Source organism: Micromesistius poutassou, assembly GCF_964030765.1.
Source record: "Micromesistius poutassou genome assembly, chromosome: 17".
NCBI lineage: Eukaryota > Metazoa > Chordata > Actinopteri > Gadiformes > Gadidae > Micromesistius > Micromesistius poutassou.
The window spans coordinates 10,725,463-10,866,226 of NC_140287.1; the positions used below are offsets into that span (position 1 = coordinate 10,725,463).

At 48.0% G+C, this 140,764-nt stretch overlaps 7 protein-coding genes and 1 long non-coding RNA gene across 11 annotated transcripts in view; 3 read left to right on the forward strand and 5 right to left on the reverse strand.

Annotated features, from left to right (window-relative positions):
• Positions 1 to 1,468: 1,468 nt before the first annotated feature.
• On the reverse strand, positions 1,469 to 4,629 carry LOC311362647. The gene is made up of 3 exons (XR_014638820.1): positions 4,560 to 4,629; positions 3,359 to 3,435; positions 1,469 to 2,292 (listed from the first exon to the last, which is right to left on the reverse strand). It is a non-coding gene; the product is annotated as an uncharacterized lncRNA (long non-coding RNA).
• A 4,732-nt stretch (positions 4,630 to 9,361) lies between these two features.
• Positions 9,362 to 18,630, forward strand: tpp1 (tripeptidyl peptidase I). Its single transcript, XM_084482524.1, has 13 exons — positions 9,362 to 9,744; positions 10,040 to 10,114; positions 10,497 to 10,636; positions 11,731 to 11,881; positions 13,779 to 13,900; positions 14,041 to 14,216; positions 14,321 to 14,519; positions 15,035 to 15,223; positions 15,773 to 15,845; positions 16,081 to 16,201; positions 16,659 to 16,820; positions 17,263 to 17,388; positions 17,527 to 18,630. The coding sequence occupies exons 1-13, from the start codon at positions 9,623 to 9,625 to the stop codon at positions 17,665 to 17,667; spliced, it is 1,797 nt and encodes a 598-aa protein (XP_084338650.1). The 5' UTR covers positions 9,362 to 9,622; the 3' UTR covers positions 17,668 to 18,630.
• Positions 18,631 to 28,146: 9,516 nt separating this feature from the next.
• On the reverse strand, positions 28,147 to 34,393 carry yy1a (YY1 transcription factor a). The gene is made up of 5 exons (XM_084482531.1): positions 33,809 to 34,393; positions 32,835 to 32,985; positions 32,569 to 32,629; positions 31,543 to 31,701; positions 28,147 to 29,175 (listed from the first exon to the last, which is right to left on the reverse strand). The coding sequence occupies exons 1-5, from the start codon at positions 34,314 to 34,316 to the stop codon at positions 28,993 to 28,995; spliced, it is 1,062 nt and encodes a 353-aa protein (XP_084338657.1). The 5' UTR covers positions 34,317 to 34,393; the 3' UTR covers positions 28,147 to 28,992.
• A 774-nt stretch (positions 34,394 to 35,167) lies between these two features.
• Positions 35,168 to 41,022, forward strand: degs2 (delta(4)-desaturase, sphingolipid 2; the record flags this gene model as incomplete). Its single annotated transcript, XM_084482532.1, has 3 exons — positions 35,168 to 35,249; positions 39,876 to 40,618; positions 40,879 to 41,022. 3 exons carry the CDS (start codon positions 35,168 to 35,170, stop codon positions 41,020 to 41,022), a joined length of 969 nt encoding a protein of 322 aa, XP_084338658.1.
• A 1,414-nt stretch (positions 41,023 to 42,436) lies between these two features.
• Positions 42,437 to 74,112, reverse strand: evla (Enah/Vasp-like a). 3 transcript variants are annotated; one of them, XM_084482521.1, is made up of 14 exons: positions 73,779 to 74,112; positions 56,429 to 56,597; positions 54,772 to 54,955; positions 49,786 to 49,846; positions 48,865 to 48,926; positions 46,320 to 47,357; positions 45,111 to 45,367; positions 44,615 to 44,733; positions 44,357 to 44,384; positions 44,163 to 44,196; positions 44,010 to 44,070; positions 43,862 to 43,919; positions 43,715 to 43,772; positions 42,437 to 43,375 (listed from the first exon to the last, which is right to left on the reverse strand). In XM_084482521.1, exons 1-14 carry the CDS (start codon positions 73,781 to 73,783, stop codon positions 43,338 to 43,340), a joined length of 2,172 nt encoding a protein of 723 aa, XP_084338647.1. In that variant the 5' UTR covers positions 73,784 to 74,112; the 3' UTR covers positions 42,437 to 43,337. The 3 variants fall into 3 exon arrangements, with proteins under 3 accessions (XP_084338647.1, XP_084338646.1, XP_084338648.1); XM_084482520.1 differs by lacking the exon at positions 73,779 to 74,112 and adding an exon at positions 69,730 to 69,896; XM_084482522.1 differs by lacking the exons at positions 54,772 to 54,955; positions 56,429 to 56,597; positions 73,779 to 74,112 and adding an exon at positions 52,799 to 53,004.
• A 646-nt stretch (positions 74,113 to 74,758) lies between these two features.
• On the reverse strand, positions 74,759 to 119,240 carry eml1 (EMAP like 1). Of its 2 annotated transcripts, none has more exons than XM_084482518.1 (23): positions 119,051 to 119,240; positions 93,285 to 93,467; positions 91,575 to 91,713; positions 88,790 to 88,918; positions 88,189 to 88,220; positions 86,914 to 86,940; positions 83,463 to 83,592; positions 82,553 to 82,702; positions 82,170 to 82,239; positions 81,676 to 81,783; positions 81,471 to 81,566; positions 81,010 to 81,144; positions 80,677 to 80,776; positions 80,153 to 80,304; positions 79,608 to 79,733; positions 78,972 to 79,103; positions 78,746 to 78,813; positions 78,471 to 78,559; positions 77,728 to 77,825; positions 77,281 to 77,368; positions 77,029 to 77,124; positions 76,775 to 76,905; positions 74,759 to 76,447 (listed from the first exon to the last, which is right to left on the reverse strand). In XM_084482518.1, exons 1-23 carry the CDS (start codon positions 119,076 to 119,078, stop codon positions 76,322 to 76,324), a joined length of 2,433 nt encoding a protein of 810 aa, XP_084338644.1. In that variant the 5' UTR covers positions 119,079 to 119,240; the 3' UTR covers positions 74,759 to 76,321. The 2 variants fall into 2 exon arrangements, with proteins under 2 accessions (XP_084338644.1, XP_084338643.1); XM_084482517.1 differs by lacking the exon at positions 119,051 to 119,240 and adding an exon at positions 108,803 to 108,951.
• A 7,920-nt stretch (positions 119,241 to 127,160) lies between these two features.
• pkdccb (protein kinase domain containing, cytoplasmic b) lies at positions 127,161 to 135,128 on the reverse strand. Its single transcript, XM_084482526.1, has 7 exons — positions 134,471 to 135,128; positions 133,686 to 133,826; positions 132,158 to 132,429; positions 131,736 to 131,815; positions 131,163 to 131,270; positions 128,548 to 128,724; positions 127,161 to 128,104 (listed from the first exon to the last, which is right to left on the reverse strand). The coding sequence occupies exons 1-7, from the start codon at positions 135,071 to 135,073 to the stop codon at positions 127,998 to 128,000; spliced, it is 1,488 nt and encodes a 495-aa protein (XP_084338652.1). The 5' UTR covers positions 135,074 to 135,128; the 3' UTR covers positions 127,161 to 127,997.
• Positions 135,129 to 137,362: 2,234 nt separating this feature from the next.
• disp2 (dispatched RND transporter family member 2) overlaps positions 137,363 to 140,764 on the forward strand; it is a gene marked incomplete at both ends in the record, with an annotated part of 12,081 nt that continues 8,679 nt past the window's right edge. The window contains one exon of the mRNA XM_084481736.1: positions 137,363 to 137,457. Within this exon, the coding sequence (XP_084337862.1) occupies positions 137,363 to 137,457 (95 nt within the window). The remainder of the gene's footprint in view (positions 137,458 to 140,764) is intronic.

A 140,764-nucleotide genomic window follows, 5' to 3' on the forward strand; every position in this document is an offset into this window, starting at 1 on the left:
AACCATTCAAGACAGTCATGCTGAAATGCACAGACGTTAACTAGAGTTCATTGAACATTGCTTGAAATATATTGAACTAAACATAGCTTGAGCTATGTTATAAGTACACCTGTAAAATTGGCTGTAAAAATACATAAGTATTGCGATATTCACACAGAACTGTTTCCTAAGACCTATAAAATCATCTCTGAGCAATAATGCATGCAACAGGGCAAGCATTCTGCAAACATCAGAAAACTAAACAATGTCCATTACCCAGATGTTGCTGTCTAAGACTTTATTGAATTCTGACCTAAACTCTGGGAAGTTGTCAAAACTATCTGACAGTTCCAACACACATCCACATGTGTGACCAATGGGTCTTCTGGAGAAGTCTAACATTTTTGTAAAGACAACCTGGATTTTGCTACAAATTATTACATCGCTGCCTGTAGTAAAACGCAGAAATTTTCCAAGACGTTCGTCATCTGATTCTCTTAGGTACCGTCTCAGGTGGTTTACCACCTCCTGCTGCTTTGCGGTGGTGACCTGTTCAAATTCCAGGAGGCCTTGGACTCTCCTGGGAGTGGGTTTGATTGCCTCATAGTGTGCCCGCAGCTCATCAATGCCGATCATTCCCTTTGTCACCTCTTTCCAGCAGTCCATAACGTATCTTGGTTTTTGAATGAGATCTTTATGGGCGATTTCCTCCAAGATCTGTGGCAGTGTGTGGGCGTTGACAGCCTTTCTGCACTCGTATGCCTCCAGCACATCCATGAGGTCATTGTAATCCACCTTTGAGAAATCCTCAAGTGCTGCTTTGAGGATGACCTTGTCCTGAGAACTGACATAGTTCAGGAAACTATCCAGGATGTCACAGCACACACATCCATGAAAGAAGTCCTCCATCAGAGGAAGAGCTAATTTTATAGGCAAGTACTGACAGGTGTAAAAACCTGACAGCAAAATTCTGCCAATGGCCTGCCAGGTCTCGCGGTTAAAGTCGTGCCTAATAAACAGAACTTTTACTGTTGTTCCAACAGTACAGCGATCATAGAATTCTTCCCAAAAGGCGCAGTAAACATCTCTGACAACCCCTTCACCAATCCCCTTTTCCACACTGTTGTCTGGAAGAATTCTCCTAAAAACGAATTGTTGCGTGAGCACAGCAGGATCCATGAACTCCTTAATCAACTCGTTCAGGCAATTACCATGGTGTATTTCTATTATTCTGGTAGCACTGGCTTGTGATGTGGTGGCAGGTGGTTGTGCATCGTGGGATACAGGCGATGGTTGTGCTGAAGAGGCATCGTGGGATACAGGCGACGGTTGTGCTGAAGAGGCATCGTGGGATACAGGCGACGGTTGTGCTGAAGAGGCATCGTGGGATACAGGCGATGGTTGTGCTGAAGAGGCATCGTGGGATACAGGCGACGGTTGTGCTGAAGAGGCATCGTGGGATACAGGCGATGGTTGTGCTGAAGAGGCATCGTGGGATACAGGCGATGGTTGTGCTGAAGAGGCATCGTGGGATACAGGCGACGGTTGTGCTGAAGAGGCATCGTGGGATACTGTGGAGAGCAGTTCGTCAGGTGGAGCGTCCATCACTAGAAATGAGGAGGAAGAACCCGGTGATGGCTGCAGCTCAAACACAAACTCAAAGGGCTCTGTGTCATCATCATCACCATCAATGTCACCACCCGGACTTCCTGGACCAAAGGTCACTTCCTCATCCTCATCCTCATCCTCAATTGCAATTACCTTAGCGGTAGTTGCAATGTAAAATCGCAAACGAGCCATGCACAAAGTGTCGTAGATAAACCCAACAGTACGATCCTTTTGCACAGGGTTTTGTTTGTAGTCCCTGAGTTCAAAGTTAAACCCCGATTCATGTCCTTTTGATGACATTCCATCTGGAAAGAAGAGCTTCTTTCCTCTTTGTAGAACCTCATTCATGCCACATTCCACTCCAATAGGTACCATTCTGGTCCCGCCTCCCTGCCTTGCTCTGATTTGCTTCATTTTTCCTCCCTCACAGTGCAACCATCCAATTTCAATTTTTCGGTGGCTTGCCTTACGCCTCTTATTTGAAGTAGGTGCTGATGTACCACCTGGTTCTGCATTTTGTTTTCTGTTTTCCTCAGCTTTTCTTTCATTTTGCTTGTTCCTGAGTTTTTCAAAAAGACCAATTTTGTGCTTCTGAAGAGCAGTCCCAGTTCTGCAAAAATTCCTCAGAGCTAGACGATCCCCGAATGATGAAAGGTACTTTGCCAGGTCATCGTCTTCCATCAACGGGATTATGTCTTTGTCAATCTGTAAAATCACAAACAAAATCGAATGTATCTTGTTTTTCTCTCTCCTACAATAAAATATGGTGTGTGTGTGTGTGTGTGTGTGTGTGTGTGTGTGTGTGTGTGTGTGTGTGTGTGTGTGTGTGTGTAATTGAATTGATAGGTTCCAATTTCTATAACTCCTGGAAGCTGAAAATTTGACAACACCAGAAAAATGAGACTGTTTCAATTTCAAGTAGTTAGTGTGTAGCATGTGTAATGTAATACCAGTATAGATGTATTTTCCTGTCGACAACTCATTAAAGCCATTAATGTATAAAAAGTTGGCAACAAAAGTGAGGACACCTCAGAGTGAAAAGGTTCTTATCAAACTGTGCATAAAATATGTACACTACACCCATGGACTTGACATTCAAAGGTGATGATTGCCCAAACACATCCCTACTTTTTGTTTTGACATGATAGATCTCTGACATTGGTAACTTAGTGGTTATCAACTTGTTCATAACGCAGCCCATAAAATGAATACTATTTACCCATACCCATTTTCTAATGGAATCCCCCACCAACTCCCTGATGTTGACATCACTGGGCTGTTGAAAAGTTACACATCTGCTCTCCTCCTCCTTCCACATACAATGGATGCACCACACATGCTCAAATTAGTATCAAATACCTATACACACTTGCTCAGTCCAACAAGGCAGTGGTGGTCAACATAATGGTGTTAACTTTAGTCTTCATCAAGATGTATAACTGGGCAAATGATATTTTAGTAGTAGCACATGTCAGGGATGTGCAACCACAGCTAATGCCACTATTGTATAGATTAAATGTTGTTTTTAGTGGATTGTCTATGAACCATATTAATTGCTTTACATTAATTGCCAATTACTAATTAATTTATGAGCATTAGCTGTGGTTGTACCACCTGACGTCTGAGCCAAAAAAAACATCATTGACCAAACTACACGTGTAATAAAAAGTGTTCTAAGGCATCAACCCCCATTTAGTGTTTACATTACCGTACATGTACACATTCATATCCAGAAAAGCACAACCTGACATTTGTCATCTGAACACTTTACCTTGTCCTCTTCCAAGTGTTGTATTTCATGTTCTGGGGCTCTTCTCTGACGTAAGAAATCTGACACACTGAGACAGCCTAGAAAAGAGATGGCATATGCTGTAATTAACAAGGACAGAATGAAATTTCATGGTCAAAAAGTGCAGTGATATTCTGTTGAACTCAAACCCTTCACCTGGAGTACACTCGTCCTATGTGTAGTGTCCCCCCCCCCTTCTACGGTTTTGTGCAACATAACTTTAGGAATTGCATTAAGGCAACACATTTATGTTTACTACAGGGGATCTAGTAGGCGCATTTCCTTGCACTGCTGCTATAACTCTTATATTATTACAATGTTAGGTCTATTTTAATTGTCCATATATTTATACTAGTACTGTTATTATTATCACTATGCTTACTTTTTGTACTGTAGCCTACATATTTATTGCTGGTGACTAGAAAGTAATCTTGCACTGTTGCACTGTGGAGTTTTTTTTATTTACTATGCTTACATTTTACATTTTGTACTGTACATATTTATTTCACTAGAATTTAATCTTGCACTGTTGCACTGTTGGACTTATTTGCACTACCAACTTGACACACACCTCATACTGGATCACAGTACCAATCCTCAGTAGCCTACATTCATGCACATCTTATCCATAGTAGGCTATTTTACTGCTCCCTTAGTCATGTTGATTTGTTGATTTGCTTTGTATTTCCTGTTTACATTGTATTGTATGTCCATTCATGCTCAACGTGTGGCAATTTACGTCCGTATTTTGTACGTACGTTCTATCCGGTGGTGTCTTCAGCTGCTGGGACCTTGAATTTCCCCTTGGGGATCAATAAAGTATCTATCTATCTATCTATCTATCTATCTAGTGAGAAGTGTTAGGCGCTAGCCAGGCTAGTGCTGTGTAGCACTATGTAAATGTCTGGCGTGCGGTAGGCTACCTTGCATTATATTATTAAACGCATTTCCAAAGCCAAGTAGTTTTACATGTCCAAACGACGTAGGCTACTGCGGCCAAGTTGTCTGGTTGAACTCCACGAAGCAGTCACAGGCTAAGTTAGCCACACGGCACAAACTAGCCGAATAGTTGTGGCTAGCCAAACAACACCCGCGGCATCATCTAACCGCACTCCCACTCGCCTCATATAGGGTACTGCTTGAGTATCACAGAATGCAGCATAAACATGTATTATCTACCCACCTGCCGCAGCCATGGCTCCCCGGTTCCTCCAGTCGAACCACCAAGCGGAATGCGTGTGTCTCTCTGCCACTCCGTCTCAGCCATTGACATCTACTGGCCGCCAGTGAATGTCACTGCCGTGGAGGGTTGCATTCTACAGATTTCTGACTTTTTTTCTCGAAAGTTTTGACTTTTTTCTCGAAAATTTCGACTTTTTTTCTCGAAAATTTTGACTTTTTTCCTCAAAACTTTTGACTTTTTTTCTCGAAAATTTCGACTTTTTAAAATGTCGACTTTTTTTCTCGAAAATTTTGACTTTTTTCTCGAAAATTTTGACTTTTTTTCTCAGAGATTTAGAATTAATATATTACTCCGTGGCCCTAATGCTCTTCCGTACTTTTCTTTGGTCCTGCGCGCATCTTTTTTTTTGGTCCTGCGCGCATCCTTTTTTTTTGGTCCTGCGCGCGCACCCTTTTTTTTGGGTCCTGCGTGCGCATCCTTTTTTTTTGGTCCTGCGCGCGCATCTTTTTTTTTGGTCCTGCGCGCGCATCTTAAAAAAAAAAAACGTCTCGTTGCGTCGCGAATCTTTGGTCTGAACTGGGCTTAAAGCCCAGCCCAGTACACCCACGGACCCTGCACCTTTGACATCTTGACAAAGGATGCGCCGTGGCTACTCGCGCTACTGTTAATGCAAGCCGACAACCTTCCTTGCCATCTTTTTTTACGAAGCCAGTACCAGCTCAAGTGAAAAGCGAAGTCACTGTTACGTGTGTGGAATTCTGCTGCGAGGACATCTGAGCTTTTGAAACGGTGGCGGGATACGGTTTTCGCAAGATGGCTCAGAAGCTGATCAACATAGGCGCAGCATACGGTCGTTTGCCTTTTGTCGTTTCCTACTAAATTATTTTATGGTAGCCTAATTCAATACACATCAAAGTGAGTTGATTTCTGGTTTATATTGTGGCGACCACTGCCGTGGACGCCTGTTCGGGTTCCGTGCAGGGGATCATGGGATCATTGCTGTTGCAGTTGGATCGACGTTCCCATTGTATTTGTTGCCGTGGTTTGGGAGTGTTGAGTTAAGTGGGATTAACGGGTTAGGGTTGTTGGAGTGTAGTGCTGTTATCATGTTGTGTTCTTCGTGTCGCACCGTTATTGAGAATGTCATGTATGTATGTGTGGTTGGTTGTGCTGTGTTCTGTGTGTTGGTGTTGAAAATAAAGACAACTTCCGTAGTCGTGCGGTGTATGGGGCACGGAAGTTGTAAACCAATTAAACCTGGGTTCCTGTCTCAATCTTGGCGGGGTACTACCGCCGGTTCGTCCGGGACTTCGCCACGGTCGCCAGCCCTCTCCACCGCCTGACCGAGGCGGGCCGGCCGTACGTCTGGAACGACGCCTGCGCCACGGCTTTCGCCCGACTCCAGGCGGTCCTCACTGAGGCCCCGGTCCTGGCCTACCCCGATGCGCGTCGCCCCTTCACCGTCGACACCGATGCCAGCGACGTGGGGGTGGGTGCGGTCCTCTCCCAGGAGGGGGAGGATGGGGAGCATGCGGTGGCCTACTTCAGCCGCACGCTTAGTCGGGCGGAGCGCAATTACTGCGTGACCCGACGGGAGCTGCTGGCTGTGGTTCTGGCTGTGCGGCATTTCAAACCATACCTGCATGGCAAGCGCTTCCTGGTCCGCACCGACCACGCGTCCCTCACCTGGCTCCTCAGTTTTAAGAACCCTGAGGGCCAGGTGGCTCGATGGCTGGAGGCGCTGCAGGAGTACGACTTCGAGATCCAGCATCGGGCGGGACGCCTCCACAGCAACGCCGATGCGCTCTCCCGACGGCCCTGTGCAGCCCTGGAGTGTCGCTACTGCCTGCGGCAAGAGGAGCGGGCCAACGAGCTTCCGGTGGTGGCGGCTGTCCAGACCACCGGGGCTGTCCAGGCCGCCGATGATGCAGAGGGGTGGCTCCCGCTGTCGGCGCGCCAGTTGGAGCAGCAGCAGCGGGCCGATGAGACCCTGGCGGCGGTGAGGGACTGGTTGGAGTCGGGGCGGCGCCCCAGCTGGCTGGAGGTGTCGGCGCGGGGGTCTGATGTGAAGGCCTACCACTCCCAGTGGGGATGCTTCCAGCTCCATGAAGGGGTGGTCTACCGCCGGTGGCAGGATCCTAGGGGTAAGGGCGACATTCTACAGCTGTTGGTTCCCCGTGTGCTTCGTCTACAGGTACTGCAGCTGGTCCATGGCTCGGTGGGAGCGGGGCACTACGGGAACGCCAAGACCCTGCACCGCCTGCGCGGGCGGTTCTACTGGCCGGGCTGTCGGCGGGACGTTGAGCTACACGTCCACTGCTGCGACACCTGCACAGCACAGAAAGGGCCTGCCCAGCGTTCCCACGCCCCGCTCCAGCAGTACCTGGTGGGAGCGCCGATGGAGCGGGTGGGGGTCGACGTCCTGGGGCCATTCCCAGTCACCGACTCCGGCAACCGCTACGTCCTCGTGGCCATGGACTACTTCACCAAATGGCCCGAGGCGTATGCGGTGCCAGACCAGAGTGCCGCCACCACTGCGGAGAAGTTGGTGGAGGAGATGTTTGCCCGCTTCGGGGTCCCCGAGGAGCTCCACAGCGACCAGGGGCGGAACTTTGAGTCCCAGGTCTTTGGGGAGGTCTGCCGGCGGCTGGGGGTGCACAAGACGAGGACGACGCCGCTCCATCCCCAGAGCGACGGGTTGGTGGAGCGGTTTAACCGCACCCTGGCCACCCAGCTCGCCATCCTCACCAGCCAGCACCAGCGGGACTGGGACCGCCACCTTCCCCTGGTCCTGTGGTCCTATCGGACGGCAGTGCAGGAGACCAGTCACTGCACGCCGGCGGCCCTCATGTTCGGGCGGGAGCTCCGGACACCGGTGGACTTGGTGTTCGGGTCCCCGCCCGAGCCTGAGATTGCCGGGGGTGCGGCGATGGATTACTTCCGCAGGCTGAGGGATCGCCTGCTGGTGGTCCATGACTACACCCGCCAGGCTCAGGCTGCCTCTGGGGTGAGGCAGAAGAGGGGCTATGACACTCGCTGTCGGGGACGAGCGTTCACACCCGGGGACAGGGTGTGGGTGTACTGCCCCGTGCGAAAGAGGGGGGTCTGCCCTAAGCTGCGGAGCCACTGGCAGGGGCCTGGGGAGATCCTTGGCGTCGTGTCCGAGGTGGTCTACCGCCTGCGGATGCCGGGACGGGGGCGTGTGGTGGTGCTGCACCGGGACAGGCTCTCGCCGTACCGCCCCCTCGATCCCGCTAGTTGCATTGCATTCTTTCGTAGTGGCAACTTCTCGACTGCAAGGGAAGCTCGGCTTCACCTAAAATTTCGAAAATTAAATGGTCAGATAGGCCTATCTATACTGTTGTGTTAACATTTCATTGATTAAAAATGACGAGTTTGTTCAGAATCAGCTGCTTATCGCAGGTCGACTGACTCGATTTCCTTCTCATACACTTACGTGTTTAATTTGCGTGTGTTTAGACAGATGGGCGCGCACACCAAGCATCACCCGCATTCATTCATTCTATTAAATACTCACTCGCGGTAAAACTATGTTTTCTCACGATCAAATACTCATCAATCCTAAAAGTAATGGGCTTGTACACGATGTCTGGGTCAAGAACATATGTGTTTGCTGTACGGTGTTTGCAGATGATGATTGCTGTATCAGCTGTTCTTTCCCAAATCATTTAACCAATCATTTACCCTAAAACTAGATTTTGTTTTGGAAGCCTGGAATATACTTTGCTCGAATGTATTATTGTAATTATTATTATTATTTTAACGCATGGCATAGCCTACTATACTTCATTCATGTTCATTCATGCAGCCCTATGGAAAAAAAATGTTTCCACAATCCACACGCTATTTCTATGCAGTTTCACACGTATGAATAATCTTTGACATCATAATATTTAACATGCATATACAAGTGTAGTGGTGCATGGTTCTTGCGGGGGAAAATCAGCTTTGCGCCGGGTGCAAACTAGCAACGACACATGCGTCGGTGTAGAAAGTCAATTGCGCCGGGCGCAAGTTTGGCTTCTGTTTGGCGCACATGGCTAATTTGCATACGCGCACAGGACTGTCGGAATGGGAACGTGTCGGACTGGCAGCATTACGGGGGCGCGATTACGGGCTGGCGGAGTTACATTTAAAAAAAGAGGAATCAATTTGTGGCGCTCGTTGTTCAATCTGTGGCGCAGCGCCACACATTGGCCTATGTGTGGGAAACACTGACACCACCAAAAATATTCATTTTTAAATTTTATTCATGTAGCCTAGTTAAGAGAGAGAACGGTAAATAAACTTGAAGGATTTTTACATCGGATAGCCAGTGGCGTTATTGTCATGACAACAGAGCAATAAAGTCAAGGTAAATCAACTCTTTCTACCAGTCAGATTCATCACAGGTCGCAACACTATATATAACCTTTAACGTTCACCTAACGTTCACCTAACATATTAAGTAGCCTGAATGAATGAATCACAGCGCTCTATAATAATTGGCGCCCATTGGCAATTTATTCACAATCAGTTGTGGGAAAGTGGCAGAAATAGACTGTATAACAGTTTGTTATGTTGAATTATGTTCATTATTTAGGCTATTTGTTTATTTATTTAGTTTGGCTCTCCTTAAATTAAATTCACGCTTCAAAACGCACGACTTTTACTTCTAAAGCGAGCTTTACTTTGAAGGCGAGCTGTCTCTGTTTCCGGCTCTCGACTTTCTTGTTCAAATATCATTGTACAACTTGGTTAATGAAACAAGCTGACGCTTTGGCGCGCTGAATTGCGTTGCACGTCTCGGACAATGAAATTAGGCAATACCCCCTAAACTGGCCTGTTTCATTATACAACGTGAACAACTGTAAATGAATTATACTTCGTACACGGACCCACCCAGCGGTGATATATCTATTTCTACATTTCTATCTATATATTTATCTTACTTGTTTCCTGACTGCCATTCATTAATATAATTGGTGTTAAAAGGAAGTACAATCCCGTTGTCTCTGAAAATAAGTATCTTTTAGCTCAGGCTGAAAATAGCCGTCGCTCTGATGTCACGTGATAGCCCTGTCATGCGACCCCGGTCACATGACTATATGAATCTGCTGTTTATGTCCTCCGGCGAGTCGCTCCTGACCACAACAAGTCACCCCTTGAGGACAATGAGGACCGTGTAAGTTATTACTGTTTAACTTGGTTTTAAGTCAACTAGAGTAGGTTATGTGTTTTGTATTAGTGTTAAGCCTTTTAGATTAGAGCTGCCAACACTAAGCTTCGGATCATATTTGGTTTTCGCGATCTTCAATGAACAACATTTAACACAGCAGTAGTCAGTTGTGTAGGTTTGTTTGGGTATTTTAAACATTAGTTAACGCGGTTGAGTCTGGTCGCCGTTGACTGCAGATGCTCTCTTTGTACCCCAGACGTCCACCGTAACTCTACTTGTTTCGTTCCTGTGACTTTGTCAGGTTGACCCTCGTCGTGGTGCTGGTCTGCAGCTCATCCGTACGACCTGGGTACCTTGAGGAGGATCAAGATGTCCTGTGAGAAAACCCACCTTTTAAAACTCTCCTGACCAAATAGATAACGTTCTTGTCTCCGTTCAGGCTTTAGTCACGATACTAGTTCTAGCCGCCTTAAATTAGGTTATATTTTGGTGTGCCACTGTTATGAATGTCACCACTGTAACCTAAGGTTTGATAAAAAAATAAGTTTGATCATTGATAAAATAAGTACTGCTATATTTATGATTGTCTGGCCAGTAAACATAGGCCTATATGTGCAGACGTAACTGTATCAGTAAGTGTATCAGCCTCAGACTGCACCCTTTAAATGAACTGTGCATTTGTAGTTGATGTATATGTATATACGTTTGCTTGCCGTCATTCCTACACTCTAATCAATCTGTGTTTCTCTGTCTTCCAGCGTTCCAGATGACTGGTCCCGTGTGGGGCCAGTTGGGCCCTCAGAGCAGCTGGAGCTGACCTTAGCCCTGAAGCAGCAGGGGGTGGACGTGCTGGAGGAGACGCTCCGCAGGGTTTCTGACCCGGACTCCCCACAATACGGTACCACACTGTCCGGTCGCTGTTCATTAAAACTAAAACTAAAACTATCTTCACTACGCTCAATGTTTAGTTCCCTGAGTGGTAGTCAGTGCCAGAAATGATAAATTACTTTCTTTTTTTATATACATCTTTGGTGAGGGTAAGGCCTTGACTCACTCGCAATCTGATGTGTAATATTTTGGTAAATTGCTTTTGTCAACCTCACACGGACGGAGTGCTCATGAACGCATCACAACCAACCATCACTACATCAAATCCAAATGCATCTTTGTTGTATTCTGGGAACGGGTTAACCTAGTGATTGTTAGTGCTTCGAACTTGGTTCTATGAACATCCTTACTGTACCGACAGTACAGTAAGGATTAGGGATGCACCGAAATGAAAATTCTTGGCCGAAACCGAAAACCGAAAATGAGGAAACCAAGGCCGAAAACCGAAAACCGAAACACCGAAATAAATTATTATGCCAATTATTAGTAGCCCTACCATTGCATTTATAGCTATGACTGTGTACTAACCTCACTAAAATCAAGGCATTGCAATTCAAAGAATAATTACAATTATTAATTATTATTAATTAATTATTATTAACAACAACACCGTTTTCCGTTTTTGCACTTTGCAGACGGTCCCTAAGCTCGGATGATAGCCGACAGCTCATAGAAGCTGTCGGCACTTTGCGAACGGTCCCTAAACTCGCGGCTGACAGCCGACAGCTCATAGAAGCTGTCTCATAGCGAGCCGTCGCTAAAGACGGCTCGTTTGGATGAAAACAAGGTTGTAGCTGGTTCTCTAGATTACTACATTTAGTCTTTTTCAGATATATGGCAATATGCCCACACCGCAGACATGTTGGCGCAGAGGCGCTTATCCAGACAAGCGTGTGCTGGCCTCGGTTTTTGTTTGCGTCATCACAATTTCCTGTTTCGGCCGTGTTGTTTCGGTGATAAAAGTGTTTCGGCCGAAAGCCGAAAATGCGCTTTTGGGCCATTTTTGGCCGAAAATTTTCGGTGGCCGAAATTTCGGTGCATCCCTAGTAAGGATGTACTTATTGCAAGTATCCCTTCCTCCACCGTCCTCCTCTGTCTCCCAAGCCAAGTACCTGAGCCTGGAGGAGGTCACCTCTCTGGTGCGGCCCTCTGACCTCACCCAGAAGGTGGTCCGCCGCTGGCTGCAGAGCCACGGGGTCTCCCGGTGTCTGTCTGTCCGCACACGTGACTTCCTGCAGTGCACCATGACGGTCCAGTGAGTACAGACGTTTCAGATCACGCGTCTCTGTTTGAAAGACGGGTGGACTCTTCTTTCCCTGGTCTTGTGACTCTGTTCCCCTTTCGTTGCCCTCGGTGATTAACAATGTCGTGTGTGTGTGTGTGTGTGTGTGCAGGGTTTGAAGTTCAAGGTTTCTTTAGAAGCATTATTCTCTTGTGTCTGTTCATTAGGGTCCCACTCTTGTGTCTGTTGATCTCTAGTGTCTCACTCTTGTGTCTTTAGGGTCTCACTCTAGTGTGTATTTCAGGTATCACTCTTGTGTATCTTTAGTGCTCACTTTTGTGTGTCTTTAGGGTTTCACTCTTTTGTGTTTCTAGGTTCTCACTCATGTCTTTGGGGTCTCACTATTGTGTTTTTTTTTGGTGAATCTCTGTAGTGTATATTTTTGGTATCACTCTAGTGTGTCTTTAGGGTCTCACTCTAGTGTGTCTTTAGGGGTCTCACTCTAGTGCAGTGGTTCTCAAACTTTTTCGGTCACCCCCCACTTTGGACAAGGGGGGATGTTCAAGCCCCACCTGCCCCCATCGCCCCAACACAACGCTAACGAAATACGCCAAGCTTAACATCTCCACATTTATTGAAGTAACATCAAGTTACATCATGTTGTATCTAAATTCTAACTCAATAACGTCAAATAACAGCAAGTTCAACAACAAGAGAAAATAAAAGTGCAGCTGTGTCATGACTTGTACCAAGTTCAGAAAAAGAGAAAATAAAAGTGCCACTTTGCAATCTGTTAAAAAAAAAAAAAAAGACGAGCAATGCATTTGGCAAGACAGGTGAGCAATTGAACTCATGAGACCTATACCTGCATGAGTGGCTGCAAAGCTGCAAGCTTAAAATGTTCAAATGTAGGCCTATTTCAAATTAAAAAAAAATCATTATTAGTGACACGTCTACAAAATATGCGAGCAGCGCCCCCCCGGCCGAGAAGAGAGCTGGAGTGTCAGCGGACACGCTATGGGACGGGGAGGACTCCAGTGACGAGGCTCAGCATCGGGACGAAGCTGCTGCTCGGTTACAACACCTAAAGACGACTCTGTCGGTGTGTGATCGCGGTGGCGAGAAGCACGGTCGTTCGTTTCCCAATATCGCTCAGATTGACAGATTTATCCTCGCCACCCCTGCTCAGTGCATCCCGCGCAGCAAGAGAGCGAGACTTCTCCGGTGCTGGATCTGATATTCAGGTCGGATGTGGTTTTAAGTTGTGCGGGTATAAGGACGGGTGCGGGTTTGCAACATGAGAGCCGTGCAGGACTCTGCTCTGCTCACCTCTCTCTCCGTCCCGCTCTGCCTCTGGCTCACACACGCTCCCCCCCCAGCCTCCGCTCTTCCGCTCGCGTCACTTTTTAAAATCCCCTTCAGAGCGAAACATGTATTTGCCACATCTTGCTCCGACTGTTTTTGACTGACTAATTTTAAAATGTTTAGCCACCCTGGCCTACAGGCAGGTTAACGAGCACAGCGACGCGGCGCCCCCGATGTAGAATGACGAGTTGGAGCGCGGCGACAGCACTTATTTTATAGCATGTATATATCTTATAGCGACATTCTGCTTGGAAATACGAGATATGACTTGTGGTCCATATCGCCCAGCCCTACTGTCAAGCTTTCACTCCTACCATAAGAAATGTGGAGTTTTCAGTGAAATTTCCTCCCGTTTGTCGCGCCCCACCTGTCACGTCTCTGTTCCCCACCAGTGGGGCGCGCCCCACACTTTGAGAACCGCTGCTCTAGTGTGTCTTTAGGGTCTCACTCTAGTGTGTCTTTAGGGTCTCACTCTTGTTTGTCTTTAGGGTCTCACTCTAGTGTGTCTTTAGGGTCTCACTCTAGTGTGTCTTTAGGGTCTCACTCTAGTGTTAATTTGTTCCAGAGTGGCGGAGGCTCTTCTTCCAGGCGCTAGGTTCCACCGCTACGTCAGAGACGGGCGTTTCCAGGTCCGGTCCTCGTCTCCGTACTCTGTCCATGACGAGGTTCACCAGCACCTGGACTTTGGTGAGTCCTGTTCGTTGACACATTCGCTCATTCACACATTCATGTATTCTACTTATTGCCGTTTTCTTCCGGACGTCCTGTTTTGTGAAGTCTATCATCTGAAATGTTTAGATCTGTTTCCTGCCTCTCCTCATGCACAGTGGGGGGTCTTCACCGCTTGCCCCCCCGGCGTCAGGATGTAGCGTCTCATGGGAGGAACAGACACCCGAAGGCTGGCCTCCACCTCGGGGTGACCCCCGCCATCCTGAGGGCTCGCTACAACCTCACCGGCTCCGACGTTGGCTCCTCCCAGAACAACAGCCAGGCTGTAGCCCAGGTGGGGATAAGATACCAGCCACCTAAGTGGGTGGTCTAAACCGTTTCTCGCTTGATTCAGATTCCAACAAGCGTCTTCTCCTTCATGTTTCTTGTCCTCTGTAGTTCCTGGAGCAGTACTACCACCCTGCAGACCTGGCTGAGTTCATGAGCATGTTCGGAGGGAGCTTCCAGCACCTGTCCCTGGTGGACCGGGTGGTGGGCACCCAGGGGGCCGGCCGGGCGGGCCTGGAGGCCAGCCTGGACGTGGAGTACATCATGAGCACTGGGGCCAACATACCCACCTGGGTCTTCACCAACCCGGGTAGGGGACTGCTTGGTTCAGGGTGGAGATGTTCCGATACCATTTTTTTTTTTTCAGATTTCTGGTAGTATTCCATTTTAGGTAGTATCGGAGGAATTTTCAATACTGGAATCGGTATCGGAACAACTCTAGATCAGGGTACTAACTACTAGAACACTTCTCCTTCTAATCGCTAAACAAAGGAGATGTGAGCTTTGCACAGTCCTAAAGTAAATAAACAAATGGAAACCTTTTGCTTGCATTTAAATCCCGTTTGCATAGTTGGATGGGGTCAAAAGTCCCCCACTGATAGTGGAGGGAAAACAAACTTTTGTATTGCAAAGTAAAAATTGATTAAAAATTGCCTATGAGTGATCTTGACAGCGTTCTTCACGTCATAAGATGACCACGTGTTGAGTGTGTGCTTAAGCCTGTGTATGGGCTAGTAATGATTTGAATGGAGGGCATCGTTGACGCTGTGACTGTTCTCCCTCTCCCTCCCCACCCGGCCCCTCGCGGTGCCGCTCCGTCCCCAGGTCGTCACGAGAGCCAGGAGCCCTTCCTCCAGTGGATGGTGCTGATCAGCAACATGTCGGCCCTGCCCTGGGTGCACACGGTCAGCTACGGAGACGACGAGGACAGCCTGTCCAACGCCTACATGACGCGCATCAACACCGAGTTCATGAAGGCGGGCGTCCGCGGCGTCTCCCTGCTCTTCGCTTCCGGTACCGCGGCACGGGAACCAGGGACAGGGGAATCAGGGACACACATCTTACCAGGGGAACCAGGGACACTCACCTCTGCGGCCATTCATTGAAGTAGCTGTAGATTAGAGGCATGCATGAATGGAGATATGAGGTCAACCAAATCTATACACATTGCTTAAATGTTTAGGGTGCAATATTGTTTAAATATATATATATATATACAAAATATGTAAGTTTTTATATATGTAATAACATTTCATAATTCATTGTCTGGATAAAGGCTGATCTAAATGGTAATCTAAATATAATTTAGCCTTGAGCTTTTTGGCTACAGGGCAAAATGTGAATGAGATTATAATTTTGAATTTGAATACTGAATGTGTTAACAGCAGTTGGAGGCCCTCTGGTATAGATCACTTCTAAATGTATATATATATTTTTTTATATATCAGATGCATCTCCTGTCTCAATTCAGCAGGTGTGTGGGGTTTGCACTCCAATATGATTGTATCATCTTAATCATATATTATTTGACGTACTTGTTTACTCTGTTCTCTCCGTTACTAGGGGACAGCGGGGCGGGCTGCAGACATCTGACTAAAGAGAAGAACTGCTTCCGGCCCAGTTTCCCTGCCTCCAGGTAAACTCGACACAACCAAACCCCAGCAGCAGCAGTGGGGGTGACATGTAGTATTGACTCATCTGGGACTCTCAAAGCTAAAGTAATATTCATGGGCTGATATTTACCTGAAGGCTATAGTACCGTTCCATTCAAGGTGACGTCTACAGCGACCTTCTCTGGTCCAGAGACCCTCAGTGGACAGCTGTGATGAACCTCACTGTAAAGCTCTGTCCCCTGCCTCCTTCCCCCTCAGCCCCTACGTCACCACAGTGGGTGGGACGTCCTTTAAGAACCCCTTCAAGATGACTTATGAAGTCACCGATTACATCAGCGGCGGAGGCTTCAGCAACGTGTTCAAGACACCCGACTACCAGGTACCACAACCAGGAGTACCCTGTACTCTACACTGAGGCTGCAGGAACTAAACCTCTGGCCTCCTGGGTGTCCGCTCTCAAGACTAAAGTACTGCATCCGTCCTGACGGGAAGTGACCTCACAGGAAGTACAGGACAGTGTTGGGAGTTAAACAGAGATGCAAATCCTTTTTTGAATACAAATATGCTAAAGCTACATGAAACATATCTATATTCACAATAGGCAAGATAGGATGATTAGTATTATTAGTAGGAGGTTATTGACTACATGGTACAGTTGGGTTTTGTTTGGAAAGTAGTCAAATATGTGCCAGTGAAGCCCCGTGTGTGTGTGTGTGTGTGTGTGTGTGTGTGTGTGTGTGTGTGTGTGTGTGTGTGTGTGTGTGTGTGTGTGTGTGTGTGTGTGTGTGTGTGTGTGTGTGTGTGTGTGTGTGTGTGTGTGTTCCCTCGCCCCCCAGGCCAGTGCGGTGAATGCCTACATGCAGACAGTGGGAGGAGGGCTCCCCCCACTGACCTACTTCAACACCAGTGGCAGAGCCTACCCGGACCTCGCTGCCCTGTCTGATAACTACTGGGTGGTCAGCAACAGAATGCCTGTCCCCTGGGTCTCTGGCACCTCGGTAAATGTTCACACACCTTAATCTCTAATGTATGTGTGATGTGTTCAGAGATCACCTTCACTCTGCATAGCCTCCCCCTACACCCCTCCTAGTGGTATGTTATACGTCCTGGCACTTAAAAATAGTACTTAGCATTGTATAGCATCTTATCCTAGCTATCTTTGTTGTAAGCAGGAAATGGGTCGACCTAGCAATTGTTGGTTCTTGGCACTTGGTTCTATGAACATCCTTACTGTACCGACAGCAATATATTGTTTCTCTTTCTTCTGACAAATGTACTTACTGTAAGTCGTTTTGGATAAAAGCGCGGTGTGTAATGTTACATGCAGGCAGCTCTGTAGGGTCATGCTCTGGTCATGTTGTGGTGGGCAGTGGACTTGATGTAACGGCAGATCACGCAGTCGACTTCATAGGTCTCTCCCCCCCGGCTCTTCTCCTGCAGGCGTCCACCCCTGTGGTCGGAGGCATGCTGGCTCTGATCAACGACCAGCGGCTTCTAAAAGGCCTTCCCCCCCTCGGCTTCCTCAACCCCCGCCTCTACAAGCTCCAGGGAGAGGCCATGTTTGACGTGGGTCCACACACTACTCTGTTTCGCTCGTTCTCCTCATACCTCACCTCAACTGTGCCGCTGTCTGCCCTTAGAACACATGGTCTGACAGGCCTCAGATCAGTTTCCTAAACACTGTACGCTCCGCACTTCCCACAGGTGACGGAGGGCTGCCACCTGAGCTGTCTGGACGAGACGGTCCAGGGACGGGGCTTCTGCGCGGCCCCCTCGTGGGACCCCGTGACGGGTTGGGGGACGCCAAACTACCCGGCGCTGCTTGCCGCCCTTCTGGACAAGTGAGGCACTGCAGGGCTGAACTGCTCCTCCTACATCCGGTGTCCTCACCGACTGGAGGTAGTGTGAACACATCCAGAATCACAACAGGGTAGTCTCCATAGTATATTTCTAGTTCAACTGTAGGCCTGTTCAGGGCCAGCCAGGGATGGTTTAATATTGTTTCAGTCCAACGGTAGGACTCTCATCGTAGCGCCAAACACTGCCTCTCAGATGCCTATGGAACAATGCAGGGTGTGGGATTGGGATTGAGGAGAATACCATGAATTGCTGATTCAGTTATTCTTTGCATTTCACAGAAGCCGAAAGATGGTTTTAAATGTCAATCTTATGAAGGGGAATGGTGGAGATAGAAGATGCAATTAATGAACATTTTATGCATTACATAAAATGGGATTGCTATTTTACGTACAATTAAGGCTCTTCAAATTTCTGAAGCATATTAATTGATTTTTCAGACTTACGCTGGCGACACAAATCACTTTATTTTTAAGTGTAGTATAATGTATATACTACTACTATACTTTTATCGCTAAGATCAAAATCGTTATTATATAGTAGTATTTTCGATTATGTATCAAATTGTGCATGGTTATTCTCAGGTAGTTTGTAAGTAAATGTTTAGGGTGGCACTATCGTAAGTAATAAGTCATTTTTAAACCATATGGACATAAAAGTTTTGTGTATTTATATTTGGTTCAGTTTGTCACCTCTTTTCTGATTTTATTTTTGTGTTTGTGTGTGTGGATGGACGTGTGGAGAGACTAATGGACTGTATATTGAAATTGTTTTGCATGGACGACCAAAAGGCTGCATATCGGTCATTCACTGGTAGCTGACCAGTAGCCTGAACAGATGCCCTAAGCTTTATGCAAACGTTGCTCGGCAGTATTCTACACCAGCAGTGCTGCATGTTAATGTTTTATATTTGACCCCAACCCAACTCACATGAATAAAAGGCTATCAGCAGTGATGTTTCATGTGTCAATGAATTCATTGGTTCATAAATAAACATCAAGATCATCTGTTATTTTTTACATTTGCACATAATTATTTATTTATTGGGATATTATATTTCTAATAATAACTAGAAAAAACATGGAATGAATAAATCGAGGAAAAGGAGGTATAGAAAAATGATGTTGAGAATAAAATCAAGGGATCATCGAGAGAAGCTAAGGGCTGCGGCAAGTACTAACGGCTGTGGCCTGCGGGAAGGCGGAGTTGGACGTCTAACCACGCCCACATCCGGATTGGAAGGTCCAGCCCCGCCCACATCCAATACCTTTATCGTGCTTCATTCAGGACGAAACTTGCTGCATTTACGAGACCTGCGAACTGAAGGATTTCGTTTTCTTTTGGACTGTTTGGACGCCCCCCGTAAATATACGTATTCTTCACATATTCTTTCAGTGAGCGGTGATTATTTGTGAAATTGTGCAAACGGGGGGGGGTCATATTAATTCTGCCATGTCGATTGCAGGGTCATGTCAAAATAAAATGACATCGCCGGGGAGGTTATGCATAAAGCATACTTGCCAACTCTCCCGATTTTTAACCCTATCTCCCGCGATGCTTCCGGTCAGTAATTTCTCCCGTTAATCTCCCGATTTTACAGTGACGGAAACAAGTAAGATTGTGCGGGATTCGCAGTATCTGGCAACCCTGGCCTATTTGATTTATTAATAATTTATTTTAGATTTTTTTTGTTTGCATGTGTTTCTATTTTTGGGAATACAATATTTATTGAATACATTCAGTGCTCATTCAGTATTTCTATTAATGCTGTTTGGCTTAATACTAACTGGAGATGATGTCTTTCAATAGAATAATCTTATTTGTTTCAGTTGATTTGTTTTCAGTCCTGGAACCGTCACCTTATCGTGGTGGAGAGGTTTGCGTGTCCCTGTGAACCTGAGGGCTGTGTTGTCTGGAGCCATGTGCTCCTGGTAGGGTCTCCCATGGCAGAGTGGTCTCAGGTGAGGGGCCAGACTAAGAATGGTTCAGAAGACCCCATGAATACATCAAAAAGAGGAGGAGAGACCCTGCCCGGAGGAAGCCCGGGGCCCCCGTCTGGAGCCAGGCCCAGACGAGGGGCTCGCCGGCGAGCGCCTGGTGGCCGGGTTTGCCACGGAGCCCGGCCGGGCACAGCCCGAACAAGCTACGTGGCACCCCCCCCCTCTTCGCCCTGTGGGCCCACCACCTGCAGGGAGACCCGCTGGGGTCGGGTGCGCTGCCACATGGGTGGCAGTGAAAGGCAGGGGTCCCGACGGACCAGACCCGAGCGGCAGAAGCTGGCTCTGGGGACGTGGAACGTTACCTCACTGTGGGGAAAGGAACCGGAGCTTGTGAGGGAGGTGGAGCGCTACCAGTTAGATCTGGTGGGGCTCACCTCTACGCACAGTCTCAGCTCTGGTACCGTACTCCTGGATAGGGGTTGGACTCTATTCTTCTCTGGAGTTGCCCAGGGCGTGAGGCGCCGGGCGGGTGTGGGGATACTCATAAACCCCCGGCTGAGTGCCGCGGTGTTGGAGTTTACCCCGGTGGATGAGAGGGTCGCCTCCCTACGCCTAAGGGTGGTGGGGGGGAAAACTCTGACTATTGTTTGTGCATATGCACCGAACAGCAGTTCAGAGTACTCGGCCTTCTTGGAGACCCTGAATGGAGTCCTGTATGGGGCTCCGGTAGGGGACCCCGTAGTTCTGCTGGGAGACTTCAACGCCCACGTGGGCAACGATGGAGACACCTGGAGAGGCGTGGTGGGGAGGAACGGCCTCCCTGATCTAAACCCTAGTGGTCGTTTGTTACTGGACTTCTGTGCTAGCCATGGATTGTCCATAACGAACACCATGTTCGAACATAAGGGTGCTCATAAGTGTACCTGGTACCAGAGTACCCTAGGCCGAAGATCGATGATCGATTTCGTGATCGTGTCATCTGATCTGAGGCCGTATGTTTTGGACACTCGGGTGAAGAGAGGGGCGGAACTGTCAACCGACCACCATCTGGTGGTGAGTTGGATCAGGGAATGGGGGAAGAGTCTGGACAGACCTGGTAAGCCCAAACGGGTAGTGCGGGTGAATTGGGAACGTCTGGAGGAGGCTCCCGTCCTAGAGATCTTCAACTCACACCTCCGGCGGAGCTTTTCTAGCATCCCTGTGGAGGTTGGGGGCATTGAGCCAGAGTGGGCAGTGTTCAAAGCCTCCATTGCTGAAGCTGCGGTGGTGAGCTGTGGCCTCAGGGTCTTAGGTTCCTCAAGGGGCGGTAACCCTCGGACACCGTGGTGGACACCGGTGGTCAGGGAAGCCGTCCGACTGAAGAAGGAGGCCTTCCGGGGTATGTTATCCCGGAGGACTCCTGACGCAGTTGCAGGGTACCGGCAGGCTCGAAGGGCTGCAGCCGCTGCCGTGTCGGAGGCTAAGCAGCGGGTGTGGGAGAAGTTCGGAGAGGACATGGAGAAGGACTTTCGGTCGACACCAAAGTGTTTCTGGAAGACCATCCGACACCTCAGAAGGGGGAAACGGGGAAACATCCAAGCTGTGTACAGTAAGGGTGGGACTCTGTTGACCTCGACTGAGGAGGTAGTCGAACGTTGGAAGGAACACTTTGAGGAACTCCTGAATCCGACTAACACGTCCTCTATGTTGGAGGCAGAGCTCGAGGTTGATGGTGGTTCATCGTCAATTTCCCTGGTGGAAGTCACTGAGGTAGTTAAACATCTCCGCAGTGGCAAAGCCCCAGGGATTGATGAGATCCAGCCAGAAATGCTAAAGGCTCTGGGTGTTGAGGGGCTGTCTTGGCTGACACGCCTATTCAACATTGCGTGGGAGTCTGGTACAGTGCCAAAGGAGTGGCAAACCGGGGTGGTGGTTCCCCTGTTCAAAAAGGGGGACCGGAGAGTGTGTGCCAATTACCGGGGTATCACACTTCTCAGCCTCCCTGGGAAAGTCTACTCTAAGGTGCTGGAAAGGAGGGTTCGGCCGATTGTCGAACCTCAGATTGAAGAGGAACAATGCGGTTTCCGCCCTGGACGTGGAACTACGGATCAGCTCTTCACTCTCGCAAGGATCCTGGAGGGGGCCTGGGAGTATGCCCATCCGGTCTACATGTGTTTTGTGGATTTGGAGAAGGCATATGACCGGGTCCCCCGGGAGAAACTGTGGGAGGTGCTGCGGGAGTACGGGGTAAGGGGTTCATTCCTCAGGGCCATCCAATCTCTGTACTCCCAAAGCGAGAGCTGTGTCCGCATTCTCGGCAGCCAATCAGTTCCGTTCCCGGTGGGTGTTGGCCTCCGCCAGGGCTGCGCCTTGTCACCAATCCTGTTTGTGATATTCATGGACAGGATATCGAGGCGTAGTCGTGGTGGGGAGGGGTTGCAGTTCGGTGATCTGAGGATCGCATCACTGCTCTTTGCAGATGATGTGGTCCTAATGGCATCATCGGCCTGTGACCTTCAGCACTCACTGGATCGGCTGGCTGCCGAGTGTGAAGCGGCTGGGATGAAGATCAGCACCACTAAATCTGAGGCCATGACTCTTAGCAGGAAACCGGTGGATTGCCCTCTCCGGGTAGGAAATGAGTCCTTAGCCCAAGTGAAGGAGTTTAAGTACCTCGGGGTCTTGTTCGCGAGTGAGGGTACGATGGAGCGTGAGATTGGCCGGAGAATCGGAGCAGCGGGGGCGGTATTGCGTTCGCTGTACCGCACTGTTGTGACGAAAAGAGAGCTGAGCCGCAAGGCAAAGCTCTCGATCTACCGGTCGATCTTCGTTCCTACCCTCACCTATGGTCATGAGGGGTGGGTGATGACCGAAAGGACGAGATCGCGGATACAAGCGGCCGAGATGAGTTTTCTCAGGAGGGTGGCTGGCTTCTCCCTTAGGGATAGGGTGAGAAGTTCAGTCATCCGGGAGGAACTCGGATTAGAGCCGCTGCTCCTTTGCTTAGAAAGGAGTCAGTTGAGGTGGTTCGGGCATCTGGTAAGGATGCCCACTGGACGCCTCCCTTGGGAGGTGTTCCAGGCACGACCAGTGGGGAGGAGACCCCGGGGAAGACCCAGGACTAGGTGGAGAGATTATATCTCAACACTGGCCTGGGAACGCCTCGGGATCCCCCCGTCAGAGCTGGTCAATGTGGCCCGGGAAAGGGAAGTCTGGGGCCCCCTGCTTGAGCTGCTGCCCCCGCGACCCGACCCCGGATAAGCGGACGACGATGAGGATGAGGATGTTTCAGTTGCCATCTTGCCTGTTGGAGATCATATTTGCTGAGGTGGCCCTTCATGATGGAGACGGAGCTCTAATGACCCTGTCCCTGGTGTGTTCCTGCTTCAAAGCAGTGGTGGAAATGGAATACTTCAGGAGTAAATTGCATTTTCTGTGGCTTGACAGTAAGATTACAAAAATTCCTGTAGCTATACAGTTATGGTTATATAATGCATGTTTTCCATGTTAAATCAATTTGAGAAATCATCTTTTTCTCAAAATTGTCTCCAACAGGTGTTGCAAACTGGACCAAGTTCTCAGCAGACTTTTACCAAATGTACACTCTGGATTCGTTTAGAGAGGGCAGGATGACATTCAAAAACTGCATACCAGGGGCCTCATGTACAAAGCTTGCTTACGCACAACTAAATGCCTGGCTTACTCACATTTCTGCTGCATTTTGTCAGTTGGCGGCACATAGAGGCAATGCAGCGCAACAACATTAAGCCTACGCGATCACGAGTCATGAAGTAATATTGCAATATGAGGCGAGTTCAAAGTGGATTTGAACGTCGGAATGCGTGATCTTAAATGCGCTTCAATCATGCGTTATTGTTGTCGAGACGCATAATGTGACACTGTTGTTTATGGGGTGCCGTTTGTAAAAATTCGGTTACATTTTTTTAGCTGATACATTTTCAACATTTAGCTCACTTTCCTCACATTTAGCGCATTTTCCTCACATTTGAGACAGAAATTCATGTAAAACAACACGTTATAATATGTTCAAATGTAAAAAATCCATGTTAAAAATGATATATAAATGTTATATCTAAATCTAAATGTTATATCTAAATCTAAATGTTAAATCTAAATCTAAATGTTAAATCTAAATCTAAATGTTAAATCTAAATCTAAATGTTACATTTATATCTAAATGTTAAATGTTAAATCTAAATGTTATATCTAAATCTAAATCTTAAATTCATATCTAAATGTTAAATGTTAAATTTAAATCTAAATGTTAAATGTTAAATCTAAATGTTAAATCTAAATCTAAATGTTAAATCTAAATATAAATGTTAAATATAAATATAATAATAATAATAATAATAAATTTTATTTGTAACGCACTTTATATTTACTAAAAAATCTCAAAGTGCTACAAAGTGCTAAATATAAATGTTAAATCTAAATGTTAAATGTTAATTATAAAACGGGGGGCCTAAATCAAGCGATCTGACCAATCAGATCGCTTGATTTAGGCCCCCCGTTTTATAAATATATTTATAAAATGGGGGGCCTAAATCAAGCGATCTGATTGGTTCCCAACCGTTGTATATTGAGCGTATACACACAGCTATGACGCCCGTTCAGTTTACAGAGTTCAGTATCACTCCGCGCCTAACTCTAACTGTTGTTTATGTATATATAAAAGCGATAGCGTAGTTCACTGAAGCCTAAAAAACATGTTGATTGCTGGAGAGGGTGGAAATGTTGTAAAGCAATAGGCACACGGTCGGCAATTTAGCCTACTATCGAGTTCGAGTGAACTCGATAGAAGGCTAAATTGCCGGCGAACCAAGCTACCGTCTTTAGCCTAGCCTTCTCTCTGAAGGACGCTACAGTGTGTTGCATAGCAACCGCCGTACACTTTGCCGGCAGCCAGGAGGGACTACTTTTTTGTATTCGTTAAAAAAAAATGCTTTTCCGACTTTCTAGCTTTTTCAAAATTGAGGGTGTCTATGACTTTCATTTCGCCATATTTACGTAACCGTTTTATAAAAGCAATAGATCACTTCAGTCAGTGATATACGGTCATTATACCACAGTGAAGGGGGTCGCCGCCCCTCCGCTGCGCGTCGGGACGGACAACGCCCCTTAACTGTGGTATAATGAGCGTATACCACAGCCTGTCGTGATCTATTGCTTAAATGTAAATGTTAAATCTAAATGGGTCGCCAAGTGTAAAGCTAAATGTTTAGAAAATATTCAAATCCCCAAGGAAACCACGCCCACTGCAGTGGCTTCAAATCGTGCGGCAACGATCGCACGGCCCCGCCCCCCTCCCCCGGACTTGTGGTGAAAGGCAGGCGGGCATGGCCGGTTCTCTTAGAGTCCTAGACATCGAACGGGCGGTTATTGCAGCTGTACGGGCTGCACTCCAGGGTGTTGCTCCCCCGGTCCGTCCGATGTCTAGGACTCTAGTATGGCAAGCCGAGTGTGCCCGCCTGCCTTTCACCACAAGTCCGGGGGAGGGGGGCGGGGCCGTGCGATCGTTGCCGCGCGATTTGAAGCCACTGCAGTGGGCGTGGTTTCCTTGGGGATTTGAATATTTTCTAAACATTTAGCTTTACACTTGGCGACCCATTTATATTTAACATTTAGATTTAACATTTAACATTTAGATTTATATACAACATTTAGATTTAGATTTAACATTTAGATTTAGATTTAACATTTAGATTTAGATTTAACATTTAGATTTAGATTTAACATTTAGATTTAGATTTAACATTTAGATTTAGATATAACATTTATATATAATTTTTAACATGGATTTTTTTTACATTTGAACATATTGTTGAAAATTACATATAACGTGTTGTTTTACATGAATTTCTGTCTCAAATGTGAGGAAAATGCGCTAAATGTGACGAAAGTGAGCTAAATGTTGAAAATATATCAGCTAAAAAATTTTAACCTAATTTTTACAAACGGCACCCCATAGTTGTTAGGCTAAACTTAAACAGACCCATAAAACTAAATTGTCAATATTGCAATTAAAAGGAAGCCCCAGCAATATTATTTTCAGTGATGGCTTGTTCATTAAACGTTGCATATTTTCCGGACCACGCATGACATATGATCTCTCTTCACACATTTGTTGTGAAATTCTTGACTGCAATATTATTATGTGATGTTGAGTGGAGTAAGCACAAGCCATTGTTACTTAAAATCAATCCATCAATGAACCAGTCGGCCAATTTCGAATTATGTACATATTATTGACACATTGGGTGTATGGATACAACCTATCGTCAGCATGCATCCAAATAAATGAGAATATAAAAGCATGCGCAAAATGTGACAATAATCGATAGGTTGACAATGGCAGTGTTGGCCTTGTTAGAAGATGGTTGCATTCAAAATTAACGGGTGTTCCGCGACTATTATGATTTTTTGGTCAAAAAGGAGCCGATCCCAAATCACAGCTGCCACCCTTTGCTCAAATAGGGCGAGCTTCCAGATTCCGCCCCGCTGCGCTCTGACCCACGCTTCTCCGGTAGGCAGAGACCTTTCTTTTTACGTCCACCTTGACGTCCGACCACTTTTTTTTATGTCAGCCACAGTTCGGCTTTCCGCCCCAACCTCATTGACCGACTTGGCAACGTTTTCCCACGCCAGTCTTTTGCTTTTGGTGCTGATTCCGGAGGAAAGAGAGCCAAACAAGATCTTATTTCTGGCCTCTACCTCCGAAATCAGCACCTCCACCTCGCATTCACTAAAGTTATTTTTTCTTCCTTTCTCCATGTTCTCCTTTCTCCTAACGAGCGCACTACTGCAGGCCTAGTTATACGAATTAGCATATTAAATGAGGGAGGAGACTGGGTGGAGAGACGGGCTCGTGCATGTGCGCTCAATTTCACGTTAATTGGGATGTACAAATAGCCTGGTGCTACCAGACCATCGTACTTCATTTCATTTGTACAGAAGGTCTGGAACTGCTGTAATTGGCAAACGTTCACTCACTTGGAGGCGGGTGTCTGTTGAAGTTTAAAACTATTGGATCTGCCCAGTGCCACTCTGGATCTGCCATAACCAATCGCAATAGCGTTTGGTCGTGACGTATGTCATACGTCTCCGGGTGGCAGAACGAGCGGCTACCACTGACCAGAAGCCATCCAGCCGGCTGTAAACACAAATAATAATAATAAATAATAAATAAATAAATAACAATAAAGACTATGTCACACAGTCAACAAAACATTGTTGTTGATCTGAAGTTGAAACGATGACGAAAACTATATTAATATAATATAATATATTATATATATATATATATATTAATGAGACGTCCCGTAGCACCCCGCAAGAAGAAAATCATTAATTCAAGCCATTTACTCTGTTTTTTCGATCGTGGAAGGGTTTGTTTACTAGTGGTGCCAACGGAGAACGCATCGGCTTTTGCCACCCGGAAGAACATAGTGTGACGTCATGGTGAATTGCCGTATACGTCGCTACTTCGACGTCATCGTTCTCAGCCACTTCCTCTGTTCGCTGATTGGTCATACAGAAATTTGTTCGGGCAAAATCCCACTAACAAGCCCCAGCCCCAGACTGACTACTGAAGGGAAAATGAAATTTGGGCGGAAGTAGGTGGGTGGGCGGAGCCAGGCTAATGTACAAACAGAATCTGCGTGAAATCGTGCTTACGCAAGGATTGATACATCCGGATTTATTTGTGCGCAGCAGCTTTCCAGATTTTGGCGTCCGCAAAGTTTTAGTCAGAAATCCACGCAAGTCTTTGTACATGAGGCCTCTGGTATGAAGAATTGTGCATGGAAATGTAATGAGTACTTCTTAGGCCTATGCCCCTTTTCCACTGACAGTAGCCTACCAGCTCAACTCGGCCCGCCTTTTTTTGCGTTTCCATTGCCAAAATATATATATTTTTTAGTAGCACCTCCGTCGAGGTTCCAAGCGAGCTGAGCAGGTACTTTTGTATGACGTAAACAGGCTGCTGGCAATTGATTGGCCAGCGGCTGCAAACGGGAGTAATCGCTCGAAGTTAAGTTGTGTCCGGCGTGGCTGGAGTCCACGGACCCGGATCAGCGATTCGCCCTGTGCGTCGCTCCTTTCCCGGGGCTAGACTGCGCGTGGTTGTGTGTGTCTTTGACTTGCAGCAGATATTTGGAGACCAGTTTAAAGTCCCTTTAACCCTATACTTAGTCCATAGCCCAGGTTTTAGCATGCAACATTGATGGGCGTTAATGCAAAAGTTTATTACCAGAGCTTCACAAGCAGATAAACATTTGTCCTATTTTCTTGAAATATTTGACACTCATTGGCCAGCCGAAAGCACACGGCCATGTTCGGATTCACGTCTTAAATACGAGTCTTCTACAAAGTGAATCGAACGCAGCTCACTACATTTGTGCTCAGTGTGCTTTTGTGGTTCAGCTTGCGCTCTGTGTGCATTGGGCTTAAGAATATATTCAAACAAGTTGCAGCAAAAAACCCAAACCCTTAAAGTTTGAAGAATGATAAAACACATAAGTTAGAAGGCTCATCTTTACTGTAACAGCTTTGAGATCCACTTAAAAAATGTACTCTGCCGAAGAGACAAAATGATTTAAGTTTAAAATGGCAAGAAAAATAAATTGTTACAATCTATGACAGTTAAGAGTTTCTGAAGGGTTAAAGTATGCAAGGACAGACATGACACTTTTCTATCTGGTAGTGCAAGGGAAACAATGTTTTAATCACGCCTCACTATTGAAATAACATTGCTATCATCTAAATGATTCTGACGCATCAAGACAAACATACAAAAAGAAATCCTATGAAGAACATCTCTGACCTCCTGTCCAGATAGGAGGGCAACAATAAGGTCAAATCTCCCAACAAGAGCTATTTAAAAAATATGTTATCGCAAAGCTTATGCTAAAGAAAAAGTGTACAATATGCACACTTAAGGTGAATACAAATTCCAGGATTTTATTGAATTGATGACCATTATCGGGGCTTTTTGTGTGTAAATAATCCATGAGATGGAGATTGGAACATATATAAATAAAATCTCAAGGGACATATCCATGAATTATCGTCTTCATTTGAAGAAACTTTAGGCTTGAAGAAACTTTTCCTTGCCGTACCCCGAAACACGCCAGGAAGGAAGCGGGGAGCGAGTGTTCCAGAGTTTCTTGTACTCAACTCGTTTACGTATCAAAAATGTTTCTTTTTTTTCTCTGAAAGGTCGCTTTAGTTTTAAAACATTTGCTTTTCTAGAAAGAATACAAAGGGGGCTTCATGTCCTGCGACAAAGTAGTTCACAGACGATTGTCCTCTGCAGAGGAGCGGAGCGGGCGATTGGCCGTGCTCCCGCTGCAGGTCGCTGGGCCACACCCGCTCACTGGTTGTTCTTTGCTTTGGCGTGTGTGAGGATGTGCGACTTGAGGTTCGTCGACTGGGCAAACTTCTTGTTGCAGCCGTCGAAGGGACAGACGTACGGCCGGTCTCCAGTGTGAATGCGCACGTGTGTGCGCAAGTTAAAGTCCAGGGAGAACCGCTTTCCACAGCCCTCAAACGTGCACTGCGGACGAGAGAAGGAGTGTTACAGTGTGTTACAGAGTAGGGAGCATAGTTCCCGCTACCTTTCGGTAGGCAGGGAAACTCTGCCGTTGATGAACCACTGCAAGGTGCTCCACAACCACTGGACTCAGCCAAATTATTGCAGGGCATAAATTCTCGCTGACAAACAAGTTTTTTTTCTCATCAGATGACATCATTCTTTATACATTTGATTTCTTTCTTTCTCATGATTTCTTTCAATGTACAAAGAACGATCTCCATCGCCTTCTGTGGAGCAAACGTTAGGACATTTTTAAGGGACACTGAAGGAAACGTAGCCCTGGGACAACCAGGACAACTTCTAGTAGTAAGTGCAATACATTGACTAGGTTAATTTCATATGAGTATAGTATTTCATTAATAGACAGGATCAGATGTTATAATCCCTTGTGCCACAATCCAAGGAAAACACATTCAGAAGCCCCTGCCCAAACCAACCTTATAAGTACGCTGGCCACTAAGCTACCAATCAATGGTGAAAACACAAGACAAATGGCCCAACTAACAGCAGTATATACAGCATACAACAGTATACATATCATAGCACCACAACACAGCCTGGTTTTAAAACTACCTCAGACCATAGGTGTCAATTACGCTGGGGATGCTGGGGAGGAGTACCCACCAGTTTTCGTCAAGATTCATTTTGTACCCACCACTTAAAAAGACAAAAAACTTGAGTTGAATTATTATGGATTATTACACGGCTCTTCTCAATGCTGTGGAATGCACCGTTCACTTGCAGGGGCGGTGAATTATTTTTAGATAATTGACCATTGCTAAGCATATAATGACTGCTGTCAAGGAAAGTGGCTCTGATGCACGTCTCTCGTATCACTCCGCAAGTAGTTCAGTAACATATCAACCCCAGCGTATTTGGTTGCTAAGCGACGTCAACGTCTTTGGCAGACTATTTCTCTGCTGATCAACACTACGAATGCTGGTAACAAATTAATTGTAAAAAGACACACCGTGTGAAGTTATTTTTTGTTTATCGTTTTGGCAAGTAGCCGTGTAATAAGCGGCATAATGAATAGAACGTCACCGGTCATTATCGAAAACAAGCCCCTTAAGGGCGAAGCAAGACACCTCCACTTTGCGTCTGTGTCCGGTTCGCCCTGTCGGGGCTTATTTCCCCGATAATGACCGGCGTTCTATACATTATCCCTTACTTATTTTTGTATGAGCTGCCAACCTGGCTTGGACAATGAATGAGGTATTAATGCCGATACTCTTTGGCTGGGATGCAATAATGAGGCATCAGACAATCAAGTCATTTTAGCCTGAATACATAGGTAAAAAGCACCAGAGCAGGTTGCTAGTACCATGGACAGTATCAGAGTGATAACCTGTTGAACTAAATGGATGTGGTAGGCTACACCATGGGATGCATCTGCAGACCACTGCCACATAAATAAAGGTAAGACGCAATATTTATTGCTTAAGATTTGCTGGTGCTGTGGGGAGGTCTTTTGTGTTTTTTGCACTCAAGTGGTCGGCTGTCTTAACTCTTGCAATTGATGTTAGCATTAGCCACCAAGTAGCCTATGAGTTTTGGTCAGAAGATGTAGATTGGATGGATGCGTGTTGTGAATTGAGAACAGCCAGCTCATGATGTGATACAGCGTTCAGCTGTGCAACAAATATTTTTTGCTTTTTCAATCTTAACATTTGTAGTGCTGTGTGTCGCCACATGTTTGCCTTCACAACTTAAACATGTGAATTTCCTTTCCTAGCTCCTCTTTGTTTGTGTTGGTAGCTTACTCACATCACGTTGTCTACATTGGGTACATGGTGCACAACATAGTGCACAACAATGCTTTTTGGAAACGCTTTCTTCATAAAACGTGTCAGACATCAGTTTTTTGTATACATTTTAGTAAGCTACATGGGTATGCCGTCTTTCAGAACTTTTCATTGCCTGCACTAAAGAGAAAAAAAGAGTGCATCCTCATTGTACCCAGCACTTCTGAAAATGCACTTTCGAATGCATCTCTGTCCCCAGCACATTTCAAACCAAACTGACGCCCATGCCTCAGACATAAAGTTTTGTGAAGTTCCACTATTGCGGCCTCTATGTACAGCGTGTCCCCCGATGCCATGGCAAAACCAGCACTTTCTCTTGATTAAAATGGTTTTATCCCTTTACAACTTGTGTACTATGCCTTCCTCAACCAACATTTCCTTTGATTGACTCAACTAAACACTGAACAGCTAAATACTAAACCGTAAACATCTAAACACTAAACAGTCAACACCTAAATACTAAACAGTCAACAACTAAACAGTCAACAACTAAACGCTTAAAGCTTGCAGCCAAAGGACCCACCTGAAAGGGCTTCTCCCCTGTGTGAACCAGCTGGTGTCTCTTGAGCTTGGAGCTCTCCACGAAGGCCTTGCCGCACTCCGCGCACACGTGCACCCGCGGCCCGTGGGTGTGCAGGTGCTTCCTCATGGCTGAGTTGTCCCTGAACATCTTACTACATCCCTGGGCATAGAGACACAGGAGACGAGGTGAGAACCAGAGCAGGGAGCATGCCACTGCATGCACTAGGTCTGTACATCACATCTTAATGACTGCCTCCGTTTAGGAAGTATTTGTTTTTTAGTTTGCATTTACAAACTTTAATATACTGTGAAGTACTGGCACTGGGCCACTTTATAATGTATACTGTTTGTCCTTACTTAAGCATCTCTTTTTGTTTTCCTTAGCACTACTTTGTATTTTTAGTGTATCGTATTATATCCTGTGTCTTCCACTGCGGCTGTAACGAAGGAATTTCCCCTCTGGGGAATTAATAAAGTATTATCTATCCATCTTTCTATAAGTATGTAAATGTAAGTAAGTGGTTTGGTCATTGTTTAGTAAATAAATAAATAAACAAATGTATATGTCATTATGGGATGATATTGTAGTATTCGAAACTGCCACAGGGTTTATAAGGCCAGACCAGGCGCGATTCTAGGTTTCTTAAACATCCGGGGCTCAGTGGGACGAAGGTGGCGGACGGAAGGTTGAATTCTCTATTTTTTTTAATTATTATTATTTTTTCAAACAAAAATAGATTCAGGGCTATTTCCATTTGATCCGGGGCTTTAGCCCCGAATAAAACAGCCTAGTGACGCCACTGGGCCAGACGTGGCAAAAGGTTTTTGATTAGCATGGATACGGTTTATTTACGTTTGATTAAGATTTTACATGACACTTACATGATACTAACATAACACATAACAAAAAGGTGTCTTCATGATTTATAACTTTCGAACACTTATTTAAGATGTGGTGAGTAATCAAAAATATAACAACAAAACAGAACACAGAAAGACGGTATACGATTTTGAAAACCTCACTCACTTTGTGCGGACACGCTATCGTTCGGGGAGAATCGTCTTCTTTTACCTTTCTGGGTTTCATTCTAGAGAAGTAAAAAAAATAATAATCAGAAAGTTCATATTGATAGCATAGCAATACGAGAAACCACAACATCAACTTTAATAAATAAAATAAAAGTAGTTATTGATGGATGGGGACGATGACAGTCCAGTGATCTGCAGATACCCCAATATATGACGTTAACAGAAACGTTGCTATTTGAATAGGAAAATCCCTTCACGACCCACCGTGCGAACTCGGCCAGCTGCTTGGGGTCCGACAGGTCGATGCCCGGGATGCCGCCCGGCGGCAGCTTCTTGCCGGTCATGTATTCGGAGTAGTCCGGCGGCGAGTTCTCCCCAATGATTTCCTCCTCATGGTCGATGTCCTTCTTGTCATCTGAGTTTAGTGTAGGGGTATAGTTTAGTGCACTGCGTTTAAAGAAACCTATTTTAAAAGCTCCGTTCGCCGGTTGGAACGCAGCCCCGTCCTTCACAGCCATCGGTGCGCGCGTCAACGGTCCCTCGAATACCACCGAAAGCGCCAATAAAGATCGCGGTAATTTAACGGAGCAAATGGTTTAATTGTCACTTCGGTTTAAATGGGTGTTCGGTTTAAAAACACCCGTCTTACACTGCTATCGTTATACATGTGTGCAAAACCACCATTTAAGCATTATGTTTTAACCTTTAACCTTTAACTAAATAACATCTCCCCGCTGTCACGTGAGTTCCACTGGAGCGCATTCATCGCGGCTACTAGCGGACTAGCGTTAGCGCCGAGCTAGTCCACTAGTAGCCGTACAATCACCGCTGTCTGTACGACTACTAGCGTTAGCTCGGCGCTAATGCTAGTCCGCTAGTAGCCGTACAGACCCTCCCCCCGCCCGAGACGCGGCTGAACTGCGCCACAGCGGCCTGCTCAGCGAGCCCGCTACAGGAGCGCTCGCTCCACCACCCGCCGCCATCTTCCCCGGCCAAGTAAACGCCATTTTTTCGGGCCGCCATACTTCTACACTGGGGAAATATGGCGGCGCCCATCAACAGATAAAACATGGCTTCCCATAAAAACAAAAACATTTCCAGTGGAATATTTGCGAGTCAGAGTTTCAAAATAAACCGATTATTGGCGGAGGGGATCGCTTGCAAGAGGGCCAGACGCATGTTACACACAGCGGAACAATGCGGACGAGTAGCATGAAGAATTCAACCTAGCAACTTACCCGATGCCCACATCGTCACCGAAAACTCTCCTTCTAAAGTCTTTATTTGGACTTGCTTCTGTTCCCACTTGCGGCCCATCTCCGCGCCGCTCAGATAGCTCTTCTTGCCCGCTTTCTTGCCACTTCCCCCCTTTTTGTTGCGACCGACCGACGAGCTTTTCCCGGCCACTGTAACCAGAGTCTGTTCGATGTAGTCCCGCTCCGCCGCGGGCACCGGGACGGGGATCAGGATCTGGTCCTCGTACCCATCATCCGTGTGTAGTTCAGAGTCCTCCTCGCCCACCACCTCCTCCCGGGTCTGCACCAGGATCACCCCCTGATGGTGATGGTGAATCGAGTGGTGGTCGTCCGTGTCAAGAGGCTGCAGAGCGATCATAGGCTGGTGTTCATCGTCGTCTCCGACAACTGTTGTCTCGATAGTCTCCACTTCGATTTCGTGAAGTTCCACTATTTCGGATGGCATTTCGGACCCGTCCGCCTCTATGTACAGAGTGTCCCCCGATGCCATGGCGAAACCGGTACTTTCTCTTGATTAAAATGGTTTTACCCGCTTTCCGACTTGTGTTCTCTGCCTTCCTCCTTCTTCCCCAACACAACTCCGCAACGCTAGTCTCGTCGCCACTATGCGCTTCAGTTGCGCACTCTCGCGCGATTTGGTTCCATAGGATTTGTTGACAAACTTCAGACTGTGGCTGCGGTCTGTGCGTTCACGTTGTTGTGTTGACGGTGACAACTTAAAAGTAAGCAGTAGTTAAAAAAATTAAATTAAAGTAGTTAAAAAGGCAGTTATTTATAAATCTATCTTTTTGTGATCTGGATATTAGGTGGGAATGATTAGAGTTGAACATCTGCATGCATGATGAAATGCATGCAAAGACCGTGTCTTGTTAAAGAAATAATAATACTTATGTATGTAATAAATTACAAATATTAATAGCAATAATGACTACGGAAGCTTAATTACAATTAGTTACGGAGAAGGGGTGGGGTTAAATAAGTGTGAGCTTCTTCCCACTCCTTTTCGAACATGTTATTCCAATCCGCAAGTTTTTGTCATTTATGTTTCTAATTATGCTTTCTATTTTGTGTAACATTATTTTCTGTATGATTTGTTTTTCTTTTAAATGTTCGAAATAAAAATTTAAATCAATCTAAAATAATATAGTAAATATATTTTATATAATTCAAAACAGCAACACAATGGATGTTAAAATACTAAAACTGAATGTTACGCTTTTATTCCCTATGGGAGGAGCTCCTCACACACCTTTATCTGTATGTGGTGGGTGTGACCCGAAAGTCTGAGCGTTTATACACATAAGATCAGTCGCACTTCGCCTCAGCGTCGCAAGGACAAACATGGGTAAGACAGGTGGAAGAGGAGACTTTGAATGGGTCTACAATGATCAGCCACATACTTCAAGAAGAAGAGAAATATTGGGTAAGATGATTCCTATTTCAAAAAACATCAACATAACCATAACTAATTTTCAAGAAAGACAATTCTGACAATTCTGACAATTCTGTTACCCAACCCAATGCTTCATTTATGTAGCCGGTTAAACCAGTTTGCCGTTGCTAGACAGGACACTTGTCCACAATAGATGCTTAAGAACGAGTGGGTAGGAGCCAGTATCTGTCTCTACTTCTACTGATACTACGCTGCTGCAATCAATAATACATTTTGAAAAGATTACGGAAAGTAGTGTCAGGAATGTTGCCGTTGATATTGAGTAAAGTGGGGGCTGTAAGACAAAGATCGAATTATATTTTAAAAGCCTGATTACATTAACAGCGAGAAAATATTTGAGCGTCATAAACCGACCAAGTCCTATTAACATACACCTACACACGGCTGTTGGACTAAGTCCTACAGAATATCATCACTAAGTTATGCATTCTGACCAGATGCTAATGAAAAAATAGTAAATGGATATCCACTGGATAATTCAACGTTTGTTCAATTATCCTGGAGAATCTCTGAGACTGGTTAACTCCCTGATATGTAAACACATCTTCTCTCCAACCCTGCTATCTTTAATATCTCTGTATTATGAAACAACATGTTGATAGCAGGTGCCTGACATGCCTCTACGTTAGCACGGAAACAAGACACGTTCCCCACCAATTACACACACATCGGCCTGCTAATCCACGACAGTGAGGACGGTTTGCCAGGGTGAGAGGGGGGGGGACATTAGGAGGAATATCTGGTTGGATCACCTTCAACAAAAAAAAAAATCCTGGTAACCTAATCCTAAATTCCACCTTGATCTGCGGACCATAAACCTAGGGAAGATACAGAGGGTTTGTTCTCTGACACCCATGTGCTGCATTATTAAAGGCTTTATTATCATGCTTGGCCATGTCCTGTCAATGGAAGAAACGTTCTTAAGACCACATGGTACCAGGGAATCTGGCAACCTACACTGCATCTATTTTTATAATGCTAACCTTTTATAGAAACCGTATTCATCTGGTTGCCTGTGTGTCATAGTTAATGTTGGTTAATCAGTGACTTGTGTATTCATCAGATAAAGCATTTTTTTAAATGTTTCAGCATTATTCCACTGAGCACTGCTGTGGAAACACTTAAACAAGAAAGGAGATCAGGAAACCGCAGAATGAAGTTTAAGATTTTTATTTAGAAATTTAAGAAAGTAATATGATGTGATCTTTTCAAGGATGAGGCTTCAGTTGAGTTTAACGTTTATTCAAGTAAGCTAGAAAGCACAGTCTGGCAAGCGGCTACAGTAGATGTCTTAGTATGTGCAAAGGGAGATTGAACCACTCGAGAGAGTTGTCTGCCATATCTGCTGATAATATGATGATATCTGATATGATGATGATGATATCTCTATCTTCTGTGTATTTTAGCTGGCTGTGAGTATGGTACCGTGGAATCTGGTCCTGTAACTGTTTGACCTTTGATTAAGGCGAAATGTGTGTGTGGGGGGGGGGTCTATTATCAGCCTGTGGAAATGACGTGGAAATGACGTGGCAATGGTACTGTTAGACAAAGATGTTTCACAATCTATTCGGCCTGTTGTCTAGTTTCACGTCACCTCTGTGAGTGCATCTAGAAATGTGTGTGATATCTTCACAGGACACAACACTTAAGGTGACATATTATACCACCAGGTGTGTGTGTGATTAGCCGTTACAAGCCGTTTTGAAAATCTGCGTCTTCTGACATCACGAGTGGGCGTGTCCACCTAGTGTGCTGTATAGATCAGTCTACTAGCCTACCCAATGGACTGTAGCAAACGTTGCTCATCTATCTGTCATATGGTGTGTTCCAGATGCCTCGGAGACCAGCCTTCCGAGATTCACTTGTGACGTCATTTCCTGTCTCATAGCACTTATAGCATTCATTCGTCTTTGTGATCGTGTCATGTCATTGGCTAGTCATTGTTATTGTTAGCTACATTAGCCTCTTTAGCAAACCAGCTCGAAAATGGACAACACAACTTTACATTGTATTGCACGCACAGCAAGACCGTTCAATGCATACATTGGTGACCGGAATAAAGTAGCAATGTAATCAAGTGTGTAAGAGCATTTAAATGAACATTAGAATGACCAACGTAGTACAAATACAAAGAAAATAAATCTCTTCACAGGCGCAGCCATTTTTCTTGAGAGCGTTATCACATCGCTCGGTCTACTCTCAGAATTCCGAGGAGGCACGACAAAAAGAGGGCGTGACTCAGAGAAATGCCGCAAGAAAGCTGGGAGATTTCCCCACTTTGACTTCGGAAGGCTGGTGTCTGAGGCATCTGGAACACACCAATACATCTAGGTGGACACGCCCACTTGTGATGTCAGAAGAGGCAGATTTTCAAAACGGCTTGTAATGGCTAATCACACTCACACCTGGTGGTATAATATGGTATAATATATATAGTCACCTTTTAAAGGAAGGAGATCAGGAAACCGCAGAATGAAGTTTAGGATTTTTATTTAGAACTTAGTAAAAGAAGTAATACAAAGCCGAGATGGTCTTTAGAACACCTGCTTTTGATGGGCAAAAATAACCTAAACGGACATTACATTATGAATATAGTCAACTCTGGGCCCAAATCTAATAAACACAACACACCACACATTCAAGAGGGTCAAGATGACCCTCGAGCCCTCCCTATCAGTCTGCGGAGAACACTCTGCCTCAGCTAGATGGCGAGGACACACATATCACACAGAAAGACAACACAACCCGGAGGCTCAGGGACAAGAGAACCCTCGATAACCCACACAAAGTCTAGCACACACACCTGGCTAGGAAAGACACTATAAGTTTCTCATGCACCAAATCACGGGGGCTCTTCCGAGGCAGAACCTCTTCGGAGGCGAAGCTCCGGACGACCTCAGCGCTGTTAGGGGACGTAGAATATTCGATCTCTCACGCTTTATGAATCAGTATTACCTTTTCCACTTTACTCAATAAATCCGAGGCCCTCGTGCTGATAGACTTTATTACCTCTCCGTCTCATTTTATCTGGTCAAGTAACTAGGCAGACTGTTTTTCCCAACACTTTCAAGCTTCGGCAAACAGTCTTTATTCTCTGGCTCTGCGATTCCTCCCATAGTATCCACGCCAGGGTTCTTATCAATATATAAAATAAAATAGATAAAATAAGTGGGTAATGAGTTAATATATGTATTTCAGTATCATTTTCATGCAGTCTGGCTATTCATTGATTTTTTTTCCCAGGTAGCAGGTAAATAACTACTAAATAAATAACTAGGTAAATAACCACCCATTATGAAAATCAGTAAAAGATCTTACCGTTGGCTCAAAAAACAATGCCATTTTGAACAATCTCAAGTAATCATTGTATCTTAAAACAATGATGCACTATTGATATAGGCCTATTTACATTTACATGTATGGCATTTAGTAGACGCTTCAAGTACATTTGCTAAACAAATGAGGTTTGGATAAGAACTTGCCTTATTTGCATGACACATAACAGGAGCTCCCAACCATGTGGTGGTTTAAATCGATCTAATCTTGTACGATCACTGTGTGCTTGTTCAGACGAAAACAAGACAATGTCTGCATGGTCTGTCTGCATGGTCTGTTTGCATACATTCCGTCCAATTTACATATATTTTTAGCATTTATTTTGCTACAAACAACTGCTATTGCGACCATCTTCCATAATGAAGCACATCTTTTATTTATGTTGTAACCATAGCCCACTGCTGTGAGCCAGTCGGTTTATTCTTTAGTGGGACTTGTATCTACTCGAGAGGTCTGTCCCACAGCACAACAAACACCTCAGCCAATTAAAAGAGTTTTGTCAGCGGGCCCTTTACCCCCAGGGAGACATTAGAGGGTTAGAGATATCAGAGATATCTGAATTGGCGTTGGCTGGTCTAACCCAGATTCACGCATGGTTTAATTCCAAAGTCAACATTGTGTGTCCAAACGGGATAGCTTCCTGTGACGCGCTTCTGACCGGGTGGTCTCCACTCGGGGGGGGGGGGGGGGGGGTCACCAACATCAGCAACGCATCACAGCATCTTAAATCACAACCTTGAAATAACGGCAAACGAGTGAAAGACACAACACGACTATAATCTTGTCGTATTGTGACTTTCACTCGTTCTTCAGTACATTGGAACTTTTTCTTTCTAATTAAAAGTCGAACACCCTCAGATGAACAGGAGCTAGCATATTCTAAAGGTGCAAGTCAATGGAAGCAGCTAACGGAAAGCAAATGCTAACCCAGCAAACCCACGCACAACGATGACTCGTACAACTCTTCTACATCTTGGCTGGCTGACTCTTTTCAGCTATTGTCACATGAGTTGTTATATATGAGTGTTTATATATTTTCTAAATAGCTGTGACTTGATGTGGTTAACCTTCAAGTGTGTTGTACATGTATCTGTATAATAATACCAACTACAACAAATAAAACAAGGCATAATGTGAAGCTATGAAGCTACAAGACCTTTATGTTGCCTTATGAGGTAGATGTGAACCTTTACAGACACAAATCCACTTCCTCATCTTCAACCATGGACTCATGTCCGTCTGTCTGCTTCTGTTCCTCAGCTAAGTACCCAGAGATAAAGACCCTCATGGGCCCGGACCCCCAGCTGAAGTGGGTGGTGTCAGGCATGGTACTCACCCAGCTCCTGGCCTGCTACATGGTCCACACCCTCCCCTGGAAGTGGATCTTCTTCTGGGCCTACGCCTTCGGCGGCTGCATCAACCACTCCCTGACCCTGGCCATCCACGATATCTCCCACAACGTGGCCTTCGGCAACAAACTGGCCAAGTGGAACCGCTGGTTCGCCATGTGGGCCAACCTCCCCATCGGGGTCCCCTACTCGGCCTCCTTCAAGAAGTACCACATCGACCACCACCGCTACCTTGGAGGAGACAAGCTGGACGTGGACATCCCCACGGACATCGAGGGCTGGTTCTTCTCCACGCCGGCTAGGAAGGTCCTCTGGCTCTTCCTCCAGCCCTTGTTCTACGCCATTAGGCCCTTGGTGGTGAACCCCAAGCCCCTGTCGCTGTTGGAGGTGCAGAATGCAGCGGTTCAGGTGGTGGTGGACCTCCTCATCTATCAGCTCTGGGGACTGAAGCCTGTGGTTTACCTCATCACAGGATCCATCCTCTGTATGGGTCTGCATCCCATCTCGGGACATTTCATAGCAGAGCACTACATGTTCCTGAAGGGCCATGAAACGTACTCCTACTACGGATCGCTAAACCTGATCACGTTCAACGTGGGGTATCACATGGAGCACCACGACTTCCCCAGCATACCTGGGAGCAAGCTACCTCAGGTGAGCCTGAACACTGCACTGACACTGCATGTTTCCACCATCAATTCTGGCATGAATGTTAACAGGTCATATTTCACTATGTCACTGGTTATAGATACTGAGATAAGGAATGAAAGTCATGCACCCGTTCAAATGCCAAAGGACCAAAAATAACATGACACGTTTCTCATGTTTTGTTCAGAGTTTATAGGAGAGGTCAGATGGCTTTTGAAACAGTCTTTTCCTGTATGAATGGCTGACATTCCTTTTGTTGTCCACAGGTGAAGCGGATTGCAGCAGAGTATTATGACAACTTGCCTCAGCACACTTCCTGGACCCGAGTACTATGGGACTTTGTGTTTGACGACAGCATCGGCCCCTACGCCCGGATCAAACGGGAATACAAAATAGTCAAGCAGGGTTAAATTGGGCTGATGGCACGTTTCGTTCTGACATGAATGTGAAGCCAAGGACCAAAGACTCTCTCCTCCCCTTCTGTCCATTTCCAAAATGTCCACATTGTTTAGTCTGTTAATGTAATTGTGTACACTGCAATTGTATGTAAAGTATGAAGCGGATGTATGTGCATTTATTTTTGAAAAATTGATGCTCTCTATTTTACTGTGAGCAGGCTCTGGATGCTTAGCAAATTTTTCCTATTCCAGAGAGGGACCAATTTTTTAGAAAGAGTTGGAAGAACCGAATTGGAAAAGTTGCCAAGAAAATAATTTAATATTGTGTTGTATTAACTATAGATACATTATCTTTATCATCTTTATAATACTATATATACCATCAAATGGTATTTGGTCTATTTTTCTTAGGTCAAAAACACAAACATATATATACATTTTATGATTGATTCATAACACTAAGAAAGATACCGTTATCGCTCTAGAGTCCAGTTGGTTGCTATGGGGACAGAACCAAGACTGAGACATCACATGACCCTGAGTGGTGGATCTTCACTACATCGCATCTGTTAGGCAGAGAAGAAAATTAACATTGAGATGTACCTCGGTGTCAAACGAGACGCAACTAGTGTCGCTGCATTCTGCTTTTGATGAAACTATTTCAATGACCTTTAATACTCCCAATGCTAGGGGTTTGAAAATGGATGTGTTATCAGGATTTACATTACTATTTAAATAAAACTCAACATAAAACAGTCATGGATCATTATAAATGACTAATTTAAGACTTTGTCTTTTTTTGTTACCATAAAAAAATACATTGTGTGAAATTGCTTTTAATCTACCACACATTAAAAACAAGGTAAGGTGATCATAGAGAAATAAACCACACAACTGATCATGTTAATTGTTGACAGGTATATTGTTTTTGTTTGAATGAGTTCACTTCCAAGACTTTGAGGGGTATTGGCGAGCAGATAGAATGAAACCACAACCCATCAATTCAATTGACGACTCTCTTCAGACAGACATTTAGCCATTGTCACATACCGCTACCCTTTCTGCACATTTCAAGCCATAACATTTCAATATTGCCAGCACCACCTATTACATTTTAAACAGCTACCGTTGTTCAAGATACTTCATCTGTATAGAGAAAGGGGCATCCTCAGGAAACAAACCACAATGGTAAGTGTACCACCGATGACCGTTCTATCTCCTCAAATCCTTCATTAATAAACCAAATGAAAAACTAATTTATAGTGAGGGGTTTCATGCATATCTGGAAGGTTCACAAAGCATAGGGTGACTAATAGTTACAACTACATTGTTTCATATCTAGGCAAAAAAGAGGTGGCACATTTACAGTTATGGGCCTGTTTTTGAATGATCCCCACCCCCCTCCCCCCAACCGCTCAGAGCTGCTCTGACACCCCACACAGACACCTGATTCCACCTGATTCCACCCGATGCCTGGATCACACTGGAGCTGGACTGGACTGGAAAGGGAGATCCAGTTATTCTGGTTTTATTGTTGACCTTGGATGCCACGTGGAGGAATAGCAGGGGATTATCTAAAGAGCCATTCCTGGATCAAATGAGCAACTGACCTACATGGCACCCAACATTTTTTGAGAAGGATAGAAACACATGTCAATATGAACAAGGCCATCGCAACAGCGTTTGAAAACAGGACAGGTGCGTCTGAAACACCTGGTCTGCCCGTATTGTGCTTTTTGTTCCTTTAAGATTTGACTAGGGGACAACTAAATAGAAACAGTTGAAAATATAAAAGGCTGACAAAGTATGTGCAAGGGTGGTTTCTCCTACAATATCAATCAAATTATCATTGTCATTAATTGCAACATCATCATCATCATCATCACAGCATTTTTAAATAAAACAGTAAAAACTTAGAAAAATGTTTGTGTTTTCTTATGACTGAAAAGAATAGCGTTGCGACCCCGGGCTGACGGAGTCTCTCGGCCTCTCGCGGAGCGAGTGACAAAACCAAACTCAGTGCGAGTGTCAGACCGCCCACCGTATTCACCCTGTCAGCCAAGTCCTTCTGCACACACCTGCACATCCCTCACACGTTTCACTTTCCTCTTCGTCCATGTCCTCTCGTCTCGTCTCGTCGCTCTACCACTGCTTCCTCATACCTCTGTTCTCCGGGCAGATTGAGAAATGTTTGGCGCAGCATTTCTGTAACTTCCATCACGGCTCATTGACTGTTCAACATGGCGTCACAGAAACATGGCGGGAAACATTCCTGAGGTCTGTGTCTGTCTGTCTGTCCATCCTCTGGCTCCTCCCACTGGTGGACACTAGGACGTGCTGATTCTGCCAATCTCTTGTCTAATGGCTGCAGGAGACAGGAGACAAGAGGACGGGGAGATAAACATCCTGCAAGTCTATTGAAGGAGAGACTTGTGATTCTCACACCGCTGTAGTTATCACAAAACATTCAATGCTAGACTTTTCTTACACTTAAACAATATGTGGACAACCAATAAACGTTGAATTCCTTGAAGAGCCGGCAATGCAGTCAAATCCCAAAGGGTAGGTTTTAGTGCACATTCAGATTTAATTTAGAGGCCATTCAGTAGAGCAATTTGTAGTTATTGAAATGAATGATCTTAGCTGCTTTATGAATGGATGAATTTGATTATTTATAGAGCGGGGGACTAAAGTCTTTTCTCACCATTGATGATCTCATCTTTAACTTTATGCAATTCACGTACAACTTCATCCAGGATCTCCTGCAGAGAAAGAGCTCAGCATTAGTTCTCTGGTAGACGCTCATCACGTCCGCTAATGAGATGAGAAGTGAAAGTGTGCATCGCCGGACCTGCTTCATTCTGTCGAACTCTGTGTCTGCTTCACTGGAGCTGCCGACGGGCCTCACTCTGCAAGACAAGACACACCAGACCTATGAGGACCCATCAGCTCACAGCGGGGAGCCTAGTGTACACAACAGGCCGCGGCTCGATACTGACCTTGACACCAGCGAGGAGCGCTCGGCCGAGTTAGACCGCTCCCACGGCTTCTTCAGGGCATCTGATGAGAGGAGAGAGAGAAGGTCAGCGTCAAATGTACGTGTAAAATGTGTGTGTGCAGATGAGGTGTTTCTCTGACGGACAGTTCTGTACCAGTAGAATTCTGTCCACGACCGCCAGAGTCGTCCTGCGGAACAGAAGAAAAATTAGGACAAACCAGTGATCAATGACCCTAATGTGTGATCTTCTAATGCCAGGAATATGGTAACGTAAGCCTGAGCGCTCGATCATTCTCAGTCTCTGTATACCAAGACGGGAAGAGGAGATTTATTCAGACAGATACTCACTTCATCCGGTTTCTCTGATGCTTTCCGCCTGAGAGAAGACAAATCAGACACAAGAAATCAATCATGAAGAACGGATGAAGGATCAGAAAAAGAAAGGAGAATATTTAAACAGTGACCCACACCAACACGGTTCATCGATCACATCACAGCACATCCGGGTTTAGCAGGTGTATTTTTCATGTGGTTCTCTCCCAGCATAGTAAGGGTGTGAGTGACGGATGAGTGTATGAGTGACGCACGGCGGTGGGGTCTCCTCACCTCCGAGCCAGCAGGGCGTTCATCTCCTGCATCAGCCCCTCCCCTCCGCCCCCGCTGCCGCCGCTGGAGCGGTTGGAGTCGCTCCGGGAGCCGCCCGAACCCGGGGGGCTGCTCTCATCCTAGGGGGGAGACGAGATCCACAACGATTGGTCTCCCGGGACCGGCCCTCAATGCTCAGAACAAGGCCTCCACCGGGCCCGTGTTTACTCTGTACCTGCGGTGTTTGCCTTGGGAGACGGACGCTGCATTACACACATGAGCACGCTGGGTGAGTGCGGTTTGGTTTCCTCCCCAGGGATCCATAAATGTTATCTTATCTCAGAGGGTGTTCGCTCTGTGGCTTTTCTCCCCTTAGAACAAAGGAACCTCAAGCCTGACCTCTTTACTTCCAAAACATGTTTAGCGAGGAACAAGGCGAGAGGAGGTGGGGGTAGGGAGGGGGTTGTAGGGGCCCCTTGGCCCCTCGGCGGTGGGGGTCTGCCAGTGTGATACTCACGCGCTGTACTTTACGTAGTTTGGCGCCAGCCAGCGCGGCGGCAAGCCCGGAGGGCTGCATGAGCCCGGGCGGGCCCCCGGGAGGGCCCCCACCGGTGGGCAGCGGAGGGGGCATGGGCGGGGGCACCGCCATGGGAGGGGGCGGGGGCCCCGGAGGAGGCGGCGGGGCGGGCGGTCCGGCCATGGGCGGTAGGACGGGGGCCGGAGGGGGGGCTACGGACAGCATGGACGACGGGTGACCTGCGGAGACAGGGGGACCTGGGAGTGGTAGAGTTAGGAATGTTAATGAGGAAGATGAATGGACCAATAGGCGGGCTGGGCCTCCTTTCTGCGCCCAGGGTAATGATGTTGCGCCATTCATTCACCTGGTGAACACGGGGAGATCTAAGGAGCGAGGCTTCGGTAACACCGCTCCATTGGAGGAATGGCTTTGTTATGTAAACAGGTTGGAGCAGGTTAGTCATTCATGGGCTGCGATAAGGCAGAGGTACTTTATGGCATTATCCTCTTCAGGGTTCGCCTTTAAAGAATGCATTTTATCTGTCTCACGGTAATCAGGAAAAACCTGTTTGACTTTGTTCTTAAAACCAAAGTCTAACCAAATCAACTCAAACAAAAGTCTTCTAATCTGTTCAGTTTGTCAAATGAAGCCCATTCGAAATCTACACTCAGATCACCTACCTCTTCAAAAGGGTATGAGCGCAAATGTGCATTGGGTCACAGTTTGCATTTATTTTAATATGCAAAATATTCAATATGTTTTGTATTTATATTCATAACATGAAACAGGAATCTCCCTGGGCTTTTCAAGAAAATGGGAATTTCTGTTGTAAAGAAGGTGCATTCATGTCATCAAATCTATGACTACGTTATTCTGCGATGTATGACCTTCATAGCGATGGACAACTTTAGGTAAAGTAAGCACATTTCAGATTTGTTATAATGCCAATTCTCTATGGCTGATCTGTCTTCAGTCTTGTGTGTCACCATGGCTGGAGAACTTCACCAGGACACACTGACTGATCTGGGAGCTGTTGCTACTTTTCTGCAGGGCATGATGAAGAGAATGGGGCTGCCTCCAGCCCCAGGTTCAGAATATGCTCAAGGGCACCGCTGCTAGGGAGGGACACACACACACACACACACACACACACACACACAAATACCATCACTCTGCAGAGTCTCCTTCCGCCTCTCTCCTCATACTTACTGCTGCGGACCCCTGGGGCCTGCTGGGGCACCGGGGAGGGGGCCTTCTTGGGCGAGCCCCCATCAGACACGTAAGTGTAAGAGGGGGGTGAGGAGGAGGAGGAGGGGGGCTGAGCCTGCTGCTGGTAAACCTGCTGCTGCTGCTGGTACAGCTGCTGCTGTTGATGGTACATCTGCTGCTGCTGCTGTTGTATATGTTGCTGTTGTTGTTGCTGCTGCTGTTGCTGTTGTTGTTGCTGTTGAGGATGGAAGCTGGAGGGGTACTGGCCAGGGGGCTGGGCCTGAGGAGGCGGGGCCTGAAGGGGCGGGGCCTGGGCCGGAGAGCCAGTCAGAGGCGGCATGGGCACGGCCTCGCAGTAGTGCGGGGTGACGGGCAGGTGGTGGGAGTGGGGGGAGTAGTACTCCTCTGGCAGGCCGTTGGACTGGGGGGTCAGGTGGTGGGCGTACTGCTGGGAGGCCAGGCTGGTGTCGATGGGAGGGGGCTTAGGCCTAGAGCTCAGCGGGGGCAGCGGCAGGGCCACCGGGGGGGCGGGCTGCGGGGGCGGGGCCTGCTTCCCGGGCATGGCCATCATGATCGGGGGAGACTGGGCGGCGGCGGCGGCCTGCATCTGAGCGTACATGTGGGACATGTGGGAGGCGGACCAGGTGCCGTGTTTGGGCGGGAGCACGATCTCCTGTTGCTGTTGATACAGCTGTTGTTGTTGTTGTTGTTGTTGGTGGTGCAAGTGGCGGGCGATGGTGGGGGGGGACAGGGGGATCTGGCGGACCTGTCGGCCCTGAGTGCCGACCCCGCCCTGGACGGGGGAGAAGGCGGAGGCCAGGGAGGTGGAGAGCTGGGAGGACAGCTGCCCCTTGTCCCTGGAGGCCTCCCTCTCCTGGGAGGGAGAGGAGGAGGCGGAGGAGCAGGGGGGGGAGGAGGAGGAGGAGGCCACGCGCACGTAGGAGGGCGGCAGGGTGCTAGCCCTGTAGTGTCTGTACCCGGGCGGAGTGTCAGGGTGGGTGGGGGTGGTGGCGACTTTATATTGGAGAGTGGAGACGACTGTGACAGAGAGAGAGGGAGAGAGACAGAGACAGGAAGAGAGAGAGAGAGCGAGGGAGAAAGATCGAGCGAGAGCGAAAGGAGAGAGAGAAAGAGCGAGACAGCGAGAGAGAGCGAGAGAGGAGTCAGTGAGAGAGAGAACAGGGGAGTTAGAGAGACAGAGATAGAGAGGGAGAGAGAGAAATAGAGAAAGCGAGTGCAAGAGAGAGACAGGAAGAGAGAGAGAGAGAGAGAACGGAAGAAGTGAGAGCGCGAGAGAGAGAGTGAGAGAGCGAGCAAGAACGAAAGGAGGGAGAGAGAGAGGCAGAGAGGGAGAGAGAGAGACAGAGTGAGAGAGAGAGAGAAACAACACAGACACAGAGATACAGACGTGGAGGAGCAGGACGGACAAGGAGGAGGAAGACGAGGAGGAGGAGGGCAACAAACAAAGGAAAAACAAAAGAAAAGAGAGCAAAACATGAGACGGATGAGAAGCAACCCACTGAGCAACCGAGCAAGTAAAAGATGAGAGAAATCAGGAGCAATCAAAAGAACCCAAACATCGGAACGGAAAAAAGAAGAAGCAAAACGCAACATGACTGAGCCATGACTGAGAAAGCATGTAGCATGTTACCCCCCCCTCCCCAACGGTAGCCGGGGGGCAGCGGATGGCAGTAAGGCATGTTGCAGGGTGCAGGCGGTGGGGTGAAGGTGAAGGAGGTGGAGGAGGGCTTCAACCTGTGTGCGGGTTTGAAGGGGCGGGGGGGGGGGTTGAGGGTATATTGGACATTTCCGGTCAGAGGGAGGAGGAGGGGCACACAGGCAGGGAGGAGCAGAACCGGCGGTGCCGGGTTCAATCTACGTACGCCGGACAACATGGGGCATTGCATTGTGGGGGATGGTTGTGGTTACTATGGGGAATATTTAGCCTCTAGTATTAGTACAGGGATCTGTTTAGTGGTTTAGTCCTGGTTTAGCCGATGCGTTTATCCACCTTAGAGAGAGTTTTAGACACATGCCGTTTAGGAGCGGGTTGGGAGCATGGCATCTCGCTCCGGGACCGTCTACAGATAGGCTGCGGACATCAGGGGATCAGGGGATCGAACCCGGGACCTTTCAGTTCAGGACCCACCGTGCTGTCCCCCTCACCTCGGGACAGCAGTGGATCGGCCCGTCAGCCACGAGAAAACATGTCAATGTGGGGCCAGCCGAGGCGTTCCCTGACACCTGTGTCAGATGTTTGGTTTGCAAAAGCGTCGGCCCGCTTCTCGTCGGCCCGCCCTCAGACCTCAAACCAGGCCGCCCGTATCCAAAGCAGGGTGTGCTGCGGACTGAGTGTGTGTGTGTGTGTGTGTGTGTGTGTGTGTGTGTGTGTGTGTGTGTGTGTGTGTGTGTGTGTGTGTGTGTGTGTGTGTGTGTGTGTGTGTGTGTGTGTGTGTGTGTGTGTGTGTGTGTGTGCGCAGGTAGAGCCTGACTGGTGGAGTGAGTGTGTGTTTAACAAGGTGTGAGTCTATTTGTTTAGGCTCACCTGATCCTGACGTCCTGCGCTCTCTCTCCTTGTGCGCCTGCATCTGGTGCTGCTCCATCATCCTGCAACCCGCAGAGGAACACACGGGGGACGGGGATCAGGGACATACCCCGGACCCCCCTCAGGGCCAGACCCCTCAGGGCCAGAACCTGGACCTTCAGGGCCAGAACCTGGACCCTCAGGGCCAGACTCTAGACCCTCAGGGCCAGGGCCAGACCCTCAGGGCCGGACCCTAGACCCTCAGGGCCAGACTCTAAACCCTCAGGGCCAGGGCCAGACCCTCAGGGCCAGACCCTAGACCCTCAGGGCCGGACCCTAGACCCTCAGGGCCAGACTCTAGACCCTCAGGGCCAGGGCCAGACCCTCAGGGCCAGACCCTAGACCCTCAGGGCCGGACCCTAGACCCTCAGGGCCAGACCCTAGACCCTCAGGGCCGGACCCTACTAGTCTGGTTCCAGTGCACAGCTGACTGCTTCAGAAGCTGCAACCAAGCTGGGAAGTCATTCAGGTTTCTTATGTTTTATTTGTAGTCTATGATAATTCATAACCACGTTTGTTTTATCCTTACACAATAGGTAGGGGCTTGGGTTCATGTAAAGAAATAAGTTTGATAACGTCAGAGAGAAGAAGGTAGCAGGAATGCTTCTGGTGTTCCTCCAAACCTCAGGTCTCTCTCATGGGAATCGAACTTGGGAAAAGAAGAGGGGAGACTATGGCCACAAGCGAGGAGATTATAATCACGTAGGTTCCATGGGCGGTACAGTAAATAATATGTGCATAGCAGCCCACTCATTTATCATTTTCCTCGTAGTTTTCCAAGTTATGTAATGTTGAAGTGGAAGTCGCGCCAGTGTTCCAGCGTTGGGATCATCTAGGGTGGGAGTGTTTTGGGAGTGTTTTCATCATGGCAGCAGGACTCACCTCCTTTGTGCCTCGCTGTCCTCTGAGGACGGACCATTCTGCCTCTGGACCTGAACAGGACCTGGAAGAAACACAGCAGGAAACCACAGTAAGAGCAGGAGAACCATGACCTAGCAACGCCTATAATCCCATACGTCAACACGAGAAGAACTCTGACTTCAGCAAAGAAGAAGTTTCCACCCTTTTATAGTGGGGAGGATTGGATCATTCTGCTTCTGATATTGAACTTGAGGATCAGAATCAGGCCAGGGAGGAGCTGCTCCTCTAATGGGAACAGATCAACCCATCATTAGCTGTGGGTGGGCAGGGCCTGTCCTATCGTGGTGATAAGGAGAATGGTTGGTCACTAAAGCATCTGATGGGACTCTACCTGACAACCGTGACATACCACTTCAGGCAACAACAAGTGTTATGTGCTATCTAGATGAGGTGTGCCGCTCTGATGGAAGCCCTCCCTCCGTCCCTCTTTTCCTTCCCCCTCCCCCCCACATACTCTGTGAGTGAGCTCAGAGTACGCACACGTGACTTAATGCTCCACAAACCTGTCGCAGCGGACCACAACAGTTATGTATAAGTATATAAGTTATGTGACTTGTAGTAAATGTCACTTGTAAAGTGTGGTTCGGCGGTCGATGTTGGTTTTAACGTGGAAGATCAGAACACAAAATAATACATTAGAGGAACTCCTGAGTGCTTCAAAGACCTGTTTGTTATCAGCGTGATCGCCGGCCCTTACACAACCGCTCACTGAGAAGACTGACAGCATGGACCCTCTGCATGGTAGGGTTAGGGTTAGGGCAAGAAGCTCCTTCCAATGTGATTCATTAATACTACAAACCGTGGTTAAGCTCCCTCTATAGAGGATGCATCTGCTATATGACGATGGCCTGATAAAAAGGATGTTTCAAGGATTAATGTATGCCTTAAAGTTTGTCACTATCATGCACCTTTTGCAGGTCCCATAGATGTTCCCGCCCACACACATAAGTGTGTGCGCATTTGTGTGCATGCGTGTGTGCGTGTGTGTGTGGGCGGGACTTGGAAGCCACAGAAGCGCAGCTGACTGCAGCCAGGCCCCGTACCTCCGGACCCCCCACCGCCCCCCGCTGGGCATCTCAATGAGAATCCTATTCTGAGCCCCACCAGAGCACTTAGCACCAGAATACCGGCCATTAAAAGGCAACGGCGCAGGGAGAGCACCCAAGGGTGGTGTTTCCGCTGTGTCTCGGGGGGGGGGGGGGGGGGGCTGGGAGGGGCGCTGGGGGCAGTCAAACGGAAGCAACCAAATGCTAAAGCCCACGGCCGTTAGTCAGCAGTTAAAGTTCTGCACTTTCAAAGACCTCTTGTTACTTGTTACAGATGGCAGTAGATGAAACGATGGTGTGAAGAGGTTAATCACAGTGTATGGACTGGTTAAGTGCTAGTTTACCAGTTAGTCAAAACACAGGGGGAGCAGGGTGGAGAGGCCCTGTGTGTGTGTGTGTGTGTGTGTGTGTGTGTGTGTGTGTGTGTGTGTGTGTGTGTGTGTGTGTGTGTGTGTGTGTGTGTGTGTTGCTGATCCTTGGAGCAATCTATTGTGTTTTGTGGACTGATTGTCTCGCTTTCACTGCTATTTAAAGGGGTGGGTGGGTTGGTGAGTGGGTGAAGTCAGCCAGACGCGTTGACATGGTGATTGCTTGTTTACCACACCCTCTGATCCTTGCTTGTGCTGCGGGGGTGATTAAGGGATCAGCGGACAGAGCAACACGGCGAGAGTGTGTCACATGATGACACATGTCAACCCTACCGTAGCTCTGTAACAGCCTCCATCTTGGAACAGAGGAGGGATAATAACCGAGAGAACACCAAGCGTCACAAGTCTGTGTGTGTGGGTCTTCAGGGGGGCGGGGGGGGGGGACCTCCGGGGGGGGGGCTCCAGGGAGATAAGGGCCCCTGGGGGCCGTGGAGACAGGTTTGACAGACTCTCTGTTCTCCCTGTTTGGTGGCAACAGCAGAGCACCTCGCCCCGAGCGACGGTCAACAGAGTGGAGACAATGGAGAACACGGTGTATGTACACGGTGTATGTGTACCCACACACACACACACACACACCAACCGACCCACAGAGACGCACCCTCCATCTACACACACACCGAAGCCCCCAGGATACCATCCTACCCGGGTCCGTCAGAATACGTTTCCCTCATTTGCTAAAGCACCTGTTCGAGGTTGCTGAGTGGACCACCTGAGCCACCTGCCGGTCCTAACGAGGCAGACGTCAACGGCCAATTATCCACCTCTGCTGCGCCATGCATTTGAGCGTGTAGAAACATGCGCGTGTGTGAGTGTGTGCGTGCGTGTGTGTATGTTGGGGTGGGGGTGGGTGGTTAGCCAGTTGTTGCCACGGTGACAGTAGGAAGACAAGGGCTTGATCAGACACATAAGCGCAATGTGTGTGTGTGTGTGTGTGTGTGTGTGTGTGTGTGTGTGTGTGTGTGTGTGTGTGTGTGTGTGTGTGTGTGTGTGTCTTTATGTGTTTGTGTTTATGTGTGTGTATGTGCATGCTTGTGTGCGTGTGAGGGGGGGTTGAATGTGTGTGTATGGGGGCTATGTTTAATCAAGGTGTGGGTGTGTAAGGGGGGTCTTGCCCAATGCTGCTGGGGTACTATTTGGGGAAGGAGGAATATGAATCCTCCCCATCCCCCAAACACTCATATTATTAGTAACAATATTCCCCGTTTGAGTTATAATCTTTAAATCCTTTTCTAACGACATGTTCCCAACAGTTCTATGGTAATCTGGGCTCCATCCCCACATAGAGCAGTAGAACACACAAACTTCATCTTCATTCTGTAATAGCCTGAATCATAACACTTCGATCGGGTCTCCCTGAAGGCACAAACATCCCAAAGCATACGATACTGTGTGTGAATCCTGTAGTTACCCAGAATGCCCTACAGCTGACCTAAGCACACGTGAAGACGGCAGATGCACTGAGCCTCTGCTCTGCTCTCCACCGGAGGGACTACTCACTGAGGAGGATGATGGCCGAGGAGACCCTGCGGAGGATTCCGGGGGCTACGTCCAGAGTCGGCATAGGTAGACCAGGTACCACCCTGAGATCAGCTGCCTCAGTGAGAGGATCCCGGTTACCACGGCTACGGGACACGCAACACACCCTGAGGTTGGCCTGGAGGAAGGTAGGCTCGCTGCGGAGAGCGGAGGTCCGCTATCCCAAGACCAGAGAGCTGTGTGCGAGGGGGGGGCCATGATCTCAGGGCCAAATGCAGCCAGACTGAGGGGGGGGGGGGGGGTAAGACCAGACAGCTCCCTGGCATTTTAGACAGAGCTGCCCACCAATAGGAAAGCTTAAAAAATGGACTGGATGACACCAGAGAGACACAAATATTACCCAGAAGTTCCCTGCACACGCTTGCACTCACATGCACACACACAAACACACACACACACACACACACACACACACACACACACACACACACACACACACACACACACACACACACACACACACACACACACTATAAGTAGACTGTAACCAGAGCCAATTAGAAAATATTTGGTAAACCAAGAGTTGGGATGAGTGTCTAATAGAGTTATGGTCCAACATAATTTATAGTAACCATCCATGTCCACCCCTGACACTGCACGGCTCCTAGTTTGGATCATTTCTGTAAACTTCAACGAGTGCTACCATCAAACTGCGGTCAGCAATATAATATAAAAAAATCTAAGTACAATATGAGGTTCTTTATGATGTCATAAGTGGTTATGGTCGTGCCTTTCACCTAGAATTGATTATATGCTTAGCTTGGGGAAAAAAAGAACAATGATGCTGCAGTAAGCACAAATCACCACTAGAGGGCCTCAGCTCAGAGGATATTACGATACTGCATTCTGAAAAGAAGATGTTGTCTCACTCTGACCATTTCTGACAGATAGTCGCATAGAGTTAGAGTCTGAGACGCAGGCCTGCGCCCACACAGGATCAAGGGGAGGCTCGGGTGTGGCACGTGGGGGGCGGGGCAACGCTTACTCGGTCAGTAGTGGGGGCTACTGACTTGATGGATATGATCGTCATTTCTCGCTTGCATAACTCTAAAACATTACTTTCTCCACTGTTGTATATTATAGTTATGGTAAAGGGATATATCGTAATCACAAAGGTGAGCAGCACATACAGCCCCTACTAGCCCCTACTTGAATTTAATTGAATTACTATACAGTAACATTTACATATATATGTTTTGATGGCGTGTGTGGCATCCACTTTGAGATCAATATCATAGACAGCCTAGCAGGGCTGGAGTTCAGAGGTGAAGAGATGCAGGCCTACTTTGGAAAGAAAGCAGGAGTCCTTTTGCCTGTATGTAAAGTCCTGTGGATTTGACTAAAACCCTTCAACAGTGTTTACTGCAGTGGGCTGAGGGTGTGGACCCGTCTACCACAACACTGACCCTCGATCAACACTCTGCAGGGAGTCTCCTCATCACATCGCACAGGCCGTGGCTACACGTCCCTCAATACTGCATCTCTGGCTCCTAAAATACTTTGGTCAATATTAACACATGCGCTGAGCTAACATTATTCAAGCTAGTAATGTGTTCAAAATGTTTAGTCCCACATTGAGCCCAAATAAGAAGAATTATTATTCCAGTACTGTAGTAAGTACTACTCTTGTTAACATTTTCCGTCATACTTTTCGGAGTTAATCGAAAAAAGTTTTGAAATCTCTTCTTTAACTGCCGATTCTGATGAGTTTGGACGACAACAAAAAGACAAACGAAGACAAACGGTGTGTCTGGCGACAGCAGGAATGTCTTTTTAATCCCACGTTTGGTAGAGCTAGAGCCATTGTCTTGTTACCCATCTATTCTGGAATAAGACATATAGTGTACCAGTAAAGGGTACCACTGGTCCAGTGGTACCAGTGTCATCACTGGTTCAGTGGTATCAGCGTTATCAGCGTTGTGAGCCCTGGTTACCTCCTCCTCCGTCTGGCGAGCTCAGCACGTTGAGGGCGAACAGCATGGCGTTGGAGAAGGTGGTGGCCTCCTCCTTGCTGGCGAAGTTCAGGCCGTACACCTGGCGTGCGTCCCGCCACTGGTGGAAGGTGGGCGTGGCCTGGTTGTACTTGAGGCCTTTGACGATGGAGTAGTTGATGACCACCTGAAACGGAGACGGAGGAGAGGGGAGATCATGAGACGGAGAGGAGAGGGACCACCATGAGACCATCTGCGGCCCTGCAACCCAACGTGGAGCCTGGGTTTTTCTCTCTCATGTTTCATTCAAAATCAAACCCGTACTGAACTGACACGGCACAACAAAGTTTAGTGACACACAAACTCACACTCACACATATACATATTTCATATTTATTTTCACTTAAAGAGCTTAATAATGCCATAGCATTTGAATAGTTCAGTGACACCTGAACTTTGGGATAAGGTCACAGACATAAATGATTGAGGGAAAGCATTTCACCAATGTTACCGTCACTCTCTCACTTATCTATAACACCACGGTGTGTCTGGATGTGTGGAGCTCCGTCTGGCAAGCGGTTGATGTTGATGTCCGTGTCAGAGAGAGAGTTAATCTTCTAGGACACATATATAACGCTACGGTGTGGCACATCTCATATCCATCACTTATTATAAGGCTTCGTCACAACGATGGTACTAAATATTTATCAGAAATGGGTCGTAGCCATGGAGACAACACACCGCCCTCCTTCCTACAACTCTAAGCCCAAAACACAGTTTCCTAAAAACGCATTCTCTCTAGCGCTGTTTGTCTGTTCTGGGCTGATGTAGAAACATGGTGGTGCAAAATGGCGGCCTCCGTGGAAGAGGACCCGCTACCCATCGATATAAATGGATCAAACTAAGGTAACAAAAACACCACAGTTCTTATTTTCATGGGATTATACACTCATTAAAACATACTTAAGTTAGTTATATTCCATTTATGCCAAGTATGTTCCACTAGATGCCACTCAACTCTACAGAGACTGGACCTTTAATGTAAATGAATCACGGCCTTGGATGTCTTCCAACTGCTGTAGTTTCACAATGACTGCCGGCTTTGTTTAGAGACGTAGGTAAGCCTGCAGTCTTCCTTTGCTAATCAAATGCAGTCAAATTGAGTGTCCCTCAAAGAGTCCTTGCGGTCACCTTTAGGGCAGGTACGTACAGTATATGTCCATTTATTTTAAGATGGGGCAGCAGTGGCTCAAGAGGTAGAGCGGGTGTGTCGAGGTTCCTGAGCAAGACACCTCACCCTAACTACTCCTGAAGAGCTGGCTGTCGCCTGACACTGCCGTCGGTGTGTGAATGTGTGTATGAATGGTTGAATGTCGGACAATAATTGTACAGCGCTTTGAGTGGCCACTGTTTAGAGAAGCGCTATATAAATGTAGTCTTTACCATTTACCAGATGTAAAAACGTTTGTATCAAAAATGTTCACTCCATTCTTTGACCCCCAGATATGTCCACGATGTTCACCCACAAGGCAATTCCACATCATCATCATCATCTCCTGAGACATCAGCTTTGTCTCCTGAGAACAGAGCCTCCTCAAAAAGGCTCCATTCTCTCTAAAGGAAGCTGACACAAACCAACACTTTGCTCGCTCTCTCCTACCTGCTGGTCCTGCAGCTTGACACCCACTACCCTGAAGGTGTTGTTGGTGGTGTTGTGGTAGATGTTGATGCGGCTGAAGCCCTGTTGCCCGGGCTTGATGGGGACCCACTTCTTGCTGGCGTCATCGTACACCATGACGGAGGCCCGGGCCTGGCAGATGCTCTGCTCACTGGGAGGAGGGGAGGAGAACGAGACACGGGGTTAGAGCAGTGGTTCTCAAATGGGGGTTCAAATTAAAAAAAGAAAGTTTACATTTTGAAAGCTAGACAATATAAAATTTAGAAAATGGACGAGCGGTTGAAACTTTAATCTGACAACAGAATCGGTGAAAAAGAAAGCGCATCCAGAAACACCAAAATGTTGTAAGGGAAGAATATATTTGAATGGGATTCACCTCTACATGCTCTTGATAATACGAATGGTACGGTGCGAATCAGAACAGACGTACAACTACTACTGTGTGGTTAGCTGGTGAGTTCACGGGGCGAGATAGTGACCACACCTTTTCTAAACGTTATTAGCACAACTCCAACCGCATTCACAACAATATGAGTGGATTCACAGGATCCCAACTACCACATCATCAGCGTTTGCTCGTGGGCAGAGAGGAGACCGCCTCCTCTTCATGAAACCACCAGAACCTAAGTCCTTTGAGGGATAATAACAATGTTTCCACTATAGAAATATGACAGCCAGCGCCCATCGAGAGGGCGGGGCAGCCATCTTGAAACCGTGGAAACTAGCCTACTGCAAAAGCCTCAACGTTAGACCACGCCCCGCCCCCTTCCCCGCAGGCCTTTAGTGTGGCATTCAAGATCCACACCGCTGAGCGTTCTGAGAGCCAGCGACCACATGGGTGTGTGTGGACCTTCTGGGTAATAACACGGTGGGTAATCACATGGTGTGTGATCAAGTGTCTCATCAACAAACTGATTGAGGGCTACATGCTGAGAAGTGCAGACAGCAAGAGCGCACACACACACACACACACACACACACACACACACACACACACACACACACACACACACACACACACACACACACACACACACACACACACACACACACACACACACACACACACACACACACACTTCTACAAATAACTACAAAGGGAAATCTTCCCCCTGAACACGAAGAGATCATTTTGGACACTTAATTACAGGGTTCAGTTCAACTGCGATTAACTAAGTTCATCACAGATGAGTTCTCAAAAGGTGCAATTATCCTCCCTGTGAACGCAGCTCAGGGACCATGTGAATGAAGGGACCGCGATGTGTTGGAGGCGTGGCTTCCTGAAGCCCAGGAAGCCACGCTCCAGTGTTCGCTGGAGGGCTAGCAGCTGCAGGATGGCTAACATCCAAAGCGAGCCTCATGTCAGCCAACATGAGGCTCGCTTTGTGGAAGCTGTGAAGTCCTTTACTCATTGTCACCTTCAACACCTCTAGGGGTCAAGCTCCCTGTCAGCCCTCCAGCACCGTGCACATTTGGCCAGCACTGTGCACGTTTCGCCAGCACCGCGCACGTGTAGCCAGCACCGCGCACACGTAGCCAGCACCGCGCACACTTAGCCAGCACCGGGCACACTTAGCCAGCACCGGGCACACTTAGCCAGCACCGGGCACACTTAGCCAGCACCGTGAGACGGAGCCTGCTTATGGCCTGGCAGAGGTCTGCCGAGGTATGTCAGCAGGGTGACGGTTGGGCGGTGTTGTGAGGGTGAGACATGAGTTATTTATACAGGTCTTGGTCACGGGGACCCGGTGTCTGTCAACAAGCTTCACTGTTCTATCTTTACATTCGCTGTTCAGAAATGCGAAAGATTCAAGGTCGAAAATAAACCTGGCAGACTGACTATCCTCAGCCCGACAAGAAGGCCCTCTGCTCTTATGGATCCTGTTTGGATAGCGCCTCTACATCAGCACGATGAGCACATGAATATGAACACCATGGAGGGGCTGATCCCACGCAGTAGACCAGTGATGTCACCAGTCCCCCAGGCTGGTCATGGGGGAGAGGGGCGGAGTCTCCAAGGCCCAGAGGACAATGCTAACATTCAAATGATCACAAGTGTTCTCTCCCCGTCTCTGGATCTCTCTCCTCCTCCTCCTGTCCTCCTGTCCCTCCATCTGTCCCCCCCCCATGGGGCAGGACCCCCTGGCCCCCCCGGTCTGACACAGTCCCAGTGAGTGGTCTTTACCGCCCCGGGTCAGTGGCGCCCCGGGCTTCACTCCCTGCTCACGTTATATTGGCTACAAGGCCCGTAGAGAGAGTGATGATTGGACAGCAGACAACATGTAAGCTGGGCTAACATGGTGTAAACGCACCGTCTGCAGAATGGGCGACCATGTTGATAGGGTTGAGTGTTGCTGTCACCAGCCCCCAGCTACATGCGTTAGCATGTAGCTTCCTCTCAAACACGTCCCAAGTGCCTGCTCCATCAGTGACAGGGTTCCTTGTATTGCGATATCATCCCAACAGCCGTTCTATTGAACCAGGCATTTGCATGTGCAATAATCACATTTTACTCCGCCAAAGGCCATCTTATGTAATTGAAGAGATGTTAAAAACACTGACACCAGAATATTGGTCTGCCGTTGAGCATTACATTAGATAAAACCATAGGAACTGATACAGGATGTCTAAAACATGCTCATTCTACATGAAGGTTGAATGCCTGTTTAGGTAAACAGGCATTCTAAACTTCACTATTCAATCCAGAATGGATTTAGGAAGCCTCAGAATCTGGCAGAGGAGCCATATCACTAAACTAGTATTTCATACTGCTTCAGGGGAATATTCAGTGCTCTTTGAGCTGGCCTGGAGTAATGAATGCATATCATGTTACCATGACACACTGCCTTTGAAGCAGGAACAGCGTATTGTGGCTACATCATCTGACTGCAAGCTGAGAAGATCCAAAATCCATATTTTCTCGGCTGTCAGAAGAAGAATACATTGCTATTATTTCCTCATATTTCAGAGAAAAGGCGTCATATTTCAAAGTGCTACAGTCCTACTGTAGAGGTTCAGCCATGGTCAGGATCTACTGATGGAACGTCTTTCCAAAGTCTCCAAAACCACATGACAGATCTTCACAAGTGAGACCATCGTCACCACAGTCTGATGGCTCTTCTTACAAAAACAAGCCCTATTTCTGGACTGGTTTGGGGGCACAGAGCACCTAAAACAAGCCCTATTTGTGGACTGGTTTGGGGGCATAGAGCACCTAAAACAAGCCCTATTTCTGGACTGGTTTGGGGGTACAGAGTTACTAAAACAAGCCCTATTCCTGGCCCGGTTTGGGGGGTAATAAGCTAGCATGCTCCAGCTGCCACGGTAACGGTCTCCCTCCAGTATCAGGGAGAGTGGTGTGACGTGAGGCACATACTCGTACTCCACTGACATTATGCTTTTTCAACACATGCAGAGATGAAGAGCGCACGTTGCTACCCTTGTGGCCCTCAGTCAGGGCCTGAACCGTGGGCCACAGACATTTCCTTTCTGCTCTGTTCACCTGAGAACACCTCAAGTAGATCGGACCTCAGATAAGGTCAGCTCCGTTAAATTAAATGCCACGGAAAGCTCCATAGACACATCTGCTGCTCGAAACCCATGTTCAGGCCGTGTCAAAAGCGCTTAGTGTCTGTGAATGCTCAAATAGGGATAGAAAAATGTAATAAACTACAAGGGATTTAAAAACACCAAGGGATGTTTTAAAGCATGACAACATTGCAGAGGGTAAGGATAGGGTCTCTGAGTGCCACCTGAGAAGATGGACAGAGGATCCATACTCCATAGGTCACAAAATAACCTCCTAAGCTGACAGCTGGTTCAGCTCATAAAACCCCACGCCCCGAGGCTTACATGGGGGGCCCTGACCAGCCAGAGCGACTGGTGGTCTGACTGGAGGGTGTAGCGACTGGAGGGTGGAAGGGGAGTGAGGAGCATTGGAGAACGGTGGAGAGGGAGGAGAGGGAGACAGGGGGAGGAGAAGGACACAGGGGGAGGTAAAGTGACTACTGGCTTGTAGTCAAGACCCAGCATGGGGCCGTACAGGGAGAAGGTCAGGCTTCAGAATGGGATCACGGTTTGATGAACCGAGTCCTGCCGCAAGGGTTTCCGCCATGCAACTCATCCTTTCAGGCAAAAATAAAGAGGCAGTCAGCGTCAAACATAAAATGGAAAATGCATCTGGCTAATATCATCATCCTGTTTTCACCTACATTTCCGTCCTATAGCAGACTGCCGACTGCAGAGACGTGTTTAAAGATGCATGCCAGCCCCCCACTGCCCTCCTCATGAATAAGAGAGGACAGATTGTAGGTTACAACCTCATGAGACATGCACACATAATTACACATCAGCTTCCAGACCTTAAGGATCACCACACCTCCATCATAACACTGAGGACTGAAGGGATGCACATGGGATATTATTTATGCCATATAGTTCTGAAATAAATAGTGTTAAAAAATCTGAAAGTGTTCAATATCATCAGGCTATAATATCTTGCCTAAAGCAAGAGGTTAGCAAAAACAAATAGGGCAAATCACCATGCATTAATAGGACTGTTTGCAGGGTTTTTACATGCATAAATCACTTTAAATTACTGTGATATCTTGAACACGTTGTCATTTAGCTGAGAAATGTTAACATTCCGACTCAATCCATGGCTCAGAACAGCCTGTGGCGTCTAAGTGGAGATAATGGCTGTTCTTACAAAACCATTTCATTTGTACAATGTTTATTTATGATTATAACCAACATTGGGGTTTGATTACCTCACTCGTGTTAAGCTCACTGGAGGCACTAGATGAAGCAGGCTGCACTTCCCTTACCGGCCATAAGACAGGGGTCAGTATTGAGTAAGCACGTCTGACTCTTACACAAAGTGCTATTAACATACAATTACAAACCACTGTGGAATGAATAAATGACTGCCTTCATAAACATCTTTAGAATAACAATAGTATAACAAACAACAGCATGTAGCATAAAATGGGGATAGCTACAAAAAGTACAGCTATGTAATCAATATATTGGTTAACATACATAAGGGGGGCAGTGTGGACAGTTTGGAGGGGTGATTGATTTCATGTCGTACTCGTCTGACCTGGCATGTTGGGGCGGTAACGATTGCCTGGGACTGAACCAGGGTGATGGGTGATGTTAGCAGCCAGGGACCGGCCCAAAGACATAGTGTGAATATGGGTTAGGAGAAGGAGTGTGAGGAAGAGAGGAGACCTGAGGAGAGGTTCTGCTGCGTGAGCACTTTCCTGCAGGCTGGTGGTAGGCCAGGAGGAGAAAGGAGTACACACACACACACACAGTATTTTCTCCATCAGCAAAATCCATTAGCAGAATCTGTAGTGCTGGAGGCTCTTGTTTTGACCTGATACATACGCCTACGTGCGTGTGTGAGCGTGTCTGTGTGTGTGTGCGAGCATGTGTGTGTGTGTGAGCGAGTGCGTGTGTACAGTGTTGTAGGTTCTACTCAGTGAGTGTGTGTGTGAGTGTGTGTGTGTGAGTGTACAGTGTTGTAAGTTCTACTCTGTTGAATCCATTGTATTTTATTGTATATCTCTTGGCAATGCCTTCATGCAAACCAAACAGGAGATTCATAAGATGTACTTCAGAGAGCGCCTGAGCCACAGAAGTGAATCACCACGTGTCTCTGAGGTCAAACATGTTGGCCGACACTAAGAAGCCATTCCAGCTACGCGCGTTACATTGAATCATGATGCATACATCACCACACCATCACACACATCACTCAGATGCTGATTCATTCTAAAATTGTCATGGGATTCAATAGTTTAAACTGAAATAGCTTCCACTGACGGCTCCTGGCTCTGTAGGGCTGAGGTCTGGGGATGATAGGGCTGCAGGGGGCTGTGATGGATCTATAGATGGCACCCCCGGGGGGGGGAGGGGGGCACGCCCCAGTTGCCACGGTAATTGTTTACTATTTTAATGCCCCACAGAGTGGGCCTGCTGTGAGGCGGGCCTGCTCAGGGTCATGTGATAAGCTACCAACAGTGAACAGCTATGGTGACACCGCGGTGCACACAAGCGGTCGTGCAGAGATGCACAGAGTTCTGCGTGCATCTGCATACTGCTGCAACAACCAACAACTGAACATGAATCAAGACGAAGCAAGCGGTGATGAAGGACTTCTTGTTGAAGGAACCGAGAGTTGTATTGAAGTGCACCATAAATACACAAGCATACATACTTACACTTACCTTTCAATCATCTATTATAGCCATAATAACTCGTATGACTCCTTGCTATTTTTCCCTGTAATACCAACTTCCTGTTCTAGGAAAATGGGAACACCATATAATATACACATCCAAAAATAAAAGGGGAGTTATTTTTAGCTGGATTTCAATAACAGAGATGCGTGTTCAAACATGTGCACTTGCAAACACACAAATGAACGCTAAATGGCCCAAACTGTGTGTGCGTTTAGCTCACACACAGATTGGGGCAGGGCAGCGCCCTCCTCTGTGACAGACTACCAATGGATGTGTATGTATACAGGATATACAGTGCGTGTTCCTGTGCATTTGTCCATGTGTGTGAGTGTTTTTATGTACATGCCGGTGTGTGTGTGTGTGTGTGTGTGTGTGTGTGTGTGTGTGCATGAGTGTGAGTGTGTGTGTGCCTGTGTGTGCGTGTGTGTATGTGCGTAGGGGCGGGGGGAATGGGTCCAGACACTACCTGGATTAGAGGCCGAGCCTAGCAGACACGTCATCATTACCTCACCGGTCTTAAATCTAGATGAACTGGATTTAACTCTCACCAGCTAATCAGCTCCACGGGGAAAGACGGTTCAGACACAGAGCGAGCCAAGCAGCGCGGCGGAAGGGACTAAAAACAGTGCAGGCACACTAAGCACTGTGACCAGGAGGACAACCTCTCTGCTCCTACAAGACAGCACTGGGAGGTGTGGTGGAGTGAGGGGTTAGCAGTGGGAGGTGTGGTGCAGTGAGGGGTTAGCAGTGGGAGTTGACGGGTTAGCCGTGGGAGGTGTGGTGCACAGTGAGGGGTGAGCAGTGGGAGGTGTGGTGCAGTGAGGGGTGAGCAGTGGGAGGTGTGGTGCAGTGAGGGGTGAGCAGTGGGAGGTGTGGTGCAGTGATGAAGACAGCAGTGGGAGGTGTGGTGCAGTGAGGGGTGAGCAGTGGGAGGTGTGGTGCAGTGAGGGGTGAGCAGTGGGAGGTGTGGTGCAGTGAGGGGTGAGCAGTGGGAGGTGTGGTGCAGTGAGGGGTTAGCAGTGGGAGGTGTGGTGCAGTGAGGGGTGAGCAGTGGGAGGTGTGGTGCAGTGAGGGGTGAGCAGTGGGAGGTGTGGTGCAGTGAGGGGTGAGCAGTGGGAGGTGTGGTGCAGTGAGGGGTTAGCAGTGGGAGGTGTGGTGCAGTGAGGGGTGAGCAGTGGGAGGTGTGGTGCAGTGATGAAGACAGCAGTGGGAGGTGTGGTGCAGTGAGGGGTGAGCAGTGGGAGGTGTGGTGCAGTGAGGGGTGAGCAGTGGGAGGTGTGGTGCAGTGAGGGGTTAGCAGTGGGAGGTGTGGTGCAGGGAGGGGTTAGCAGCGGGAGTTGAAGGATTAGCAGTGGGAGTTGTGGTGCAGTGATGAAGACAGCAGTGAGAGGTGTGGTGCAGGGAGGGGTTAGCAGCGGGAGTTGTGGTGCAGTGATGAAGACAGCAGTGGGGCTTGAGGTGCAGTGAGGGTTGAGTCAGGCTGTGCGTGTGATGAAGCCCTGTGACTAAGAGGCCCAGTGAAGAAATACTTTATATCTGTTTTTGACAGAGTGGCGTTTGTTCATATGATGAATGGTAGGAGCGGTGCGTGAGCCCGGGGCTGGTGGACGTAGCGCCCTGCTGACGAGGCCAGAGGCACCGAGCAAACAGCGAGATGCAAGAAGCAAGAGGCAGGACACCGTAGGCCTGATGCCTCTCACTGGAGACGCATCATATCAGGGCATTACTTTGCATCATAGAATAATGCAACTTTGGAAATAAATAGGAATATATATCCAACGTTTGCCACTTTTCAAACTATAAATCGGAGCGTTTAAAGCTTCAAAGTGCCATGAATATCGCCCACATCCTGTTTCCCTTCACCTCTGACTTTAGGACTTTAGGTCCGGGACAGCGCTGGGCTGTGAGAGGCCCTCTGCCTCCTGGACGGATGACAATAAAAAAACGACAGTAGAAGCACTGCGCTGTACAGGCCAGCAGCGGTCCTGAATGGAGCTGCGGCAGCAGTAGGTCCTCCATTAATAGCGTCCCACTCAAGGTCTTATGTTCTCAGTGTCCTGCGTGCGGTGGGCAGGTCGCCCGATCTAATGACCCGTTAGAGGGGTTGGGATATCAGCGAGTCACTTCAGAAAGAAACGTTGACCTGTATTGCACTACTACCACTTTCCCTTTCCCTTTAATTCCCTTTCCTTTTTTTTCACCCAGGTGAGAGGTCTATTATCAGACCTTCAGATGGTCCATAGGTTATTATTTCCCAAACAGGGTATATATGGTATATATTTAAATAGTAAATTGAATACATTTATACAGCGCTTTTCTAACCAGGCCACTCAAAGCGCTTTACAATGTTGCCAAACATTCACCCATTCATGCACACATTCACACACCGACGGCGGTGTCAACCACGCAAGGCGACAGCCAGCTCGTCGGGAGCAATTAGGGTGAGGTGCCTTGCTCAGGGACACCTCAAGAGCTACATGCTTCCCTTATGTGGTTGTATGATATTTTGTAGTTTTTTTACACTATTATTTTGTGCTATTGTAGGCTATTACTCATGCCAAACACCTCACAGGTTCTTAGTTTCACACAAAACCCAACCTAATGTACTGTCTGAAAGCGTTTTATCTTTTCCTCTTTCCTCCAGAGTCAAGTGCATCTGCCAGAGGACAAGTGAGTGCGGGGCTCTAATGGGATAAAAAGCAGGAGCAGCTGGCTCAGGAAATATTCTCCCCATAATGTACAGATAAACCTTCATTGTCCTGCATGTTACATCACCGGGTTGGAACTGTTGAAAAGATGGCTCTCGAGGTCAGCTGACCCCAAAGCCCTGAGTGAGTGAGTGAGTGAGTGAGTGAGTGAGTGAGTGAGTGAGTGAGAGAGAGAGAGAGCTGGACCGAAAGGTTATGGTTTTAGCCAGAAGCCAAGTTCTCATTGAAAGTTCAGAGAATAAAACATGTAAAGGAGGCAGCGTGCCTATTCAAAGCATGCACAATACATGGAGCTCTGCGAGTTTAGAATACGATAATAATGCACAGTGCTGAGTGAAGGCTTCACACATCAGGCTATTTTCATCAGCTGCATCCTCTGAAGGTCTGAACGAAGAGCAGCTCACTGGAAGCACTGCAAAGAACTTTTGAACGTTTAATATCCTGTCACTCCCACGGGCCCGCCACGGGACAGAGTGGTACACTGAATAGAGGCACATGTGAACTGTAGACGTCCGTGCACACACACCGACACAGACATAGACACACACACACACCAGTCTCCCACAAAAACGTTTACAAATACATTTACACAATTCCTCATCCAAACAACAGTTTCTCTTGCTTTGATCAAGATAAGTATGAGCTAACATTGGCGATTCAGTTGTGATTAAACAATGATTTGGCCTGTGGATTACTTCTGTCACACACACCTTCTGAGAGGGAGACAGACTCAGACCAGAGATGGACACACATCAACCAAGATAGTCTCAGTTTGGTTCATAATCAGGGTACTATCGTCCATTTACAGCCCCTTTAATAAGACACCTTTAACCAAGAGGACACACACACACATACACACACAGACACTTGGACGACTGACCTGGCAGAGCTGTGATGAGTATAGAACAGTCCAGAGTCGCTGACGCTCTGTGGGAGGCAGTATCGGAGCATTTGCAGATGATGCACATCCATGTTTAAAGAACAAAGAAAACACCCAGAGCAGAGAGACAATCACCGGCGGTCCCTTCTTGTTCTGCTACACTGTCGCCGCTCGCAAAATCACCAGCCATTAGAAGATATAATCCTCCAGACAGAAGCCCATGGAATCGTTCAAGAGTGTCGACCCCACAAAAGAACCCAGAAAAACCTGGGGAAATAAAACCGTTGGTATCCACTTTGGATCGTAACGGAATCCGCTCTTCTAAGAGAGTGGAGAGTTTGATTTAAAGTGCATCTCTTGCACTTTATGGGAGAAAGAGACGAGGAGATCCACTCATCTACCCGGAAACAAAGGACTGACAGAGATGAAGTCATTGACCAGTCTGCTATCTGTCTGCATGACAGATGAGCGTGTATTACTGTGTGTGTGTGTGTGTGTGTGTGTGTGTGTGTGTGTGTGTGTGTGTGTGTGTGTGTGTGTGTGTGTGTGTGTGTGTGTGTGTGTGTGTGTGTAATATTGTTAGCCCCCTAAGGGAGATTACCTCATAGCTTCCAAAATCAAGCCCTGCCCCCCAACAACATTCTACTACACACCAACATATGTGCAATACACACACTGTTACCCTCCCACTGCTGCGCACACATTCACACAGAAATGCACACACTCTATGAAACAATAAATGGAGAGATAGCTGCTGTTAACAGAGTAGGGGGGCAGAATAGGGTTTCATGTCCCCCCCCCCCTTCAACCCGGCTGCCAGCTGTTGCCATGGTCACCCAGAGTTAAGCAGGGTTTGCCCTGATGAAAAGTGGGGTGCACTGTAATCTGGTCGTTTAGATTAGTGTGTGTGTGTGTGTGTGTGTGTGTGTGTGTGTGTGTGTGTGTGTGTGTGTGTGTGTGTGTGTGTGTGTGTGTGTGTGTGTGTGTGTGTGTGTGTGTGTGTGTGTGTGTGTGTGAAATAGCACCGGTGTCCACAGTGTAAAGTTAAAGCTAATTTTGGCTAAATCTGCTAAATCCTTCCACTGCAGTGGGATGCTAATTGAAACGGCATTGGTTTGATCAACTGATCCAATAAAAACAAGTTCAGCCTTTTAAGGATTAACCACAAAGACACACAGACACTTCCGAGAATCCAAAACACCGGGGTCAGGGTTTGGATTCTGACCCATGCGTTTGTGTTTAAGTACAAGACTCAGTAGAACCAAACGGCGCTGAAAGCATGCGGCTGGGAGTGATTGCCACTGTGAGGCTCCTAGTCAGCAGAACTAGGCTTATAGCGGGCTTCAGTAAACAGCCATTTAGTGTACAAGACTCCTGACATGTGCCAAGGAGATTTATCATTGGCTAACGTGTGATTCTGGCTCCACCGGAGAGGCGATGGACGAGCATGCTCGTCCTGTCCCAGCCCAGGACTGTCCCCATCTACGACCCTGTCTGATACTGCCCGATGCCCAGGGGGTTAGAAACATTCAAACATCCACGTTCAGAAATCACATCCAAACGAAATTGTTTAAGCCCCCTGGAATATTCTAGGTCAGATAATATTGATCAAAAATGTGTAATGGAACAATGTGTGATACATCCATCTATTATGGATCATTGGAATGATTCCCTGGCCAAACGTTTAAAATGAGTGGGTCAGCTCGGGAGTTCTGGCACAACGGACAGCTTGTCCAATAAAATATGTAGAAGACCAGGCCCTGATTTCAAACACCTCGTATACTCATTGAGATGTAAGTAAAGGCCAGATCAGTTCAGATCACCAGATCAGTTCACATCAGTTCACTTAATAAATGGCTTCTTATGGAGCCTTAGCTTCATCTTCATGCTATAGCTTGTTTTCAATAGCTGGCCTGCAGCCCGGGGGCGGGTCATTATGGGCCCATATGGTTAGACCTGCCCCACGCCCCCCGCCCCCCGCCCCCCCCCTCCACCACTTTAATCCGGATCTGTGTGGCCTCCGTAGACCTCCACACCGCAGGCGCCCCCCCCGCCCCCCTGGCCCCAGAGTATCGACACACTGCGCTTAGAGGGGGAGCAGCATGACCCGGTGCTACTGGCTGTGTGGGGGTCAGGGTACGAGGAAGCGGGTCCAGCTCACAATGATGTTACCTGTCAATCAGGGCATTGATCACTCTGGTCATAATCTATGATTTGTTCGGTCGATTAAATGTCCTAAACAACCAACAACAAACAACAAACAACAACCTAAACAAATTTCCTAACTTGTCTGTGACAAGTTACCAAACAACCATAGAGGTATCTCTTGAGTCGTTGTGCTTTTGTCTGACAAGGCGTAGAAGAAAAACAAAAGTGTTCACTTTGTCTTCTGACCCAGAGGAAAGAAAACAAATATTAGCTAAGTGGAGGAATGCTGGATGAAGGAGACTTAGTGGTTCTCCCAGAACAGGAACCATGACAACACTGTTTACCACCAGAGCTTCCAGGCAGGGAAACACAGAGAGAGAGTTTAATACTAGATTACCAGAGCATGAGTCAGTATCACTCTTTGATGCGGTCTACTGTACTCTATCCTGAAGCACATCTGAATCAGACTGCCAGCGAATCAACATGTCCCCGCTCACTAATCTGACAAGTCCACATTACCTCGAAACCCCTGATCTGTGCTGGAGAGTCCATGCTGCCATTCACAGATTAGCTCTCTCTCTCTCTCTCTCTCTCTCTCTCTCTCTCTCTCTCTCTCTCTCTCTCTCTCTCTCTCTCTCTCTCTCTCTCTCTCTCTCTCTCTCTCTCTCTCTCTCTCTCTCTCTCTCTCTCTCTCTCTCTCTCTCTCTCTCTCTCTCTCTCTCTCTCTCTCTCTCTCTCTCTCTCTCTCATCCAGAGCAGCTGAGCGGACACACAAGCTCGTTCACAATTTAACCAATCCGCCAACAGCTGGCGAGCGAGAGATTTGTGGGAAAGCAAGAGATGGAGAGAAAGTCAATCTCTCTCTCTCTCTCTCTCGAAACAGAAGTCAAAGACGCGCACACACACACACACACACACACACACACACACACACACACACACACACACACACACACACACACACACACACACACACACACACACACACACACACACACACACACACACACACACACAGCTAAACATCTAAACATGGCTCCGCTGTGCGGTGAGAAAAAGCTTTTAAACAGAGCCTGGAGACTCAGAAACCCTGGCAGGAGACGCAGGAACATAGCTTTCTCCCTCACTCGTCCCGCCACCCCCACCACCACCACACTTTCCACAGACCATTGCCTTCTAGCTCATAGAAGTCAGATGCGCAGAGAGGAAGGGAGCGGGGGCGAGAGAGCGAGAGTCAGGGAATAGGGAACAGGGAGAGACTGAGAGAAGTGGTCCGGGAACACAAGAGCTGCTCCTTACCCGAAGTCATCCAGGGAGTACATGTTGCCCTCCGCTCCGCTCTGGAGCTTAGGTTACAGCCGGACGGCTCCGTCAGATGGAAGCCAGAAGGTGTGATTATGGAGGAGAGGCATTAGCGAGGGTGGAGACAGCAGAAGGCATCGCGTCCAGCTCCCGTTCAGCGCAAGGGGAAATATTATCCTCTTTTCCTCACATGCTCGGAAAAACCCCAACCAGTGACGGAGCAGGCGGCCGGCGGTCGGCCCTGTTCACCAACGGGTAAATACAACAGACAAGTCAGAGCGATGGCGATTGAAAGGAGGAGAAGGAAGGAGGAAGGAGAGAGAGAGAGTGAAGCAGGAGGAGGGGGTAGGAGTGAGTTACAGAGACTGTGAGATAGAGAATCCGAGAGAGACCATGTGACCATTTCAGACCAGTTATCCTACTCTGGTCCAAGGAATGGACATCTGTCTCTCTGCCACTACTGAGCAGAACACAGGATAGAGAAGGTTTTACTCTGCCTTTACTTAAAACCCTCTATCCTGGAAAACCGTCACTCATATGCCTGTATCATGCAAGCACCTTCTTATCCTGTGAATTACTGAGCAGCATACAGGATAGAGAAGGTTTTACTCCAGTGCATGATAGTTTATCCAGCTATGGAGTGGTTGCACAGAACAGATAATGCTCCTGCTCTTGTGATAATCAGCGCTGACAGACGTAACTCTCCCACTGTTATCTCACGACCACGACGACTACAACGCAGCATTCCTCTCTTAATCGGAGGCACATTGAAGCCCGGAGATTCAGAGAGCCGTGTTGCTCTGTTTTACAGATCAACAGTTCCTTATATATCCAGTGTCACCCGCTATCGGGTCATCTTAGCGTTTCATTGGAGCCTGTTCCTGGTCCATCTGGCCTCAGCAAAGTTAACCCCATTAAGCTGCTTTGTGGCCGCAAGTCGCGGAGCAAACCAACAAAGAGCGTTCAGCCTCTTAAGAGCCGACCAGACTGGGCGTAGTTAGCCCACCTACAGGAGACATTCTACACTGAAAAATGAAGTGATTAGTCATCTAAACTAGTCTGGATGTAGGGTCAAGCGTTCTAGACACGGACGAATGTGATGCCATGAGCATGATCTAAATTCACCCCCCAGTCCAGACTGTTGTTCAGGATGTCCACGACGGACAGAGGAAAATGGTAGCAATATGATAACATCCAGAAAAGCCCAGGAATGCAGTAAGCAAAGACAGACAGTAGTTAACATGGTGTTGCAACAGCCTTTGACTTTCCAATGCTGAGGAGGAGCTTCTATCCCAGGGGGTATTAACGCAAGGAGTCCACTATCACACATGCCGCTTTCAGCTCTGCTACTAATCTGATTGACATGTTTTAGGGCCTATTGACCTCTTCTTATCTTACCCTTAAGGAGGGCAGGATTGAGAATATGATTTGAAAACCTCTCACTGTGTTTATGTAGTTATGTTAACAAGGTAAGCAAACACTGCTGTGCTGCTTTCCCAGGTGAGTCAGCAGCTCGGTGAGGCTCGGAGGACGGCCCAGAGCGATGGGGACTGAGGGGAGAGACGGCTGCAGAAGAGGAGACACACGCACTCCAACATAAGTTTATTAACCAGCCGACCAACACTCCACCACAGGGGAGACGTGACTCACTTCTAGTGGAGACAGAGCTGTTAATAGAACAGGTTATGAAACAAGGAGATGAGAAGAGAGAGACAGACATACAGACAGAGAAGGACTGTCTCCACATGATATGAGAGGTTCTAATGCTTCTGGTTGATTGTGTTACCACAGACATGAAACTTCTCCACATCACTTCTCACTCTTGCACCAAACTCCAAACACCAATCTTTTCTACTTCAAAACATAACGATCATTTCTATCACCCTGTGGTGGCAAACAACAATGGTATTGATCGGTAAGAATCACAAGAATTGTACAGAAAAAAAACACAACAGCTTTTTTGTGAGAAGCTATTCATTTAAGTTCCTAGATCGCTCTGTGCTTTAGGCTACTGAAGAAAATATATTCAGGAAAAAACATAAAAAGCAGCAAAACTGAAAGACTGGACTCCATCTGAGAATAAGTAGGGGCATGAACCAGGCTTCAAAGGTGCTGCTGCTCTGGGATCAGCTGTAGGTCACAACAGCAGAAGCCTTCCCTGCAGTGAGATGCATAACTCTGCAGTTTCTCTCTCTCTGGTCTCTCTGCCCTTTAGTTCTTACCAGTCACCACAGTGAGGGCCTCAGTAGTCATTAAGCATCACTGAGGAGAACGGCTCCCTCTGTGCTCCCTCAGAAACACACACACACACACACACACACACACACACACACACACACACACACACACACACACACACACACACACACACACACACACACACACAGCTGTAATGCAGGCCATGTGTGTTTGTGTGCATGCACACACACTGCCTGCATCAAAGCAGTGTGTGCGTGTTTGCATGTGCACACACGTGCAATCAAACACACACACAAAACACACAGCTGTATAGCGGGAGGAGGTGTGCACAGCCTCCAGCCTGTGAGGGACCAGGGGGCTGAACAGATCTTTGCATTGGATTTAACGTGTCTCCCTGTGACCTGAGAGACGCCACCTCGGCGGAGCGTTCCGGAGATTTAAGACTTCCCGAGCAGAACAGAAGTGCTTTTGGCAAACACACACGCATCAAACATCACACACACACACACACACACACACACACACACACACACACACACACACACACACACACACACAGGATGGAACATGTGTAGTAGAGATTTACAAAGTACAGGAAACCACTGGGTTCATCCAGAGAGAACAGGGAGATGTTGGTATTAGTTTTAGCGGATGGACACTGGTGTGTTGTTTGGATTAGAATCACATAAGATAAACTTCCTCTAATATGAGACAGTGACGTGTCGGGTGGTTATCCAGACAGAACATACACAGCCTTGAGGATGTTTCTCCACACACACACACACACACACACACACACACACACACACACACACACACACACACACACACACACACACACACACACACACACACACACACACACACACACACACACCTTCGTCTTCGGAGTCAAGAGGTCTTTCACGTAGTAGCGCCACGGTTAACGGAAACATTAAACCGAAGGCAGAGAGTGTTTCCCAAACAGAACGGGGACCGCAGGGTGCCGGTGAGGCTAGCATCTCTGGGCCTCCTGGCATTCCGCATGCCACTGCATCCACGGCAGGGATCAGAATACTATCTCATTCCACCGCGAGTCAAATTAGAACACAGACTTATGGGATTTAAAACTACAGACAGCCACCTTTTCCATACAGGCTGACGTGTGCCGGTGTGTATGTTTAGGAGTCTAAGGATCATTGATGTGCGTTTTGCTGTGTGTGCCGGTGCGGGCGCGCGCATGTGTGAGATAACCTGCCCGGCAACGGCAGAATAAATACCCCCCCTCCACCCCACACCCCACCCCCTGGGGTGCGGAGGACGCCTCAGCCATGTGCCGGGACCAGTCAATCAATTCGTTTCCTGTGTCCGCAAACGCAAACAACTCCGTACTATTCTACATAAAAAAGATGTTGAGCACATATAGCATCTGGCGTGTCGGGAGACGATGCTGACGTTCCCATGACAACAACATTGCACTCCCTAAAAGCTGCATTCAACGAAATGGGCGTGACCACAAACGACAATGGGTCCTAATTACCGTTATAAACGAGTATGATGTTTGGGTTTGGACAATGGAGGAATAGTACGGAAAGCGAATTCACGATATCCCATTCATCAGAAGGTCGGTGAGTGGGCCCCAAATCAAAACGTTGTCCTTATCGGAGATGAATAAACCAATATCAAAAAAGCGATCGCCTGTATAACCGCAATAAGGTGTAACCGACGCACTGTCTTGAAATGCTTGTAAAGTATTCAACCAGCGGAACCAAATGAAGGCTGATTGTGGATGCTTTACAAAGCGGCTTTATGGAGCGGCTCTGTTTGCGCTCCGTCATGACGCGGCGGTCCTGCCGCTCGCTGCTTACCTCATTTTCTCGTCTTCTAGTCAACGGAAGATGACATGAAACCGGGGACCACGTCCAGAAATCCTCCTCGTTTCCTCCCCACTAAAGACAGCGGGATGCGGTCTCTTCAGCAGGTCACAATCAGTCTGACGGTTCAACGGCCTACACCTTGTACCCTACTGCGTCTCCTGGATGCGAAGGACCATCGGGCATGTGGAGGCGCTATGAGCTGGCTCCCCTCTTCTTTGTGCTCCGTTGTCTCTCTCCCCATGTGCTGGGAGTCCCCACTTCCATGGTACGACGATATTCGGAACAGAAGACGATGAATGGTGGATGGTGGTAGTGAGCCGCCGCCTCCCTGGTGGGATATCTTTTCCCGAGTGTTTTGGTGGAGATGTGAGAATGTCCGGCGAAGGACGCACGCGTCGGCTCGGTGCTGCCCCCCCGCGGACACCACGTGGAACTGCCCTGTGCGCGTCCCCGCCCCATCGGCGCGCACACGCTCAGAGCAACGTGCACGTTTATTCTTCTAGACTGAAAACACTGAAAAGCTTCTACGGAAAATTCTCGATAAATGCTGCTAACAATATCTAGATTATTTCTTCACCGCACGAAACCCTTAAATTAATTTAACATAATTTAAAGCTCTATGAATAATTTCAATAAACAATGGAGTAATAATGCCATTAGGATAGGTCTATGTTTGACAATAATGAGAATATTTAATAGGCCTATTTACATTTAGCTAAACTGTGGAAAATTAGTATACTGTTTGTTATCGTTTTCTCAACATTTTTATTATTTTACTTCTAGCAAAAAAATATTTGGAGGTGGGAATGAATCAGATATGAGGTTTGTTCATGCAGGTCTGTGATCCTAAACAACATCATGTTATTTTTATCCTATAGATGTGACTGAAAATGGAATGCCAAAAAACTGATCACATCCACGCATACTCAGACAATCTTTAAGAAGCGCTTGTTTATTTGCATGTTCGTTGTGTGAAGAAGTCATGTTTCTGAATGGAAGCATTAGAAGCAGTGTTGTCCAGTTACAAACCTCCAGGTTTCTGCTGGTGGTTTCTCTGGTATTATTAGCTGAGACTGGATGACGGAAGAGCACATCAGAAGTTAAGTTACAGTGCAAAGGTCATCTCTCTCATCCAGACATGCCTTCAGGTAGAAAACTGATTTGGGAACAATTGACAATATCAAGTTACTGAACAACTTAATAGGCGCTTGGTTGAGTTTCCCACTGCCTTGCTCATATGCCTTTGAGGCTATTCAAGTGCCTGGTAAAAAACAAACAAAGAAACACATACCAAACAAACCTCATGCATGTTACGATACTTTTCAAACAATACATCTTCACCGTTCAACTAGATAAACTGTAAAGCCTTTCAGTCTATTTACACATCATCACTCATGACAAAACAAATTGGCAGTTTAGGTTGTGACTCGGTATCATTTCAGATAGAAGATGCCTGTCTCGTTATTCAATTAGAAGCACAAACAGTTGTGACTTCTCCAGATTACAGTTGAGGAAGGCACGTGTTCTGTTGTTACTGATGCCATGCTACTTGGAAAAGGTTTGGATAAAACCATTGAGGTGCTGCAAACCAATCCGTATTTTAAAAAGTACCATACACAGGGGAATTGCATCAAGTGGTTTATCTAGTACAGAGTTAATTCTGAATTATTACTAATTATTATTATTATAATATTACAATTTAATTTATTGTCTCCATTAAAATTGGATTTCAGCAGATCTGATTTCAGATGCTTCGACACATATAAATTTATGTGATATCCACATTTCAATGTTGGTTAGTGTTTTACCAAGGTGGGTTGGTGTACCTGGACAAGAGAAGGCTTTAACAAGAAAATATTAACTTCCTTTAGTGCTTTCCTGAGTTGTTAATTACAAAATAATTTAAAATCACTTTGCTCTGCACTTGGTTCCTCCAATGTGCTCAATATTAAACCCTTGATTGGGAACAATAGAGGTTATTGACTTCATAACATACAACAGGAGACACTAAATCAAATAGCTAAACGTTATTACTACTTACAAATGCTGTTTAAATCTGAGCCTTTGGTTTTTTTGTTGGCTAGTCGGATAGAAATCCTTGTTCTCATGTTTGATTCTATTCACTATGTGTTTCATGTCACTTTAACAGTACTGTTAAAATAAATATTTAGCATTTACGGCAAAGTGAAGCGTTGTGTTTTGTGTTTTATTTCTGGATTTTTAAAGCAACGCGACAATCCCACAGTTCTGTTCTTTAGCGGAAACCTCAGATTTCTTCAAGTCATCCTTTTAGTTGAGTCCCACACGTCCTTCACTTCACATCATCTTAACTCAGTGCTCAGGTCAGTTCACACAGTCCCGCGCCGCGACCCCACTCAGTCATGCTTCCTCCGGTTGGTGTGTGTTCTCCGTTTGGGTTTGGTTTGGTCGGCTTCTAGTGCAGTTCAGATATTATTCTCCTCGTGTGGAGACGTGAGGAGCAGGGTCTAGTAGGGGGAGGGTGGCAGCCAGTCCCAGGTCTGCTCCCTGAGTCCTCACACTATCCTCCACTGCATCACACTCATGTCCTTCCCTCCCGTCGACACCAGGAAGCTGTCATCATACAGGAAGTTCACGTTGGTCACGTGACTGCTGTGGCCACCATAAGCATGACTGGGAGCCTGGGGGAGAGAAGGGGGGGGGGGTGGGGGGGGAGCAAAACAAAGTCCATCAGTGTTTTGAAGTCAACGTCGTGTAACGTCTATCAGTCACGTGACCTTTGGGTTAGAAAAGATACGATTTATATTTATATTGAAATATTTTAGCTCTGGTCGTTGTTGAGTTGAATTCGATGTTGGAGTCAGAATGCACTGTGATGAGATGTTGTCGCTCTGACATGAAGCTCTTCTGTGATGTTCCTCAAAGCTACTCTGTACTCTCCAACTGTGATTACATGCTGTGATTATTTTGTTTGTCTCCCCGGTAACCACCCAGTGTCCGTCTCTTACCCGGAACTGGGAGCAGGGGAAGGAGAACAGGTGGACCTTCCCAAAGTCGTCCCCAGTGGCCAGCAGGCTCTTCTCATTGGAGCTGCACACAGCGTTGATGTCAGTCCCATCAGAACCGTCCGGCCACAGCCCTGAGGAACACCACATCACACAGAGGTGAGATATGAGAGAGAGAGAGAGAGAGAGAGAGAGAGAGAGAGAGAGAGAGAGAGAGACAAAGAGATACAGAGATTGTGTGTTTTCATGCTACTTACCGAAGACCTCGAAGCCCAGGGAGCAGGTGCTGGTCCCCCAGGTGATGTCTCTGGTGGTCTCCACACTCACCACCTGCTTACACACCGACGGAATCCCTGTGAAAACACACAGAAAACTCCTTATGGTTTCTCCATGATGATCATAACATATTGACCAGACGATGGGGGTGGAGAGAGAAACTGAAGTCAGGATGGGGGTTCTGTTTGTTTCTACTTGATATCAAGTGTGTGAGGTGGGCAGCAGGTCCTTACAGTAGAGGATCTCGTAGTCTCCAGAGTTAGACACCAGGTACTGGGAGTCCACAGACCAGTCCAGGTGGGTGATGAAACTGGAGTGACCCTGGGAGTGGAGACACACTTTAATCACTCATACACCTCATCACCTCCACACACACACACACACATACACGCAGGCACACACGCACACTCGCGCCAACACACACACACACACACATACACACACACACACCAGCAACGAAAACACACATATATACACTTGTGACTTCTACAGAGAATGCATCTTTTTTTATTATTATTAGCACAAATACTGAGAAGACGTCACATGGGGTGGAGGGGGCGGAGCCAATGTAACCAAATATCAGGGGCGGGACGGAAGCCTAAATATAAAGCTGTGGTTCCTGGTGGGGGACATAAAGTCTACCCTGCCTGTTGAGGGGGACTATTAATAACGTGGCTCACCGAGCACTTCCCGACCCGACCGTACTTCCTGCCCTGCTCCGCCACGGCATAGATGTAGATGTAGTTGTCATGGGAACCGATGGCCAGGAAGTTCCCATCTAGATAGGAGGAGAGGAGCAGATGGGAGCGTGAGGTTGTTGGAGTGATGGATCCAGGAGAAGGCTGAGTTACGGTGAACAGGATAGAGAGGAGAGAGAAGATGGAGAGGAGGGAGAGAGGATGGAGAGAGGATGAAGAGAGGAGGAGAGAGAGAGGAGGGAGAGAGAGAGAGAGAGAGGAGGAAGGAGAGAGAAGGAGAGAGAGGGATGGGAGAGAGAGGAAGGAGAGAGAGAGGAGAGAGGAGGGAGAGAGGAGGGAGAGAGAGGAGGGAGAGGAGGGAGAGAGAGAGGAAAAAGGAGGGAGAGAGGAGGGAGAGAGAGGAGGAGAGGATGGAGAGAGGAGAGAGAGAGGAGGGAGAGAGAGAGAGAAAGGAGGAGAGGATGGAGAGAGGAGGAGAGAGAGAGGAGGGAGAGAGAGAGAGAGGAGGAGGGAGAGAGAAGGAGAGAGAGAAGAGGAGAGAGGAGAGAGAGATGGGAGAGAGGAAGGAGAGAGAGAGGAGAGAGGAGGAGAGAGGAGGGAGAGAGGAGGGAGAGAGAGGAGGGAGAGAGGAGGAGAGAGGAGGGAGAGAGGGGGGAGAAGGAGGACCATAGGGTGAGGCCGGGAGCAGGAGGAGAGGAGGGAGAGAGGATTCATGTCTGACCCACCTGGGCCGTAACACATCACAGAGAGCTGCTCGCTCCCATCTGTGTGGACCGTGACCAGGTCTTTGGAGTCTGAGTCCAGCACCAGCCACCTGTAGGGTCCAAACAATTATACATGTTATCACATGAACGTCATTGCTGAAGTCTAGAGTTTCAGTTATTGTATTGTTGTTGCGTTGTTGTCGTTGGTAACTGAAGCACTGTTTTGTCATGTTTCATGTGATTCAGTAGTCTGGCAGACTGCGTTGTTCCCAACTGGTCTCACAGGATTCCAGTACCTGCCCGTGTGTGTTCCCACAGCAACCACTGCCCCAGACGGGTGGAAGCAGGCTGACTGGGCAGATTCCTGTAGAGGAAACACAAAAGGAACATATCGTGTCTGGCCATATAAAGACATAAAACATACATTGGAAAGATTCTCGAAAATGAACAACTTGAAAACCTGAATTGAACCTAGCGCAGTTCCCCAGTTTCCCCACAGAGGGCGCTGTTGCCCATGCTTACGTCCAGATGCTTGGTCCAGATGGGCTGGTGGGTGCGGGACTCCCAGAGGCTGACCTGCTTGTCGTAGCCGCAGGTCAGGAAGACGGGCTTGGAGGGATGGACAGCCAGGCCCCACAGCTCATCAGTGTGGCCCTGGAGCGAGATGAGGACCGGTTAGGACCGGTCTGCTCCTCTATCATCTAACATTTACATTCATGGCGTTTAGAAGACGCTTTTATCTAAAGTGACTTACAATAAGTACATTTGTCAGAAGAAAGAGAAACAACAATATATCACTGTTAAGGATGTTCAAAGAACCAAGTTCCAAGCACTAACATTTGTTAGGTTAACCCATTCCCCGTATACAACAAAGATAGCTAGGAGAAGATGCTACACAATGCTAAGTACTATTTTTAAGTCCATACAACATACAATAAGTGCGTACATTAAGTGCCAGGACGTACAAAATACAATAAGTGTGTAATAGGGGTGTGTGGGGGTGTGGTGGGGGGGTAAGGGGGGAGGAGATACAGAGTCTAAGTGAACTCTGAACAAACCATAACGCTAGTCAGTGATAGCACGACAAAAGGCTCCGACCACACCAAGGTATCCCCGGTGATACTGATTATGTAACGGTGTCGTCGAGTGCCGGCCCACCTGCGTTATGGGGGTGAACTCCCCGTCCAGACTGCCCTGGAGAACAAAGTTCTTGGTGGTTCCGATGAGAACGCTCTCCCCCCGGCCCTCAGCGATGGTTCTGATTGGTCCAAAGAGCTCGGGCACCTGAACCAGAGAGGATGGAGTCCATCTGATTATGGATCGCTGTTTCCTTAATGCTTTCTTGAAAACATAAACCCTGTAATATTTGTTATTGTACACAGTCTGTGTTTTTCATAGTTCATGTTATATTAATGACTACTAGACATCACAGTTAACAAATAGCATTAGTGATTTGTGATACATCTGGATGAGCTCTGCATCACTGTGACATGAAACATATTTGCTCATTTTAATGACTTGTATATAATGAGGATTCATTGAGCATCATTTTAATTGAATATCCCAACGTCATTAGACCAATCGTCTCATTAGCATATGAACAAAAGCTCTCTCTTGCATGATAAACATCCACTGTTTTCTGGAAGCCTCCAGTCCACTGGTTCTAACGTACATGACTACAGTCAGGCTGAGGAGGTGTTTACCTCCACACTCTGGATCTGCTGGTAGCTGCTGTTCCAGGACACCAGCCTGCGGTCCTTCCCCCCAGACACCAGGGTGCCGTTGCGCAGCATGCACAGAGCGAAGATGCTGCCGCTGTGGGCCCCCTGCACCACCTGGCTGATACGGTTGGTGCCTGCAGGGAGAGGGGGATACAAGGGTGAGGAGGCAGAGCGGAGGAGACATGGGTGAGGGAGGGAGAGAGGAGGAGACATGGGTGAGGGAGGGAGGAGGTGAGAGGATAGAGACAGAAGGAGACATGGGTGAGGGAGAGAGGAGGGATAGAGGAGGAGACACGGGTGAGGCCGGGACAGGGGGAGAGGAGGGTGAGAAGAGGAAGTGAGGAGGGAGAGAGGAGGAGACATGGAGTGAGGCCCGGGGCAGGGAGAGAGGAGGTAGAGGGGAGGAAGAGAGGAGGAGACATGGGTGAGGAGGGAGAGAGGAGGAGACATGGGTTAGACCCGGGGGGGCAGAGAGAGAGGTGGGAGAGAGGTCCTCCAGACGTTACCTTTCCCCCACACCAGGATGTTCCCGCTGGAGTCTCCTGTGATGGCGTCTCCGTTTTCTGCAAACGTCACGCAGATAACGAACTTTGGCTTCTCCTGTTTCTGGAGGCGACAAGAGGACAAACCATCTGTTGATTCAATTTGGTGTTATTAAGTTAATTAACCGATTAACCAATTATCCAATCCGGAATAGAAAGAGAGAAAGGTGATTCATCAACCTAACAGAACACCACCATGGAAGGCCTGGAATAGAGCCTTAATGTCTTCTTAAGAACAGTGTCCCTCTAGTTTCACAGCACACTGTGAAGGCTCAGTAGTAGGAGGTGGAACCCTACCTCAAACAGTCCTTGTTTCTTCACCAGCAGGCCTTTCTCCAGGGTCCAGAAGTGGAGGTGAGACTTGCCACAGGTGATGATGATGTGGCTGTCTGTGGGGTGGAAGTCTGCGGCGAACATCGACTCGTTGGAGCACTGGGGCACACACATACACACACACGCACACACAGGGACAAGGTCAACAGCAGAACCCAGGGGGGAACAGCACACACACGCACACACATATTGACACAGTCAAACCCAGGGTGCCGCAGCACACACACACACACACACACACACACACACACACACACACACAGGCTAAGCACACACACACACACGCACACATGGACCGGTCAACAGTAGAACCCAGAGGGTCACAGCACACACACACACACACACACACACACACACACACACACACACACACACACACACACACACACACACACACACACACACACACACACACACACACACACCTTGACGTCAGCCAGGCGGTCCTCTCTCTGCCAGTCCCAGGCGGAGAGGACGTGGTCGTTGGAGTCGTCCACCACACACAGTGTGTTTCCACCGTTCTGTGACAAAACATCAACAACAACAAACACCAACAAGTCAACGGACGTTTCCGTGGCGAAGCGGCAGCCTGTTTCCTGTTTGTGTGGGCGTCGGCCTGGGGTCACTCACCGACTTGGAGAAGGCCAGGCAGGCCACGCCCCGGTCGAAGAATCCGGTGCCCAGGACGTGGAGCGTGTTCAGGCTGACGGAGTCCCACACACGCACGTGAGGAGCCAGCTGCAAACACACACACACACACACACACACACACACACACACACACACACACAGATGCATGCACACACAAACAAAAGCATACACATACAAACAACAAACATACATGCATGCCCACACACACACACACACACACACACACACACACACACGCACACGCACACGCACACACATTTTAACAATAACATTTTTTAATTTCTATATTGAATGGCCCTCAATCCTTACGAATGGGTAACAATTCATACCGATTTTAACAATCAAATAGTGGGGCTACGACTTGGATGAGCACGGTGAGCCATCACTACCACATACACTCAATACACGTCCCCTCATTACATTGATTCATGGGAGACGCTGAGATGTTAAATGTATCGTAACACAGCCCTTACTTTGCCGTCACACGAAGTTCCCGCCACCTGGCCAGTTGCTATGGTGATTTTGTCAGGGTGAACAGCCAGGCTGTTGAGAAGGAGAACAACAAACACAGAAAGAGATATGACGCAGTAGTTTGATCTCAATGGGCAAGGAGACGAGGGTGTGTGTCAGGATGCTGGTGTTGACTGACTGCCTGTCCCCCCCAACATCACCAACTCACACACCCCCCCCAACGAGCGTAGCCCCTCATTATGTCAATGGTATTGTGTAGTGTGAATCCTCTCTATACTCTTATAGAAAGGCAGGACTGTGTGTGTGTGTGCGTGCGTGTGTGTGCATTCATGTAGTGTCAATCCTCTCTATACACCCATAAAAACACGACCATCAAATGCCTCACCATTTGATGTCGTCTGTGTGCCCGGTGTAGTGTCTCTGCAGCCTCTCGTCCACATTGAACAGCACCACCACGGAGGCGATGAAGTACACCGTCTCCCCGGTGGGCATCAGGTAGAGGTTGGAGCGGCAGTCGCGGCCCCGGTAACCGTATCTGAGCGTTCCGGTGGTCAAGGAGTGCAGGGGGCGGGTGTTTGGTTCACAGCGTTATGATGGTGAAGTCACGTCAAAGTCACATGGCCCGCTAGGTAACTGGGTTTATACAGACAGCTGTTTGAGGAGCTGAAGTTAAGCTGTCGTCTCTGTTTTATTTTGAATAATTGTATTACATGATAATAATCCTAATGCAATATATGTGTAAACTCCAATACAAACAACGTTACAGTGCTAATGGGATTGAGGAGTAAACTCAGTTAGTGGTTTATCTATCTTTCAAACCAGGGTTATGAGTGCCATGCTTCTGTCTGTATTTAGCAGAACTGTCTCTACTCTGGATGTGTCTCTTCTGTCCTGAGACAGAAGAGAAGAAGAGAAACAGCAGTTGTCTCTGACCAGCTGCTGACCTTGTTGACCTCATGTTGGTCTGGGGCGGGGGGGGGGGGGGGGGGGGGGGTAAGGGACAAGTTGTTCTGCTGCAGGGCCGCAGTAAGAACAGAGTCACATTCACACTGACAGACGGAGAGCAGAGCTGTCAATCACAACCTCCTCCCTCTCCTGACCTTACAACAGATCAATATCAGATTAAAATGTCATCAGAAAAAAACCCTGAATCCAACCCTTACTCTCCGTTCCTCCCTGCAACACACCAAGTAAACATGCTGCAGCAGTTTCTATGCGTCAGGAAATGCATGTCTGCTGCGTCCCCTGTCTGCACTAAAGGGACCAGAGCGGGTCATCACCACGGTAACGGATACACCCAGTCCAGCTTGAGTTTGCTCCCAGGCAGGTCGGACTTGGCCTCCAGGCAGTAGGGCTCCACCTGGTCTCTGGGCATGAACATGGTGACCGGGCGGCCCTTTAAGAACATCTTCACATAGCCCTCCTCTGGAGGAAGCAACACACAGGCGTCAGTGAGGGCACAAACAAAGATGGAGGCTTCAGATAGAGCGTGTCCTTCAGAGTGATGATGACATGATGACAGATGAAATGGACGTATGTAACGAGGAATCGATAAACAATCACAAGAGATTGACAAGAGATGAAAGCCATTTTAAACAAAAAGGTACTTGAGTTAATCAGCAAAATTCAGAGTATGCATAAACAAACAAAGTGCCTTTTTAAGCGACTTTATTAGTCCTTTGAAACACATGACAACAGAAGGCATGAATGAAGTGAAACTTGACCTGCAGGTCCTGCACACTTTGAGCTGCAGGTCTGAGGGGATGTGAACCAACATCACACACAAGCAGAAGCATCGTTATGGAAGGCAAGCATAATGAGGCACAGAACCAGTCAAACATATACATGCCATTTTAATATTTCAATAGACAAATAACATGCAGAAAACATAAATGACACCAAACAATATTATATTAACAACAAAAAGTAGTATTTCCGAAAATATCGAACGCAATAATCACACATGTATTTAAATATTGATTGCTTCCACAGGCTTGGGGCTAAGAGATTGTATTCTCTTTTCAGTAAAGTTAGTAATATAAAACATAACATGCCTCTCTAATGACAAGCGACAGTGTAGTGTGGACAAATAAATATTAGAAATGTTGAGCCTGAAAATACGAAACTGTACAAAATATCACGCAGTCTCTTTCAATGTCATCATGTTGACATTGAGGCAACATTCAAGAAGCCATATATATCCTGTGAACCACCCAACGTTAGCGTAGCCTACTAGCATTCGGCGTCTGTTTGAACGGGAAGGAACAAGGAAGAAGCTATGAGGTATGTTGGCTTCAAACAGTGGACTGTGATAAAAATAGCATCACTGCCAGGCTAGCTAGCATATGTCAAAGCTAGCTGCCTGTCTTGAGTTCAGAGGCATGTTTGGATCTTAATAAAATAAAGGGCTCAGTAGCATACCTGGAACACAGTAGCATAGCTGGGGCTCAGTAGCATACCTGGGGCTAGGTAGCATACCTGGGGCTCAGTAACATAGCTGGGGCTAGGTAGAACACCTGGGGCTCAGTAGCATAGCTGGGGCTAGGTAGCACACCTGGGGCTAGGTAGCATACCTGGGGCTCAGTAACATAGCTGGGGCTAGGTAGCACACCTGGGGCTCAGTAGCATAGCTGGACTTCAGTAGTATACCTGGGGCTAGGTAGCATACCTGGGGCTCAGTAGCATACCTGGGGCTCAGTAGCATAGCTGGGGCTAGGTAGCACACCTGGGACTCAGTAGCATAGCTGGGGCTAGGTAGCACACCTGGGGCTCAGTAACATATCTGGAAGTAGTGACTGGGGGAGCGCACGGGGCCACGGTAGCTTGGTGTATCGAGGGGCCTGAAGGCCGACTGACTCAGGCTCCTTGACTTCCTCAACTGGAGGCTAAAACTGGGGGTCTTCCGGCCCTCCGCAGTCCTGCTCGGGCCCCCGGCCTGCAGGGAGGGGCCGGGGGGCCTGATGGCCGGAGGGGCCTCTATGGCCTTCAGACCGGTGGAGGGGCGGTCGGATCCGGTGCACCTGGCAGAGGAGCTGAGGTACAGCTGTACCGTGACTATAGCAGCATATGGAACGACGGGGGCAGGGCCAGTCAGGATGTAGAACACACAGAGCCAATTGGAGAAGAAAGAGGGTGGGGGCAGAGCCAGTCACTCGGGACCAGGAAGGAGAGGAGATGCAGAAAAGATCAAAGTCAGAATTTGGAATGGCTGCGTGTTCTGTTCATTCTGCATATTTATATCTCTTGTTTTTAGAAATCTCCTTTCTTGGTTTAAAATGCAACAACAAAACCAAATAGATTAATGTTTTTGAGAAGGCTTCAAAAAACCCTGTGATCATCACCATGTATTTCAGGGATTATTTCAGTTTCATGAATAATAACGACATAAGAGACTCGATGCTCCAGGCTGTGACAAAAACTACAAGGAGCGAAATCAAACATATCTCCATGGAAACCGAAGAAACACTCGGACCGATCTCAATGCAAATATACAAAATATGGGGAGAGAGAGAGAGAGAGAAAGAGAGAGAGCCAGCGAGAGAGAGACAGAGAGAGAGAGAGAGAAAGAGGGAGAGAGAGAGCCAGCACAGTAAGCCAGCGAGCCAGCGAGAGGGAGAGAGAGAGAGAGGGAAAGAGGGAGAGAGAGAGCCAGTGAGAGAGAGAGAGAGAGAGAGAGAGAGAGAGAGAGAGAGAGAGAGAGAGAGAGAGGTTGCACAGGCTGAAATCCTCTACTTATTCAAAAGCAAAGGATTCTGGGAACGGTGGAGTTGGGGGGTCTGGAACTCGGCGCGGAGGAAAGTGCTGGGATTCTTTGTGCTGTTACTATGGTGACAGAGCGCTAAATACCCAACGTGCAAAAAGTGGGGCAGGGCCGTGGGCAAACACACACGCACACGCAGCAAGAAAAGTGGCAGTTTTCATCCGCAGCTAAACGACTGGTGTTGACAGAGACACACGGCAACCACTGCAAGCTCACACACAGGGACAGCTCAGTGTCGCTGAAGCAGCACTGTGTGTGTGTGTTCAGTGTGTGCGTCGTTCAGTGTGTGTGTGTGTGTGTGTGTGTGTGTAATGAGGCGTGCGTGTGTGTGCATGTGAGTGTGTGTGTCTGTATGTGTGCGTGTGTCTGCGCGTGTGTGGTAAGGTAAGGTAAGGTGTGCGTGTGTATGTATGCATCTGTGTGTGTGTGTGTGTGTGTGTGTGTGTGTGTGTGTGTGTGTGTGTGTGGTGAGGTGTGCATGTGTGTTTGCGTGTGTATCTGTGTTTGTGTATGTGCGTGCATGTGTTCATATGTTTGTGTGAGTCTGTGTGTGCTTCCGGCCGCATCTGTGTGTGCGTCTGTGTGTGTGTGTGTGTGTGTGTGTGTGTGTGTGTGTGTGTTAGTCAGCTCAGTGTGGGGGGCAGCAGCTACCACACAGGGACACGTTCTCGTCCCTCCCCTCTGCGTCCACAGCTCTCTGAGTGCAGCGCACTGAAACAACCGTAAAAAAGACTGATCAAATCCTCTCTCAAACTATTCGTCTCAAACTATATAACCACTTCCTGTCTGGAACTACACCCGAAGGAAGTACACCCGACGCTGCGGGTGGAGGGGCCTTCGCGGGCGCAGCACCACCCTGAGAGCTGTGGAGGCCGGAGGGGGTCCTGGGAAGCGGGTGGTGCGGGGGGGGCAGGGGGCAGTGGTGGTGGTGGGCGGGGCTGGGCTGGGGTTCGGGAGGGGCTTGGCTGGGGGGGGGAGGGGCCTACCTTTGCAGTGGGTCACCCGTCGCGTCCCTTGTGGCCACAGAGGGAGACAGAAGGACGGGTGAGGGAGAGTGTGTCCTCACCACCTCAGGGGAGGGAGGAGCTTCCTGCTGGTCATAACGGGCTCTAGTGGCCCTGTAACTTCCTGTATCCTCTAGGCTCCTCCCCTTCCTGTGTTATTGTCTTGCATGTCACATGAATCATAATGTAGTTATATTACGTATTATATATGATATATTTTATATTATATTATATGTATTATATTTAAGACTTAAAACACCCTTTTAGTTGACTGCTGCCCTTTGTTGAAACTGTACATCAACTGTATCTATTGTTTAGTCGTTCAAACAATAGATCTTTAGCTTTTATCTTTCTTAAGATTACATCGGCCTGTTTGTGATTGTATGGGATAAGAGCTGCCCGTTGGGCCTGGTCTCCGCTGGGGTCAGTGATTCTGGTTGTTTCTGGCTGATTACAGCGGTAGTTCACGTCCATGAAGCTGGCCTGAGCAGGCAGCTTCTGGGAGGTAATAGGTCTGCAATCGACTTAAACGTCTAAGTCATCGTTTTCCCCTGAAGAACGCTCTTTCTGGGCGGATGATGCCAGATAACATCGTCGTTAGCACTTTCTCAGAGGATTAGCAGTACGTTTACAGGGATTTACCACGGCTACACAGACACTAATGAGAAGCTAAATCTTTTTCACTCCGGTGCACGGCTTTCCTCCTAATTTGATGATGTTGGATATTAGCAGGTGTTTTATCGAAAAACCAACTGTTTCTACAAAGATGCTTTTCTGACATCATCGTCATCGCAGTTTCCAGTTTTTGTTATGCTGAATAAAAAAATAAAAAAAGTTTTACAACCACTGTCTATTTTAAATTAAAACATAAATACGAAAACATACGCTAAACAAAACGATTGCAATCAAATGATATTCATGACAGACGAATGGTCAACAAATCAAAGGGGTGAGCAGGCGATGGGTGGATAATGGTTGGAAAATGATAAATGGATCGTGGGTATGGATTTCAAGTAGCAGGAGATCGTCATGACAGAATATACCGTAAGCATTGTTGTAGTATAGGGAGGTATAGGGAGGGCTTTTTAACAGTACATTTATATCATTTATTTTAGCAGCTATGCAATATCAACATGTATGTATTTATATAAAGAGTGGATTCATTCAACACACACACACACACACACACACCCCGTTCCCAGGCAGTGAGGTTTTAATCACTGACCCTGACAGCGGGAGATTGCCTTGTTCTCTTACCTGCGTTGAATATGGGCTCCCTCTGCCTGCTGCTGCAAGGTAAACAACCACATTCTGTCAATACTCCTCCGACCCCACCACGCCCCGTCTCCCCCTGAGACACACGGCTCCATCAGTCTCCCCAGACCAGCTATCACTTACTCTCTCGTGGAATACAATCATTCAAAAAGGCCATTTCACATTTAATGTAAAATATGTTCTATATTGGAAATCATATATTTTTCATAAAGCGGCTACCATGACAACACGGGCCCTAGATGCCCCACCCTGCTCCGGTACATTGAGCGAGCGGAGCTTGTGATTGGCTGCTTTAAGAGCTCTTTATGGTCCCATGTTCACGCAACGCAAGGACCACGCAGACGCTTCGAAGTAGTCGTGAACATTTATGGTCCTGCGTTGGGTTTTAGTGAGCGGACCAATCACAGCCCTTGTGGCTGCGTCGCCTCGACAGAAGGTTACAATTTTTGGGAGGCGTATGTCAGGCCCTTGCAGTGGACGCAAGGAGGGTCCACAAGGACGTAAGGGGTCCGTAACCCCCTTGCGTTGCGCGAACGTGGGACCATAAAGAGCCCTTTAGACAGAGTGGGAGTGGGTCAGCTACCTGTCACTCCTCTTGCCGCTGGAGTTGCTGCCGGTGGATCCGGCGCGGGTCCGATTGCCCTTGGTCTCGCCCGAGTCCCTCCTGGTGAGCGTGCCCATGTGCTCGTTGGAGTTGGCCCTCCTCACAGTGCTGGGGAGGTGCAGGAGGAAGAGGAAGAGTGAAGAACCAATGAAGGATTTCACAATAAATGCATCACCCGAGGGTACTATGTGGAAATAAAAGAGGCATGGATTATTTCCACGTGACCTCCTTCATCTCCAGTAAACCAGATTCTACCAACAGAGCACTGAGGAGGACGGCTGGATGTGTGAGTGGTGGCACGTGTTCATGTGTTCATGTGGGTGTTATCGGGCAAAATATAGAGGAAGTGACAGGGAAGCAAAAAGCCTAATAAACGACAAAATGGGGCCCTCCATGCAGCCATATAAACACACACACACACACACACACACTCACACACACACACTCACACACACCCTGCGTGTCCCCTCATGTTGTTTCCATGGTTCATGGCCGTGCCTTCATAAAGGACCTCCAGAACAGAGCGGGAGAGCAGATGCACACAGCAGTGCAGGGCAGACAGCCTGCCTGCATATTCACACAAAGGAAAGCAGCCAATCAGCAGTCCGTGTGCTGGCAGCCCCAGTCACACCTAATCCAGCCTCCCAGCGGGGGGCCCATTCAGAGACTGGAACACCAGCCCTGTCTGGATAACCCCTGTACTGGAGTGTAGGTCTGTGTGGATGTGTGGTGAGAGAGAGAGAGAGAGGGAGAGAGGGAGAGAGGGAGAGGGAGAGAGAGAGAGAGAGAGAGAGAGAGAGAGAGAGAGAGAGAGAGAGAGAGAGAGAGAGAGAGTCACATTATGTATATTATTAAAAAATTCTAAAGGAAGACAGAGAAAATGCCCATTGGTAACTGGGATGTAGAGGATGGATGTAGACGTAGATCTTTACATTGACATGTAGGGGATGTTGCTGATGCTTTTATCCAATGTGACTTACGCAGGGCGACAGCCAGCTCGTTGGGAGCAGTCAGGGTGGGGTGTCTTGAGTGACAAATATATTAGTTGCATTTTAATTGATTATTTAATTGAAGTGATTTGAGATGGATTACTGGGCCTAATGTTTAATATGCTAGATCATTAATCAATATCTTTGATGGATCAATGATGATGTTTTAGTTTCCGTTTGACCAATCACATTAATGTGGGCCTTCTCACCTGAGTGGTCGGTAGAAATACCTGGACGAGCCAGAGGGAAACAACCAGGAAGTGACATCACAAGTTTGAAAGACAAAGCACATAGACGTAAGGGAACACAACAGAAGACACAACACAGGACACAACAGGCTCCTGATAGGACGAGGAGGATGAGGAGGAGGGACAACACAGGACACAACAGGCTCCTGATAGGATGAGGAGGACAAGGAGGAAGCATAACACAGGACACAACAGGCTCCTGATAGGACAAGGAGGATAAGGAAGGGGACAACAAAGAACACAACAGGTTCCTGATGGGACGAGGAGGAGGGTCAACACAGGACACAACAGGCTCCTGATAGGACGAGGAGGAGGAGGAGGGACAAGATTTGAAATGGAGTCTGAAGCCATGGAAAACGATTTGTGTTGTAATTTGAGTCACAGATAACTTCTCAGTTTGGAATTATTATTCACTGTTTGGTTTGTATACGGACATATGCTTTAGGTTTAGGCTTGTGGTAATGGAGCCAATGGGAACAACTCCAATTTGAAGGACAATTTCATATTCAAAGACAAAACTGACGACAAATAAATACAATAAATAAAAGACAAACCAACTCAACCAGTATCCTAACCCTTCAAAAATCCCAATGGCAAAAAATACATTAAAACATCGGCTCAATCCAAACAGCCAATCAAAAGAGTTACGTTAACAAAGATACCAAATGGCCTATCCCGTATCCCAGCAACCACTGCTGCACCGCAGGAAACGGGTTAACTTGAGTGTAGCTAACGATAGCTCCCTCTGCCTTGGCCAACCCCACAGAGACCCATGAGGAGCACAGTGGCGGGCCGTGGGGGTCTGTGGGGGTCCGTGGGGGTCCGTGGGGGGCCGCTGTCTGTGTGTGTGAGGGGACGGAGGGCGGCAGCACTGATGAAGACACTGCAGAGCTAATGAGACTCACTTGTCATGAAAGGCTCCCTCTCCCCTCCATTACGTTATGGTAATGAACGCGACCAGCAGACACGAGAGCAGCGCTACTGTTCCTCTGACAGACCAGATGGATGACGAGTGTTAACACATACACACACACACATATGCCCACGCAGACACACGCACGTGCACACACTGACACACACACACACACACACACACACACACACACACACACACACACACATACACACACACACACACACACACACACACACACAATGAGCAGCAAACACACACACACACACACACACACACACACACACACACACACACACACACACACACACACACACGCCTTCTTGAAGTGAATTGAATCCACAACTGCCACAACTAAGGCAGAGAGATATCCCCAGTTCCCTCAGTTGTTCAGCCTGGTGAAATGTCAGCCGCTACGTTTATAATGAGCCCCACAGAGCAGGTTTACGAGGGAGGGAACCAGGTACTAACACGTGGTTCCCTATCTTACATGTATCTGGGGAAGGGAGAAGGTCAGACTCGGTTTCTGCCACGTAAGATGCAGATTTATTCATTCCTTGATAAGGCAGTGGTGCGGCATGTAAATGAGCTGATGACAGTAGAGGTTCTCTCACCTCCTATTGGCTGTGAGAGGAGCGTCCTTCCTGGATCCCATCCCGGACGGGGAGGGTAAGGTCCCGCTGCCCTTCTTTGGTAGGACGGTCCCGTTGTTGACTGTGGGCCTCAGCGGCAGAGTGGCGATCATGGGTCTGGCTGGAGGGAGAAGGCAGTGTCAGACGCCGGTCTTTGTGTGTGTGTGTGTGTGTGTGTGTGTGTGTGCGCTCGTGTGTGTGTGTGTGTGTGTGTGTGTGTGAGTCTGTGTGTGTGTGTGTGTGTGTGTGTGTGTTTATGTGTGTGTAGGGGTCTTTGTGTGCTGGATGTAAATCATGGTATAAATAATGTAATGCTGCAGATAATGCCACAGTGGCATATTTTCCAGTGTGTGTGTGTGTGTGTGTGTGTGCGTGCGCGCAGTGGCATGCATGCATCTTTTAGTGTGTACACACACATCCCAAAGTAGCCGCTAAGACATCAGAGTATCAGCTCAAACAGCTCCAGTCAGAAGGACTGAAGGATTAGCCTTGTGTACACTACTTGGTGATCACTAGCTTAGGGCTACGTGTGTTTCAACCACATAAGACAACTCTCCGTCCGTGTCAGACAAGACACACATAGTCGTTACACATAGGTCAGAGCAATCAGTCAGAGCAATCAGCCTCATCAGCTTCATCAAGGACATTTAGATGAGCATCAGACCTCCAGACCACCAGTGCTGGATCAGAGGGCGCCACGCCCCGCCAGGGAGCACAAACACAAAATGAGACACGCATTCAATTACTAATCTACTCCATAAAACCCTTTTAACAATTGATGGCCTCCATAACAACATTATGGTCCAGATCCAACGGTCGATGGAACACTGTCTGCCAGCATCAACATCATCGCTCCTAATATTAATCTGTGAGAGGACCATGCTGCTCCAGCCGTGTGGTGACGCCATGACCTGTATTATTGATGATGTGTGCTGCTCTGTCTCTCTAATGCATGCTAGTGCACTCATGCCTGTTTCAGGGGGGGCAGACCGCTATAAGTGACAGAGGGAGGGGGGACAGTGCTTCAGGGTGGGTTAAAGTGGCAAGATGGCTTCTGCGGGCGTGGTCAGTCTAGGGGGAGGGGAGGGGGGGGAGTAGGGGAGAGTAGGCTGCACACCCCAGCAGAGCCTACCTGGCCTCTCAAAACCGCCGTCTGCTGAGAGGGATTTTCTCATCAAAGCAGGCTCTACGCGCACACACACACACACACACACACACACACACACACACACACACACACACACAGACGGAGGAAGGGGAGGAGGAGGAAGAGAAGGGGGAGGAGCTTTAAAGAACACGTGGGATCTGAAGAATCCATCTTCAGTGGAAGAACTCCAAAATATACTTCTTTCATATTATTCAGTTTAACCTTGGCTTCACCTTGGTTGATATGTGTACAAAGTACTCATCAGACCCATCAGACCACAGATACGCAGTCGACAATTAACATTTCCCATCACTCTGAAGATGGACCGAACCCACCACTGATTTAGAACTGAAACCCTTCACTTTGACGCCCATGTTCATTTGGCCATTCAGCTTCTGTCTACTCTCTTTCTACTCTATTCTTCATGATGAATGACGCCGGTCTGAGAGGGTGAGAGGTCAGCCCGACAGAAGAGCCTGAGAGAGCTGCTCTTGAACCTCCGTGGTGAAGAGTCTGGGCCGGGGAGGGGGGGGGGGGCGTGGTACCTTTGGTGGGGCCCCGGCGGGGGCCCAGGGTCTGCTGCTCCTCGGAGAGGTTGAGCCGGCGGACCACGTCGGCCAGGGCTGACTTCAGCAGCTGGATCTCGTCCTCCTGCATCTGCACGCGCTGCTCCAGGGACGCCACGCGGTCCGTCACCTCCATGCTGCTGGCCGCCGACGCGCTGTCATCTGAGAAGGAGGAGGAGGACCAAGAGCAGGGAGGGGGGGGGGGGGGGGAGGAGCAGGGGGCAGAAGGGGAGGAGAAAGTCAGTGACACAGGTTCAAACCCCCCCGTCTGTGATCAGTCTTGTTTATCAGCCATCACTGCAACACTTTCTGTGTCTTTTTCATTGTTTAAACCCCAAGACAGTATTTGTTTCTTAATGTGGTTAGACAGATGTGGTTAGACCTTGTAGAGGGAGAGATAGAAGGAAAGAAAGAATAAGAAAAGAAACAAAGCAAAAAATACTGCTAAAATAAACCACGTAGCATGGCCTCTAAAGACATGAGCTGACGCCAACATTTCAAAAGAACCGTTTGTCCGTAAGGAGATATCTTCCCTTGAGCGGTACAAAGGGATTTTCTATTAAACAGCCCGATTCATGGGCTGCTTTGAATGGACACTCTGTGCCTGTCTCCATAATTGCTATTCAACGTGTCTCGTTTGTTCTCTGTTAAAACACCGTCGCTTAACACCTTGGACTGCTGACGTGCACACACACACACACACACACACACAAACAGGGGCTGTTCTATTAGGACTTTGATGTTAAAGTGGCATGTTGAAATATTAATGTAAATCATTGCTGTGTTTTCCCTGCAGACTAGCAATAAGAAGGCAATGCATAATGCATGAGAGAGCAGACATCTGGTGACCAGACTCCTCCCTCCTGGAAAGGTTAAAGACGGACTTCAACCCCCCACCATGGTGGTTTCTCAAACACATAGAGATAAAATTCTATAGAATGGATTCAGGAAATGTGTTGGGGTCAACTCTGTGTGGTAAGCTATTAAACTCTCCAGATAAACCAGTGCTCTGGGGTGTGGACTGTGTATTCGCCACAGACTATAATCACATGGGTCTTCCATGATGTCATTAACGATCATGTGAGCTGGCGTTGAAAGGGACAACACTAACACAGTTAATCACCGTGTGTTCATCCAGAAAGGAGGAATGCAAGGACATTCGGCCATTCTTGTGTTCCCCCTGGGGTCAAAAACAAACCATCATGGATTTTAGAGTGATGTTTGTTGTCATTGTGGTTATGTGGTTTTAAGAATGATAAACAAATGTCGTCGTCGTCGTCGTCATCGTCATCGTCATCCGCTTATCCGGGGTCGGGTCGCAGGGGCAGCAGCTCAAACAAGATAAACAAATGTATCATTCCTTGTTTATTTTTACTAAATTTAAACTCCAAAATGCAAATATATCAAGAATAGTGTTGACTACTATGGGACTATATATATATATATATATATATATATATATATATATATAAAAGTAGGGTTAAGATATGGCTCTAACAAGACAGTAGGGAACCATGAAGCATTTTGAGGAATCAGAGCAAATTCATAATGACTGAATAAACCAATTACTGATCCCACTCATTACTGATTCATCCACTGGCGTGTGTGCAGATGCAAGCACGCACGCACATGTGCACCAACACACACACACACACACACACACACACACACACACACACACACACACACACACAAAAAAAAAAACACCAAATACATTATTCACAGTTTTTTCAGCTAGCATCCTTGACGGTGCAATTAGTGTTTTTAGTTAGGAACGGTTATTAGACAGGCTTAACTCAAACATTGGATCAGCTACACACATTGCATGCCTCTTGAATGTGTGTTACGTCTCTTGAATGTGTGTCTTCTCTTCAAATAAATGTGTGAGTTTCTCAGCCTGAGAACCAAACAGGCTTTAAACAAACATCTAAAGAATGTAATCTAAAGTGGGCGATGAGCTAAGTGTACATTTACTGTCCCAACAGAAACCAAGCGCTGCGATCCAAGATATGTCTCCATCAGTCTGTGCTGAAATGAGTCTGACAGTGTAAACTCACCCGAATCACTTCCACCTCATTCAGTGAAGACATTCCCAATACAAGCAACCCTTAGACCATGACTCCCCTTCTACCTCACCCTGAGACCATGACTCCCCTTCTACCTCACCCTGAGACCATGATTCCCCTTCTACCTCACCCTGAGACCATGACTCCCCTTCTACCTCACCCTGAGACCATGACTCCCCTTCAACCTCACCCCTTCTACCTCACCCTTAGACCATGACTCCCCTTCTACCTCACCCCTTCACCATGACTCCCCTTCTACCTCACCCCTTCACCATCACTCCCCTTCTACCTCACCCCTTCACCATGACTCCCCTTCTACCTCACCCCTTCACCATCATTCCCCTTCTACCTCACCCCTTCACCATCATTCCCCTTCTACCTCACCCGTACACCATGACTCCCCTTCTCTCCTCCCCCCCTCACCATGACTCTCCCCAGCCAGAATGCCTCCTTTGAAGCGGCTCGCTGCTGTTTATTCATGCCGGAGCGGGCAGCCGCGCTGCAGATATCTCCAGGGACAAAGCCCGTTCTATCTGCTGCACATCTGCTGCTGCTGTGGCTGGCCTCGAACCCCCGATACCAACGACCCGGACACCACGACACCCAGCGGTACCGGAGCCAGCTGTCAAGGGCCACGGGCCAGGGCTCCACCACCCTGGAGCGGGAACCTAGAGGGCCCCTCTTAAAGGGCTCCCCTATCTCAGCACCAGGTGTGAGGGGGATTGGTCATTAAAAGACGCTTCAAAATCGATCTCCATCATACCACTCCCAAATGATACAGAGGTGGGAGTGAATCATCCGGACATAAACCAAGATGATTGGTGTCAGGTGACATCATCATTGTGGAGGGTGAGACATTGACGTGAATGGATGATGCAGAGGCTTGATTAAGGCCCATCACAGACCTGTAAGGACGCTCGCATCGTGGCAGGTATGAAAACACGTTGTGTGATGAAGGTGTCACCTTTCATTCTGCAAATAATTAATCACAGTCACACCGCTTCTTTGTCTCACTCCCCCCCCCCCCCCCGCCAAGCCCCACATCATCATCAACCCCCATAAACCGATCCTCAACCTAACACACACACACACACACACACACACACAGACACACACGTATTGCCGTCACTTTCTCTCTGCCTCGCTCCCAGTCCATCAGTCCCTGCCGTCCCCCCAGTGTCTCCAGCGTAACCGTGAGCTACAGGTCGTTCATCGAGCCATCGCTCCCCTCAAGCAACACCACAGCCTGCTAATGCCGCCTGACAAGACAGGGCTTGTTACCCTTGCCTGAACCCCCCAGGTAGGACCCCCCCACCCCCCCCTGTACGTCTTTTTTAGTGTTTCTCAATGTATGCCCTTGAGTCACTATTTGGGTTCTGCGTGCGTGCGTGCATGCGTGCGTGTGTGCGTGTGTGCAACAATCTTTTGATGGTACTGCATGGCAGGGCTGAGGAAGGGTATCGCCATATCTGTTGTCTGCATCACAGCCTGCAGCAGCTCTGGTGCTGCAGTCATTCACTCCTTCAATAAACACACACAAACACACACACATCTACACACACACACACACACACACACACATACATGCATCTACACACACACACACACACACACACGCTAGGGGAGTACAGCTAGAATAGCAATAGTGTCATAAAACAACATGGTTCTCCTCTTGGCCCAGGGAGGAGAGACGACAGCCAATGGGAGGGATCCCCGTTTCATTCACTCCATTCACACCTCTGTGGTGCAGAGAGGATTTACATCTCTTAACGTCCCTGGACCGATTGAACCATTGGCTTTCCTCAAAAGACAAGACAGCCTGTGATTAAAGCCTGGCCAGAGCTCCATGTGAGAACAACCAGGTAGTAGAACCCACAACCTCCTTCCTGGATCCAACATTGTGATGCTGGTGATGCAATGAAATAATGAACACCACACCTTGGGCAGAAAGGAAGACAAGTTGCTTTGTGTGCTGGTCTGATTCTCTAAAGTCAGCCACAAGACAAACTGGAGAGCTGAACGGCATTACGTTCGCGGAACAGAAATGGGGCCCATTTTGATGGAGCTCACGGCAGGGGGTCCACTTAACCAGCAGGACTCCCGCCCGATGCCGGCTCGGCGGAAGACACCAAGCGAACGACAGTGAGCATTGCGCCGAATGCAATCATCACAATGCCAGCGTGCGACTCCATAACCCCAGCATGCAGCCCAGCACTATGTGGGTCACCAGTGATGAACAGAGAGAGGAGGAACGCGCTCAGAGTGAAGCCACGGTGACGAGGCTGAGGAACAGCTCAGTCAACCCCGGTGTCATGGGCACCAAAAGGCGGCCAATCACCCGGTCAGATTAGAGAGTCACTGGGTTGGCCGGGGGTGGGTGATGCTCCTGAGAGCCGTTCAGCCCGGTTTAGAGACTATAAATAGTGATGGGTGGAGCAGGGACAGGGAGAGGGAAACCCTGCTGAGAACGACCCAGGAAGGAAGGAACTGTTGGCGCTGAAGGGGACAGGAAACGATAGAAACACTGGAGAGAGAGAGAGAGAGAGAGAGAGAGAGAGAGAGAGAGAGAGAGAGAGAGAGAGAGAGAGAGAGAGAGACAGACAGAAAGAGGGATGGTGGAGAGACAGATGGGGGGAGAGAGATGGGAGGGAGAGAGATGGGGGAGAGAGAGATGGGAGAGAGAGAGAGCGAGAGCAAGAGCGAGAGAGAGAGAGAGATGGGGGGAGAGAGAGAGGGACAGAGAGAGACAGATAGAGCAAGAGAGACAGAGAGAGTGAGAGAGAATAACAGAGTGAGATAAAGAGAAAAGGGTGAAGCATGAGTCCTGAACACGACGTGTTTGTCTCGCAGGAAACAGATGGAGGTATGGACAAGATAAGAGAGGCAGGGAGGGGAAAGAGAGAGAGAGTGAGAGTGGGGTGTTGGCGATGACAAGAAGAAAAATACATCTCCGGATGGGAGTGTCTGTGTGTATGTGTGTATGTGTGTGTGTGCGTGCGTGCGTGCGTGCGTGCGTGCGTGCGTGCGTGCGTGCGGCCTTGCCGCCTTGACCTGCTAGCCAGGGGTCAACTCAGGTCAAGTGGGGTCTTGCTCACTCCCTCCCACACTTATGGGCACCCACACAACACATACACACACACACACACACACACACACACACACACACAAAACCTGGCCTGGGGAAACATTAGTATGCAAAGAACATTTTTGTGTGCTTGTGTGTAGTTGTGTGTGCTGATGTGTAGTTGTGTGTGTGTGCGAGTGTCATGAGATTGCTTGGGGCTCAGGCCTGGATTAGAAACTAAATGAAAGCTTGACTTCCAATAAACACTGGGTCCCGCGCTGTGTACATGCCTGTCTGTCTCTCTGTCTGTCCCTTTGTCTGTCTCTCTCTCTGTCCGTCTTTCTATCTGTCCTTCCACCTGTCTGTCTCTCTGTCCTTCCCTCTGTCTGAGCCTCTGTCTGTCTCTCTCTCTGTCCTTCCACCTGTCTGTCTCTCTGTCGGGCCGATGCTTGACCTGGAGAAAGGTTGTGAGAAAGGGGTCAGCCATTAAAAAGTACAGAGACACAGAGAAAGAGAGCGAGAGCAGAAAGGGGAGATAAATACATCTGAGACACGCACGTGGCACTCACTCACACACACACACACACCACACACACACACACACACGCGCCCTGTCAGAGGAAGGTGCTGCTGGCTGCAGGGATTAGAGGGGATGTGTGCAGCAGATCTTATGCTCAATGCTAGTGATCCCTTAACCCAGGGGGGCTGGGCTTAGTGCTCTCTCTCTCTCTCTCTCTCTCTCTCTCTCTCTCTCTCTCTCTCTCTCTCTCTCTCTCTCTCTCTCTCTCTCTCTCTCGCTCTCTCTCTCTCTCTCGGGAACTGTGGTGGTGTCTGGGGTGGATCTGCAGGGCTATAAATCCATCAGAGAAGACAAAGGACTGCAGAGTGGAGGATGACAAATGTCTCAAAGTCTCTTCTTTTCTCTGCATGAAGCTCAAAGTCAAAATAAACATTAAATATGAAGGAAAACCTAAAGGATCTTTCTCCCTTCAGTGAGTATTAAGATAAATACAACGTTGACAGTTAACATGTTCTATGAGCTCTGCCGTAGCCCATGATAGCAAGATCTACGATGGAGGCAATGTTCAACACACACACACACACACACACACACACACACACACACACACACACACACACGTTCCTCCACAGACACACGTGAGACAATTCAGACAAATTTAAATGAACTTTGAAAACTTTAAAGAGAAAAACAACCTAAAAGGTGTGAATTAAGATCAAAAGGCCGTCCTATGACCTAGAGGAGATCAGCGCACCCCGTCCTGCCCCGCAGCGGCCTGTGCTCCATCCCAGCCCTGCCTCAGATCGTTCTTAGAGAACAAGCCTTTGTCTCTCAAATAATAAACAACCAGGAAGGAACAGGGGGCGGAACGCTCGCACCATCCAGTGTGTGTGCGTGTGTGTGTGTGTGTTCCAATTCTGCATCGTCAAGGGATGTAGTGGGGGAACTTCGGTGTGGGAAAGGTCTGACATGCACACCAAACACACACACACACACACACACACACACACACAAAAACACACACATACACACACACACACACACACACGTGGCGTGTGTGTGTGCTGCACACATTGGTGGCGGCCATCTTGGCCAGTGACAGTACTGGCTCTGTTCAAAGGCCAACTCATGTGTTCACCATCTGGCTGCTGAGAGGCCCACAGAGCACATCGCCGACTACAATCCAACTATTGAACCCTGCTGACCTGGTGGACTTCCACAATGCCTTCCTCATTTTGACTTCACACTCCAAATGATCACATTCAAAAGGTGCGTGTGTGTGTGTGTTTGTGTGTGTGTGTGCAGATGGGTGGGGTGGGTGGGGGATTTCACCCTCTCATCCCTACACCTGTTTTCTACATCCCTCCCTTATTCATCCATTTTTTATAGCATTTCTAAGTGGCCTCTCTCTCTCCATCTGTTATGGCAGGGGTTTTCAAACTTTGAGTGTGTGTGGACCACTTTTTATAATCAAGATTTTCGCGGACCACCTTATAATACACATAATAAAATATGTCTACACACAGTCCTACCTGAATTACCCGCACCTCTTAATAGGCATATATTAGCACTAAAAGTAACATTGCATCAGTACAACAGGCTTGTTAAAAGAACGTTTACTGCACACAACGGCTGCCACATATTTAATGTATTTATTTAAAGTGCCCGAGAGCATAATCAGGTTAATTTGAACACCAGGCATATATCCATAGCAATGATAATGGAGTATTAAATATGTACAGTAATCACAAACAAACTGAACTGAACTGAACTGGATAAAGGCAAATATCAAATGTTCTCAAAGTCCTCAACGAACAGGCTGGGAGTTTTTCCAAGTAACATATGCAAAACATTTCAGAAACGGGAGATCAAGAAACTTACTGGAAATTAAAATAATAATAGGCCTTATTTCTTCCATTTATAATTTAAAACAAATTGTTTCATATATACACTGCCTATATATATATATAAAGCATGTGATATAAATGCATGTGATGTGATCACAAAGTTTGCTTTTTTATTTATTTATTTAATTTATTTTTTTTGTTTGCTTTTCCACGGACCACCTGCAGTACCGTCACGGACCACCGGTGGTCCGCGGACCACCGTTTGAAAATCACTGTGTTATGGCACAGCTTAATGCAGAGTACACACACACACACTCACACAAACACACACAACCCCCCCCCCCCCCCCCCCCCACAAACACACAATCACAATCTTCATGGTCTGCTGCCCCTGAACAGACTGTACCTGCTTCATATATGTGGCGGTCTGTAATCTGCAAAGATATAATGACTCTGTAGTGACTGCTTTAGCTCCAAGGAAGACCACCACCCAATTAGTCCCTTACTAATGCTGTTAATGGAGGAAACAGGGGGGACGCACTGTGTGTGTATGTGATACCAGGCCAGAGAGAGAGAGAGAGAGAGAGAGAGAGAGAGAGAGAGAGGGAGAGAGAGAGATTAGAGTCAGAGACATTAGAGTTTCAAAGGAGTGCTCATGGACGCCTCCGTCTCCTCAAGGTATTTTCATGGCCATGGCACCCAGTGTTCAAGGACCAGTGAAGCAAGCTTCCACTGGCCTGCATGTTTCTCTACTGCTCACAACGCTCACACAGCCACATGCACGCTCACACAGCCACATGCACGCTCACACAGCCACATGCACGCTCACACAGCCACATGCACGCTCACACAGCCACATGCACACTCACACAGCCACATGCACGCTCACACAGCCACGTGCACGCTCACACAGCCAGGTGCACGCTCACACACAGCCACATGAACGCTCACACAGCCACATGCACGCTCACAGTGCACGCTCACACACAGCCACATGAACACTCACAGAGCCATGTGCACGCTCACACACAGCCACATGAACGCTCACACAGCCATGTGCATGCTCACACAGCCACGTGCACGCTCACAGAGCCACTTGCACGCTCACACAGCCACACGCACGCTCACAGAGCCACGTGCACGCTCACAGAGCCACGTGCACGCTCACACAGCCATGTGCACTATCACACACAGCCACATGCACGCGCAGGTGCATGACTTGAATACATACCAAATCCCAAAATACCAACCCGTTTATTGTAACATACAAACACGCCAGGATTTACTGACGCATTGTGTGCATTGATGCAAATGCAAAGGCGCACACACAGACACACACACACACACACACACACACACACACACACACACACAGTGTATGTATATTTAGCCCAGCTTGCTCACTCTCCACATTGCTCATTGTTTTACTGGGTCATGGGATGTGTGCTGTGAGCATGTGTCAGATGAAGAAAAGAGAAGAATTGATGGGTGAAGGCACTAATAGATCAAACACACACACACACACACACAAACACACACACGCACACGCGCACGCACACACACACACACACACACACACACACACACACACACACACACACACACACACACAAATAACTAGTAAACAGCTAACATTGACCTCAAAGCGTCCTTTAAATACCAAGCATAGTTAAGTCATTCAAAGTGTCTGTAACCTTCCAGAGTCCCCTGCTGTCACATTCTGCAGGGCGGTTCACAGAGTGAATACAGCCGACCCCTGGGTGCAGACATTGTGTAGCTTCAGTAACACAACAGTAACACAACACCTACTGTGTGGGATACTGAGATGCTTGGAAGTAGTTGGAAGTAAGCAGAGGATCAAATCTGTTTGAATCATTGTTATGGCTCTGAGCAATGCCTTATGCAGGTTTCTCTCTCACACACACACACACACACACACACACAGCTTGACTCTACTGCAGCGCAATCTGTTGCATCAGACCTGGTGAATCAGCACAATCTTAACACTGTAGTTTAACCGTAGTTCGTTGGGTTTCTGCATAGCCCTGTCCTGCCATCAGCATGTTAATGGAAGGTAGGCCCAAATATATACAACCACACACACACGCACGCACGCATGCACGCACACACCACTTAGCAGCTAAAGGCTAGTTGTGAGAGGGAAATAGAGCAGAGCGAGCTGTTATTTGGAGTAAGGGAGAGAGAGAGAGAGACAGAGAGAGAGAGAGAGAGAGAGAGAGAGAGAGAGAGAGTCAGTGGAGTACAGTGTGACTCGGCCCAACAATAGCCAGCTGTCTGGAGGAGAGGAGGAGAGGGAGGGGGGAGAGGAGGAGGAGAAGGAGGAGGAAGAGGTGGGAGAGGAGGAGGGTGGTGAAAAACGAAGAGCAGATACAAGCTTCACAAGCTCAAATAGTAACAAGGGAAGTAGGGAGTGTGTTTGAGAAGGAGGCTGTAAGAAGACCATGACACAGACACAGACACACACACACACACACACACACACACACACACACACACACACACACACACACACACACACATGCTAAGAGCAGATTAACACATTGCTTGGATACGGAAGGATGAGGAAAAACAAAGGGTTGAGCAGGGACTGGGTTTAGGCTGTCAGAGACGAGCACAACCAGGCTGCAATGTTTGTATCCGTTCATCTCAATGGATGAGAGGAGGCAGAGTCACAGTGTTTCAGAAGAGAAGATCAGAGTGTGTGTGTGTGTGTGTGTGTGTGTGTGTGTGTGTGTGTGTACGTGTGCATGTGTGTACGTGTGCATGTGTGCACGTGTGTACGTGTGCATGTGTACATGTGTGCTTGTGCATGTGTGTGTGTGCGTGTGTGTGCGTCTGTTAGAGGCATGAGAAAATCAATGCAGGGGCTTTGAATTAAACAGTAGAGGGGCCTGAAACAGAAGATACACACACACACACACACACACACACACACACACACAAGCACGAGTTGTCTCTCAATAAGCTGCAGCGACTTATAGTACCCAGCAGAGATGTTCCTCAGGGCACGTCTGTCTTCCAGAGCTTCAGACAGGTGGGTTGGTAAGTATGTGAATATCAAACAGGGAGGAGGGGAGGTTGGCAGAGAGATGAAGCCATGGTCCGCTGCAGCTGAATTTAACATGCTCTATAAAAGCTCAGAGTGCAGCTGAGAACCTCCAGCCTCGATAGAACTCGGCATGGAGTCTCTGTTGGCACCAGGGATTAATACCTTAGCTTTGGGCGGGTTTGTTTAGCACTATTGTTTAACCAAACTTTCTTCAAGGAAAGAAGTGAAGAAGTGAAGAAGTGAAGGTGGGGGGGAATTTGGGACATCGCTCAGCACAAGAGGAAAGTCATTCCTTCCTCTCCCTCTCTCCGGTAGGTTTCGCGTGACAGGGGATGCTCGGGGATGCTCCTCATCACTCATCATGACCCACCAGGTATGAGGCTGCTGTGGTCAGGTGTTGGGGTGGGGATGGGGGTGGGGGTGGAGGTGTGGGAGGGGTGGGAGGGGTGGCTGCTGGCCCACAACACACACGCATGCATGGCCTGCTTCCTCCAAATGAAGGCTTTCTATCTGACAATGAGGGCAGGGCCCAAGGTGGAGGCTCCTGGAGATCTGGAACTGGTCCGGTGACCTGGTACCTAAGGGCCTGCATTCAAGCTGAACATACTTCATGTTCATAAGGACAAACGTGTCTTCTATCTCCGGGAAAACAGCCACAAATCATTTATACAAAACGTGTAGTACGTTTTGAACTGAAGGCTGTTGAAGGAGTATTGTGTTTGGTTCAGACAGCCTGCTGACCTAGATCGTTCCTCTATGAGTGAGAAACGACCAGCTGTCAACCACAGATATGTGATGTGATGTGAGTGTGTTTGTACAGCGTTGGAAGAAAAACCAACACATTGTAGGTGAATAAACTGATAGGTCACAATGTTTCAGGTTGTAACTCACTCGGTCGTGGCTCGCTGTTTAAAACAGCAGAAGGAGATGAAAAGGTTGGGGGGGGGGGAAATAGATGATGAATAATGGAGCAGAGAGCCCAGACTGCCTGAGGACATTCTTTTAATTTCTCCATCCTCTTGGCATCCCTCCACCCAGCCTCCTGGTAGCAGGTACCAATGGCGGAGGGGGGTACCTTGGTTCAGAACCGACGTGCACAGCAGGCCCTGTGGCTGGAGCCGGGGGGTTAAGAGTCTGAGGGGGGGACCTTGTTACCCCCTCAGCTAGATGAAGAAAGACCCTCATGGAGAAAGAGAAGTAACCATGGAGTGGATCTGCACAGAGACTAGGCTGAGGTTCTCTGTTGTTCCACGTTGAACGTTTGTGACCCTAATAAGCATACTGCTAGCCTGGCTATTGGCAGACCAAGCTCAATCGTAGATTGCACGTTGGTCTGGGGAAGCTGCTGTCATTTTCTTCAGCACATGAGGCATGATCAACGGGCGGAGTTAAATTGACTGTGTATGCAATTGGCTGCTTGCCGTCGCTTCCCTGTTGTCATTCTGTTAAACCAGCCAATAGCGCGCCAGGGGGAAAAGCCAGCTTGGTGATTGGCTCCCACAAAAACGTATCGAAACTAGAAAGAAATGTATTGCTCTTCTCTAGACCCTTCTGCAGGGCAAACTCAAATCGCCGGCAGAATGGGCGGGGCTACCCAGTCTAGCATACTGCGGAATACATCTTTATTGATGTATTTAGATTTAGTCGCTCAGCACTTCATTCAAAGTGATGTACAGTGAGAATCATGTCATTCAACGTTTTAAAGAGAGAGAGAGAGCAAACAGAAGAGAGAGAGAGAAAGGGAGAGAGAAAACGTAATCATTCTAAGAGTCCCCTCCCTCATCACGTTTCTCCACCAGTGAGAAGTGTTGCATTTCACGCAACTTTGATTGACCAGCCAGATGGATGCCCTAAACCAATCAGGGAAGAGATGCCCTGGTTTCTCAGAAACGGGAGATGGGAGTCCCCAACCTCTCGACTTTCAGACTGCCTCCCCCAACTTATAAAACATGAAGTCATAAACATGAAGGCACAACTATGAACAACAAGGTCATCAAACTGGTCCTCCTGATTATGAACGACCCATCACTTTACACAGCACAAATAATTTCATGAGAGACAAAACCATATTCAACATTTACATACATGCCTCTCAAATCCCTTTTTTTCACGTGCATGTTTACGTGTCAGTGTGACTTTGTGAGTCTGTTTGCAAATTACCGGCGTATTGCTCACACCTGAGTAATGAGGTTAATTAACGGTTCGTTACTCTTCTTTCTCCTGAGCACAAAGCGGTCCGGCTGTGTGCGCTCCTCCACTCAGCTGACCTCGTCTCTACTACATTAGTCTGGTTGGATGCTCCACAACACAGATAGAGGGGGAGAGAGAGAGAGAGAGAGAGATAGAGAGAGAGAGAGAGAGAGAGAGGGAGAGGGAGAGGGAGAGAGAGAGAGAGAGAGAGAGAGAGAGAGAGCAAGCGCACAGGGGGGATAGGGAATGAATGACATCATTGCTTTCTGCCCAGAGTGGGTTCAGCTAGACTACAGCATGATGTCACCAACCCACAGACCATCCAAGTCAACACACACACACACACACACACACACACACACACACACACATACGCACACACACACACACACACACACACACACACACACACACACACACACACAATACACCCCCCCACACACGTCTCTACATTAGAGACACACAATAATTGAGTCTTTGTGTAAACATATAGATATAAAGAGCCAGGGATTCAGAGAGAGAGAGAGAGAGAGAGAGAGAGAGAGAGAGAGAGAGAGAGACAGAGACAGAGATCTGTCTCTATACAGAGAGGGGAGAGCGAGAGCAAGACCGAGGAAGGATGGAGGGAGGATGGAAATCCCCTGGCCAGAGCACAGCAGCATGTCTGGCTCACAGGGAGGAAACATGACATTGGAGTGAAGGATTGCTAACAACAAGCCCCAGCCTTAGAGAGCGGCACTAGCATTAGAGAGCGGCACTAGCCTATTAGCCTGCTGGCCGTCACCGTGCTGTCAGCTCTGAGAACTGCCATGACACAGCAACAAGTAGAGGGAGGCAGGGAGCAGGCGTACCTCTCTGCACCATGGTCCCACGGGCGGGAAGCTGAGGCATGCCATCAGACAGATTCTCTATTCAATGTTTTTGTTTGTTTAGTTCTCTGGGGGATTGAAATGAGTTCCATGGTGATCAAGGAACGACTCTGGGGCAAGAGAGGACGATACTCAAGTGTCATTTCAGAAATATACTAGCATGGGTCTCTGCCAGGAGGCGGAGTACAGAACCAGAAAGATGAGGAGAGCCTCTTCTCAGAGAGAAGTCACTGCAGGCCTGCATCGTACTGCAATGCAGTCTAGGATATGAACCCTGCGCTTGCCAAGAATGTGGACATTATCATCCTGTGTTTACCTTCCTGCTGCACATACTGTCTGGGTTTATGTTGTATATACTTAGTATATTCTTGCGTATTGTTACATTACTGTCATCTCTTCTGCTGTGACTGACACTTCAGCGACGTTAATGAAGTACACCATATCTCATTTTATCTTTTCGATGTTTCCTTGAGAAGCTGCCATTAAAGGTCATAATCTAAATCATTACCAGTATCAGCGAGGTCACCTCTGTTAGTCCGAACTCTCAGTCCGACCTGCAGACTCTGTGACTCACGAAGGAGGTTCCAGACCACGATAACGAGGTACACACTCCCCCTCAGGAGGACTGGTGGTGCTCCATCGGCCCCCTGCCTCCTGCTCATACTGAACAGTCTTATTGTCCACGATCTGTCGGTGCTGGTTCACACCTCACTGGCGTCGTGATCTAATAGAGGCTGGAGTCACGGGCGGAACTGTCCTCACAGGGATCCTGAGGAAAGTGCTGCAAATGGAATCAGTGACTCGTATTTGTGTGCACTCAAATTTCACGCTTCACGTTCCCCAAACGGTAAAGCCTCCTCACCTTATCCCGATGTACTGTATAAAACGGGAAGAACATACAATTGAATTCCCATTAGGAATGGGATTGGATTAGGATTGACTATATATACTACTGGTGCGGAAACACAGCCTTCATCCTAAATTGACCTTATAAAGAGTCAGGAATCCAGGATGTGAAGAATACACAAGTCCATCTTTTAAACCATGGCCAGCCATTACTGAACTTTCCCTTTCATTTCAGCTTGCGAGGTAACATCTGTAGGCTGGAGACATCGGACGGTGGTAGACGCATCGAGTTGCTTACCTAAACAGGGAAAACTCCTGGGAAAAGCCCTGAAAAGATTCATTGGAACAAACCCGAGGATGTGTCATGCGGCCTGAGTCACCCTCGACCACCATAACAGTCCATCCGTCACACGCCTCACCGCCCTGCTGGCAGAACTTCACACCGCAGTACGAGGACAACCACCTCTGATTCTCCCTTTCATTCCAACACTCTGCACTCTCTAGACATCCATGAGCCACAGGAGGAGTCACAGGTCTTAATGTCCCTCTTCAGTACCATGAGCCTGTGTAATTCTAGTCTATACATCTTAAACACAACGAGTCCCAGGACCAGCCTTTGCTTTCTTTGCAGGCTGGCGCAGACAGTTTATCCTGCAGCTTAAGGTCAAGTCAGACAAACGCTGCGTTTCGGTCAGAAATTGGGTTAAGCTTCGGCCAAATCCTCTCTGTGTCCATCGCCTAATCTGTGTTTAAAGAGCAGCTGCCGGGTTAAAACAATAGGACAGACTGTCCTCTCTGACCAAAACAAACACACCGTTTTACCAACGCCTGCAGAGATGGAACAAAAATAGGAAATAACAGTGACAACCACACACACAGGCACACACACACACAGGCACACACACACACACACACACACACACACTCCACCGACTGACGAGTCATAGTGACATGTGAGGTCCGGACCCACAGACAGACGGAGCATGTTGTGAGGCTGAGGCTGGGGGAGGAGAGAAGTTTGTTACCGTTGCAGAACTGCAGCAGGGACGATGTGTCGTAGAGACTGCTGTAGCTGGAGAAGCCTTCCTCCATTCTGAACCCCCTCTGCTCCACTCCTCTGCTAAACAACCTCTCTCCTCCTCCTCCTCCTCCTCCTTTCTCCTTCCTCCCTCTCAGTTCTCTCTCGTCTCCCCCGGCGACTCCCCTTGGTAATTCTAGCGTTCACTTGGCGTCCGGGGCGATCCCTCCATTCAGTCTCCGCGGGTCAGGCTCCGGCTGCGAGTCACCATGGCAACCCATTCACCTCCGTAAATGTCATGTGAACTCCAACCCTGGTCTTCCTTGTCCCTTCTCCCTTTTTCCACCTCTTTTCGAAGAGAACAAAAACCAACAAAGTTTCCAAGTACTCCAGTGAAACGCTTCCGGAAAGAATGAAGAAGCCGCAGGACTCAGTGAATCATCTCAAGAGAGGGACGCAGGGAATGAGGTTGAACTGTGTTGCAGTCTCTCCCCTCCTGCGTGGCTCCTCCTCTGATCCCCTGTTCTCCCTTCCCTCTCTCTGTGTTGTCCTCTGTGCTGTTGCTCAGAGGCACCAGCTGTGCGTCGCTAGGAGGGGACGGCTCCCTTCCGATCCTCCCCAAGAACAACAGCTTAGAGTGGGCTTGATGAGCTGAGCGCCTGCCTCCTCCAACCAGACGACCACCGGCAGTGTTTTGAACACTGAGCATGTGTGTGAGCCTGGCGTGTGCGCAGGTCTGTGTGAGAGTGTTGTGTGGTGTTAGTGTGTGGGTCTAAGCACAGATAATGCCGGGACAGCCCCAGCCTACCCTGGCTCTGTGCTGTCATAGAATGTGAACGAGTTAGAGAGAAGGGGGCGGGGCCACAGTCCCACTAAATCCTCCCCCTTGTTACAGACTGGCTGTGTAGGAGAGGAGAGGAGAGGAGAGGAGGGGAGAGTAGAGGACAGAATAAAATAGGAGATGAAAGGAGAGGAAAGGGAGAAGAGAGCAGAGGACACAAAGCAGCTAAAAAAAACACAATACTTAAATAGAGGGACCTTGAGCGCTCAGGCAAACACACAAAAACACAGACATCTTAGCGCAGCACGTACACATCACCGAGGTGGGAAGTCAACTGAGGACACGAGCCGCTCTCTGTATGAAGCCGGTCCCAGGGTCCCCTATCGGGTCCATTTGCCACCTTAATCACTTAATCAAAGCTCATAGACCGGGAGCCGAACACAGCCCCGAGCCCTGCTAGCCCAGCATAACGGGATTAGCACACGCCCTCTCACTGTCTTATCTGCTCCTCTGCAGACCGAGAGAGAGCATCACAACAAGAGAAGGAGAGGGAGAGGGAGAGAGAGGGAGAGAGAGAGGGAGATGGAGAGAGTGGGAGAGAGGGAGGGGGAGAGATGGAGAGAGCAGGGAGAGAGAGAGCGGGAGGGAGGGAGGGAGATGGAGAGAGAGGGAGACAGAGAGAGAAAGGGAGAGAGAGAGAGGGAGAGGGGGGGAGAGAGAGAGGGAGGGAGGGGGGAAAGAGAGAGGGGGGGAGAGGGAGGGGGGGAGAGAGAGAGGGAGGGAGAGAGAGAGGGAGACAGAGAGAGATAGATAGATAGAGAGAAAGAGAGGGAGAGAGAGAGAGAGACATGGTGGGTGTTAGTATTTGTGTGTGTGTGTGTGTGTGTGTGTGTGTGTGTGTGTGTGTGTGTGTGTGTGTGTGTGTGTGAGAGAGGGGGGTTGTGAAGATTGAGCCTGAAATGGAATTGAGGGGGAGGGATCCAATAGAAGAAAGAGGAAGGGTGCTTGAATTGGGTGTATGTTGGTGGTGAAGTGTTTAGATTTTGAATGAGTGAATGAGCGAGACTGTAGCGGGTGAAGTGGGGAAAACATTACAATGGGGGCTTTTAATTTTGCAAAGGGTAAACTTTGCATTATTCATAATCCATGGAAAAATAATGAGGAAAGCCAGACTGGCCTACATATCATCCTCTGAGACGCTGTCTCATCTCCTTACAGCAGAAACACGCTGAAAGACACCGAATGACATCCATCGCTCTGGAAACCACTATAGGTCTGGTGCATGAATACAACACTTTAACTGTGCAACCGAATCATCGTGGATGTAAGAAACAAGCCCAGTGGCAGAGCATCTGCTGATCAATTCACGGTCCAAGGACTCTCTGTGGCTGACCTCAGAGCTGTGGCTGCTGTATTCCCAGGTGCTCTCTCTCTCTCTCTCCCTCTCTCTTTCTCTCTTCTCAAGGGGGGCTGCACTCTGGCCCACATATTACACAACAAGATGGGGCTAAAGGAGCTAGCCTCCACCACGCTGCTAACCTTAACACACACATAACACAAGGAGATGGAACTACTAGGAGCTCTCCTCCACCACACTGCTTACCCTGACACACACATAACACAAGGAGATGGAGCTAAAGGAGCTAGCCTACACCGCCCTGCTAACCATGACACACGTATTACACAACAAGATGACGCTAAAGGAGCTAGCCTCCACCATGCTACTACAGAGAGCAGGGCCTGGAGGAGGGGCTGCCGACGCCACCTCTCGTTAGCATCAGCTTCCCATTTGGCTCGTTACTGCCTTCTCAACTCTTAAATAATAATAATAATAATAAATAGATTTTATATAGCGCCTTTCAGGATACTCAAGGTCGCTTCACAAGAGTGGGAGGTGAGGGTGTGTGTGTAGGCGAGTGAGTGAGAGTGCAAATACGCAAGGCGCTGGGTGGGGTCGTGAGTTAGAGGCCATAGGCCTAAGAGAAAAGGTGCGCTTTTGTGTACTTTTTGAAAGTCTCCACACATATAATACTAAAACAAAACTTAATGTCCAAACCTTAACTCTATTTTTGCCCATTTTTCTAAAACAGAATTCTTTAAGCTGATGATATCTGAGGAGCCCATGTTTATGTCACCGCTAAAAAAAAGATTGAACACCCAATGTTTTGAAGGGGCTTTGGACGGGGGTGCTGAGCAGCAGATAGTAAACGTCCCGTCCTGTTCTCCATGTGGTCTTTCACCCTGTCCCCCCGGAGGGCAGCAGGACAGAGCAGTGTTTAGAGGACTGACTACAGAACTCCTCATCTATGGACTATAATTTGTCGTATGTAATATAGACTGATATGTCTGGGTGCAGATTAGGAGATTAGGGAGGTCACACAAAAAAAAAGAACACTGTGTGTGTGTGTGGGGGGGGGGGGGGGGGGAGGGGGAGGCTTTAGGGGGGGCCCAAGGGGCTTTATGCTGCTAAACTCCACCCACTACCCTCCAGGAGGCAGCTGGTGGAACTGCTGGTGCTGCTGACCCCTCCCCCTTTTGTCAGTCCTATCCCCCCTTGCTCTCTCTCTCTCTCTCTCTCTCTCATATGCACACACACACACACACACACACACACACACACACACACACACACACACACACACAGGATAAGGTTTTCTGCTGACATGAGCGTTTTTGCCCTCCTTGTGTCATACATCAGCCCAGCTCAATACAGGGCCATGCGTTGGACATGTATAATTCACAGACATCTCCAGCATTAGAGCAACCCTAGACAGGAAAACTGATGAAAAACGTTAACGTTTACACTGTAAATGAATCATGAGTCCATCCCCCCCTCTAGATGTCATGTTTATGTTATGGCCTCATGTTATTTACAGGAGCTAGCTGCTGTTTAATTAGACCCCTCTCCGGCCACACAGAAGCGGCCGTGTTGAAATACATTCATGGTCCTAGTCATTATGTCCGTTCACGTTCAAACAGCATGGACACATTTGGACACACGTTTAATATTCTGATGGTGGTGTACAGAAAATGCTAACAAACACCTTATCCTCACATGAGTGGTCTGTCAGTGGATTATACCCTCAGACACTCAAATCTGCTCCTAGATAACCTGGAAGAAGGTCAATCTTCTGTAATGTCCCTGCACCATCTGCCAGCTACCCCGCCCTCCGTTTAATGGTCTATCTGGATTTTGTGGTATATAACACTGATATATAGGACATTTTTACAGTGAGATAGAAGGTTCAACTGAACTACTAGGATCTCAATGTCGTATGGTTTGAAGCTGAAAATTTGTTTTTGTATTGGCATGATGTGCCTGACATTTACTAGAACAGCTGTTTTGTTTTGTTAGACTAAGTGTAGGATTTCATTATTTTCTTTTCTTTCTATTTTACCGTCTGTGGTTCTTGGATACAGAGCATAACGCCACCGTGTGTGGTGCATTTCCTATACAACCTTGCTCGTTATAACGCTCCTAAACAATAAAGGGACTAAAAAAGTATCACAAATAGGTCGAAGTCATGGAGACGACCCACTCATTCCTACAACTCTGAGCAAAAAATGTTCCTAAAAACGCATTCTCTCTCAGAACTGTTTGTCAGTTCTGGGCTACTGTAGAAAGGTGGGGCAACATGGTGGCCTCCGTGGAAGAGGACCAGCTCCCCATGTAGATATAAAGGGATCAAACTAAGGCAACAAAATACACAATGATTCTTATTTTCATTGGATTATACACTCATTAAAACATACTTATGAACGTTATGTTCCATTTCTGCCAAGTCCGTTCAACTAGATGGCACTAAATTCTACATACTGCACCTTTACGGTCCAATGTTGTATACTTCCATTACATTCATTTCTTTGTCGTTAAGGTTGAGGGCATTCCTGTTAAGGTTTTAAAAAGACTATCGAAAACAAAATTTCAATAAAATGGTGGTAGCATTTGAGATCAAAGCTAGATAACTATCAGATTTGAAATACCTTCAATGTCATCAGTGAGCTTCTGCTTGAATGATACAAGCTGATCGTAGTAAAGTGAAACTTTGCTCCTTTTAGGACAAACCTTCACGGCAGTCTGCAGAATACATTACGTTTATATATTCCTTATCAGTATTGATATGTATTATCTGCTTTTCATGGTGCACTTAGGGGAACACCGATTCTCACCCTATCACTCTCTGCAAGGTGACCTACTTCAGCCTCATGTTGTAATGCTCTCCCAGGAGCTCAGAGGAACAGATTCAACACCAACCATTGAGGAGTGGCCCCATCAGTGGCAGTGATGGATACAGGATGTGTGATGTGGTGGAGGGAGGGTTATTGTCAATGACAGGACAGGATGCTGTTATTAATAATTCCCAGGGTCTGTTGACATGGGAGGGGGGTGGGGAGGGAGAGATTGATGGATCGAGTGCAGACCAGCTCAATGCATGTGGAAAACCTGCAATGGATATCGCAGCTTATATGTCACGCCACAAAATGTAAACACATGTTTACGACACGAAATCTGAGCATTAGGAAATGATTAGATAAGAAATATGAAACACTACAGACATGGACAAAGTACATCTCTTGTTAGGACCCCTCAGTGTTCAGAGTTCCCTGTGGTCTCCCCGTGTTAAGATAGCTTTCAATATACAGATGACTCATACAGCAGATAGGGAAATTACAACAAGAGTTGGACTACTGCACTGCTTGTTGGCTAGAACAAGCTAGAAGCATAGCTAGATGGATAGGTAGAACAAGCTAGAAGGATAGCTAGAAGCATAGCTAGAAGGTTAGCTAGAAGCATAGCTAGAAGGTTAGCTAGAAGGATGGTTAGTAGCATAGCAAGAAGTTTATCTAGAAGGACAGCTAAAAGGATAGCTGAACCATAGCTAGAAGATATCGCCTGATCAAGGGGAGAAAGAGTGCCTCTTACATTTCCATTGCCAGTGGGTTTAAGTGCCTGTAAGTGTGTCATGTTCAATGTTAACTGCGAAACTAATTTGATTGTGACCTACTTTCAACAATTAAATTATTTTAGAAGCTTTTTAGAAAGAAGGAAGGATGGAGAAGAGTGGAAATGACACGCATTAGCTGTGAGAGAGCTTCAGACCCCCAACAGAATCTCATCTCAGCCCACCACTTTCACACGGCTCACAGATGTGCACCACTTTTTCATACCAGGATGAATTCATGTTTCACTGAGTCTCAGGTAATGAAAGGATAAATTAGTTTGAGTATATTAACATTAAAACCACACTGTTCAATAGAATGACACCATGATTCAAAGCGAAAGCGATACACTGCACTGCAACAGTCACACAGGGAATAGTAACGAACAAACGGCAGGATTCAGGGAAACTAGGTCACCACTCGTGGATTAATGCAGTCTCTTTGGTCATGCTCTGCTATTGCATCATGTATGTAGAACCTCATCGCCAGACACGGAGCGTTTGTAAAACCTGCACTGAGAAAATAATAGTATTTCAACATCTACTCCTGATATTCTTGGCAGCAGAGTCTAGTGGTCTCATGTTCAAATCCCAGAAGAATGGTTCTGTGCTCAAGCCCCAATGCCCACAGGCTATCTGTAGACATATTTGAACAAGATGTCTTTCATCAATGATAAACATTGATGTAATTATATTCTAAATGACTTAAAGAGTTGAAACATAGATTGAGTACGGCTCTCCTTATGACGGTTTCCTCACCCCACGCCTCTAGCCTCTCTGGGTCTCAGTGTGCACGGAGGAGCCCCCCTATGTAGTCAGGGTGCTGGGAGGAGAAGCCCCCCCCATGTAGTGGGAGGAGGAGCCCCCCTATGTGGGGGCTGGGGAGGATGGCATGCAGCTACTGCCATCGTACAAGAACAAGTCTGCTCATTGGAACAGTGAGGGTTTGCGGAACAAGCGACTTTGTGCTGCTGGCTTCAAACACACTCACACAGAGGACAGAAGTGTGGGTATAGACGCGCGCTCGCACGCACACACATACATATTGTAGATTGCAGAGTCTAACTGGGTAATCTATCAGGCCAGATCTTGTAGAAGCGTGAGAGAGAGAGAGAGAGAGAGAGAGAGAGAGAGAGAGAGAGAGAGAGAGAGAGAGAGAGAGAGAGAGAGAGAAAATGTTGTGCGCATGTGTGTGTGTATGTGTATGACAGTTTTGATCGAGCATCAGCTTTTAGACTGTAAATTTATTGTAATACTGTAGGCACTCTCGTGTCCCTCCCTTCCCTAAGTACAGTACGGTCTGATCCCACATATTACAACCCAACCAATCAATATCGAGTCCAGACATCTAAGTTTAATTAAAAGATCAATCTCAATCCTAAAGATTAAAACCATGTATTGGTATGCATAGGTAGCAGCAATGAATGCAAACTTAACATTTTCTGGAATAGGCCAAATTGTATTTCCCCATTAAGTTAGTGATATGCTTGGGTCATATAATTGGGGGTAGCTAAAAATACAAATGTGTTTATTGCACAAGCCAGGAGCTGTAGCCAATATTCAGAATAAACGCTTCATTAAACACAACTGCACACTTTATGGAGATAGACGCACAAACACGCGCACACACACACACGCACATGGCCATGTTCTCTCAAACAGTGACAACATTAATCACATCTGACTGCAGAGGCATCCATGTACTACACACCCATCCCCCCTCACGTCCTGAACAGGAAGAGAGATCTCTCTCTCTCTCTCGCTCTCTTGATCTGTGACATCACTGCACCACTTTGTTCACCAATTGAATTATTCTCCCCCATCTCTGGCATCATCCTCCACTAATGTGTGTTCCTCTAATGAGCCTTCTCGGTCATTTCCCCTTTGATCTAATTGATGCCCATTAGGAAAACAACTTTCTGCTGGTTCTTGGCAGCTCATGGCCGTTCCTTATCTCCTCTGCCCCTGTCGTGGTCCAAGGTCACAGACCTTTCATCGATACCGCCAAAACTCAAAGGTTGGGTAGATGACTCAACATGGAGTACATTGTTGTGTGTGTGATCATCCGTAAATGTATTGTTTCTGGGATTCCGTTGAAGCCCATTGGGGCAGCATGTGGCTGGAGGTTGAGCGGGTTGGCTGGTAACCGGAAGGTTGCTAGTTCGATCCCCGGCTCCTCCTAGATGAATGTCGAGGTGTCCCTGAGCAAGACACCTCACCCCTAGCTCCCGACGAGCTGGCTGTCGCCTTGCATGGTTGACAATGGGCGAATGTTAGGCAATATCGTAGAGCGCTTTGAGTGGCCACTGGTTAAAAACGCTCTACATGAATATACCATTCTCCCAGTCTCTCAGTCTACAGAGGGCGGTGTGAGTCGCGTGATGTCAGGAGACCCTCTCTGCCTTGAGGACACAGATGGAGCTGCTGACGTCAACGGCCTGAGAGACCGTAACCCGACATACCTCCTCCCCAGCTCCCACTGCACTGACCGTACAGAGAGAGCCCGCCACGTCTAGCACACACACACTCTTGCAAACCATGACTACACACACACACACACACACACACACACCACACACTTTTCCCTAACATCTTTCTGTATAGCATCATGTCGACAAAGCAGAGACCAGTCTATATTGGTCCCTGCAGAGATGTCAGATCCCATTGGGGCTCCAATAAGTCTCTGCTATTTGGAGCGTCTTACCCCCCGTCTGACCGCCTATCTTCCTCCACACCACCCATAGAGAGAGAGATGAATGGACATAATTTCTCTGAACTCTCCTGGCCAAAAACTCCACCCCGAGCCAGTTTGGGAGGATTAACTTCTCTGATATAACGGTGTGGTTGTTTCTTAAGCGGCCACTGCTTCCGTTAGCTGTGTTAATGCTGCCCTCTGTAGGACAGCAGTAGAACAGTGCGCACTGAGGTTTTTATATTCTTGTGCTTATATTTTTAGGGGATGAACAAGGACAGAAATAAAAATCCCATCACTACACACTACATCGATAGTATCTAACCTGTATCTAATAACCAGTGTCAATAGCCTAACTGAACCATAACCATAACTGAAATTACTGGCAGTTTCTCTGCAAATGATCTAAAATGTGTAAATTGACAGATTACCTATACATCTATTTAACAAAGCACTTTATAGCCTAGTATTGCACTCAGTGTACTGCACAGCATTCAGAGCATGAAACACATCAGCAGAGATGTGAGGCTCCTCACAGAACTACATATCAAAATATACATTTAATGTAATTCATATTTTAAGAGTTTGGAGTTTGCGAGAAGAAGCAAAGTATTTTTTACAGGGCTCATGTGGCCTCACACATAAGACATCTTTATATCCAGCTCAACTGGGAATGGTGAGGAGGCTGGAGGAGACATAGAGACAGGAGGGAGGGAGACAGGGAAATAGGGAGACAGGGAGAGGTTGGAGGGAGACAGGGAGTGGTTGGAGGGAGAGAGACAGGGAGACAGGGAAAGAGGGAGACAGGGAGAGGTTGGAGGGAGACAGGGAGACAGGGAGAGGTTGGAGGGAGACAGGGAGACAGGGAGCGGTTGGAGGGAGGGAGACAGGGAAAGAGGGAGACAGGGAGAGGTTGGAGGGAGGGAGACAGGGGGGTAGGGAGGTAGACAGGGAGTGATTGGAGGGAGGGGGATTCTGATGGGAGAACAGGGGCAGCAAGTGCCCCGGCTAGTGGGGGCACTTGACCATATATATATATATATATAGACCATGAGATGCCTCATCTCTACCTAGGTGGCCGGGATCTGGACCCACTGTCCGACACTTTGGACGAGAGCATCTGCTACTGGTGACCTTAAAGGACCTTGATGAGGCGTGAACGAGAAATACGGATAAGGATAGTTCCCTATTTTGTGTGTGTTGTCTCTGTTGGCTCTCCTCTCTGTGGGAAATGATCATTTGCTTACACACACAAACACACACACAGATAAGCACACATGCACACAAACATACACACCAACACCTACACTCACACAAACAGCCGCCACCATATACGCATCAACAGCGGTCGTACTCCTTGAAGAGTTTATGCAAAGTTGCATACGGAAATGTATACAGGAGCTGTTCTGCCCCCCAAAATGATAGATTTAAAATACATTTGTTTAATTATTAACCTTCTCTGAGTCTGGACGAACTATTGTGCACATCTGAAGGAATATTAGGCAGTAGTATGCGACTTGTCTGTACCCCTTTTCTTCAGACTATGCCCATCTCTCCATCTTTCTCCATCTTGTAATCTCTTCCTGAGACTTTGTGAGCCGCATGTGTCCATATATGGTCCTCATATTGAGAAGGCTAAATATTTGCTGGGTGAGCTGTCCCAGTTCAGAACCACACACACACACACACACACACACACACACACACACACACACACACACACACACACACACACACACACACACACACACACACACACACACACAACCATGCACATTCATACTTGCATGACTACAAATAGTTTTTCATTCTTCTCCACATTCTGCCCTCTCACTCTCCTACCCATAGGTAGCCCCTCGGAGTCAGACATGGCCAGGGTCAGGGTAGTATCTTCTCGTGTCCTCCAATCTCTATCCTCAATCTCTGCCTTTGAACTTTAATCTCCCGTCTTGCTTGGTATCTGTGTTTTGTATTTCAGTATTTGTCCTTCCCCGTGTAGTAGCCTACTGTTTAGTTCGGCTCGGCTCCTCTACTAGGTATATCTTGTCCCTTTGCTTATAACAGTATCTCTCTCCGTCTGTCATAACATCACATGACTATTGCCGGGGTCGTTGAGCTCTCTAATTATAGGCTAATGGCCGTGCCCATCAAATATCACCGGCGTGTAATTGGACAGTAAATTTGTCCCTGCAAGTACATGTGCTTTTCGCTTAGGCCTACTTAATGTGCGACACAAGGCCATTTGACCATGTTAATACATACAAACCAAATAATAATTACAATCATACCAAATATGCTAAATAAGTCGAACTCATGAATCTAACAACCAATAAATTTGTGTTAAAGAAATGGTTACCAGCTAGGACAAATGAGAGCCACAGTATGAGGCTGCTCGGTTGCCTCCACTTGACTCAGTGTATTGATTAACTCGTTGGCCTCTCGCTGACTTCAGTGTAAAAAACCAAAACCGCTGAAGAACGAACTACCATCTTGCTCTGCAAACAATTGCACAGCCGCAAGTCATCTTCTCACCGGTAGATGGCGCTAGAGACTCTGGAGTTATAGTTGGAGAAAAAAGAAATCTTATTTGTTTATTGCTTAAACAAACACCATTTGACGTTTCTGAATATAAGGTACAATAAATGCTAAAATAAATGTCTTGGGCGAACTGGTTCGCTCAATCGTCGTGCTCCTTGACCCCCTGGCCCTCGGCTTGTACCGGCTCAGGAGCGGCACTAGATGTCTGTCGTCGGGTGGTCGTGAGGCGCTCGGAGCCCACAGCTCGGCCTCGGTCCTAAGTGTTGTTGACACGACGCTTGACAGACTATCTTCTTAAATGCTGTGAAGGATATTAGGAAGCGCTCTTTGAAAGACAAGCCGGTGGATACGTTTACACTTACGTGCCTTTGAATGCATAGACGGGTCATAGAGCCCGGAGTAATGGCTACAACTGTAATGTAGCCTACCCATGAGTGCAGAATTCCGACAACCAAGAAAATATATTTATTTCGTCCGCATATTTAAAAAAAAGAAAGAAATTTCAGACTCCTGGTCAGATTTAATTTAAGAAAGAATTCTGGCCTTACGGAGACCAGGAGCGGAGAAGAACGGCTGATCTCCTCCATTGTTCCGTCTTGACCGCAGAAGGCTTTCGATGACATAGCACACGAGAAATGTGGTTGTCAAGCAATTCACGGAACTGCACATATCACTACCCTGAAGACTTCCAACAACACATTGTTCTCTGTGTGCATGAGAACACGCATGTGTGTGTGTGTGTGTGTGTGTGTGTGTGTGTGTGTGGCATTGCTTGCGTAGGTGTGCGTGTGTGTTTGTCAGTGCATGAGTAAGTGTGTGTGTCTGGGGGAGTGCGTGCGTAAGTGTATGTGTATGTGGTAGTGCGTGCGTAGGCGTGTGGCCGTGTGTGCGTAGGGGTGGGTGTGGCAGTGCGTGCATAGGTGTGTGGCAGTGTGTGTGTGTGGCTTCGTGTGTGGCAGTACGTGCATAGATGTGTGTGTGTGTGTGTATGTGTGTGTGGTGGTAGTGCGTGCGGCAGTGAGTGCATAAGTGTGTGTCAGTGTGCGTGTGTAGGTGTGTGTGTGTGTGTATTTGTGGCAGTACGTGCGTAGGTGTAATGTGTCAGTGTGCGGGCGTAGGTGTGTGTGGCAGTGCGGGCGTAGGTGTGTGTGGCAGTGCGTACGTATGTGTGTGTGTGTGTGTGTGTGTGTGTGTGTGTGTAAAGCGCACAACCCTACAGGCGGTCCTATTTATTAAGTAGCGGCCTCACATCTTTAACCCCCGCCCCATTCTGTGAGCGACTCTTACCTCGGCTGGACGGATTAACTGGGATGAGTTCCGCCATGTGCTCTGAGTCAGGAGGCCTGCTACATTCGTTCCACTTGGGCCGGTCACAGGCAGGGTCACAGGGGTCGCTGCCCAGGGCTGGGTTATCTCTCTCTCTCTCTCTCTCTCTCTCTCTCTCTCTCTCTCTCTCTCTCTCTCTCTCTCTCTCTCTCTCTCTCTCTCTCCTGTCTCTCTCCCCCCTTGCTCTCTCTCTCTTTCTCTTTCTCATTCTCCCTCTCCCTCTCTCTTTCTCTCTCTCTCTCTCCATTCTCTCCCCCCCCCTCTCTCTCTTTCTCTTTCTCCATTCCCCCCCCCCCCCCCCTCTCTCTCTCTCTCTCTCTCACACACCTCAGGGCCCAAAGCAACAACAATAACACTTTTTCTGTCCAGTCGAGGCAAAGGTTGAAGCAAAAAAAAAAGTTGCAGGGGTCTCTGTCTGTAGGCCATCTACCCCCCCCCCCCCCCCCCCTCCCCCCTTCCTCCCTCTCTCAAATACCTAGCCCCACCCCCCTCCCCCCTCCCGACACTCTTTGATGTGTGAGCTCCACCAACTCTTGTTTGCAGAACAGCGTGAGGGCTCTGGGCAAACATAACCCCTCACTCTCTCTCCAACTCCCCCTGGCTCTCTCTCTCACTCAGACCCCCTCTCTCACCCTCTCTCGACCTCTCTCTCAACCCTCTCTCTCTCTGCCCCGCTCTCTCTCTCAGCCCCTCTCTCTCTCTTTCTGCCCCCACTCTCTCTTTAGGCCTCTCTCTATTTGCCTTTCTCTCACTCTCTTTTTAAGCCCCTCTCTCTCTCTCTCTCTCTCTCTCTCTCTCTCCCTCTCTGCCCCTCTCTCTCTTTCCAGCCTGTAGGATCTGCAGCATGGACCCAGCCCTCTCCTTTTCCACCCTTATTACCACGTCCCATTTCCCCAGCGGAGGTAGAAGCTCCAGATACTCCAAACCAGACCCCGACGACGCTTCATTGGCCGGTGAAGTAAAGTGTAAAGCAAGTTGTTCCGCCCGTGTCGGAACCTTCCATTGATTCCCCACTGCTGCTGCTGCTGCTGCTGCTGCCTGTCGGTCGCAGCCTGAATGCACCATGCCAAAGGAATAAAATGCCTTGGCCTCCCTAATGATGTGGTCTGCGATGCCCCACTGAGCTTCAACTGGGCCCGGCTTCAAACAGGCCGTGTTTAGTCTCACTGGGATCCCCACCACCACGCCGGGGGTTGGTGGTTTGGCTGCATCACATGATATATACTTAACCTCTTAGTTACCAACAGGCCCCGGCGGTCCGCTTGCATCACTGTCCTGCCCCTCCGAAGAGCTCCATACACCTTGGGTCATCCCTCTGTTGTGGTGGATCAGAAGACCCTTACTGAATACAGCTCTGTGTGACCAGCTCTACGTTTTACTAGCTCTATGCTAACGCCCTCGGCTCCAGCAGAAACAGCAGCAGCAGCAGCAGCCTCTGGAAGTGTGGCGGCTAATGAACTCTTAATAGTGTTAAATCTAACGGCCACAAAATGATTCCACTAACTGTTTTACTGCCGTGTGGGCAGCGCCCTAATTGAGGAGCAGTGGAGGAGCGGCGTTTCACAGCTCTCTCTCTCCTGGTTTAACGGCCCCACCACACACTTCAAACCCACGGGCTTTGTGTCTCAGAGGTGAGAAGATAAACAACAACCATGACATTAGCAAACAGGGAGATGTGCATTGATGAGGCGCTGCAGGAGAGCGCGGTGGTGGGGATGTACTGTACTGGGAGGGTAAAGGATAATATAATCCATGTTGCCATGTTGGGGCTCTGACTTCCAAGACGTTTTAAATGGCTGGATGTTACCCAGGAAAAGGTTGACTGGCAACAAACACGCACCAAAGTTAGAAGCGATGAAGAGGAAAAGACGATAAATGGATGCGAATGCAAATGCGCACACACACACATGTACACACAAACGCACACATACACGTACACACACACACACACACACACACACACACACACACACACACAAATGCACACACACAAACCACATGCACACGTACATACAATCCAAAGGGGCCTCTTGAGGCTGGAGGCTGTTCCCCGCTGAGGCCGAGGTGTGACTGAGGACTTTCAGGCCCTCACCAACGGGCCTGGGACTCAGCTTCAGTAGGAACCAGACAAACATCAGTACATTTCTCCTCTTTCTCCCTTTCTTCTGTACCCCCTTATATGGACCACACACACACGCACGCACGCACGCGTGTGTGTGTGTGTGTGTGTGTGTGTGTGTGTGTGTGTGTGTGTGTGTGTGTGTGTGTGTGTGTGTGTGTGTGTGTGTGTGTGTGTGTGTGTGTGTGTGTGTATATATATATATATATACACACATATGTGCTTGTGTGTGTGTGTGTGTGTGTGTGTGTGTGTGTGTGTGTGTGTGTGTGTGTGTGTGTATATATATATATATATATATATATATACACACACATATGTGCTTGTGTGTGTGTGTGTGTGTGTGTTCTACAGATCACTTGCAGTTTTGTGCTGCGACTGGAGCTCAGAGTGGTGGGGGGGCCGACAGTGGAGGGGGGCGACAGTGGAGGGGGGGGGCGGCGACAGTAGAGTGGGGGCCGACAGTGGAGGGGGGCCGACAGCGGAGGGGGGGGGGCAACAGTGGGGGGGGGGCCGACAGTGGAGGGGGGGGGCAACAGTGGGGGGGGCCAACAGTGGTGGGCGGGAGTGATGGATGGAGCGTCGGAAAGCGGACTGAGACGGAGGAAGAGGGGGAGGTGACCCCAGCCCGGTCCTGCAGGGCAGGGGGGGGGGTGGAGAGACAGCAGGACATGAGCTCAGAACCAAAGGGAGGGTTGGCTCTGTGAGACATATGGTGGACCGGTCTCTAACATACACAGGACTCAGGCCAGGCTCCATTTCAACATGTGGTCTGGATTACTGAGAGCTTGAAACATGCGGCCGGAGATAAATATTTATTCATGCTCTTTGTGTTTGCTATTTCCTCTCTAGTTTCTAATCCGCAGTGATCTGCTCTGTGTCTCTATCTCTGTATGAATCGTAGTGTCTCCACACGGCGGCGAGCTGGTCCTTATCTCCCTCCGGAGCGCCGCGCCGGAGACCAGCGTAGCGTGGCGGTAAAGCAATCCTCTCGAGCCGATGAAGAAAGCATTCAGCGTATTCATGGTAGAAGTCACCGGATACAACGCTGCACCTTTCAGGACGGCTCCTCGCTTTAGTGGCCAGGACAAACCTTTTGACTGAGGGTTAACTTCAGGGCTGGAGACAAAACGGGATCCAGACACACCTCTGAAAGAGGGAATCTCTGTCTCTGGCTCCCACACACTGTCCCCCCTTCAGGGCCTGCTCAAGTCATTATGGCTCCCTGGAGGAGGCTCCAGACGGACGGGCAGACAGACTCACTGAAGGAGTCTTCAGAAGGATCACGTGACGGTTGGGCCATGGGCACTTCTCCGGAGTCTTGGAAGTTATTTAAACGATGTGCATGGCTGGAACCTTGAAGAAAAGCCAAGGAGATCTCTGTCTGTTGAAGCACTTCAACGAGAGACACTATATAACTCCACTTGTCTTTCAAACCACTTCAGATCCATACATACCAGAGGATTTAAGCCACTCGGTGAGCTAGCCCCTTGGGGTTTTGCCCGAATGACGCACAATGAGGATTAAAAAGATAACCCAGTAAATAGTGTTTAGTCACCTTCGATGCTCAAGGTATTTGTCTGGAGGAGTGACGGAGCTTAAGCAGAGCGGCTCTAAGGAACCGAGACATTGTGCTCCGACGTGGAACTACTCTATGTGGGTGTGCGAAGAGTTCAACACACACACACACACACACACACACACACACACACACACACACACACACACACACACACACACACACACACACACACACACACACACACAGTCCCTCCCCTCAAATTGCTGATGGCTTGTTTTCATGAACAGATATTATTTCCAGATGGTTTTGAATGAAAAAAAAAACGGAGAAACGCGAGACGGGTGAAACTGGAGACAGAGAAAAAACAGACAGAGAAGTAGAGCCTCTGGTATAAAAACAAAACTCTTTCCGCCTCCCCCCCCCCCCCCCGGCCTGCACCCCCAGACAGAGGTCCCTTGTAGGGATCCTCATTAGATTTGCTAAGACACCATTTTATATATTTCACAAGTTACACTGGGAGCCGTAAAGAGAGAAGTGGTGGAAAGACGACTGGACGCCCAAGACCACTTCTGATCCAAAAGGAAAAGAATGCTGGATGAGTGGCTGAATGTTGGACAGCTGTGTTCATATTTCAGGCCAAATTAGAGAGAGTTACAGGGAGGATGGGAGAACTGGGAGAGTCCTCTGGGAGTTGGTGAGAGCTTATCTCAGAATCAAGCGCTCGCAAACACGCAGAGGCAAACTGCCTCCACAGCAATAAGTAGGAAAAGCTTCACACAAAGGATTATGGGTTGTTTCAGCCTTTTGCTCATACAAGGAGAAAAGCACACGTTTTAAACAAAGCACAGACAAACAATTCAAGGATTTCAAGACCGTTTTTCCTCAGGGCTAAAAAGGAGCTGAGATTGAAGTCAGGTTAGCGTTTAGTGTTATGAGCAAGTATTCCTGAGCACTACAACTACTTTACTAGTTGTATTCCTGAGCACTACAACTACTTTACTAGTTATTTAAGTTGTGTTTAACTTTGCTTGTGTCACTTGTAGTGTAACTTTTAGTAAAGGCCTAACCAGGGACAGGGGTTGCAAATAAGTCTAGACTAGAAACATGTATGCATGGAATCTATTTTATATTTTATGTGAAACAATGTATTTGTCCCTGCTCAATAAACTTCTAAATAAATAAATGGATACATATTTAGACGTTATAAGTTGGAATTAAATTAAATTAAATTAAATTTTCCTCGATGAGAAGAGAAGGTTCTCTGATCACATGGGCTTCTGCCGGCTTTCCCAGGATGCTGGTTGCCTCGGAGCGTTGAACCCAACATGTTCTGGCTCTGAGCTGATCCACAGAACCAAAGGCTGGTTCTACGTTCCTCTCCCTTCCTGCTCAGAGAGGACTCTCTGTCTGTCAGGTCCCTTCCTTCCTCAACTGGATTTTCAGGTCCACTTAGCGGGTTTGGAGTCTTATCTTATCTTAGTCCTTATCCCTTATCTCCATAATAAGGCTCTCATCAGCCAGCTCTGCCCCAGACAACAAGGGGCCAACAGCAATGCAGGGACGACCCCAGGGGCTGCCCCAATGACCCAGCCGTAAAAGTGTTATTTGGGGGGGGAGACGTGCCTGTTCTAGTCAGGGGCAGAGAGGGAGTAGGAGTAGGCGCAGGCTGAGTTGATCCACCTTGTTTTTACGACTCCCTGTTATTTTAATCCAACACCTTTTTGTTGTTAGAATGAAACCCAGATGAAACCCAAAGTGACCTTTTAAAATCGACTATCCGGTTTCATGTTTATTTTAAAGCAAAACTTTTCTCACAAAACCTCCAAGCCTGGTGACTCCGACCGCCGGCCAGCAGGCCACCTGAGGCCCGCCCTGAACTCCACCCACCAGGTTACTCAGCAAGCACAGATGGCGGGCCCATTCGTGTGCTAACGGCAGACTTAGCCCCTATTGTGGCCCGGCTGCCATTGTGTGGCCCTAATGCCCCACACTCTCCTGCATGTGAAAGGGACAGTAGGTATGGCTCATTTACATGGATTAATTAAGACTCATAATTAGCTCAGCATGAGGGTCCATTTGAATGCATTCTGTGGTATTGGATCAACTCTATGGAGCACTGAGGGTCGGGGGGGGTAATGGATGGGATAAGGAAACACAACAGGGGAGGGACACACACAAACACACAATTGAATTATTTACCAATTAAATTAAAAGCGTGGCTCATCGGTCTAATCTCAATTGGCACACCCTCTATTTTATCTTATTTTTTTTTTATGTAGTTACTCCAATTTCGCTTGTTTTCAGGTCACGGATCTGAATATATTGTCGACGGACCGGATTTCTAATAAATCAAGAAGACCAAAGGAATATAATAATCAATTTATACAATGATAAAAAAATTACACAATGTAAAAAGCAATGATTTATGTTCATAAAAAATCTATTAAGCGCATAATTTTTCACTGAAAACAACAGTTACACCCACAAGGTGCTCAATTACTAAAATGCACGGAGAATGCATAAAAAAAGCAGTCATAAATATTTGTGAAATACAAAATCAGAAAATAGTAGCAACTAAATGTAAGAACATTTTGCAGGAATGGTATAAATCATAGTTTCCGTTGAAATGTTTCTTTGGTGACTCAGCTCAGTCCAAAGACGGTAAATCGAGTAAAAGAGCACAAAACCTCCACATTTTACCGTCAGAATGTTACCATACGAACCAGCTCCTCCAGCTGGGCCCCGGACCCGGGTTCAGGCCGTTATTGTTTGGTTTTGTTGCTTCCCGGTCGTTACTACAGGGGCCCGCTTCACTAAGAACCAGCAGACAGAGACCCACGGCAGCAGGCTGCCGCTGCTCTCCAGCGAGGCACCTGAAGGGAACCCCTTAAACGGTTGTTTCAGAGTCTGTGAGATGGCCGACACATCGAGGCCAGAGCAGAAGAGCTGTAAATACATCAGGTTCCCCCGCCTCACCCTCCACCCAACCCCACCCGTGACCCCAAACAACCAGGTCCTTCCTGTAGTCATTAAGCTCCATTAACAGGACTGGGAGGCTGGTGGTGGTGGTGCTGGTGGGGTTAGGGAGAAGTGATGTATGACTGGGCCGCATGTCCTGAGGTGATATCAGCATGCGTTAGCATTTCTATCTCTGCTCCGTGCCCCCCCCCCCTCCCCCAGGGCCCAGGCCCCCTTTGGCTTCACCTCCTCCTCTTCATGGTCCGTTATTATAAACACCGGGGGGGCCCCTGATAAAAAGGGGGCTGGGGGGCGGGGCCGTGGTATCAGACCCCTGACGGGTCAGAAGCCTTGGCTTTCCTCAGATACACCTCCGAGCGGCCGTCAGGGAGCAGGTGACTGAAGCCGCTCCTGAAGGAGGCCAGGAGGTGGCCTGGAGACAAAGGACAGAGACGGAGGGAACAGGGTTAATCATGTGAAGGGGTGTTTGAGGAGTTACTGTTGGATAAAGTACAATGGGCATCGGATGTCTCTGGATTACACAATAAGAGGTTTAGCAGTAAAGTTTTAACAAGAGTCAAAGCACAGATTTTATAAACAGTTTCTCACACAAAAGACTAAACCTAAGAAACACAGTGCAGAACGTTTAAAGAAAAACTACCCAAACTTATCCAAACTCTTTTGAAGCATTAAAAAGTCACCGTTAACCAAAAACGGAAACGTTGGTTTGGCTTAAATGCAAAAAACTTTTTTGCATACTTTTTGCAAAAAACTTTTTGCAAAAGAAACTTGAATTGAGTCACCACATTCAAAAAACGAGTTCAAACCACACAGAACCAGAACAGAACAACAACAGAGCAGAACCACAGAACTCACCACTCCAGGTGGTCTCTCCGCTCAGGCTGAAGCTGGTGCACTGGGGGTGGGCGCTGCACAGAGCCATGCCCTCCAGGGCGCTGTGCACGGCCAGGACGCAGCCGCGTGGGCTGAAGGACGGCCAGCAGCGGTACTCCACATCCCCCGCGGTGGCTAGGCCCCGCATCACCGTGTAGTCTGAGCAGGGACGGAGAGAGGAGGGGTTAGCATGACCAGGGACACACAGGAGGGGTCACACTCTGACTCTGGGGTTAATACTTTACTACTGGCACGTCCGCTGTTAAACTCTACATTCAAAAAGGGCAGGACGGGGAGGAGCTCGGGTGAGGAAAAGGAAGGAGGAGAAGGAGGAGGAACGCATGATGTCTGACTGTTTATGAAGGATTTATGAAGCTCTTATTTTACACCATACCACCACAAGCAGAAGAAAAATGAAATTGTACATTTTATATTCTGTCTATTTCGAGACCTGGCCTGCAAATCATCTGCTACACATTAGTGGAGAAATGAGGGGAGTAGTACACACACGCACGCACGGGAAAACCAGGCCAACACACCCACACCTTTCCCTCAAAACCGACCGCTTCACACGCAGAGGACAAGAGTCTGCAAGGCCCTGCTACATGAGGGGTGAGAAATCCTGCACATTCCTGCTTATGAGTGTGCGAATGTGTTTGAATGTGTGTGTGTGTGTGTGTGTGTGTGTGCGTGTGCTCGTGTGCGAGTCCCAGTATATACATAAGTATCCGTCTTACGGGGTAAGAAAAAAGAGAAAGGGCAAACAAGGGCCTGTTTATGAGGGCACAGAGGAGATCATTGTTACGGGAACAAAATGAGCTCTGTCAATTTGTTCTAGGAGGGGAGCCACGCTCCAGCTGCCGGCGGAGACACCGGGGGCCACAGAGAGGAGAACCTTGAGGAAACCCCCACCTCGACATGAGAACCACACACAAACCGTTCGTACTCCTAATAACGCACATCAGCACACATCTGCTGAGTGTCCCGCCGTGATCTGTAACTAACGGATCATTGACGTGTTCACGCAGGAGACGCTCATCCAAAGGCATCCAAGAGCGGCTCCCTAAAGAGCTCCTCGCTGCTCGACGTGAATGTACCGCTGTCAACGATCTCTAATGAACTGAGCTGAAGTGCTCCGCCGGCCAAACAGGGCGGTTCTTTCCCCAGTAACACTCACTTCTCTTTCCAACCCTTCAACACACAGACACAGCCAACCCTTCCTTCAACACTCCTGCACACCCACATGTCAACTAATCTAAATGAAATAAATAACAACAATAGTCTGCGTTAGATTTTCTGTGCATCACTCCCGTCTATCTGTGCCCCATTCAGGCGTTTTGTTAAGTTTAGTTCTAAATCAATAAATGACTGATTTCCTTTTTTCCTGATAGATCAGCGACCACTGGGACTTTCTCCTCTCTTTGCCGGGCCTTGTTAACTCAGAGCGCCCCAGTCTTGCCGGGGGGGAGGAAACGAGATCTCCATTAGCCTGCTACGGTTTCCTCAGCCGTGTCTAAATCTAAAGCGCAGCGGTAAATATAGACCGTGATGCTACAGATACTACACCAGGGAGCTGCTACGGACCCACAACAACCCTGCTAAAGGGGGGGGGGGGGGGGGGGGGGGGAAACGCGTCGACGACACAGGCCTGTTAGCGCTCGCCGAACCACGAACTGTTGGATTTGACTACTCCTGCGTCTCCGCCGACGGAGAGCGGCGTGGCGTGAAACACAGTGCAGCTCCTTGTTGAGGTTAAACATTCCTCCGTACCGCCAGCCCGGGCAGTCGCCCCCCCCCCCCCCCCCTCACCAGAGGGTGTGATTAAACTCACAAAGTGCTGCTAGGCAAACACACCCGCATCTGGGGCCTGGAAACTTGTGCTCCTGGCAGAGGCCCAGCGGCTCTGTTATTAATAATTCATACGAGGCAGAGGGGAACAGGGGAGAGAAGGGGGGGGGGGGGAGGGGATTCCTGCCCGGGCCGCGGAGAAAAGGGAGCAGCGCAAGAAAAGGAGCCGAGGCGAGACGAGCATACCGGCGTGTTCTCGTAAAAACAATAATGCAATCATTTCCCGTTTAATCAAGCAGTGGGGGGATCTGCGAGGCTGTGAGCTTCTAGTGAGACGCGGTTAAACACAGCGACGTATGCAATGACCTCACAGGAAGTCTCCGGGTCTGCTCTACTGCACGCCATTCCTGAGGCTAAATAAACGTGTCAAAATAGACCGGACGGCAGAATCATGCCCTCCCCATAAGAGTGTTCATTTGGGAAAGGAAAAATATGAGCGGAAAGATGGCGTCCACTCCGTTCGTTCTGCCAGCAAGGAGAGAAAAAATGAAAGAATGTTCAGCTGCTCATGCTTCAAGAAAGCGAAAGAAAGAAAAAGAGAAGGAAGACGTCTGGCAGAAACAAAGGGGGGGGGGGAGCGGGAGAGAGAGACAGCGAGAGAGATAGTGACACACACACACACACACACACACACACACACACACACACACACACACACACACACACACACACACACACACACACACACACACACACACACACACACACACACACACACACACACACACACACACACACAGAACTCCTACCTCTGATTATTGATGGTGGCAGGTTGTCCAGGTGCAGGCCAGACTTGTAGAGCAGGAGAATCTGTTCAAAGGAGCCTAGTGTCTGGTTGATATCAGCTCTCAGCTCACCTACACACACACACACGCACACGCACACACACACACACACACACACACACACACACACACACAATGTGGTCAGTGCCTCGACGGATCACACAAATACGACACACAAGATCAAACCTAAAGCCACATGCGCGGGACATTGTTTCGGCAGCCTCCATTTTCTATAATCCATACTTCAGGTGTTAATGCAACATATCCCCGCTTCAAATCAACGCCTGCCCCCCCCGCCCCCCTCCCCGCCCTGCTCATCACCAGCAGCACATCCTCCCAAAGCAAGCTTAGAGGACTACAGAAGGAGCCTCATTAGGCAGTCATTCGCCGCTCGCCCTAATAACACTCAGACAGACATGCCGGGCGTGTCACCACACGAGTGGATAATGAGCTGATCCGCTTTCTGATGTGGGGATTGTCAGAGTGCTGTCGTGTTGCGGCGTCTCTCTCTCTCTCTCTCTCTCTGCTCGGGCTCACCTGTGGAGTTCATGATGTGGTCCACCAGGTGTGTGAGGCCGGGCGGGGCCTGGTGAGGCAGGAGGTAGGTAAAGAAATACCTGGGGGCCAGGAAAAAAAAGAAGAAAACACAACTCATTCAGACAGACGGACCGACAAGCCAAATCGCGTCCTTCACACGGAACATGACTTGCCTCTGACAACCGGCTGTAAAAGCCGTAAACCTGTCAAAATATCAGTGCAAAACGTTTCAAAATAAAAGAGGGGCGAAAGAAAAGCCAGTTTTCCTGTTGAAACCACTAATTCATGTGTCAAAACCCATCCATCACCGCGGCCCGCTTCCCTCCCCGCTCCCCGCCTGTGTTTTACTGCCGGCAACCCGTTTGATGTCAGGGCTACACGTGTTTACACCCCCTTTTATCACTCTTCTCGTTAGTCTTTACCGGTAGGCGTTGTAGAGGTTCCTCTTCTGGTTGAGATCCCGGCAGACCCCGGCCCCCGAGCAAGGCAGCGTGAAGTTCCTATGGGGGAACTGCAGCAGGCAGTCGCCGTCCGAGCGGCAGCGGGGCTCCTCCACGCTGGCGTCGTCCAGGTCCGTGAGCTTCAGCTCGCCGGCCACCAGGACGAACTGACGCGGCTGGAAGTCCAGCAGCCCCACGGAGCCCAGCGGCGAGCGGGACAGGAAGTGGAGCAGACGCACCAGGCCCAGACACACCTGATGATGACACGGGAGATATGGAGGGACACTTAGACAACCGCGCCAACATGGGAGGAGAGAGAGAGCCCACATGGAGGAGGGTGAGAGCCAACATGGAGGAGGGTGAGAGCCAACATGGAGGATGGAGAGAGCCAACATGGAGGACGGAGAGAGCCAACATGGAGGACGGAGAGAGCCCACATGGAGGACGGAGAGAGTGGGGAAAGACGTTCAGAGTTCTTCAGCAGGGTTTTCTAAACGTTTTCCTAAATTTTTAACACACACAAAGGGCCCGTACCCGGACCGTACCAGAGGCAGATCGAGATCTCAGATTACAAAATAGTTTTCATGCCATATTGGAGATATGATGACGCACGACTCAAATGTTCAGGAGAAATAAAGCCCATCCAGTTGGAAACATTTGCAGCCAATCAAAACCAGTTCTCGTGGCAACGACGAACCCAACAACCCAAACAAGAGCTCGATATCTATAAAAATCCTCAAATTGAATGAGAGAACTAAACAGAGTAGCGTTGCTACAAACAAAGTGGGGAGGATGAGGTAAGGCTTGGTGTGCGGCTAAGCGTTGGTAGCGCTGTAAAAACAGAGGTAGTTGAAACCATACACCGGTGGATTAGAACTGCGCCACAGACACAGGCCGGCTCAAAGAGACCGACGGGCAGAAACCGATCCTGGTGGAATGTCATCGTTTTTGTGAGATGACGCCGCAGAACGCCGATAGAGGGCACAACTCATCCGCGTTGGTTACATGACGGTCTGCACTGAGAGACAGGGGGAAACACACGTCGTCCTAACACACACACACACACACGAAGAGAAGAAAGAGAGGGGCATTCTGGATTTACAGTCCACTTTTCTAATGTGAAGGTGTGTGTGCAGGAGAGAGAGAGAGAGAGAGCGAGAGAGCGAGAGAGGATTGTTAGCCAGCAGTTGGGGTCTTCTCATCGTTTCCAACAGCCGTCTGATCCGACGCCACCAGGACAGATGTCAAGGCCTCACCGAGGTTCGGATGTCCACCCCCCCCCCCCTCATGTCACTAATACCCTGCAGCAGCCCCTCATCCCGCTCTGGAGGAGGAGCATGTGTGAGGGGCAGGAGAGAGAGAGAGAGAGAGAGAGAGAGAGAGAGAGAGAGAGAGAGAGAGAGAGAGAGAGAGAGAGAACACAGATTTTCCATTCTAATGAAAGCCTTTCTGCAAGTGCGGGAAAGAACACACTCACACGAGAAAGAGAGTGAGTGAGAAGTGGTCGTACCCTGAACCTCTCCTCCCAGGGGCTCTGCAGCAGCTGGATCATCTGGAGGGGATAGCCTTGCTCCAGGATGGCGGTGACTCTTCCTCCTCCTCCGTCCCTCTCTAAGCCTTGTCCTGGATCCTCCATACAGTGTCCTCTAAGCTGTGTGTGTGTGTGTGTGTGTGTGTGTGTGTGTGTGTGTGTGTGTGTGTGTGTGTGGGGGGGGGGGGGGAGGGCATGGCCAGTTAGTCACGGCAGAATGCACACAAATTGAAAAGACATGATGGGGAAAATGTTCCTCTAACCTAGGCATCCCATAATGACATTCACAGTTCCTAAATAACATTAGCATGCACCAGCAGAATGTTGAGGAAAATAACCTTAATATATAAATAATAAAAACACAAAAAAATCCAGTTCATATCTAATCGGTCAAAACCACAACCTAACATTCTGTGATTTACGTTGTTCCACTATAATACATGTCAAAGCCACGACGGGACAGGCATGTTGTCTGCTTCCTATACAGCTCGTTACAGAGACCGGGTCACGGAAGGGTCAATGAAGTTAAATGAATTACATGGAAAGATTCTACAGAAGCAATTAGGCTTTTTCTCCACATCTAATTATACGCGTTCTGGCAAAGCGCTCAAGCAGAAACACACACACACACACACACACACACACACACACACACACACACACACACACACACACACACACACACACACACACACACACACACACACACACACACACACACACACACACACACACACACACACAACTTCATAATTGCGATTTACCTTGATGATATTTGGGTGCTTCAATCTCTGCAGCAACACTATTTCTTTTTTAAGTTTGTACGCCACGAGTTCGAGGCAGCCCCGCGGGTCTCCGAAGTCCTGCAGACACTTCTCCATGTCGTTCCCCTGCTCGTTGACGAACTTTAACGCCACCGGTTGGTCTTCGGGCAGAACTACTTTGAGAACCAGCTTCGTGTATCCGGAGCCCAGGACGTTACCGGTTTGCACACCAACCAGGGAATCACAGTCCATCTCATCCATGAGCATTCGCCTAGATCCATCCGTGATCTCGTTCCACAGATTGTAGTCAAACATCGCGCTAAAGGACTGATGCTGCTGGGGGAAATACCGAGATTCCGCCAACATTTTCTTCTCACTGCCGTGAGCCGAAAGCAATGGAATAATCTCCTTGCGTCTCTCGTTGAGTTGATGCAGAAGCGCACTCCGTCGCCAGGCGAGGTCCTGGTCCTCCGCGGTTCCGTTGGTCACGTTTCCTTTATTCGCCCCCAGCTGTAAACTCCTGATCAGGAGCGACACCGACACGGAGCTGACCACGAAAGCCAGCAGGGCGGCGGCACATAACGGGCTGCCCAGGACGGGCATGATGGCCCGGGGAGAGGCTCAGTAACACACGGGGAACCACGCCGGGTGAGACGCGTCAACGGCCACTCAGGGTGAGGTTGGGTAGTCGATTGGTGATCTGTTGCTGCTGGTCCGCCTCACCTCCTACTGAACACGCCCCCCTACGGGGGGCACGCCCTCTGGGGGCGTATCCTGCGGTCATCTTACACCCCCAGAAAAACTTTTGCAAAGCGCCTGAACTTCCACTGACTGCTGCCAATTCTTTCTCCTTTTTTTCCCTCTCTCTCTGTCTCTCCCTTGTGTGTGTATGTAAAAATGAATTTAACTATATATATATGGGAGAGTGGGGTAAGATGAGCCAGTGGATAAGTTGACCCACCTCCTGTATTCAGGAAACTGTACACATTTGTTGTCATTTGACCAATCAGTGATCAATTCAGGAAGCACCCATTATGTATATCTGGCTGTGATGGAGAGAAGCACATGGTAAAGTTGTACTGAAAAAAAGTACTTTTTTTCCACAATTAACGTTTTTTAATATATCAGGTATAATGACTGCTATGTCAAAGCTAATTTTTCCATGCGTAAAAAGATATGTCATACATGTTGGTGATTTGCCAAGGTATAAAACCATGGGAATAATTTAGCTAAAGATTAGCCTGAATTGTTAAAATAGGCCGTTTTTTTTTTTTTTCCCCCCAAATGGTGGCTGTGGGCCAAAGTGAGCCACATGCTGTGGGGTAAGTTGAGCCAGTCGTTCAACTTACACCACCATGATGCACTGAAGTTAAGTTAAGTCTCTACAGTATAAAATGTTATTTCAATGTAGTATTACACAAATTATTTGGTTTATTATATTTAATAAAGTACCTATCATGCCAAGAAAGAGAGAGAAAGGAGATGGAGAGAGCAGCCACTGATTATCAAGGGTGATCAGAGCAGTTGCAAATTACAGAAATATAGACAGGTTTTATATTGTTTAAAGTTATTAAGCAAATAAATAAGACTATTTGGAAAAGGAAAATGCATTCAACTTGAAAAAGTAAATGTGTGAATTTACCCCAGATGGCTCAACTTATCCCTAACCTGGGGCAAGTTGAGCAACAACAACACTTTCTTTTTTAAAGACATATTTTCACAGACCTATGTCATGGATGCATTGTTATCATTTTGATTGACAGGGGACATCCTGAAATAAAGGTAGATGTTTTAATTTTGCCTGCCATCTAGTATATAATTAATTGAAGGAAATTGTTTTATTTTATTTTACACTTGCTTTAGCCATGTACTAGTTTCCCACGCCAACAATTTCCTCTTTGAATCGAGTTGAATTGAATTGAGGGAAGAGAATGAGAGAGAGAAGCGTCAGGTGACGGAGGAGCGCCCCCCTAGTGTACCCAATCTGACCAGCAGGGGGCAGCAAACCTTATTTTACTGCCATGTACGACCTCAAATGTATCGATTTGATGTTTTTTTTATTTATTAATCATTACTAATTGTAGGCTTCTACACCAACCTGTTTCCAATAAGCCTAGCAGTAAACATATTTTGTCAAATAGACAAAAACGGCATCCTTATCTTAGTGTTTTTGCTGAAACAACAAAACTCGCTATTAGGTTACACTGGTCCTATAAGCTACTAATCGATCAATGTCATTCGCCTCATAATGCCTGTGCACCCGTGAGTCTGTTTTATGCTCATATCTCATAACACATTGTGTGTTCTTCCCCCAAGCATTTACAGTAAAGACAATTTGAAGCTCATATTATCCTAGACCTACCATTAATATCATCATAACCCAAAGCTACGACGCTCCTGAGCGGCGGTGATTCACGTTGTGAACGTGAGTCAGACATCATGAGCACCTCGTTAGTCACTACTACAGGTCACAGGGTCACGATGCTGCGTGTTTCATCCTAATCTGCCCGATACTCAACCCAAAAAATAAAGGAAATTATTATAATTTTCGTTTTGTTTCGCGCTATTTCCACGTATCATTTACAGACGCAAATTGATCCAAAAGCATCGATGCCCGCCGTCTCCATCGTGTTTCATCAGCACCCCCCGCGGTTGGACAGCGACCTATACTTCTACTCGGGAGCAATTTTACAACAGCAGCATCACCGCGGCCTCCGCCAATCACGCTGCGGTTCAGATGAGCTGAAACAGCCCCGTGTCGTTTTGTTATTAGCCTCGGAATAAGCCATTATTCCGATTCATCACAGACCCCGAGCAGATGGGTTGTTTTCCGAGCCTGTTTCTACATCGCTCTCACGGTAAAGTGTGTGCAGCGGTACCGCTATAGGCAGGATGGAGGCTGGCTCCACCATAGGGGAGAGCACGGACGCGATTATCACGGAAGATTCTCCTTCAGATGAAAGAGATATACGAGACATTTCACAAAGGTTGGTCGTTGCCACTGCATGAATTGTATTTATTGTAATCCATACGTGTTATTAACCAATAGCATCTGAGCAATCGGTAGCATTAACTATGGATTATTATTGTATTCGTCATGTGGTTGTGATAACTGATTCCTTAATTCATCTGTTTTTCTTCACCGTTAACAAAAGCAGTTTGTGCCAAGGTTTTAACACGACAGGTTTGCGATGGTCTCTTAAATCCACCTGACAAGGTACAGACCAGTATACTCTCAGGAACAAGTTTTTCTTTAACATGATTTGTAATTGCTATACGACAAAGCATTTGCTTTGGGTGCTCTGCATTCATTCTAGCTATAAATAATACACTAATAACTACTATTACTACTTCAATCAGGCATTGAGATTTTGCCTGATGTCCCCTCGTTTGACAAACATTGTGTTCCATCTTAATACTAACTCACACACACACACACGTTTATGCACACACGCACACAGTGAAATTAATACTGATGGGTGGCAGTTGACATGCTGTGAGACGTGTAGCTAGACAGAGCCAGGAGTACAGCTATACTCGGAGACACCTTCTGCTGAGGTTAATCCAACACACTCAGTGGCCTTTCTCTCCTACTGCCATCTACACCCTGGATCTACACCCTGCATAGATGGGGAATGGTAGATGGACTGCGCCTTTCTAACCAGCCGCCACTCAAAGCGCTTTACAATATTGCCTTAAATTCACCGTAATGCACACATTCATCCATTCATACACAGACGGCGGTGTCAGCCAAGCAAGTAGACAGCCAGTGAGTTGGGAGCAGTGAGGGTGATGTGTCTTGCTCAGGGACACCTCAACACTCAGCTAGGAGGAGCCAGGGATCTAACTAGCAACCTTTTGGTTACCAGTCGACCCGTGCGTGAGAGGATGAAAACAGTTAGGTTCATTTTGAGGGATTGTCAATCATACTGCCATCTGTACTCTGATAGCTGACAGATTACAGAGGGATAGATGGACAGATGGGCAGAGGGAGAGGGAGAGGGAGAGAGAGACAGAGAAACCGACAAAGATGGAGAGAGACAGAGAGTGAGAGTGAGAGAGAGAAAGAAAGAGAAAGACAGAGGGGAGAGAAAGCCAGCATGCATAATTATGATGTATCTCTGTATTCCCAGGTGTAAGAGGAGTTCCAGAAAAATGAGACAGACTAACAATTGGATGCATAAATATACAAAACACAGAAGGACAGGGATGGGACAAAACAGAGAGGAGAGAGGGGGAGAGGGAAGAGGGGAGAGAGGTGAGGGGTGGGAGGTGAGAGGGGAGAGGAGGGAGGGAGAGAGGAGAGAGGAGACTAGAGGGGGAGGAGAGAGGAGGAGAGAGGGGACAGATGAGAGGAGAGAGAGAGGAGACTAGAGAGGAGAGAAGAGGGGAGAGAGGAGGAGAGAGGGGACAGATGAAAGGTGAGAGGAGAGAGGAGAGAAAGCCAGCGTGCATAATGATGATGTCTGTATTCTCCCCGGTGTCAGGCCCACCTAGCACATTCTAATTAGCGTTGTGGATACGCATTATCCCACCCAATCCCATCCTGAGAATAAGCTAAAGCAAGCAAAGCCTTGATATATTTATAAATTCTCAGATTATCATTTCTATTTCAGAGCATATTCGTTGTGTATTATCATCGTGTATTCTTTCAGATTGTTCTCAGTGGGAGTATTTTAAGAGCAGATACAGAAGACTTTAAAAACATCACATTGTGGTGATCCTTGCTGTTGCATTGTCCACAGGATGTTTCATCTCGTGGTTTGAGTTTGCCTTCTCCCCTCCACATTGACACCTCTGTGGATATATGTGATATTTATCCATGAATTATTAATGTGCTCAGCAGAGGCGGCTCTCTGCCTGTGTTTGTGGTTCTGCTCGCGTCCAGCCAGCGGTGGTGATTATAACCTGCTATACTTTATGAGTTGTAAAGAAGTCAATCAATATTTGGCCAGTGTGAACTTGTTATATGGTCCTCGTTAAATGTTGACCGTGATCCAAACACGGATAACCTCTCCTGTCGCCACAGTGGGTTAACACAGCGGTCTATATATGTGTGTGGTCATCGCTTTTGTTTACTCACCTCGGTCGCCATAGAGATGATGGGCAGAGACGGGGGGCTGGGACCACTCAAGGTGGAAAAGCAAGCAAGCATGCCCAGTCCATTCCCATCACAGACACAAGCAATGCAACCTCATAGTTAGCATCGTCAGTAAATCAATAACTATCATGGAATGACGTTTAAACCATTGCAGAAGACATTAATTTGGAGTAATGACAGATAAGGACACAAAATAAACAATCCAGACAGGAACATAATGGTTATTTTGTGTAAATGGTCCATTTCTTATTGGAAATCTGACAGAACTGTCACAGCTGTCAGGATATAAGAAACACAACCTGATGCTCGAGTGACATCACATTAAGTACGAAAGGGAAACATATTGCCAACCCACACTATAGACGCCGTCCTGACTGCTGCCGTCCTGACTGCTGTCAGAACGCAACGTGTCTCGTGTACAATCCCTTATTACCAGGGATCTCTCTCTCTCTCTCTCTCTCTCTCTCTCTACTCTGTCTCCCACGCGTTCTCTCTCTCTCTCTCTCTCTCTCTCTCTCTCTCTCTCTCTCTCTCTCTCTCTCTCTCTCTCTCTCTCTCTCTCTCTCTCTCTCTCTCTCTCTCTCTCTCTCTCTCTCTCTCTCTCTCTCTCTCTCTCTCTCCCCTCCCCCTCCTGTCTCCTCTTCCTCTCATAATTGGGCCCTCAGGCCCGAGGATCAACAGAGTGTTGGTTCACGCTGCTGACTTCCCCCCGCACACCAGATCCATCCAGCCCTCCAGTAATACCTCCTGCCATTGTTATTAAATATCGTTTCTAAAGCTCTCTCCCACTCCTCTCTCCCTCCCCACTCCTCTCTCTCCCTCCCAACCCCCCTCTCTCCCTCCCCTCTCCTCCCTCTCCCTCCCTGCTTCCCTCTCCCTCCCTCTCCTCTCTCTCTCCCTCCCCACTCGTCTCTCTCGCTCCCCTCTCCCTCCTCTCTCCCTCCCCTCTCTCTCCCTCCCTGCTCCTCTCTCCCTCTCCCTCCTCTCTCTCTCTCTCCCTCCCTCTCCTCTCTCTCTCCCTCCCTCCCTGCTTCTCTCTCTCCCTCCCTGCTCCTCTCTCTCCCTCCCCCTCCTCTCTCTCTCCCTCCCTGCTCCTCTCTCTCCATCCCTGCTCCTCTCTCTCCCTCCCCCTCCTCTCTCTCTCCCTCCCTGCTCCTCTCTCTCCCTCCCCCTCCTCTCTCTCTCCCTCCCTG

Coding starts and splice junctions, on each gene's coding strand:
- eml1 (XM_084482517.1), bottom strand. CDS start 108,869: ATGGAGGAAGGCTTCTCCAGCTACAGCAGTCTCTACGACACATCGTCC. Junction 81,567..81,675: donor GCCTGGCCTTCTCCAAGTCG/GTGAGTGACCCC, acceptor GTTTTGTCACAG/AACGGTGGAAACACACTGTG. Junction 77,826..78,470: donor TGTGATGTGTTACGGCCCAG/GTGGGTCAGACA, acceptor CCTCCTATCTAG/ATGGGAACTTCCTGGCCATC.
- yy1a (XM_084482531.1), bottom strand. CDS start 34,316: ATGGCATCGGGGGACACTCTGTACATAGAGGCGGACGGGTCCGAAATG. Junction 32,630..32,834: donor CAGCTGGCCGAGTTCGCACG/GTGGGTCGTGAA, acceptor TTACTTCTCTAG/AATGAAACCCAGAAAGGTAA. Junction 31,702..32,568: donor CGATAGCGTGTCCGCACAAA/GTGAGTGAGGTT, acceptor CTCTATGCCCAG/GGATGTAGTAAGATGTTCAG.
- pkdccb (XM_084482526.1), bottom strand. CDS start 135,073: ATGCCCGTCCTGGGCAGCCCGTTATGTGCCGCCGCCCTGCTGGCTTTC. Junction 133,827..134,470: donor AGCACCCAAATATCATCAAG/GTAAATCGCAAT, acceptor ACACACACACAG/CTTAGAGGACACTGTATGGA. Junction 132,430..133,685: donor CCTGGGAGGAGAGGTTCAGG/GTACGACCACTT, acceptor TGTCATCATCAG/GTGTGTCTGGGCCTGGTGCG.
- tpp1 (XM_084482524.1), top strand. CDS start 9,623: ATGTCACGTGATAGCCCTGTCATGCGACCCCGGTCACATGACTATATG. Junction 10,637..11,730: donor CCCGGACTCCCCACAATACG/GTACCACACTGT, acceptor CTGTCTCCCAAG/CCAAGTACCTGAGCCTGGAG. Junction 14,217..14,320: donor ACAGCCAGGCTGTAGCCCAG/GTGGGGATAAGA, acceptor TGTCCTCTGTAG/TTCCTGGAGCAGTACTACCA.
- evla (XM_084482520.1), bottom strand. CDS start 69,752: ATGTACTCCCTGGATGACTTCGG. Junction 54,956..56,428: donor TCAAGCTGCAGGACCAGCAG/GTAGGAGAGAGC, acceptor TCTCCGTTTCAG/GTGGTCATCAACTACTCCAT. Junction 44,197..44,356: donor CATCAGAGAAACCGGATGAA/GTGAGTATCTGT, acceptor TCTGTTCCGCAG/GACGACTCTGGCGGTCGTGG.